The sequence below is a fragment of the Zeus faber genome (genome assembly GCF_960531495.2).
Source record: "Zeus faber genome assembly, chromosome: 22".
NCBI classification, from domain to species: Eukaryota; Metazoa; Chordata; class Actinopteri; order Zeiformes; family Zeidae; genus Zeus; species Zeus faber.
The window spans coordinates 10,830,189-10,940,188 of record NC_137209.1 but is presented as its reverse complement, the minus strand read 5'-3'; the positions used below and the strand labels follow the sequence as shown (position 1 = coordinate 10,940,188).

Here is a 110,000-nt window from a genome sequence, read left to right as displayed (position 1 = left end):
GGTTGGAGGGGCTGGTTGAGTTCATCCATCCAGTCGTGTAGTGCGACGGACAGAGCTCTGTCGGCACAGTAGTCATACTCCTCATCTAGAACACACACACACACACACACACACACACACACACACACACACACACACACACACACACACACACACACACACACACACACACACACAGACACACAACTTTCAACTGCATTTGCCTCCTATTGAATAAAAATATTATATTAATATATAATATAATAATGGATGATAAAATCCACCCCCTCACACTCATCTCTCTCTCGCTCTATCTATCTCCATCTCCCTCTCTACCCCCCCCCCCCCCCCCCCCCCCTTACTTGAAAACATGCTTTACAGGCCTCTTATCGCGCGAGAACTGGTGGTGACGAGGGATGTGAAGCGGTGGACGGACCAATCAAAGGCTGCGCTTCAGGTCGCTCTGACTGACGTAGACTGGGACATGTTCCAATCAAGTTCAAGTGACGTCAGCGAGTTTACGGAGGTTGTAGTAAGTTTTGTAACTACGCTAGCGGATAATATCGTTCCCGCAGTGAAAGTTCGGATATTCCCAAACCAGAAACCGTGGGTTGATAAATCCATCCGCTGCGCTCTGAATGCTCGCACGGCCGCTTACAACGATGGTCTTGTATCTAGAAATATGGACAATTACAAAGCGGCGTCGTACAATCTGCGGAGGGCGGTGAGGGACGCTAAACGGGCGTACAGGGAGACTGTGGAGCTACAGATGGAGCGGGGGGACACAAGACGCTTGTGGGAGGTGTTGCGAACAATAACAAACTACAAGAGCAGCTCCTCCCCAGCCACGAGTGTGGACGCCTCCCTAGCCAACCAACTGAACTCCTTTTATGCGCGGTTCGAGTCTGGCAACAACACCGCTAGCTTGCCAGCTAATTGGAGTTACACCGCTGGGGATGAGCGCGCACTCTCAGTGTCCGTGCACGAGGTCAGGAGGGCTTTGATGCGGGTGAACACCAGGAAAGCTGCGGGCCCAGATGGTATATCTGGGCGAGTACTGAAGACCTGTGCTAACCAGCTAGCTCCGGTGTTCACTACAATATTCAACATCTCCCTGGCTGAATCAGTGGTCCCGTCCTGCTTCAAGAGGTCCACCGTCGCTCCTGTCCTGAAGATCGCCTCTCCAACCTGCCTGAATGACTACCGTCCGGTGGCCCCCACCTCGGTGGTCATGAAGTGTTTTCGAGAGGCTGATTAAGGATTATATCTGCGCCTCCCTCCCCCGCACCTTGGACCCGTTGCAGTTTGCGTACCAGCAGAACAGATCCACAGATGACGCGGTCTCTTAGGTACTGCACACCACCCTCACGCACCTGGATGGCCAGAAGGGGGCCTATGTGAGAATGCTGTTCATCGATTATAGTTCAGCTTTCAACACCATAGTCCCCACCAGACTGGCTGTCAAGCTGAAGGAGCTCGGACTGAATGCTCCGCTGTGTGCCTGGATCCTGGACTTCCTCACAGGCCGCCCCCAGGTGGTCAGGGTGGGGAAGCACATGTCAAGCTCCCTCACCCTGAATACAGGATCCCCCCAGGGCTGCGTCCTCAGCCCCCTACTGTACTCCCTGTACACACATGACTGTGTGGCCAGGTCCAGCTCCAACACCAACATAAAGTTTGCTGACGACACTGTGGTCGTGGACCTGATCACCGACTGTGACGAGAAGGCCTACCGTGAGGAGGTGGCTGACCTGTCACTCTGGTGCCAGGACAACAGCCTCCACCTGAACGTCAGCAAAACTAAGGAGCTGATTGTGGACTTTAGGCGAGGATTACAACCAAGGACGCACGCGCCCTTGGTGATTAATGGGACTTCTGTCGATAGGGTGAGCAGCTTCAGATATCTGGGAGTCCACATCACAGAGGACTTAACATGGACTGTACACACAGACACTCTGGTGAGAAAGGCGAGGCAGCGTCTTTACCACCTCAGGTAGCTGAGGAAATTCCGGGTCTCGGGGAGGATCCTCAAGTCCTTCTACTCTGGAGCAGTGGAGAGCATCCTGACAGGCAACATTACTGCCTGGTTTGGGAGCTGTACTGCTCAGGACAGGCGGGCCCTGCAGAGGGTGCTGCGTTCAGCTGAACGTACCACTGGAACTACACTGCCCCCCTTGCAGGAGTTATACACCAGGAGGTGTAGTAGCAGAGCCCGCAGGATCATGAAGGATCCTCATCACCCCAACAACGGACTGTTCCAGCTGCTGCGGTCAGGCAAGCGCCTCCGCAGTCACGCAGCGAGAACAGAGAGACTGAGACGGAGTTTTTTTCCTGCAAGCCATTAGAACTGTCAATGCTGAACTCACCAGGGGTCCTCACTGAGCCATACACATAGGCTCCACTACCTTCTGTACTGTATGTAGCATACTGTACCGCATACTGTGTCACTGTTCAGGGTTGTTCGTGATGCCGTATTGCTGCGCCGTACTGTTGTATACTGTGCTGTATTATCCCAAACACTACCTCACTTTATTCACATGCCACCTTAATGCACATATCTGTATATACATAATTGCCTATTCCATATACATAAGCATATTCCCTCTATCTATTCCATTTTATTTCATTTTATTTTTATTGTATTTTATTTTATTCTACATATTTTTATTTTATTCTATAAGTATTCGACTTACTGTATTACGTTTTAGGAGTCAGTTAGTTGGGCTATTAGAAAATTTTCCTAGGACATATTTTGTGTTATCACGGGGTGCGTTGCATTATACTTCACTGCATATATGTATGAAAGTATGTATATGTAAGTGACGAATAAAAATCTTGAATCTTGAATCTTGAATGTACACACATCACACACCACATCTGTGTTGTCATCTTCCGCTTCTTACCACCACAACACCTTCTCAGTATACTCATTTTGTCTCTGGCTCTCTCTCTCTCTCTCTCTCTCTCTCTCTTTCTTCCTCACTCGCTCCGTCTTTTTCTTTCTCTCCTTCGCTCCGCTCGCCCCTCCTTTTCGCCGTTCCTTGCATCCCTGTGCATTCACTCGTGCACTCCAGCCTCCTCGGGGCTCCTCTTCATCCCTCATCCTCCACATCCAGCTCCTCGTCCTCCACCCTCGCTTCCCCTCGCCACGCTGCATCGTTTTAAAGTGTTTAAATGAGAATGCCAGATCACTAGATACCGCGGGTTAGCGCTCGAGCGCGGATAAATGTTTTCACTCTGCGTCATTTAATTAATCCCGGGAATCCATTTCACGGATAAAAGCCGCAATACCCTGTCGAGTTTGCACCCTCACTCTGGCTTGGCAGGGAGTGAAAGACACAGACGAAAAGAGCCGGGCAGGCAGATTTGCCTTGAATTCATTAGGAGATGGCTTTTACGAGAGCGGGTGGCTCAATATTAGCTGTTATTCAACGATTTCTTATTTCTTTATGAAATAAAAGTGCTTCATCCAAATGATGCTTGGCTTATTGGTGTGGGACTTTTTCTAGTGATTTGGTGCTAAAGTACGAGAGGGTACTTTTTTGCTAAGCACCATTTTGCGATATTAGCAAAATTCCTGCCTGGCGGCTTGTATTGGGTTAGTTGCTAAGCAACATCATTTTATGAAATAATGTAACAGGAAGGATCAGGGACTGCTGTGGATGGCTGTAATCTGGAAATGCCATTATTAGATTACAGAACCAGGCTACCTTCTCTCCTATTGAACTCTGACCTGTGCTGTGGGTTACAGTAGGGTGACCCTAACCCTACCATAACCATAACCCCTTCGCCCCTTTACTTCTTAGCGCTGTTTAAACAGCTCACCCTATTGTCTTTCAATCCTCTTTCATTCTCTTTCTCACGCCGTACCTTTCCTCTCCTCCTCCCCAGCTCTGTACCAGCAGCCCAGCGTGTGCAGGGGGATGTAGTTGGCCTCGAACTCGCAGTTGGGGTTGAGCAGCAGGCCCCTCAAGTGGCCCCGGAGCTGCGGCTCGCGGCCCTTGAACGGTCCCAGGAACAGGCGCCGGGAGTCGTAGTCATTGGCGTGCAGGTTGTCCCAGATGAGCGGGCGGCGCTGGAGGACGGACTCCACCTCGGCCAGACAGTCCACAGAGAGCTTCCTGGAGATCACCTTGCTGCCTGCGGGGGGAAGATGAGGGACAGAGGACGCCAAATTAGTCTTTTGGTACGTCCAAAATCCGTCACGTCCAAAAGTAACAAATATCATTCTAGCATTGCACACTACGATGGCATGAATATCCCACGATGCATTGCAACATACAGTACATATGAAATTACAGAAGGAGAAGGAGAAAGTTGAACTTTGACCCAGCCTAATCAATAGCCTAGTGGTCATTTGGACCAATTACAGTCAGTCAGTACCTTCCGTTCTTCCGCTCCAAAAACACCCTTCCTTTTTTTCTACCGTCCCTCCCTAACTTTTTTTTCCCTGGAAACAGTATCTGGCAACGTAGGTGCGCGCATGTGTGTCATACCGGTCCATATGACTGATATGTTGGGAAGCAGGTCCTCTCCAACCGTCTGCAGGTACGGAGACTTGGACACACTGGGGGAGCACAGAGAACCACAGTACTCTGCCAGGGAGGGGATGGGGGAGGGGGAGAGAGAGAGAGAGAGAGAGAGAGAGAGAGAGAGAGAGAGAGAGAGAGAGAGAGAGAGAGAGAGAGAAGCCTTGGAGACAACGGCAGTGCTGGGTGTTCCATGTTGTGTCTTTTTATATATATATACTGTATATATAGGTATCGTGAAGGCGTATCTACAAAAATCCACCGTTTGATTTTTCGGAAGGTTCAGCTTTACATCCTACCTGTCGGACAGAAAAGGAAGACGGGCGGTTCCCCCAGGAACCGATAGATCTCATTGGCTATGGTGACCTGAGCGTGGGCAAACGAGGAGAAGGCCTCGCTGTCGGCCTGACACATGGAGTGGTCAATGTCGTCAAACAGAATGGCAAATGCCTGGCAACCCAGGTCTGATACCTAGGGAGAGAGCGGGAGACGGAAAGAGAGAGGGGAACAAGAGATGGGAGGCCACGAATGAAATGTCATTTTTTGCGGCTGCATAGGAATATGTACACGGAGGCTTTGCACAACTGTGTGTCTGGAGGTGTGTGTGTGTTTCAGTGTGTCCACGTGGCTGTTTCTGGCAAAGAACGAGTCGTTCGCGAACGTGAGAATCGCCGGGAATCTTCGCGATTCGATGAACGAATCAGTGAACAAATCTCTTTTTTGTGCACTGAATCAAAAGATTTGCGTCCCTGAAAGGATTCGGAACACCCACCACTACCAGGGGCCGCAGTCAAGTCCGCGGTTTATATGCCCAACATAACCAACAAAAATACGGGGAGAATCGCAAACCTGCTTGTGATTTCGAAGGTCGAAAATCGAGCGCTCGTTTCGATTGATTTTCGATTTCGAATTGGAATTGTGACGCGACTTATACAACTACGTATATACACACACGTACACATTGATATCAACTATACCTGCTTGAGTTTGCGTTTGAGCAGCGTGAGGTCACAAGCGGAGGAGAAGACGATGTCCTGACCAGGAGACAGAGCGTACACGAACGACAGACCTCTGGACTGGGCCTCCACTATAAGTGTACGTAACTGACCTGTGGAGGAGGAGAGGAAGGAGGGAGGAGGAGAAGGAAAGGACAATCAGAGGAGAAAATTCAGTTGAACTGCTTGAATACAGAAGATAGATAGATAGATAGATAGATTGATAGTTCGATAGATAGATAGATAGATAGATAGATAGATAGATAGATAGATAGATAGATAGATAGATAGATAGATAGATAGATAGATAGATAGATAGATAGATAGATATAGATGGATAGATGGAAAAGCCTCACCCTCCTCTTCTGGAGAATAGACCTCCCTCCATAAGAGTCTGTGTTTCAGGTCGTCTTTAGGGCCGTACAAGTAGGTGTTCAACCCCCAGCGCTGCATCCTGGAGAGAGAGAGAGAGAGAGAGAGAGAGAGAGAGAGAGAGAGAGAGAGAGAGAGAGAGAGAGAGAGAGAGAGAGTATTGAATTGGTTCTGTCTACTACACAGCTTCAGAATCTACAAGCACAGTTAGTTGTAACTACACCGCGTTTCAAATGATTATGCAAGTGATATTTTTCTCTGATTTTCCTAAATAGTCGATGCAAATGACATTCAGTATAATTTTCAAGTCATCAACCGTTAGTGTATAATTCAAATCTTATTGAACAAACGTCCCAATGACAACAGTATTTTTTTCAAAAATAAAATACTCAAAATGCACTGTTCCAAATTATTATGCACAACAGAGTTTCAAAACATTGTATAGGTTGTGAAGAACTGAAAATGGTCATTTGTTGAACTTGCAGCATTAGGAGGTCGTATTCACTGAAATCAAAAGCTATTTCAATCAAAAACAAGTTACATGTTGACATAGGAGCCTTCTTTGAGATCACCCTCACAGTTCTTGCCTCCATTGAACTTGTGAGTTTTTGTAGAGTTTCTGCTTGAATTTCTTTGCAGGATGTCAGAACAGCCTCCCAGAGCTTCTGTTTTGACGCCAACTGCCTCCCACCGTCATAGATCTTTTGCTTGAGGATGCTCCAAAGGTTCTCAATAGTGTTGAGGTCAGGGCAGGATGGGGGCCACACCATGAGTTTCACTACTTTAATGCCCATAGCAGCCAATGACACAGAGGTATTCTTTGCAGCATGAGATGGTGCATCGTCAGGCAGGAAGATGATTTTGCTACGGAAGGCACGGTTCTTCTTTTTGTGCCATGGAAGAAGGTGAGTCAGTCACAAACTCTATATACTTTGCCGAGGTCATTTTCACATTTTCAGGGGCCCTAAAGGGGCCTACCAGCTCTCTCCCCATGATTCCAGACCAAAACATGACTCCGCCACCTCCTTGCTGACGTGGCAGCCTTGTTGGGACATGGCGGCCATCCACCAGCCATCCACTACTCCATCCATGTGCACCATCCAGGGTTGCACGGCACTCATCAGTAACAAGACTGAAAATGAGTCTTCATGTATTTCTGGGCCCACTGCAACCGTTTCTGCTTGTGTGCATTGGTTAGGGGTGGCCCAATAGTAGGTTTATGCACAACTGCAAGCCTCTGGAGGATCCTACACCTTGAGGTTCACGGGACTCCAGAGGTACCAGCAGCTTCAAATTCCTGTTTGCTGCTTTGTAACGGCATTTTAGCAGCTGCTCTCTTAATCCCATGAATTGCAAAGACGCTGGGAAAGGCGGACTCTTTTCGGCAAACACGTTAGACAAAATTAGATGCCACAACGTGTCATTTTTGAAATACTCTCTCGTTTGAATTTGACTGTGGCCGACCCTCCCCACCCTGGAGACCGTTTATTTGAAAGACTGAAAAAAACATATTCTGGCAAGAAGCTGCGGTCTATCGGGACCAAAACCTACTGCCACAAAAACAGCTTCTTTCTTGTGGCAGTGGGAACCACAACCAGGCCCTCTATCACTGCCCCCCACTGGGGCAGTGGTGGGCACATTGACACACACGCGCGAGCGCGCACACGCATGCACACGCACGCGCGCACACACACACACACACACACAATACCAAAAAATTTTGACCATTATTCGTCCATTGTTATCCGTGTTGAAATTATTGGATACATTCAATCTGCGCAGAAATATTAACTATATCCATAGCTACACTCAGTACGAGCAACCCTATGGCCATAGCTCCTGCTGTATCCTTTGAAAGTCCCTGTACAGCAAAAATAAATGTGTTCTGAATTTGTCGCACTCGTGTCGATTACGCACATTTTAGTATTTTCAGTATTTTTAGAGCTTATAGAGTTTATTGTGCGTAATCACCGGGTGTCATTACATTTCACTGTATATACTGTATGTATGACCGTATGTATATGTATGTGACAAATAATCAATTCAGTACCATGTTTTTCAGTCTTTTCACATGTTTTCAGCAATGGTTTTGAAACAAATCATTGAATTCACCTTGCAGGGCTTTTAATGTGTCTGGTGCAAAGAGCACATTCCGTACATTCTGTATATTTTGTTTTTGTACAGCTTGTGAAAAGCTTGTATTTGAGCCTGTGGAACCTTGTACTTGGCCAAGTAAACTGATTGTGATTCTGATTCTGGTGTTGAATAAGAAAAAATTTGATTCTGTACTCACGTTTTGGGGGGAAATTTGATTTGTTTTCCCAACCCAATCTTATAGAACATTCGGGCGAGAAGATTGATACCAATTTCCTCCCTGTGCTTCCAGCACAGCGACGGGCTGCATGATGACTGTGTTAGCACCAATACAAGGCCGCGGGGGCGATCGACTAGCCTAGCTCCTGTGTAATTGGGGAAAAGCATCTTCCAGCGAAACTTCCCAAAGGAGTTATTCAAGCTATTCCGTTTCAAAAAATATAACAAAAAAGACCTTGGTTGTTTTAGATGCAGCTACATTCAGCATTCAACAATTTTTGACTAAGTCATTATTTCTTTTTTAACCATCTTTTTAATTTCAAATTATTTATATATATATATTTTAATTTGCAGGTTATATTTCGTATTTTTCAGCGCTTGTGTATTTTTGTTTTACTTTTTGTGAAGTACTTTTAGTTACATCTCCTGTATAAACAGTGCTATAGAAATAACGTTTATTATTATTATTATTATTATTATTATTATTATTATTATTATCATCATCACTATTTGAAGAGAGCAGCTTGAAACAGAGCCTTTTGGTTAGTGACATTTTATGAGTTAATCTCGAAATGTCATGATTTCCCCAGGTTTTGGATATACTATGGATATACAGCAGACAACTGGTGAAGAGAGAGATGAGGAGATGAATGAAGCAGGAAAGGGGCGGGGGGGACAAGGCAGAAGAAAACAGATGCACTGTATCGATGCAGGGGCTCCACGGCAGGAAATGACCCGATGAATTATAGATGTCGCATAGTACGAGAAGTGTAACAATAGCTGTAGGGATCGTAAACACACACTTGTAACATAAACTCATACGAACGACTCTACGTCCCCGCTCGCTGTCACTTTCCATCTCCCTGGAAATGGACCAGCTCAACCATGTTTTCTGGTCATCCGTGGGTAGAATCTGTTCCCTCTCATTCTCCCTCCATCATTTCCGAGGCAGATGGTACAAAGTCGCCCCCACAAAGCTGCCAGAAACCTACCTCCCTCTAAAAGCACACACACACACACACACACACACACACACACACACACACACACACACACACACACACACACACACACACACACACACACACACACACACACACACACACACACACACACACACACACACACAACACTTGATAATGTTTCAACAGCCATGCTGTGCCAAAACTTATGTAACAATGACTGTATGGATTATGACTGTACCCCCACGTTTCCACCCAAAAAAACAAAAAATTGGAAAATTAGAAATCAAGCAGGAACCCTCAACTTATTCTCCCTTCATTTATATCATAACCACAGATGCAGGTTTGTTTACCAACTTTCCATTGTTCCTTGGGAGGTTTTCTATCCCCAATGGCTATTTCTCATGTGTGTTTAAAAAAGCCAGCAAAACAAATGCCTTGGGCTCAATGTTAACTTTCCTCCCAAAAGGAAATATTTGGAAAAACAGAGTCGAACCGGGTGAAGCGAGCCGGTTGGGGAGCGCAGCGCCGCCACCGCCGCCGCCGCCACGGCAACGTTTCCACACCTCTCGTGGGAGCTGAAGGCGACGGCTGCAGTTGTTAGGACACAGAACTGTCAAACCTCCTGGCGGGGTTCCGCGCCGTTCCCGCTCATATCCTGTTTCCCAAAACACATATGTGGCACAAAAAAAAAAACCTACTGAAAACCGGTCCCTAGATTTTAATGTCTGGCGTGTAGTTCTCCTTGACTGAGGTGTGATGTATGATATTTACCTTGAGTCAGCATCATGGGCGACAGAATAACACTATTGAGGGCCAGATAGCGGAAAATGTGGCCTTGCAAATGAAAAGCCTTGCGTTGTAAAGGATCGCCTCCTTGGTGATCGCTGCTGCGAGATAAGGGTGAGGATAATGCACCAAGAATCCACTAAAACCTTTCTCCACAAACTTAAAAATAAGATGGCCGAGGTGGATGGTACATGGCGACCCTCTGGGCAATGGCCCAAGGCTTCAATTGCATGAAGGTGACTTCTGGCCCCACTCAGGTTTGGATTTAATCAATGGATTGGGGGCATGATTATAGACGCAAATGTTGCACAAATACACAGTATACGTTGTTCTAGTACAAAACCATACAAATCAATTAGAACACGGTGATAATCAGGTTTACTGCAGAAACCAGGTGGAAAAGACATTTTTAAAAGCAGAAACGGAAAAAAATAACCAGTTGAGACATAGGCCTGGAGGAGTTTACTGTGCGAGTTTACGCATGTCATTTAAATTTTGTGCACATCCTTCCCAATTATTATGAGACTAACACTTTCACCATTAATTGTTGCTTTCCACCAGTCCATCGCCTTTTACTGAATAGGGGTGAAGAATCCGACAATTCCAAGTCCGATTATTCTCATTTATTTTGCCTTCAAAAGGTGGCTCCAGCTAATTCTATTCAGTATAGAGTAGGCTTATATGCTCTGCAGTCGAGCATAAGGACCAAAAGAATGTTGTGAAAGTACAATAAAACACTTATCTATAAAATTGTCATTTGCATTTTCCTCCTCTATAGTATTGCTATGCCGTGATAATCCCTCAGACTATATTCGTACCAGCAAAATGTTATACCTTCACATCTGATAGTTAAATCTAAACCAATAACCTTATAAACTATTTTTTTTTTGCCAACTAGATACCTTCTAAACTTCAAAAACATACTGTCATGTAACTTTACATACCATCATTACACATTTCTAATTTTTATATAATTCATACTGAACATACACATATTGGGGCAGTTTCGTAGATGGGGTTTAATATAAGGACTAAGATTAGCTACTTGAATTAATCCAGGATTTAAAAAAAGCCTTTCTAAGACGTTGCTTCATTTAAGAGGAATTAGTTCTAGACTAAGAAGTTCTAGACTGAGGCGGTGAAGGACTAGTCAGCCTCTTCTGTCTGGTCTTGGTGCTGGTCTTAGTCCAGATCATCCGTTTTCTCCAACATCAAGGTGGACCTGGAGGAGGTCCAAAGATAAACCTGCCTCCGCCCAGGTTTCACTTAACACTTCACTCACAGTAGACGTAGATTAGCTCTAATCCTCCATTTCAGTTTGTCCGGGTTAAAAGTGTGATTTCGCCTAAGAGTGGCACCCATGCAAGGCATCCATTTACTTCCACTCAGTATGCAGCATCTTCCTCACAACAACCTTCCTCCCGTGAACCAGACAACCCGCCTATTCTACCTCCCGAGACAAACAAAAACAAGTGAAACAATCCAGAACTTCCTCAGCCGACCTGAATTTAAACGCCTGGGTTCAGACACTTGTCCCCGAAAGGGACCCGGTCCATTACGGAGTCCGTGACACATTGTAAAAAACAAGTGTCGCACTAGTCGATTGATTATTCTGTTGGAGCTGTGAGTCATCAGAAGGAGTCCCAGCGCTCCTGACTCCTGCCCTGCCTCCACACACTGTGCAGCACTTCTAGTGGCGGGGGAGACGGAGGGGGTGGAGACGGCTGCTGGGAAAACATCAAAAACAATGTCTCGAATATGGAAGACCTCTATCTTTTTGACGACCAACCCTTTATTGTTGAGTTAGGTTTTGTTTATTTTTTAGGATGTTGAACATTGGAATGTTTCCTATATTCTAGTTCATTTCTAGCTTTGTTGAATGTTGCCATTTTTTCTTATTACTGTTGGATTTCTTTACTTTATTGCTTTTTTATGTTTACACTTATTGTTTCAGTAGATTATTGTAATAGCCCATTTCAAATTTGGTTTATTGATTACATTTGGTTCATTGTTAGTTATTTTATTGTTGCATTGTACATTAAGACTGGCATTCACCGCACTCTCATTACTATCTGGATTAATGCCAATATTGTGAGGGAATTCCCAAAGAATTGCAAATTTTCCTTTCCACAACAGACGCTCCGTTCACACTTGTCAGGATCCTGCTCTGCTTTTACATGTCGCCTGTCTCTAGGTCCCTCTCTTGTGCCCTCTATCCCTCTCTTGCTACCTCTATCCCTCTCTAGCTCCCTCTGCAGTGGCAGGGATGGTTTCCCATCCTTGCCACTGCACGCCTGTCCCCAGTCAGCAATCTCACCACCTGTCTTCACCTTCCTCGTCACTCCTCTTGTATTTAACCCGTTTCCCATTCACTCTGTCGCAGTCAGATCGTTGTGTGTCTTTTGAATTCTCGGTGCTGTCTGCGACCTTGATTCTTTGCCTGTTCAACATTGAACCTTGCACCTACTCCTAAGACCTTGTGGTGTCCTGCATTGCGGTTCACCGTATCTGTAACAACACGACCCCATCCCTCACTACAGAGAGTTGTAAAAGTAAACATAATGCAGAGAAGAACGGCGTTCAACCGGTAAAAGGGATCGGGCGTCAAGACCCGAGGTTTTAAAAGTAGCCTTTATCTCCATTGTTCATCCTTCCTCCGTACGGAGGATCTCGCTAGGTGCCATCAGCCGGGGTTCGTGCGGTTTCCCTCATCCCTGGAGGAGCGTTTCTGTGTCAGCACTTTTCACAAACGCACCAGCTGTGAGCTGAGAACAGTAGGTGTGCGGCTGGTCCGACGTGACTCACACACACACACACACACACACACACACACACCTGGATAAAGACCAACTTACCATTCAAAGAGCACTTTCCTCTGATCCATGGACCAAGGTCTCCCATAGAAACCTAGTAGTGGGATGGAGACACACAGACAGGAGGAAGTTGGTATAGGGTTAGAGAAACAGAAATATCCAATTGGAATTGATTTCAGAGAGAAAATGTTTATAAATCTATGATCCAGTGACTTTTGCCCCTACTGTAAAAAAGCATTTCATTTCTACATTCATTACCTTCATTAACGAAAGTAATGAAATCTGTACCCAGTGGTTTGACTTGACAGGCAATGACTTTCAATGCTGCTCTTTACTGGGATATACATAATTTCTTATCCACACCAGTTGTTACACCACATTTAAATGGGAGTCTGTGACAAACTGATCAACATTTTATGAATGGAAGAGAAGAATCCTTGTGTAATTCTCTGTGCTTTGTAATAACTTAACACATCTAGGGCTATCCCTGACTCAGAAGTTCGTCAGTCTCATCAGATGTGGCTGTTCAATTTGAATATTCGGAGAGAGCGATCGGGGAGCGTTTTGCGCACCTGTCTCCCTCTCCAACGGTACCGTCGAAGCGCTCGCCAGCAGCGGGGTGCCCACAATCGGGCAAGTGTTTTTATTTTTGATGTAGGTTATTTTTTATGTTATTTCTGCTTATGTACTGAAACCGTGCGTAATGGGGACACTCTCTTTGTGCCTCTCTCCCCGATCACCCCCTCGCCGTGCCCCGTCCCCACACTGTTTTTAGTTGTTTTATTTGGGGGGGAGGAAGGGGGCACGGCAATCGGGCCACACAGAGAGCCATGTTCGTTTCACCCATATAAAATATATATTTATGATTCCCCATTGAAATGTGATCCCTGTGCATTTTGTGAGCTTCTATCTGTTTCATCCTGTAATTGTATTGCACACTGGCTGACAAAATAAAAAAAAAAAGACTGCTCAACTTGAAGAATCTCAGTCGACTGACTGGTTTTCGACTGATGTTTCGACTAGTCGACTTTCAGTGGGCGGCCCTAGACACATCCGTGTAACTCCACGGATAATTTCTATTGGAGATTCAAGCAAAGAGCTGGAACCTGGTGGTGGAAAAAAATTGTGGATAGCAGATTTTGTTGATCTGAACACGATTACATCTCATTCTAATATGACACCATATCTCACTTTTAGCATTTTATGTCCTGAAATGATACTGATAGCAATGGTACCAATACAAATAACAATGACCAAGGGTTGGCAAAGAAACAAAGAAAAACAAAATGTCATGTCATACCATAATAAAAATCTAATATCAAAACCCTATTATATTCAAACCTACAAGAGAATGTGGAAATATAGAATGAGTACAATAAAATATGAAAATATACACTGAACCTAACAATAAACATGTATAATGTAAATAACAGAAAAACAAACAAAAATAAAATAAAATAAACGGGCAAGATTGGGTCAGATACAATAACTAATGAAATAAACCTAAGATGAGAAGAAAAAATTTCCGTGTGTGGGAACATCCACGACTGAAGCCATTGACCACAGCGGAGCCATGCTCCATTTTTAAATACATTGTCCAATGCAACTCCTATTTATAGCAAGAGCCACATCTCCAGGGTCCCCGCTTCTACTGTCCTTTGTAGTTTCTTGAAAGAGCCGCAGTGTGTGTGTGTGTGTGTGTTACTATACTGGTGAGGACAGGACTTCCAATTTACATTTTCTTTGGTTTAGAAGTGGACCAGGAATGTGGGTCCTCACAAATGAAGTGCACTCTATATATGTGTGTGTGTGTGTGTGTGTGTACAGGCTCATATTTATGTAAGTGGGTCACGCCGAAAAAGATGTGAAGGATCAAGTTACAATCTAGACATCATTTTCCCTTATGCCCTGAGGGATGTGTGTGGTTGTCTGTGCCCGTTTATAACAAGTGTGCATGTGTGCAGAGGACCACATAGGTTTACAGTGTGTGTGTGTGTGTGTGTGTGTGTGTGCACGCTTCCAACCAGGCCAGACCAATTATCCACTTAGCAGGACGCCACTACCTGAGAATCACATGCACAGAACAAGCCTGCAATAGTCTGAGAATGTGTATGTGTGTGTGTGTGTGTGTGTGTGAGAGAGAGAGAGAATGCAGTGATGGAGGTGTATCACCATCATTGTCAACTTTTAACACCATCATCATCATTTCTCATCGTCATCAAGGAATTTCCCATCAGTAACATAAACCAATCTCCTTATAGTCCCCACCACCCGCCTTATCACCTGCACCATCATCATCATCATCACGGTGTTGATCATCATCTGTCCATCATCAGAAGCACCTTCATCGCCTCCACCATCATCACCATCACCATCATCATCATCCCCATCCTCCCGTTCTCTCGGTGTCAAGCATATTTCATATGCAGCCCCTCTTGATACTGCTCCATGCTCTCCCTCAGCCTCTCAGAGTGGCCGTGGAATGCTTCTATTTTAAACGCTGCCCTGTTTAAAAACACCCCTACGCCCCCCTATGGACCTGGGGGGGTCACGTGATCCGGCCAGCGGGTACGGCGCTCGGTAGTTACCCCCACTTACCCTCCACCACCCCGCAGATAAACTGGCTCTTCCCCTCCATCCTTCCATCCTTCTCCTCCATCCCGCCTGCCCGGCAGTTCGGCCCCCCGCGAGGAAGGGGGAAGACGGTGCAGACGGAGCGCTCCTCCCCGCCGCCGCTGCCTCACGCACCGGGGATGCTCCTCGTGGTCCTCCCGCTCTCCTCCCCGCCGTCGCTGCCTCACGCACCGGGGATGCTCCTCATGGTCCTCCCGCTCTCCTCTCCGCCGTCGCTGCCTCACGCACCGGGGATGCTCCTCATGGTCCTCCCGCTCTCCTCTCCTCCGCCGCCGGCTCTGCCTCCGCCGGCGACGCGAGGCTCGCGGGCGACGCGTCCGTTTGCGAACAACCCTTTTTTTTATTTTTATTTTTTAATGACTCGGGATAACTGACTGCGCGCTTCCGCCGGAGCGATGCAAGATCACTGACGTCAAATCGCGAGATAATTCTTCGGAGAACTCTGTCCACGACTCAACAGGGGCGACCTCCTCTACGGACCCTCGTCTCCCCCCCCTCGCCCGCCCGCGCGTTATACCAACGGAATCGACTCTTTTCTTCTCTCTTTTTTTTTTTTTTTTTTGAGTGACTCGTCGAGAACCGAATCGGAAAAAGACGAATCGAACCTTTCGTCATCACGCACGCCGCTCCCTCTTCGCGCAGGCTCACCGCGTTTCGAGGTAAAACGGAAATAAACTAAAATAAAATAAAATGGAATAGAATAAACCGAAAACCAAGGAAGATAAAAAAAAAAATTAAATTAAAATTAAAAAAAAAAAAACCCCGAACACTTGGACAGGACAACAGCTGAAAAAGAGTGGCTAATGATGGGAAACCGTCAGAGGTTTGAACGAGGCGCTTCACCCAATTGAGCCCCCCCCCCCGGCCGGGGCGCCACCCAGCGGCGCTGCGCTGTAACGACACCACGTCGCGCCAGCGGAGTGACGGTGCGTAAGTTCACGTCAGCGTCAATTTCGATCGCTCGACTCGTCGCCTATTTCAGATCTAAGCGAATAAAAACAAACAAAAAAAAAAGGCGGTTCGGTGTAAACGGTAACGGCCGTTCCTTGTCTTTAATCGAGGAATGAAGTGGTCGTGGCTTTTTTTTTTTTTTTTAATTTTATTTTATTTTTTTCCATTTTACAGAAGAAGCTGTTGTCGCGGCCGCGTCAGATGAAGGCGTTCGGTGACGCCGTTCAGGTTGAATGTTCGGCGGGGTTGTTTTGTTCGGCCGAGATGACGCAGTCACCATTTACGTTTCTGAAGGGCTTGCGTTCGGGGTTTGTCGTTCCGAATAATGCCCGACATCGCGCTCCTGTCGCCGACACACTAATATAATATAATATAATATAATATAAGAGATGAGTATCGTGCGACATGAGCCCAAACTCAAGCAACTAGCGCAGTATAGCTAGTCAACGGAAGCCTAGCTGACGTTAGCTAACCTAGCCTCGTAGCAGCCGTTAATGCCGAGTTTTCACAACGGGTGGGCCGCGGAAGGTCATTGACAATAAAAACATAAAAATAACGTTTTTAACCTTCAATTTTGTAATTATGTTTGGAAGTGAGCATAAAATATTTATGATCTGATACACAGTGTACATTTAAAACTATATATCAGGATGAATAAAACAAAGCCATGGGATTTAAATGATGTGTTATTTTACATTTGTCGCTTTACAAACTGCGACCCAAACAAAAAATATATATATATATAGGGAAGGACTTCTTATCTCAGTCTCATGTATCGATCAGAGTTGTGATTAAAGGTTTGGTTGGGTTGCAGAGGATTTTCAGATTTGAAGTTGAGCGGCGGCATTCTTCAGTTTTGGGAAGGGCTGTGTTTCTCTGTGGAAACAGTCCCGTCGTCGCATCTCGTGCTCCCCAGCCGTACCCCAAGGGGAGCGATCGCGCCGCATCCCCGTCCCCTGCTTCTCCAAGCAAAACAAAGAACTGTTTCTATTTGAGATGTATTTATTTTCCTCCGTTTCCTAATGGAACAAAATTTTAAAAAGCCCCGTGCGGGCGTCCCGTGCCGTGTCCGCAGAGCCATTGATACGCCCCCTCACCAACATGTGTGAAGAAGGGGAGTACCCGGCACATGTTTATTTCCACGCCCCCCCCTGTGGAAAAGTTTTTTTTTTTTTAACTTTATTTGACAAACTTGGCTAAATCCACTCGGCTTTATACTTATGGCGCATGGCCATCGCCGCCTGCCCGGCCCGCTTGAGGATAGCTTGGCGCAAAGCAGTCGGTTGGTTCAGTCGGTTCAGCCGGGATCATTGTGGCTCACGCACACGCAGTTCACAAGTCACCAGCGTGGCGTGTAATCACACCAATGTACTTCCCTGTTCCTTCTCACTTGGTCAGCACACGCAGTTCTGTACACTCCCTATCAATGGCCGCACGTCCCACAGCGGTGTTGCCGTCTCGCCGCGCTTTTCAAAAGCCTTCTCACCGCTTGAACTCGAACGGCAAACCTCCGTACGCTCGCGTATTCAGTTTCCATACGAAACGACCTTTCACTTGAATGTGTCACGCAACACTTTAAGTCAGCGATTCTCGAAAGCCACGGCGCTAAATTGCACTCTGGATCAGGGTACTGGAGGGAGACCGTAGGACATACGCCGACCCTCTCATTCACCAGGACCCGTTATCGGGTGGAGGGACGGCAGGACACGTAGCACGCACAAGTCGTAAAGGACGTAACAATGAACCAAGTAGGGAGTAGGACGTAAGGCAAACACTCGACCCGTCAATATTTCTCCTCAGGTAGAGAGCCGACGGGGCGCGTGGGACGTACGTGCCAACGCCTCTGCACAACCTCTGCGCAGTCAGCCAGCGACAGATCGGCGAGATTTCACCGCGTCTCAGCAGGACGTACGATCCGGTGAGGCCTCTGCGACGCTGTTCGGCTGATCCTCCGTACCATTCTCACAGTTCTGTGTCTCTCTTTATCTCTCCTATTACACGTGTCCCTATTTCTTCTCACTGACGCTCCACACCCAATTTGAACAATAAAGCAAGACGCTGGTGGAAGCACGTAGGGCGTACGGCAAACACTCCACCCGTCAAGATCTCTCCTAGGTAGGGAGCCGAAGGGGCGCGGAAATGAAACACACGGGAAGTGCAGAGCAGTTGGAATCCAAAAAGAAACGGGCGTGAGTGTGATGGCCCATCATCGCAAGTTTATTTTTCAACTCACCCGGTGGTCCCGCGCATGAAAACATTTTGTCCACTTTGCCGCATTCAGCGGCATCTCCTGCAAGGGGCCTTTCTTCTTCTCTCTCTCCATCACTGCTCGACCCTGTAGCGGAGGGCGGGTCCAACAGACCCTTCAACATCCGCGGCAGCCACTGAGGCGCCTCGACGCCTCTGCTCTGCGTCGTCATCGTATCAAGCCCGCCCCACATTAGATAGACGGTTGCGATTGGCCCGACCCCGGCCGGGTCGGGTGGAAATCTGTCCGAATGGGAGGGCGGCCAGACGTGTTCCGCAGAGCGAATGAAACATGAGCTGCAGATTTGTCTGGTTCCGGTCTGGTTTGCGTGTATGTATATATACTGTATATATCAGAATCACAATCAGAGTCGTCTTTATTGCCAAATAAGTTTACACGTACAAGGAATTTGTCTTGGTGTTGGTGCGTACAGGAGACATAAATGTAACGTAGAGCAACGGGAAAACAGGTAGTAAAATATATAAGAATATGTAAAATAAGGCTGTTTTTGTTTTTTTAAATAAACCTGTACAGTTTCTGCAGGAATGGGCAAATGTTCAGTTTGAAGTGTAACAGTATGTGCAATGTGCACGGATAACAGTCCAGAAGAATGGGGAATGTGCATTAATGTAACGCATTGACATAACAATGCAATTTAAGGCGTACAGGTCCGTGTAGTATCCATGGGAGGGGTCAGTTTCAGTGGGGGTCCCGGGCCTTGTTGATGGGGCCAGTTGCAGACGGGAAGAAACTGTTCTTGTGGCAAGAGGTTTTGGCCTTGTTGGACCGCAGCCTCCTGCCAGAGGGAAGTCTTTCAAACAGTTTCTGTCCGGGATGGGAGGGGTCAGCCACCATCTTACCTGAACGCCTCAGGGTCCTGGAGGCGTACAGGTCCTGGAGAGATGGCAGATTGCAGCAAATCACCTTCTCAGCGGAGAGTGACACACTGCAGTCTGCCCTTGTCCTTGGTGGTTGCAGCAGCGTACCAGATGGTGATGGAGGAGGTGAGAATGGACTCTCCATGATGGAGGTGTAGAAGTGTACCATCATCGTCTCTGGCAGGTTGATTTTCCTCGGCTCCCGTATGGATCGCCCCCCACCGCAGTTCGGCTCGCGTGTGAACCACGGATCATTTGCTTAATGTAACCATGATAGTGAAATAAAGTTTTACTACCGCTGTTACTTTTTAAGGTGATAATTCCCTAAATCTCGATGCAGAGTTGCAGTGAAAAGAATTCTGCCGCGATTCTATGCGTGCTCCATAAGTGTAGTTCACGTTACGGATTTGATTTGGATTGTGATGTCAAAGATAAGATAATAATGTTAAATGAAACATGACTCGGTGATATAATGGGTAAAATTAGGAGAAAAAAATACTGATTAGAGAAGAACGTACAGAGCAGACACAGACACAGTGGGCGGAAGAAAAGAGACACTTGCAGTAGTTTTGAAAAGTTTTAGTTTTGTCTCTTTTTAGTGAGATGGATGATCCTGCTCACTGAAAAGAGCTCTTACGGCTCCCAAGCACTCCTTTTATTTATGAAATTGTATGAAGTATTTTGTTTATATTTATTCCAACACAAAAAAACATTATTTATAATGATTTAATGTGACTGGACTCAAAATTACTTATTGAAAAACAAGTGTTTTGCAAACCTGTTACTGCCCCAGGTGTGGCAGGTGAAACTGCCGCACCTTGTTTAAAGGAGGAAGGTATCATGAGTGTCTCATATTGCACTGCTTTTTCATTTCTTTTTGGTTAAGGGAGCTGTCCTCTCCACTGGTCCACCCATCAGGACACTTCCTCCGGCTGTTCTTCTCCTACCAGGCGAGGAGGGTGATGGGGGCTTTGGGCAACTTGGGGCCTCGGTCAGAGCAGGTGCTGTGGCACTTTGGCCATGCAGCGATGTGGCTTCCGGCTCACCCTGAGGCCTTGGACTGGGGTTTTGGGCTGGACCAGAGGAGGCTCTATGCCGCGACGAGGCGGGGGGGGGGCGTGCCGCCTGTTGTCGTCATCCCCACGGCAGTCTAGTTGGCGGTCCAGCCACCCCGCCTGGACAACAGGCTGAGGGGGAATGAGACCATCTCTCATGTCATCATGTCGATGGTATCTCCATGTCCATGTCCAGACTAGGAGGGAAAGGGCGGAGGAGGAGATCCAGCAAACGATCCAGGACAGAGTAGACAGGATGGAGATCGGACACGATCAGACCTCCAGGTACTGATGATGTGTTGGTGAGTCCACTCCAGTCACAGTTTAGTCTGTTTGTCACACCACTTCATTTAATCCATATAATCCAATAACAAACGCTTCCATATTGGTTCCTGTGCTTTCAGCTGAGTGATGTTCTCAAAGCCTTCTTTAGTTTTATTTCAGATATGGATGCAAACTTGCACAATTTCTTATTTGAGTGTCAGTGTGAATTGTTGATACAGAGTGTAATTGTTTACTGTACGTTTTTGTATATTGCCGAGTGTTTCTTGTCTTGTAATTTTTGGGGTTTTTACTGTTTGTCTATAATTAGGCTTATTATATATTGCAAAATTTGTATATTTTTGAGTTAACTTAAAGGTTTATTGTGTATTTCCACATTTGTCTTGTTATTTTTATTCAATAAATTATTTTTTGTATTACAGTATATATCCTTGTTTATTGTTCATTTTTAGGCTTAACGTGTATTACAAAATCTTTCTTGTTGTTTTTCTTGTTTGTTGTTGATTTCGAGGTTTATTGTATATTGCCGATCATAGGTATATCAATCTTCTATTTCACATTTAATTTTCCTCGTTTCAATTTGATATACTTTTTGACTACTATTAAATCATTTACATTATTTCATATATAATTGACAGATTTCTTTCAGTCGTTAAAGTAATTTCAAGCAGTTAAAGATTGAACACTTTGATAAGGGTGTTAATTGTACAGTAAAATACTGTGACTCTGACCTCCTCCTACCCCCACCTACCTCCTACAAGCAGGAAGGTGGTGGCCAGGCTGCAGCACTGGGTGGCGCGAGCCCTTGAGGAGCTGGTGGAGCAGCTGAGGAGGCTCCTCAACCTCCTCATTTTTTCCACATCCCTTGCTCTTCTTCATCCACCCTTTTGTTAACAAACCATGTTTAATCACCTGTTTCCAAACTTGTTTGTCCGAGAGGTTCCCCTCCTCCGACCAGCTCAGACTGGTCCGACGTGGCGGTGCACGCAGACACCAGTGTCGGCCTCATGAGGCGAGCAGTCGCCGGCGTTGAAAAACCACTGAAACCGGCTCCACCAACGTTTTCCGCTCAAGGTGACATTTCCTTCAACCGCACTTGGTTTTGGTTTTTACTCAACTTGGAAATTATTTTTTTGCTTCTTAATTAATCTGTTTTCTGATTAACAGAGCATGAGAATGCAGCGGTACACAGGTACAATCATATTTTGTCCTTAAAACGCACACGGCCTAGGATAAACAACACTGGATCAATATCAGACGGCATCTCTAACTCACCAATATGTCTTCCGTGCCATTTCTCGACTCGATGGTGATAAACGGCAAAAAACTTTCTGTCTATTCACCAGTTCCTGTCGAGATGGACCCGCGGACGCCCGACCCCCCGGCTGGTGCCATCAAAGACGGGACTCTGGTCTGGGACGGAGACATCGAGCCGAAACCTTCCGGATTTTCCCGAGCGCCGCGACACGGCACGGCCTGCCCTCGCCACCAGGGCAAATCGGTCGACTCACTTCGACCGAAGAAAAATGGTTTAACATGGAGTACGGCTTGATTGCAAAGGCTTCGGCTAAAGGACCGTTTTACAGCCTTATGTCTGTGGGCTTCAAGTGTACCAGTTAGGACCAGTACCTGTTATGGACTATAACAAAAAAACATCCTTCAGACGGGCCATTCTCAAACCCTTCCTGCCCGTACCGGGTGTCACTTTGGAGAGGCACCACAGGGAGGTGGACGTCGGTGACAAGACGGCATGGAACCTGGGTCCGTCTGCAGGGAGGGTGCCAGGTACCAGTCTGTCTGCCTGAGGAGGAGCGGCGAGTACAGGACATGCACAGGGCAGTCGGTGCTGCTCTGCCTCGGACCCCGTATTTTATGCCTATGTACGCCTGTCGGGGTGTATTTGGACTGCGAGGCAGGCGGGGTGTTGTTCTACGACGCTTGGCGGGTGTGGTTCGCACAACTAATTCTTCAGAGGTCGAATTTCCTCTTTTCAACCCAGACGTGGTCGACAGAAGTGACAAGTCACATAGATGACATCACAATGTAATTTATGGGTTATGTTCATTCGATTTTATGTGGCTGTGACTTATTTTTTACTGGGCTACTCACTGAAATAAAGGCGCGGGATTGCAAAGATATGTTTTCGACTGCAATTGATGGTTGATAATTCAGTAAGTTTTGAGGGAAATATCTTGGTCCCACTAGACATTAAATCTACTCAAACGTAGATATTTATTACTTTACTGAAATCGTATATATTTTTAAGAAGATTTAATCATAATTCAGTGATGTACTTTCAGGCCCAGTCCGTAAGAATAAATGTTCCTTAGCTTGAACAATTTCTATCCTATCCAATTTGGATTCATTTTATGTTTTTATGTCTACAGGTTTGATTGCTAATATTAAAAACCCATTGCTCTAGCTTTAGAAGGTTTTCCTCAAATACCTAAAAGTCTTTTTTTTTTTTTTTTGTTGACTCCATCAATTTCTGCGTTTCAGTGGAAAACAAAAACTGAACATTAAAGACTGGTAATCATCAGCATCTGATGCTCCATTCACGTAAACACCCCTTCCTGAACAAAACGTCTGAGCCCAGGTCTAGGATCAGCTCTTCTTCTCTTAATAACGGCTCTCAGCCCCTTGGGGGTAAATGGACCAACTGGCCCTGGAAGTGTTGTCCCCCCCCTTGCTAATCAGATTAGCGCTGGGTTAGGATTAGCCTTGCGGCAGATGGAGCACGGAGACGGACTACAGACCTGCGGCCTGGGAGAAAGCTACACACACAGCTACACAGCCTGGAGACAGACTGCAGGTGTACATGGACAATGACCTATTTCCCAGACTGCTACTGTGCAGACCTCTCTAATATTTGATTTTTCGTCAAGGTGACAAAAGGAATAAAACAACTACGCGGAAGGAGGGCTGAGAAAGAGAGCAACAAAGAGGGAGGGATGAAGAGGGATTAAAACCAAACCGGGCATGTATAAGGCGGAGACGCATGCACGCGGGGCCGTCACAATATTCTCACCGGCAACGGCAAATAAACATTCTGTCTTTCGTGGATGACAGACGGGTAACGTAAAGTGAGTTAGTGGATTTCAATGATGGCGTCACATCAGTAGCGTGTGAATTACTTCCGCCCTTTCAGCTAAGAGGTAAGTGGGTATCCCTGTTAGCGTGTAAATAGCCCTGAACTTCCTTTATTTTGGATTCACTCTATTTGAGTCGGTTGATTGGGTTGAATGAAACTCCAAAGCTGGACAGTCAAACCCTCCAGCATTTCAATCGTGGAGGGTTCCTCCCACACCTTTTGTATTAATCATTGTTCATCCCCATCCAAGCCCTCCACCTGGGGCTCAGTCTACCGAGGGGGGCACGGCTGGTGATCGGGTGAGTCGTAGCGGAACGCTGTGATGTCGGTGGTGGACGAGACCGCCGGGGATCTCCCGGTGAGGGACGTGGGCTTGTTGAGAGGAGGGCTGATGGTCGCTGTCCCAGGTGGGTCTACCGGCGGAAATTGCAAACATTTGGTTGCCGTGCACGCGTGCTGAACGTACACGTTCGTCTCCTCAGATACGGTGCGGGACGGGAAGCCTTGGAAGAAGCCCCAGGCCTGGAAGATTAAAGGTGAGGACGATGGAGGAGGTCCGTCCTCTCAAATTGTATCTCTCCCTCTGAGAGTTATCTTTTATCATTTTTAGGAGATTTTATGAGGATCCATATACGAGGATCGTTATTTGTAAAGTTGAAACAGCAATCGATGGGACACCTATCAAATGCCACACCTGAGACCTCACAAAAAGGGACATTATCCAAACCCCAAGTGGAGGGTGTTTGGGTTGTTCCTGCCCCAAAAAATGTTGAATTTCGCAGACATGGACTTTTTATGTACTTAAATCACTAAATAACACTACGTCAAAATCTCTTTCGTGTTGAACAGTTAACTTTTGCAAAACAAAAAATGCCAGCGTACACCCACTGTGTCTGCTGCAGAGCGCAAGCGACTGTTCCGGGTTCCCAGGGAGCAGCTGGAGGATCAGTGTCTCCGTCTGCAGGAGGAGAACAGTCTGCTGATACAGCACACACGCACACAGGAGCAGAGGCTACGCAGGTGTCTCTCTCTCGCTCTCTCTCACAAACACATACACACACAAACACACACTGACTTTACAGCGGGAAATGCTGACAATTGTAAAAAGTCATTTGCTAGGTAATCCCCTGCAATTCCCCAGCAGACCCCTAGGGGGCTGCAGTTCCCAGTCTGAGAACCACTGCCGATAGCCTTGTTTTAAACAACTTCTGAGTTTTGCAAAAAATAACAATGTACCTCAGTAAAACATTGCGTTATTGCAAAGTACCTTAATAAAAGGGTCTAATTCAACCTTTTCCTCCTCTCGCAGAATGTCCACCAGACTGGTGCGTCTGCGGGAAGCCCGTCCGGGGACGGGTGGGGTCAAGGAGCGGGACATGGAGGAGAACATCCAAGAACTAGAGACGCGCGTGGCCACTCTGGAAAGCCAGAAGGGGGCGCTGCAGAGCAAACTCAGCCTGGCCAGGCAACAGTTCATGGACCTGGGGGGTCGAAGCAACTACAGGTTCAGCAAAGGTTTGTACGGGCGTAGGTGGATGGAGTACCTGAAGTGGTGGGTGTCGGAAGAAACGTACATATAAATATACATGGGGATGAATAGTCACTGAAGATAACGGAGTCAACGTCTGTCCAATACCATCTCTGCTGCTGTCAGGCCGGGGCATGGATGGAGAGGGCGGAGTCAGCAGGGCAGCTCAGACTGCGCCCCCGCGCTACGGCCCAACTCTGGAGGACACCAGGGGAGAGATAGAGAGATTGTAAGTGCCTCGTGTGTGTGTGTGTGTGTGTGTGTGTGTGTGTGTGTGTGTGTGTGTGTGTGTGTGTGTGTGTGTGTGTGTGTGTGTGTGAATCTGAATATTGAAGTATTTGGTCTATATTGAATCTCGAAATTTTATCTTTTTTCTCTCGTCTTCTCTTTCACTCTTTCCCCCCCGGACAGACACTCTCTGCTCAGGTCAGTAACCGCTCGCAGACTCGAAATCGACCGAAGCTGAAACGCAGCTGAGTTCAACGTTTTGATCGTTTACGCAAAATGGATTTGACTCCTGACGCTCGCAAACACCCCATTATCCGAATGAATGGACGTAGATATCTCCAATTAGTTCTTCCATCTCCCCCTCTCTCTGCCAGTAGGTCCAGTGTGATAGAGACCCAGCAGGTCCGGGTGGCAGAGCTGGAGATGGCTGCTCAGGCCCTGAGGGACACGCTGCGAGAGAAGGAGCGGGAGATCGAGGGATCCATGAAGGAGATGAGGAAGCACCAGGCCGACGGGCACAGGTGGGCGCGGACCCGTCCTCCCCCCGCCCCCTATGGATCCGGAGCGATGCCGTAAGACGCCGCTCCGTGTCTTCACGGTCGTTCTTTTTCGTCCTTCAGACTGACCATCAGGGACAACGTGGACCTGATCAAGCTCCAGAAGCAGCTGTCGGACAAGAGCGCCGCCCTGAGGGTCACGCAGGAGAAGTTCAACGACCTGCAAGAGGTTCCGCTTCCTTTGTTGCCATTCCTTCAGTAGCGCGTGTTTCCATATTTAATGACTTGCGAAAGGGCCACTCTTAGATTCTGCCTTACATCCTTTCACCACACGGACTTGTGTATAGAAGGTTACTCCTCTCTTTCCTCTCCTCTTTCTTACCTTCCTGTAGTTTCTTTCTGTCTCACTGTCCCAGCTCGTTTCATCGATGCCCGTCATTCTCTTTTCAGTCTATTCACTTTTTTTTCTTTCTGTTTTTAATTCTGACCCTGCATACCCAGGCATATGAGAACCAGCTGGAGGAGGTAAAAGCGCCCCCCGACACACACACACACACACACACACACACACACACACACACACACACACACACACACACACACACACACACACACACACACACATTTCAAGTGTCAAAAACAATAAGCAAGTGATGATCATTTTTGTATTCCCTGTCTTTACATGCAGGCACACGTTCAACGTGTGTGTATTGCTGTTCATCTAGACGTCTGCGCTGTTGTCTGTGATGTTACCTGTGTGTGTGTGTGTGTGTGTGTGTGTGTGTGTGTGTGTGTGTGTGTGTGTGTGTGTGTGTTGACGATTTGTACAAACGTACCGCGCACGTGTGTGTGTGTGTGTGTGTGTGTGTGTGTGTGTGTGTGTGTGTGTGTGTGTGTGTGTGTGTTGACGATTTGTACAAACGTACCGCGCACGTGTGTGTGTGTGTGTGTGTGTGTGTGTGTGTGTGTGTGTGTGTGTGTGTGCTCCCCTCAGAGCCAGCGGCTGCTGAAGGAGAGCCAGGCCGCTCTGCTGCAGAAGGTGGAGGAGCTGAGCGAGCAGCTCAAGCGGGAGAGACAGAGAGCACTGGCGCTGGAGGGACAGCTCACCTCTGCCACGCTGTCCCTGCAAGCCCTGCACGAGGTGACACTAGCTCTCCTTCGGATGGATAGACGGACAGACAGACAGATAGATAGATAGATAGTTAGACAGACAAACAGATAGATAGATGGATAGATAGATAGATAGATAGAAAGACGGAGAGACATAGATAGATAGTTAGACAGACAGACAGATAGAAAGAAAGTTGGACAGACAGACAGACAGACAGATAGATGGATAGATAGTGAGATGGATAGATAGACTGACAGACAGAAGGATAGATGAAAGATAGAAAGACGGACAGACAGATAGATAGACAGACATAGATACATAGATAGATAGATAGATAGTGAGACAGACAGACAGATAGATAGATAGATAGTTAGACAGACAGACAGAGAGACAGGTGATAGATAAACAGACAGACAGACAGACAGATAGATAGATAGATGGACAGATAGATAGATAGTTAGACAGACAGACAGATAGATGGATAGATAGATAGATAGATAGATAGATAGATAGATAGATAGACGGACAGACAGAAAGATAGATAGTTAGACAGACAGACAGATGGATAGATAGTGAGACAGACAGACAGATAGATAGTATAGATAGTATAAAGGAGTTGTTTCTTTCATCCTGGTTCTCTCAGCTCCAAGAGAGAATATCAGACCTGGAGGGAGAGAAGGCTCTGCTGAAAGAAAGCTACGACGCTCTGCTGGAGAGGTAAGAGCCGGAAGGACCTTCACCCCCTCTTGTCCGTCCGAACCGGGGTTTAGGGAATAGAGACGTTCGGAAAGGAGAACAGAACGGGGGACAAGACTAGAGATTTCCGCTCGTCCATCCGTCTCTCCCTTTCACCCGTCTTCCCTTCCCCAGCACCTTGTCGGCCGGAGGGCACGACGACGACGACCGCGGCCGAGGGGACGAAGAGGGAGAGCGGGGAAAGGGCGGGGAGAGCGAGAGAGGGGACGGGTGGAGGGCGGACGTCCAGAGGCTGGAGGAGATGCTGCGCGTGGAGAGGGAGGAGCGAGGGAGGCTGGAGGAGGAGAAGGAGCAGCTGCTGAGAGCGGAGAGAAAGGAGGCGTCAGACGGGCGGACGGAGACGGGTGGAGGTGCTGCAATGTGAATTCCGTCTTGAGGATAAAGGAGAAAGTGAACAAATGATCTTCAAGCAGAACGCTTTCTGTCTTTCTTTTGGGATACTTTTTTTAATATATATATTTTTTTCCAAAGGCCCATCAGAGTTCTCGAGCAACAAGGAAGAGCATCTGGAGCAGGAGGTCAGACGGTACCGCGAGCAGGTCTCCGGGCTTCAGAGCCGGCTGGACTCCGTCACTCGGGTCAGGGGAACGCCGTGAATCGCAGATTTACAGTTTCGGGAGATCTTTTGCGCCCGTTTAGTTTCTAAATTCAGCTCCGACTTTCTCGCATCCAAAAATGTCTCTCTCCCCCTCTCTCTCTCTCTCTCTCTGTCTCTCTCTCGCTCTCTCAGGAGTTCGATATGAGCGTCGAGGATCTCAGCGAGACTCTTCTTCAGATCAAGGTTGACACCATCCTCACTACAATCCTTCACTCATCCATCATCTATCACTGTCACTTTCAACAAACCTCAGGTTCCTCTTTTTATTTTCTATAAATTTTGTTTCCCCCCGCCGCGACAGGCCTTCAGACTCCAGCAAGAGAGCCAGGAGGGCCTACGCTTCCTCGGGGCGGGCGGGAAGGTGGAGTCGGAGGCGGAGGCGTCCCGCGAGCTGGCGGACGTCCAGGCGTCCCACGCCGAGACGGTGCTGGAGCTACAGAAAACCAGAGACCTCCTACAGCTGGAGCACCGCATCAGTAACGGCCTGCAGGTACTCTCATCCCAACACGCGCACACACACACACACACACACACACACACACACACACACATTCAGTACTTTACAGCTTTATATGCACTTGCTTCCCATGTAATCACCGTTCAATTTCATCTCTCTTCTCTTCCTCTTTCCACCTGGGTTGACGCGTCACCACACCCATCAAACTTGAAGGAAGAGTTAAACACTGTGAACCAGAGAACAGAGAGAGAGAGGGAGGAGAGCAGGAGGAGGGCGGCCGAGAAGGACAAGCTGCTATCGAAGAGGGCTCTTCAGATCAACACGCTGCAAGGTACGAAGGACATCTTTCAGGGAGTTTCCATATTTCCAGTTCCACCTTTTTGGCCAGCGGGCGACGGCGTGAATTGATTGGCGTTGTTCCGTTTCAAAAGCCCAGCTGAAAGAGCTGGCGTACAGCCCCAAGAATTACAAACGGACCATACCACTCCAGTACACCTGGCCGGGGGGAGACCAGGAGGTGGTGCAGCCCATCGAGGACGACACCTCTTTCTCGCAGCTGAGGCCCGGGGAGGCGCTGTTGGAGATCCACCTGAAGGTCTCCCCCTCCCGAAAAAAAACAGCCTCTCGGGACTGTTTTTCAATGTCGTCCATTCATTTCTGCCTGCATAAAACAAAACCCAAAATAGATCTAGGTGCCAAGCGCTTTCTCGCTTTTTACGCTTTTTTTTAAGGCGGCGACCTTCACCCCAGCGGGGCTGCGGAGCATGGGGGACGCCCGCGCCGAAGGCCTCGTGACGTTCTGCACCTACGCCCTCCTGGACTTCGAGGTGCACTCCACCCCCCTGGTCTCCGGCCCGCAGCCCAACTACGGCTTCACGTCCCGCTACGCGCTCTCGGCCCGCGACCTCGGCCGGCTAGGGGGTCAGGGGTCGCGGGTCAGGGTGGAGCTCCACCAGGCGGTGGGAGGGGTCCGGTTCGTGACCCGGGGGAGTGGGCTGATGTCCCTCATGGACGCCGTGGAGAGGAGAGGGGAGCGCATCGGCGGGAGCATCAGAGTCGCAGGTGAGAAATAAGGAGAAAGAAGGTTCCCCACGCACGCACCAACCGCACAGTACATAATTCCTCTTCGTCACCGATACGATATAAGACCAAATATTGATGAGAATCTGTTTCATTTAGGACCGGTTGCCATGGTAATAAATGATCCATTTGGAGAAAAAATAAGGGGGGAAAGCAAGACGTGAAATTGGTGTTTTCTTTGGAAAATTTCTCCCCATTTTTCATTTTCCTGTTCCTCTCTCTCTGTCTCACCCCATCACTCCCAAGGCTCGGAGGGCGACGTCGCTGGCATTGTGGATTTCTGGGTGCGTCTGTTCCCCCCTGCCGAGCCCGTGGACCACCGGGCGGAGAGAGACGGCGGCAGGGTGAACTATCGACCGGCAGCAACGCAAAGGGGACCTGGGCTGTGTCATCTGGGCTGGCAGGACACTGCGCCGGGGGTAACCGCCAGGATTAAAACATTGCCTTTTGTATTTACGGGCTTTTTGGGCTGTTTTGGCAGCCCGGGGTTCAAGTGACCAAATGATATCTTCGGCCCTTGAATCTAGACTGACAAAGACATTAAATCACTCCTGTCAAAATGTGAAGGGGTAAGAGGCGCCATCAATTTTAGGTATATAGTGTAAAGCAGATTTCTAAGCCATAAATTGTACCATATGCGGTTTTTACAACCATTTTACGGATCTAGGAGGCGACCGAGCTGTTTCTGGACCCGTTCACCATGTCGCCCACTGATCATTCGCGCCTTTCCTCGTGCCGCAGGAGCTTTTTGACTACGGCGGAGGGATCCCCAACGAGCTGGTGATCGCCATGGAGCGCTGCGTGGGCCTGAGCGCACGCTGGCCCGAGCTGCTTCCCGATGCCTACCTGACGTACCGCTTCTACGACCTGCCGCCGCACGTCTCCCCGACCGCCCAGTGCGCCGCCGACCCCGTGTTCAACGACGCCGTCAGCTACCCGCTGGCGGTCACCGTGGACGTTTTGCAGTACTTGAGGTATAGCAGTCTGGGAAAAATAAACTGAAATAAAATCAGCTAAACATCTGACGGGAGTTTCCGGGCAGAATGTCTTATAGGATATTTGAACATTTTCCCCAGCTCCGGCAGCCTGTGGGTGTATGTGTTCGACGACAACGACGATCAGATTCCGCCGGCCTACCTCGCCAAGACCCCCATCCCCCTCCGGACCCTGGCTGCAGGCAGGGAGATCAGAGGTGGGGGAGAAAGAGATAGTGTGGTGGGAAAAAAATTCACCCTGGAGAAGAGATAATTCAAGATCATTATTATTTTTTATTTTGTTTTAATTTATTTTATATTAATTATTATTATTATTATTATTATTTCTTAAATTATTATTGTGTTATATTTTTTTTTTATTATAAAAAAGACCTGGGTTTTTCTCTGCAGAGTACAAGACTGTTTTTTACCAGGATACATGGCGTCTTTATAATCGGTGTTCGTGGTGTGTGCTGTGTCATTTTTTCCCTTAAGTAGAGTGTTTGACTGATTAATAGTGGTGTTTACCAAGTTGGCTCTATCTCTGAGGAGTGGTATTTGGAAAAGAACGGGTCACACTGACCAGATCCTTAGCACACAATGACAGTCCGTGAAGCAATCCTTAACTTAGTAGATTTCCACAACAATGGTAAAAAAATTAATAATAACACAGCGACTGCGGGGAATGACTTCAATATGGAATGATAACGAACTCCTTGCTTTGTGCGCTCCCAGGCGATTACGTCCTGAGGGACGCCAGCGGCGGCCCGCGCGGCATGGTCAGGGCCCTGATAAAATGGAGGTACCCTTTCCAACCGCCGGCGGCCGCAGCCGTGCGGGCCGTGACGGACAGAGCGGAGGGCGAGGCGGAGGGACACGGTCGAGGCGCGGACGGAGCCGGCAGCGACCAGCAGAGGGCGACGAGGAGACGGGAGGAGAGCGTGGAGACTCAGAGGCCAGTGGCAAAACCCAGGGCGAAGGTGACGAGTTCTCGAAAGTTATCCACGGCAAGAAGGTCCCACTGATCCTTCGAAACGTGTTACGGAACAAGTCGATTGACGATTCATATAATTATAACACCGCACGGTCCTTCTGTTTTTTACACAGACTCAGACATTCGAGCCCCGGCTGGTTAAACCGGCGGAAAAGGAGGCCAAATCGCAGGTACGAAGGAATCCACCGCCGCCGATTTCACGACACAATAATTGTCGACGTCAACAATACACCCACCCTCTACCTTCATCCCCAGCCGCGACCTCCGCCCATCAAACTGAGGAGGCCGCACGGCTCCGTCACGTCCCCGGCTTTGCCCCTCCCTTCGCCGGGCCGGAAGAGAACCACAAAGAGGTTGCTTGGGGATCACATTTTGTTTGAACTTGTCTTTAAAAAGTTCTTAAAAAGTATTAAATGGAACCATCTGACGCCTGCAGACACCCTGGGTCTGTGGGGATTTAGCCTTTGAGGATATATTAACATGAGAACCTATCCTCAAATGAAGGTGTGGTTGGTATGACCGAGTGGCGACTCATTAAATACTTATTTTTGAAGTGCTTTTTAAGTGATATGCATTATCCCCTAGCGTTCCTATTGTTATTTTCCTTGTCTCGTTGTTCTTTCAGGTCTTCTGAGAGGTCTCCCCTGTTTCGCCGATCCTCTACGCTGTCAACCACCAGCGTCTTCAGCGACGGCAGGCATCAGGTGGGAGCTCGTTCATCTCGCGCTGTTTCTCCGCGGGGCTAAAATAATGACATTTGCCGGAGCCTCCGCGATCACCTAGGAAGTACGACAGTAACATGGAACGTGGGATCCCATCGGTCGTATTCCTTCTGTTCAGGACATTCCCACTGCGGAGCAGGCGTCCATGGAGGAAGAGGCAGAGGAGAAAAGTGGTACGTTTCTATGTGCAGCTCAATAACAAGCCTTACTTACAAAAAAACGATATGTTTTGCCACCATTCAGAATCACGCAAAAAAACTTCTAAAAAAAACACATCAAATGAGGCTGCGTGGTTTGATTGAATCGACACTGTTGACCGTCCACGTACCTGTATCCGAGCTAATGTGCCGTCCCTCAGAAGCTGCGGTCGACGGCGAGGCCCTGGACTCCCCGGGGTCGAGCAGCTCGTCCAACAGCGACATCGTCATCGTTCCGCCCAAGCGGGCGCTCAGGAAGGTAAAGCACACGAGTGAGGGAGGGAAAACAATAATGGAGAAAGGGAGGAGGTTGAACGAGGGGGCGTCTCAACGGGACCCCCTCTTTGCCCGCAGGGCGACAAGATGAGGGTGGAGATCCTCTCCCTGACGTTCGGACCCTCCTCCCATGTGGCCCGCGACGAATCCGTGCAGCGCGTCTACGTGGAGTACCGGCTGCTGGGCGTCCCCGCCGAGACCACCGAGACGCCCATGTCCCTGCGCAAGCCCCGGGAAGGAGAGGAGATCCACTACAACTTCATGCGAGGTGGACGCAAAAAAAAAAAAAAAAAAAAAAAAGTGGAACCTCGAACCTGCCTATGACCCTTTTTTGACTTTATGTTGTAATTCCTCCGCTGTGTTCTACGTGCTCCTAGTGATCTACGTGGACGGCTCGGGGTCGGCTCCGCTCAGACAGTATCTGTACACCATGCTGGAGGGCACCGACCCCAGCCAGGGCAGGTACCGTCCACTCTGCACGCACTTCTCATTTGTGTGTATGTGAGGGAGAGAGAGAAAGACATCTGACAGTCTACCAAGTGTTTGTGTGTGTGTGTGTGTGTGTGTGTACTGTATGTGTATCACTGAAGGTTAAAGTTCACGGTGGTCAGTGAGCCGATGGAAGATGACGAGGAGTGCGTGGACGTCGGACACGCCTTCCTGGACCTGCAGGAACTGCTGCTCACGGGAAACGACGTCACCGAACGTCAGATCGACAGTGAGTGTCGACACACGCACCCCTCTGTGAGGCATTACGAGCGGGCGGTTGTTATTTACCTCGATGCGTGGACCCGCCTCACGGTCGCCCTCTTCCTTTTTTTTGTCCCTTAGTTGTGAGTGTGGACGAAGGGAGGGAGGTCGTGGGAAAGCTGAAGGTGTCTCTGGAGGCGGCCAAAGCTCTGAGGGCGATATACCGGGAATTTGGTGGGGGGGGGGAGGCGGAGAAACGAGGGGAAACGGACGAAGAAGAGGAAGAGATGGAGGAAAGAGAACCGAAAAGCGAAGACCGGATACAAGTCCTTGAGTACGACGACGACGACGGTGACTTGTATTGAAGCGAAACAGAGATTAAATGTGTGTATTGGATTCCAAAAAGGAATTATTTTTGCTTCTGTTTCATTCGACATCTGCAAAAGAAATTAAATGAAGCCTTTTTTTTCAGAAAGGCATTGAAGGTGCATCCCCGATGTTTCATTTCGCAATTTAGCAAATTTTATGTTCGTCAATTCCTGATGAAGATTTAAAGTGTAAAAGTGTGACCCTGTGGAACAACGCAGCTCTCCCTATCTTTCTCAAATTCCACTCCCTCCTTTGTACGACCTGCGGAATATCAAGAGAACAACCCAAAGCCACCAGCATACAAACCCGTAGCATGTTTTGGAGGGGTGGTGTGAATGGAGTCAGAGGGGCTGGAGAGGGAGAGGGAAGGGAGAGGGTGCTGGATGGGACTAAGGGGTAGGTGAGAGGTGTGAACGGGTCCAGACAGGGCAGGGCTGTGGTCCAGTAGCTGAGCAAGGCTGGAGGAGCTGGGGGGAGGAGGAGGAGGACGGACTGGAGAGTCGTTGGCGGAGCTGGGGGGAGTCAGACAATGAGCCCCGAGTCAAACCAGTTGAAGAACTGGTTCGACTCGTTGGCCCTATCCAGATCTCCAGCCACCTGCGGATCGCAAGCCCGACGATCGCGCTGCTCCACACCTCTCTTTTGTTGTTATCCTGCAGGCCGTCCTCCACCCTCCACCTGTAGGTGTCCCTGCTCTCCTTCAGCCTCTCCTTGAGCTTCCTCTGCACCCGCCTCAGTTCTTCCTCAAAGGCTCTCTTCTTGTCATTGAGGAGGGCCTTTAGGTCACTATCTACTAGTAGATACGGTATTCTCCACACAGAAGTTAGCAGCTAGTACCAGTTAGAAGCTTCATTGGATAATCACCACAAGGATTTGACAAAACACAGTTAAGGTGACATCAGACATGTCCTCTGCTACTGGAAATTAAAGAAAAAACTAACTACGAGCAATAAAAGAAAGGAGAAGAAAAGGACTCATTCAGTGTTCAAGGGAGTGTGTGACGGTGTGTGTGTGTGTGTGTGAATGTGTGTGATGTGTCCACCTGTCTCCCAGTTAATCTTGCAGGACGAGGTCATAAACATATGGTGCCTCAGAGTAGCAGAAAGGCTCCGCAGCCACAAAGTCACCACACCAGCTGAAACCACAGAGGAGTCCAGGGGCCAAAGAGCGACACCCACGCACGCCCCTGAGACGCGCAAACCAGTCCCCCGAATGCACGAGAGGAGTCCGCCACCCTGACGCCGCCACCCAGACACACTGGAAGGCGCCCGGCCGTCCACCCGGATGCTCCCGTACGAGTCTGTGTCAGACCAACGTCAATGGGTCAAAAATGATTCACTTCTTTTGCAGGCGGATCCCAGCTGTGAAAAACATATATTTTATTCCAAATCAGACCGTACACGACATAACATTTTTCTGCACATCTGTTTTTGTGTGCTGTCATCGTATTCACGTCATACATCAGGCCGTAGAGCAAGAGGGAACATTTTCATGACGAAAATAGCTATTTTAAATGTGCAGCATTGAATTTACATTTGCATTTGAGAATAAAAGTTAAAAGAGCTACAAAGTCAAAACAACGATGAAACAATGTGTTTGGGCTAAGTGGCCAAGCTCAACACCAGCGACGTTCCTCTTTTCACCCAGTGCGTTGGGGGCTCTGCACTGGTTTGCAAGTCCACTCCCACGACGAAATATCTGCGACCAACATAGTAGCATGGACACAGGTAGATATCTACACGCACACACGCACGCACGCACACACACACACACACACACACACACACACACACACACACACACACACACACACACACACACACACACACACACACACACACACACACACACACACACACACATTAAAGTTACAATTTGTCATTTCTTTCCACTTGAAGAAACAATTTTGTCCGGCATATCCTGATCAAAACAAACCAAACATGCCAGGCAAAGACCCTCTCTCTCTATCTCATTAGCTTCTTACATGTTGCACTTTTTAAAAGCTGTATTATTCCATAGACAGACAGACAGGTGTAGTGTGACTCACTCTTGGTCTTCTTTTTGCTCTCCACAGGCTTAAAGTGGATGGTGGGGACGGGGCAAAACAGCTGCATGGGCTCTGCCTCCACTAGGAAGGAGTCCTTCTTGTTCCAGCCGGCCCCCTCCAGGAACAGACCATGGACGTAAACCCCTTGCTGAAAGAATGGACCACGCGGTAAAGATAACTCACATTTTGTGAGTACCAGGTAAAATCCATGTGAAGCAAGAGGCAGGTAAGACGGAGCGGACGGAGGAGCCACTGAGACACAAACAAAATACACCGCCTCTTTCCCATTGTCCGAATTTTTGAAAAGTACACGTGACGGAAATTAGCAATGAAGAGTCAATACTAAAGAGCCGAGGAGGGGTGTCCGTTTTATGGAAGCGCACGGGCTTAGTCACCTTGAGTGGGAAGGGGAGGTTTCTGTCGTCCACCGTGGCCACTATGAACTCCCAGGTCAGCGTGTCCACGGATACCTGCCAGGACAACACGCCACAACCGGAGCAGACACTTACTTAGACGTGCTTTGATGAACTGTCTGGGACAAAAGCACAACTATGTGAAGTACTTAGATTTCCTACTGGTAAACATGTGAGGGTGTGGGACTCCCGTGTGAGTGAGTGAGGAAAGAGAATGCTGCATGCGTTCGCGTGATGCCACCACCTTCTTCCTCCGCGCGTAGGTCTGCAGCACGGCGGTGAGGAACCCGGTCGGGAAGGTGAACCCGGACAGCCAGAACAGCATGGGGGGGTGGGCCCTCTCCGCCCAGCGAGCAAACTGCTGCACGCGTTGGCACAGGTCCCTCGTCCACGATGCCAGGGGCTTTATAGACGGATAGGCCTGCCCGACACGGCCAGATAAGAGGGCCTTAGTCTTTTCAAAGCCAACAAGTGGTCCACTCATGATAATTAATACACTCTAAACGTAAGACTCTCTCAGTATATTGTAACCTAAGGTGTGCCAGGGTTCCTGTGGCGGACCAAGGCGTGGTCAAGCACCGGCTGCGGACGACAGCGCGGTTCCTTCCCTCGTTATCGTAATCATAATAATCATCGTTCATCATTGTTATTTGTTATTGATACTTGCGGCCAGCGTGGCTTGTCGTTCAAGGGGACAATAAAAACTCTCGCCACGTTGGCGCACCACCGCCAGGAAGACTAAGTCTCCCTCCCTAAACCCTTACCTGTGGGCGGAGACTCCAACAGTTCCTTTTCACTCGAGTCCTGTAGTCTTTGATTTGATATCCGTTGCAGCTTGTTCGTTAAAGGGATGAAAGGGGAAATTTGATTTTTGTCTATCTAACCCAGATTCAGATGAGAAGGTAGCCTGGCTCCCAACTAGCCTGGCTCCCGTGAAATTCGGGAAATCCGCCTCGCAGCATCTCAACAGCTGAGGTATTTCAGTGATGCTTGAAGTGAAACCATAAATCGAGCACTTGTCACACGATAGAATCCACTGCCTATTTTTTTTAGATGGACAGAATATATGGAGGCTTCGTTATTATATAAATCATTTGTAAATTCGAAATACACGGTTCACTGCCGCGCTGGTATACCTCTAGGAGAGCTGTAATTGATGCTGTAAGCTACACCTAAGATGAACCTATTATGAGACCTCTGTGAAAAGGGTCCAACAGAGAGATAGTGCTGTATACATAACCGATGGAATAAACAACAACAACAACACGCTTGTCACAACAAATTGAAACGTAAAAGCAGGAGAGCTCCTGGAACAGGCTGCCCCATTGTTCCGACAACGTAGTACGTCATAAAACCTGCAGTCGGAGAATGTGTTTTTACCTTTGCCCACAGTGGTGGGACGCGGGCGTCGTAGATGCAGTTGAAGGTCTCCTCCAAGCTCGACGTCATCACCACCAGACCCTTTATCCCCATCTCCAGCTCAACCAGAGACGACCTGGAAAGACGGGGATTGCTTGCCTATGAAGTGGCTGCGATGTGTAGATATCCATACCCAGCCTCAATCGTCTCTCAAGTTGTGTTGTCTCGTGTTAAGAATCCGTTTAGAAACAATTACGATACAGCCCCCCGGGTTAGTTTCACCGACCGCTCCTGTTAACGCAGAAATGTCTTCCCGGACGTTGAAACTCCCCCAACCTTACTGCAAGGACTTCCGTTTCCACCAACACCAACCTGGTGCTGTCTAGGGCTGGTCCTAGTGCCGCCTGGTGGTTGGTTCAACTTGTGAACCTTCCAAGAACCGGTTTGCTTTTCCATGGGAAAAATGGGGCCACGTCATTACATCGCTGGAAACGTCAGCATACACCTCCACCATTTCATCAGGATGGGGGACATTATTGTGTGCTATCACCGGGTGCGTTGCATTACATTTCACTGCATATATGTATGGAAGTATGTATATGTATGTGACAAATAAAAATCTTGAATCTTGAATCTTGAATCTTGACATAGGCAAATTGGATTAAAGTGTCATAAACATTTCTTGTTTTCCAATTAAACTCATGGATGGTATTGTGTCTCAGGGCTCTTTGGGTGAACTGAAATCAATCTCAGACACCTGTGATAATTAGTTTGCCAGGTGAGCCCAATTAAAGGAAAACTACTTAAGAAGGACGTTCCACATTATTAAGCAGGCCACAGGTTTCAAGCAATACGGGAAGGAAAAAGGATCTCTGCGGCCGAAAAGCCTCAAATAGTGCAATGCCTTGGACAAGGTATGAAAACATTCGATATTTCACAAAAAGCGTGATCATTGTACTGGGAAGAGATTTGTGGCTGATTCAGAGCATAGTTGGGTTCGTACAGATAAAGTCATAATGAGGAAGGTTGCTGCCAGATAAATTCATGGGATTAAGAGAGCAGCTGCTAAAATGCCGTTACAAAGCAGCAAACAGGAATTTGAAGCTGCTGGTGCCTCTGGAGTCCCACAAACCTCAATGTGTAGGATCCTCCAGAGGCTTGCAGTTGTGCATAAACCTACTATTGGGCCACCCCTAACCAATGCTCACAAGCAGAAACGGTTGCAGTGGGCCCAGAAATACATGAAGACTCATTTTCAGTCTTGTTACTGATGAGTGCCGTGCAACCCTGGATGGTGCAGATGGATGGAGTAGTGGATGGCTGGTGGATGGCCGCCATGTCCCAACAAGGCTGCCACGTCAGCAAGGAGGTGGCGGAGTCATGTTTTGGTCTGGGATCATGGGAAGAGAGCTGGTAGGCCCCTTTAGGGCCCCTGAAAGTGTGAAAATGACCTCGGCAAAGTATATAGAGCAGCAAAATCATCTTCCTGCCTGACGATGCACCATCTCATGCTGCATAGAATACCTCTGTGTCATTGGCTGCTATGGGCATTAAAGTAGTGAAACTCATGGTGTGGCCCCCATCCTCCCCTGACCTCAACACTATTGAGAACCTTTGGAGCATCCTCAAGCAAAAGATCTATGACGGTGGGAGGCAGTTGGCGTCAAAACAGAAGCTCTGGGAGGCTGTTCTGACATCCTGCAAAGAAATTCAAGCAGAAACTCTACAAAAACTCACAAGTTCAATGGAGGCAAGAACTGTGAGGGTGATCTCAAAGAAGGCTCCTATGTCAACATGTAACTTGGCCTGTTAAGATGTTTTTGACTGAAATAGCTTTTGATTTCAGTAAATATGACCTAATTCTGCAAATTCAACAAATGACCATTTTCAGTTCTTTACAACCTATACAATGTTTTGAAACTCTGTTGGAGTTTCTAATAATTTGGAACAGTGCATTTTGAGTTTTTTATTTTTGGAAAGAAATACTGTTGTCATTGGGACGTTTGTTCAATAACATTTGAATTATACACTAACGGTTGATGACTTGAAAATGATACTGAATGTCATTTGCATCGACTATTTAGGAAAATCAGAGAAAAATATTATTTGCATAATATCTTGGAACGCGGTGTATAAACATCTATGTAAGCGCTGAAAACAAGTATAATATTATGATTATTTTATTCGTGGCTAAACCCTGGACAATTTGGTAAGGAATATTGAAAAGCGGGGGTGGAGCGGGCTTGAACACCGGTAGTCTGCGGATCCCAGAACTCCCTCACTCCGGCCTCTGCAGACTGTGAGAGTTTGAGCCTGTAGCTCACAGCTTGTGGGTTCTAATAATTTTAAGGAAAAGCGCGCCCGACTCAATAAAATATGATATTTTTAACAATATGTCCACTCGATTTGTCCACTTGAGAGCTTCACGGACGAGATTTTCCGTTCATGAATTTTCCGTACTGCTTTAGGGTAAAAAAAAATTTTGCCAGTCACAATGTTTTTGCTCGGGCTTGCATGTCCCCGCCCGCAGCCCCCGACGTAAGCGGGTCTTGGTTTCAGTCCAGCGAGCAAGTGGTGCAGTTCTGCAACCAGTTTTCCGGTTCCAGAGCCGGTTCTTTCGCTGTCTAAAACGCAAAAGCTGGTTCCAGATTAGGCACCAACTCCCAAACCGGCCTACAAAATGCCTTTGAAAAGGGGTATTAGCGCCCCACCCCCCGCCATATACGCCGGAAAGACTACCCGAGGAGCTTTGTTTGGTCTCGGCTGTGAACCGCTTCAAACGGTGTACCTGATGGTGCACAGCAGAGCGTTGTATCTCTGGATCTCCTGCAGGAGCACCACGTTAAGGGGAGACATGTCGCCGTGTAGCAGGGCCCTGGTGGACTCGTAGTCGATCATGTCCGGGATCTTGTCACACATGTCTGTCAACAGCTCCAGCACCTGGTGATGCAAAGGAGAAAGAGAAAATTAACTACACCCTCGTGATTACAGTCAAAATACATGGCAGTGTACCACGCTTCAGACAAGGGCGGGGTTGTAACCTGGTCTGAGTGTCAGCGTCGTCATCTGATGGATGTTGGGCAATCCAACAGATTGCTAAGAAACTCAATGTGACCTGAAAGCCTGGAGCACTGCAACCTATGTCCAGATAGCGGTGCACACGGGCTCCCGTGCCTGTCTTTTTTATTTTAGATGTATTCATTTTTGTTTGTTTCCTACGTATATGAAACAACATTTTTAAACACGACCGAGTTAAGTGACGGTCCAAGTCCTTACTCCGTATTGTTCCAGGAGTGCTCCGGGACGCACGTCTCCCTGTTGCTTTCCGTTGCTATGGGACTTGATTTAGTAAAAACTGGATGTTTTTGTGTAAATACTTTATTTAAAAATAATAAATCCTGGACTTCTGGAACGGGGAGACCGCATTTGCACGGTCGCCCAAGCCTGCTGCATAAAACCCCCATCCCGACACACCCTCAGGAGAGGAGCCCTTGTCATGACATGCGTCCATCCGCTCCGGGGCTTATTCCACCTAGCCCACTCTCTACAATAAACTGTGTGTTTGAAACCCCGTCGTCTGTGTCTCTGTGCCGGAGGGCTCTGAAGACGCCACTTGGGTGGCGCGTGGTAGGCGAAACTGCCACACCTTTGTTACTCACTCCGGCGATCAGCACTGTGCGTCACTCACACCTGATGAGTAGAATTAGCAAAACTCCGATTAGAGAAGAATGTACCGAGCGGCCACGGACGCAGTGGGCAGAGGAGAAGAGACACGTACTTGCAGTAGTGTTGAAAAGTCTCCTTTCAAGAGACAGAAAAGAGCTGCCTCTTACAGCTCCCAAGCATTTGTTCGAACTATGAAATTGTATGAAATATTATGTATATATTTATTCCACTACAAAAAATAACATTATTTAAAATGATTTAATGTGACTGGACTCAATATCCTCTAAAACATTTTTTTTAACAATTATAATGAAAGCAAGGCATTTCATGAAAAAATTCCTACCCTATTATTTTAAAATAATTAAATGTTATATTCCCAATATTTTTCTTGCTCCATTGTCTTCAAACTGAGTCAAGAGCATTTGAATGGTGCAGTTAGAATTCTCATTTAACTTTGTTGACTGGAAAGATCGAGGCTACCTCTAAATAGTTATTGTTCACGAGCTATGATTGCAGAGGTGCAGATTTCATGGGGGGGGGGGGGGGGTGGCACAGGGGATGCGTCCCCCTAAATATTTACAACACATGCATTTGTCCCCACCATTAAAAACATGAAAGAAGCAGAGGACTTTTATTTTGAAAAATAAGACGCAAAGACGCAACAGTGCCACAGACAGGGGCCGGTCTTTGTTTTTCAGCACTGGTTCTTTTTTTCCACTCCTAAAATAAAAATATCACATACAACCTCATACAACCACCATCTTTTGTGGAAAACACAAGTATCCCCACCACAGGCGCACACACACACACACACACACACACACACACACACACACACACACACACACACACACACACACACACACACACACACACACACACACACACACAAGCCTAAGACTTTTGTTTTCCAGAATTTATTTTGGCTTTAACAAGGTCTAATTCTCTTTGATCAATGGTGTAATCGGTTATGGCCAAAATGTATCGTATTCTTGTTTTACAGTCAGCTTCAATAACGTAGTTGAGATGTACATGATTCCTCAAAATCACCCCAAAACACAAATACCTGTGTTATGTTTTGGATGTGCAGAAAGTTTTGAACATGAGCAGAAATCTTGCCGAAACACATGTGAGCTATGAAAGTCCAGGGGTTTATAAATAAATTGATTAAAAAGTTATAAATGGATCATCGCGGTGAATAGGTGCCACGTGCACATTTAAAGAGGTTACTTCCTCAGACAAAAGAGGACCGAAGAGTAAATCAAGTAAATCAAGTTGATCTACAGGAGCAAAAATATTTGAAAGCAATACAGAATGCCCAAGAGCCTTACTGCATTATATTCCATTATATTTGGAATTGTCACCTGGTGCCTGAATTTTGTGCACCCCATCCTCCACTGACCTTGTCCTCTTTGCTGGGCGCGGCCCCTGTTGCGGCAGTGCTGGTGACCTGCGGCTGCAGGGACAGCAGAGTGTCCAGCAAGGTCCTCGTCTCAGAGATCTGGCTGGCCACGTCAGCGTTGGGGTGCTGGCCGAACACCTCGGGGTGCTCAGTGGGCGGCAGCTTGTTGACATAGTCTTTGTAGGAAGACTGGTGGCCATCACGAGGAATGTAGTAGGTTGTCAGCGTGGAGAACCTGGAGGTCAGGGGGTGGGAGTGGGTGTGTTAATAGAGAAATACCAGGTATAACAGAGAAATAACAGTGGTACAGTGTATAGTGCAGGGATGATAAATCACTAGGACCACATAACCAAGTGAAAAACATTAATGGTTATGAACTATCATATGATATTATAATCATATTAAGGTCAAGTTCAAGTTTATTACGTGCTTTAAAAAACAAACCAGGTTTGTACCAAAGTGCTGTACAACAATGGTGAAAGAGATGCATGCATTTTTTTAACACACAAACTCATGCACAAAAATACAGATACATTTAAGCAGAATTTATATTTAAAACAAAATTCAGGCATACAAATACAAAACACTGAGGAATACTTCAATCACAGTTGGGGCAATGGCAATGAGTAGGCAATGAGTAAAAGGTTGAGTAAGGTAAGGTGGAGTAAAATGAGTGTAGGTTTAAAGCCGATTTTTTTGAAGATGCCAACTGAATTGGCCAATCTCACGTCATCTGGCGGACTGTTCCAAATTGTTGGTACGGCCACAGTTATAATCGGGAAATAGAGGTCTGAGCGATTCCAAAGCAAAGAGAATTACAGCAGTCAGGTCTGGAGGATATGAACGCATGAATTACTATTTCAAAGTCATGCCTCATTTAATTAGATCTCAATCAAGCTTCAGGATTTGATTGGGACATATTGAGTGTTGAGTGTTTTCAGTGTAACACTGAAACAAAATGCTAGTAGGAGTAATTTTCCCTGGTAGAAGCATATACAGTATAGGGAGAACAATATGGGACCCAAGATGGAGCCCTGAGGGATCCCCGATGAAATGCTGGCGGCAGTGGAAGACGAGACTGAGAAACTTCTAGTACAGATATAGGACAGCAATCAATCTAGCTCTCTGCTGCTGTCCAATGCTGAAACACAGCCTCACCAGGGGAGTTGGGACTGGTATGCCTGTTCAGAGCAGCCGAAGTGCGACTTACACGCACTGGCAATAATAGCAAGGTATATGTAGAGATAACAGAACGTGTGGAAGTCTTTGTCTGCATCGCATTCCCTCAAACGCTAAAAAAAAAACAACAGCCACTGTGAAATTGGAGATTCACAGATCTTACCCTGCATATATGCTCTTCTTATTTCCTTAATTTGTCCATCTGTGAACATGCATGTCTGCGTTTGTGTCTATACATGTCTACATGACCGACTAGGATCTCCTCTCTCGGGCATACAAGCGTGTTTGCAGAGAATCTAGGATGAGTGCGGTGTGAGCGTGTGTGTGTTGAAATCCCACTTGAAGAAGGGCTCGTTGATGGCGGCTTCGCAGAAGTAGTCGTTGATGTAGGTGAGGAGCAGGCGGCGGTCCCAGTCGTCGGTGACGTGGCCTCCGTAGTTGATGTGAGCGATCATGTACCTGAGCGCCTTCCACGGGATCTCCTTGTACTCGTCCAGGTACAGACTGAGCAGGCTCTCGCTCACCTAGTGGAGGGAAGACGGCGTGAGCACCGGCCAAAGAGACTCAGGCCTCGGTAAACAGCCAACAGCCACCCCTGCTGTGGCACAGCGACCGCAGGAAAAAGGTTGGATTTGGCGGCGTAGCACTTTCTCGCGGGAGTTACGTTCTGAAAACTCCCGATTTTCTATTCACTCCGAGCTGATTTCACAGGCTATTCTGCAGGTTGATCTAGCAATCTGGCAAAACATTTTACTCTGCTATGAATTTTATTCAATGTACTTTTTTCCATTTTTTAATGTTCTGGTAGGTCACCTAAGACGGCAGATAGCCGTCATAGCTCTGTAATCCATTTTACTGTGCCACTTGCCCGGTCTTAAACTCTTCTCAATCAGAGGTTCACGTGAGTGGGTCTGAGAGAGAATGATACAGTACAAGTGCTGGTGATTCAAAATACTTACTGTCCAACATTACATATTTATTTTGGGTTCTCTCCTTCGATTGGCAATTGGCTATCAGCGAAACAAGAACATAAAATAGACGTTCTGCTTTTTCTGCTCGAGTTACACTCCGAGCTGTGCTATAAGATGAAATATCGGCACGGGCAACATCGACGACCGAGACCATTTTTCAAGCCCTCAGTCACCAGCATCAACACCAAGTCAACACCCTCCTCACCACCACCCAACTAAACTAGAGAGAGCGACAGACAAATCTTCCTTTGGATCTCATGACATGACGGGTTGGGTAAGGCACTGGCCTGGAAGTCCGAGTCATTGAAGTCGTAGATGATGTTCCAGCCGAGCTGCAGGAACTTCTTTCTCTCCAGCAGGACGCTGTGGAAGAAGCAGAGGGAGAAGAGCAGCTTCCTGTAGGGGACGGGATTTGAGCAGCGGCTGAACTGCTCCTCCGTCACCAGCTGGTACAGGCGTTTCATGTTGGCTTTCACGCCCTGGGGTGGTGAAGAGAGTGGACCGGGATTTAGGAAACAGACCGATCATGAAGGGCTGGAGAGCGTGTGCGCGTGTGTGCGCGCGCGCACCTTGGGTGGCTCGGTGGTCATCTTAATGCCCGCCTGCAGAATGGCAATGGGAAAGTCTGGGTGCGGGGAGGAACTGAGCCACAGCCTGAAGTCTTTGTGAGTGTCCTCCAGCTGCAGCTGCTCCACCAGCTTGTCCAGCTCGGGCATCCAGGACAGGGACAGGTGGCAGTTCGCCAGGAACACCCAGTGGCCTGGGGAAGCAGGGAGCAGAGGTGGAGGCTAAGCGGTGGCGTGTCGGGGCAGCAAGTTGGAGAGGCAGAAGTGGAGCAGACGGCTCCAGACTATTCTGCTGCAGACGCCGCTGAGCAGCCTTAGAATGAGTAGCTGATATGAGTTTAAGCATCACACAATATCAATACATGTATCTTGATATCAAATCCCATGTAAAAATACCCAAGAATCCCGGTTCATCTTATTTTTATCATGTAAAATTTCAGAACCAAAACTGTAGTTTTTATATAACTCATTCTTTCATCAAGATTAATTTAATAACAAAATAATAATAATAATACCACTAAAATAATACCACTAAAAGATTAAGAAGAATAAATTCAATTCACAATTCATACTTAATTCCTAAGTGGAATGGGGCTACTATAAAAGACTATTTCCCTATAGAGATGAATAAAACATACAGTAGGTGGAGATGAGGACACTACCTAACCTACCTAACCCCTACTTCTCTTTCTCATAAATCATACAGTAGGTGGAGATGAAGACACAAGCTAACCTACCTAACCCCTTCTTCTCTCTCTCTCTTCAGAAGAGAGACAGAAAATGGCAAACTGAGGTAAAAAAATAAATAAAAAATGAGCAAACGGGGAGGAGAGCGCAGGAGGCGTGGTACCATGCTTGACCCCCTCCTGGATCAGGCGTCTGGCGTTGGGAGCCTGGCCCTGGCCCAGAGAGAGGGCGTGGAAGCGCTTTCCCATGCCGGAGGCCTCAGCCAGCTGTGTCAGGGACGCCATGGGGTCCACGCCCGGAGAAAGCACGAAGATCAGGGGGGACCTGGAGGTGGAGTCCTCCACGACCTGGTGTGGGTGAGAAAACAGATCAGCTGAGAGAGAGAGGGGGGGGGGGGGCGGGGGCGACCCTCCACACTCACAGCCTTCATCTGGAGGACGGGCGGCTCCACAAAGCGGGAGTCCAAGTTGTTGACAATGAAGGAGTTGACACAAAGGGAGACGCGGTCCTGGCGCAGCGAGCGCACCACCAGCATCCTCTGGAGGTCGTTGCAGCTGGTCTCCCACTCATCTGGCGGAGGGCGAGGGAGATTTAGGGGAGGGCAGGGGACGACAACATTAAATGCTGACTCATTTCACAGCAGCAGGTACGGACCAGGCAGTCTGGCTTTCTCGGGCTCTGCGCTGGTGTACCACCGCTCCCAGTCCTCGGCGGAATCCTCAAAGGAACTCATGATGCCGTGGAAGTTGGCCAGCTTGTCCAGCTCCGTGATGTTGTCCCAGTTGGAGTCGGCCAGCCAGGTGCTACACGGGTTGTCCATTTGACCCTTCTTATCCAACACCTAGTCACACACACAGGAGGCAGGCCATCAGGAGGTCAAACAAGTCAGTGAACACATTACAAACCATCAATTCTACCATCAATCTATCAAGCTGACCAGTCGTCATCAATCAATCAATAAATGTATCAAGTAATCCATACATGCCACTTCTGAAATATTAATAAACGAAAAGGTAAATGCAGGTTTTGCCATCTCGCCGAGTCGCTCGCCAACATAATCGTTATATCTCAATACGCGCAAAGTTCCAGGTCTCCGAAAAATGATGTGAAATCAGGACGGTGGCGTGTTTGCGTTGCACGTGTCCCGCGTTGACTCACCAGCCCTCCTCGGAGGAAGAAGCTGTACTCGTCCATGTTGAGCTTGCCAGCCACCTCCAGGATCTTGGTGCACATCTGGAAGCTGAGCAGCAGCTTGTGCGCCTCGAACAGCCCCTGACATGTGTACCTGCGGGAGACGACACCAGCGGCACAGGTGCTCTGTAGAGGCAGACCAAACTCAACTAATTCCATCAGCTGCCGATCCCACAGTTAACCTGAACCAACTCGATCAATGACTCTACTCCACTGGCAATATTATCAAGCTGGAAAATTGTATTATGAATATTTTTGATGAACAAAAAAAATCCCCAATAATATCCGATTGATTGTCTCCACTGAACAATGGAGATTGAGTCTTTAACTATGACCCTCTAATGGACGGGTTCCAGATTTGTGTTCTGGGGAGGAGAGAGCATAGAGCAACCCTCATAGATCAAATATGCATTTATTTTATTTTTTTTTTACGTAAAAAAATAATTCAGCCATATTAAATATCGGAAAATCATCAACGGATATCAAGATACCACTTTTGGCCCGCATCGCCCTTACTTCACGGCCACCTTCCTGAACCTGACATGAGCTGTTACCTGTACACGGCGTACGTGTGGTAGTCGTTGAGCTTCTCGATCCTCTGCTCCAGCTTGAAGCAGTGCTGGCTCTTGTCAATGCTGAGGTTGAACAGGTTGATGTAGGCGTCCAGTGAGAACTGGTACATGGGCTCGATGTGCTCCATGTCGTTGAGCACGAAGAACAGGACCGAGGCACGCTGGGCGCACGGACGGTAGGCCTGTTGCGACAAACGCGACGGCAGGGAGATACGCATGAAATGCAAATGTCTCCGATCTCACTTATACAGACACGGCCGCACACGGCGCATATAGATATTCCATTAAACCATTTTGATCTTAAGCAGCCATTGAGGCCACAAGTAGTAAACCCTAATGGTACGGTCACATCGCTTCACGGCGACGGGGAACGTTGAGTAGGTTTCAACTTTATGCAAATGAGCGGCGCAGAGCGCCGACAGCCAAACGGAGAGAAGATACGCTCGCAATGGCGCTGGTCCTTGGAAAAATAAACGCTCGAACCACTGCATTGTTCCTATTATTTTTTTTCACGAAAAAAAGTCGCTTAAACTATCGATAAAATAAGGATCGCGTCATTTTATGTATCTTCAACAAGGACAATTCTTTATTTTAAGGGACGGATGGTCAGATTATTTATATCATTTTTTTCAAGACAAATTTGCCAAGCAAACAAACGACACCATTTTTATTTTGTCATCCGCTCTGCTCTCAGCTGATCCCATCACCCCCTCCTGCCTCCTCTCCTCATCTCTCCACTGTTATCAACTTTTTCCCACTTGTCTCTGCCCTTCTCCCAGGGTCAACCATTCATATTTTGCCTCATCAAAACAAGGGTTTGTGAACTCCCGCTGCTAAAATATTACTTGTTGTACTTTGAAAATTGAATTTAATACCTTATCTACCATGAAAATATAGGCACACACACAAAAATGCAGAATAATGGATGAAACGTGTAAACACAAATAAAAAGAAAATTGTCTTCCTCAGTAACAGTGTCGGATATAAATCAACTGAATTATAAATTAATAATGAAAAATTATACATTTTCACCTCAGTTGCCTAGAAATATTTAAGCTGTTTGAAAAGCAAATTTAAAACAAATCACATTTCTTTGCCCAATTAATACTTTCCGAGGACCAGCGGACACCTGACCTCTCTCGCTGTGTCGATCTCGATCTCGGTCAGCTCGCTGCTCTCCAGCTGCTCTGACACCTCAGTGGCTGTCACCTTGGACGTCTGCAGCGTGTTCACCAGCTGCACGTCGTCCAGCAGGGAGCCCGTGGCCTCATTCAACAACCTGGTAGCAGTAATGTTAAGGGTACACACTCCTTTATTCACACTGGAATCTTGCTTTATCAAGGAAAGGCTTATCTCAGGACCCTTCATTTGGGGCAGAACGCTTGCTTTTTATAGTTTTTACGAAGCACTAAGTGTGGCCACCTCAGGTTGACCTTTTGTAATCTTTTTGGGCCGCCAGGTGAAATTGTAAAAGTATGCTGGCCAACTCACGAAATGATTAGCCGCTTGATAAGGCCGATAGAGTATGATACCAATTTCTCAAAAAATCGATCATAACATATAATATAATAGTATTTTACATCATAATCATGTTTTTATCAGCAACACATTGGCCTCCACTGTAATGTAAACATTAAAAAGTGAAAAATACCTTTTCCAGCAGTGGAAGTCAATCAGCTTGACACTCTTAATGTAAACACTCCATGCAACAGCAGCAGCCACTACTCCTGCTACTAAGACTAAGTACAGGCTGTTCCTCCTCCTCCTCTGTGTTCTGCGGCCATTTTAACGAGTCACTACGGGCAGGAAATTGGGTGGGCGGCAACGGAGACACAGAAGACATGGAGGAGTGCCGACCATGTTTACCTGAGGATCTCATCCTCAAGCTCCTGCAGCTTCCTCTTCCCAGAGGCGATGTTGATCACCAGGGAGTCCTTCTGCTCCTCCAGATCTGGACGCTCCTTCCGCACCACGATACCCAGCAGCTGGGCCTCCAGGCCCTATACACACACACACACACACACACACACACACACACACACAGTGTTTATATAAACACACACACACACACACAACCAGACCATCAGAGGTGCATCGTAGCACACACACCTGCTCCTTGACAGCGAAGTTGACTATGGTGGTTTTGGCGGCGATCTCAGGCGCGTAGTGGGGGTTGGACAGCCTGGTGGTGATGTAGAAACGGAACTGGAGGTTATATTCCACGTCCTTGTCGCCTAACTTCAACAGCAGTCGGCCGCCTGGAGGAGAAACAACTGTCAGAGACGCCAGCAAACACACTCACACACCAATTGGAGGATTTGAGGTGTGTGTTTGATTTTATAGGGCTTGTTTGAGCAATGGGTATTTGTATTGTATATCTATGTGCCTGTTTGTGTGCGTGTTCACTGGCTTATCCGTGTGAGTGTGAGTGTACCGATAGTCGTCAGGGACTTGTTGAGGATGGGGGCCAGCGATGGATCTAGTTCCTCCTGGACGTTCTGCAGCAGAAGAGGGTTTCCAAACTGGACAGCGTTTTCCAGAACCCGCAGGAAATCTGGCATCTGCAGGTCAATCACCTTCAGACCCTAAAACACACGTTCAAACACGGTGACAAACGCGTGGGCCACAGAATACTGTAAAGAGCCATGATGCAGGAGTAGAAATCAATGCCCCTCAAAATGGCTTGCTGCCGAGGGGGTTTCAGGACCAACATCAACCCTAAAGAGGAAGCGACGGCAGCACAGGAAAGGTCTGCTCCACTGGCTCGGTCTTACCTTTTCTCTTTCCATGTTTTTGATCCACTTCAGAGCTTGGCCTTGGGGATCCACCATCAGCGGCCATCTTAATCACAGGACATGCACAGAAATGATGGTCAGTAAGTCCCTGGATCAGTGAGTCCACAATCCGCGATTATTTTATTCTCCGCTAAATTCCCAAACTGTATTGGTGGAAGATCTGCACCAGATTTGGCTGTGGCTGTGACGATAACCCATAATGGGGGCCCATTCCTCCGTGCCCTGTCCCCGAATGCACACTGTGCAATGAACATGCTGTTTGTACATGTTTTTAAATAGCATAAATGGACTGTGGAAGTCCAATAAAACAAGACCATTCTTTTTTCCCAGGGGACAGTTTAAAAAAAAACTATGGCTTCATACAAAACGGTTCAGTGGGCAACAGCAAATCCTGGCGTAAGAACCTTCCAACAGGTAATGTGTATGTTGTGCGTTTCCGTAGGTAGAGACCGGTTGCCACGGGTGACGATGACTCCGTTCTCAGTGGAGAATGCGTCGGACGGCAGGCCCTGCAGGTTCCACTCTCTCACCATGGTGGGCTTAGACATGAACACGGCGAAACTGAAGCCTGGGGAACATGGCACCTGAAACTCATGCACCTGGTGAGGAGAGAGGGGGCGAGAGTGGGAGAGAGTAGACTTTTTGACGATTGAAAGAATAGAGCTTTTTCCAAATGGATCATATTAAAGTTAATAGCCCCGCTTGACAGGAACAATAGCGTATCTGAAATTCTAAATAAAGGGCCCGTTTAAAGACGATTCCTGACAGGGAATTAATGTAGCTCAAACGGTGGGAGACAGTAGCCACGAAGGTTCAACACATCCACTGACAGCAACCTTTGTAATTGTACTGATAAGTTAGAAAAGAGAGCACACATCACCTGCTTCATCCAGATGGCGACCAGTTCATCTCTGTAGTTGGACAGGAAGGGTCCCGTGTAGGACAGGCAGGAGGCTGCGAGCAAACAGTCTCCCACCAGATAATCCATGTTATCTTCCAGACCCTAAAAAACACGCAAACAATCACACGTAAGACCCCTGCATGCACACCACTCACCTTCACCTTCTGTGTGTATGTATGAGCATACAAGGATAGACACACTAGCCCATACATATTTGTTCGGGGAGGGTGTGTGTGTGTGTGTGTGTGTGTGTGTGTGTGTGTGTGTGTGTGTGTGTGCGCGCATCGGATCGTGTGTGTGACCTACAGCCACAGTCTCTTCCCAGCGGACTCTCTCTCCAGCCAGACCAGAAACCAGCTTTCCAGCCCGGTCCAGTTTGATCTCCATTTCCTGTGACTTCCTTCCCAGCTCCAACTTCATGGCAAGTTTCTCATCATACTGCTTCTTCAGCTGCTCCAGCTTCTCGCCCACCTGCGCACGCACACACACGTGTGCGCGCACACACACACACACACACACACACACACACACACACACACACACACACACACACACACGCACACACACGGGAGAATCTTTAAAGGGGTTGAAGCATTGATCCCCAAAACAATTCTATGCCTATTAATAACATGATATGATTGCAAAAAAGTGCTTATTCTCAGTATTCTCAACTTAGGTCTGAATTTAGGTGATGGCAGACAACGTTAGTATTATGGTTAGTATGCATGCACACAGCCTGCTTAAACACACACCTAGTCTCCACACAAGCACACAGCTGTATGCCAAGTTTAGGGTTGTGCTGTAACTGTGCACGGCTCCCTACCTCTTTGAGGTTGTTCTGGGCCTCGGCCAGTGCGGCCTGCTTCTCCTCCAGCTGGGACATGGCCTCGTGCAGTCGTGCACGTTTGGGCTCCACCACCCTGAAGAGGCACCCATATACCTGTGGAGGTGAGGGACGGTGAGAGAGAGAGAGAGAACCCAGACTGCCCTATATGACCACGCCCACAACTCCACCCTGGAGGTGTAGTGTTAATGTTGACCGTGCGCGGCTCACTCTCACCTCCATGGCTCGGACCCACAAGCAGAGGGACTTGGCCGCCAGTGACACCCTGCCGATGATCTCAGCTTGAAAGTCAGCCTGTGCGCAGTACTGGCCAATCTTCCTCAGCACGCGGTCTGAGATGTTGTCCTTGTCAAAGTTGACCAGCGTCTTGATGAAGTTGTTTTCACCTGCACACAGCACACCAAGGCTGACATTACAGAAACAGGACAGACAGTATTTTCTCTCTCTCTCTCTCTCTCTCTCTCTCTCTCTCTCTCTCTCTCTCTCTCTCTCTCTCTCTCTCTCTCTCTCTCTCTCTCTCTCTCTCTCTCTCTCTCTCTCTCTCTCTCTCTCTCTCTCTCTCTCTCTCTCTCTCTCTCTCTCTCTCTCTCTCTCTCACCCAGCTGTCTCTTGGCCTCAGCCCAGGTGGGCTCCTTGCCCAGGAGAATCATGACCGCCTGCATCACAGTCTCCACCAGCGTTGGGGGGCGTCCATACGACTTGATCTCCATCATGTCCTTCTTATTCAGAGACGCCAAGGCCTTCGTCGGCAAAAGGGAAAGAGGGGGAGATACGACAGTCATGTTTTGTTAAATGGAGTGTTGGGTCTTAAACGTCATGACACGTTTGGCATCCAAGGAGATCACATCAAATCGATTAAGGTGGGGCTGACACTGGATTAACACTGGGGATAGAAGCAGAAAAAACATGCAAGACAAGCTGAGAGCAGACATGTGACCTTCATGGCCTCCTCTAAGGCGGGCAGCGCCTCATCCAGGTCACGCTGGGCGTTCTCAGCCATGGCCTTACACTTCACCTCCTCCGCTCCGATCCGCTCACTGTAGGCTCCCACTTCCTGGACACATGGAAATATGTGCGTGCACACGCGGTTAAGACCAGAAACAATGTTTTTCGCAGGGGGATATTCTGCTCCAAAGACAGGACCGGGACCAGGTGGGTGATCACAGCCTAGCTCTACCTTCTGCTGTTTGTCAGCCTGCATCTTCTGCTGGACGATGACAACCAGATACTCCTCGCACTCCTTCTGGAAGTCGGCCACCTTCTTCTTGGCCTCCTCCAGCTCCACTGACATGGCCTCCACCTTCTCCCGTGTGTCGTCGATCTTGAGCAAGCCATTGCACAACTTGGTCACCTGCTCCCCCAGCTCACAGCGCTTCTCCCCCAGTAGCCTGGGCGAAGTTTAAATACACACACACACACACACACACACACACACACACACACACACACACACACACACACACACACACACACACACACACACACACACACACAACACACACACACACACACACTAACATTTCTGACCTTAGACTGCATTTTGTGAACTAGGTCAGTCTCAGCCGTCAACTGTACAAAGGACTTATGTCTGTTTGCATAAACCCTTACATTGAGTGCAATAACATATTTACTTGTCACTTAACTTTATAACTGATTTGTGGTGTGGGGGTGGTGTTACAGCCACACCTGTGTTGGGTCTAGGTAATTGGGCCTTGGATCAGCGGTGGCTGTACGCCTGTTGCTCGTCAGAGCAGTCAAGGAGAAACAGGTTAATAACCCGTCCCCACACACACACATGGGGAGAGCCTCTGTCATGACATGTGTCCATCTGCTCCTGGCCTGTTCCATCTTGCTACTGTCTACAATAAAATGGTGTTTGCAACATCTCTGCCTGTGTCTCTGTGTCGGAGGGCCATGAAAATGCCACTCGGATGGCATGTTGTAGCCGGAACTGCTACAGTGGCACATGAACAGGTATTTGTGAACAGGGAAGAGACACAGGCGATGGTGGTGAAATGTACCTGTTTATTGTAGAGAGTGGGCTCGATGGAACAAGCCCAAAGAAGATGGACAACATGTCATGACAAGGGCTTCTCTGGTGTGTGTGTGGGGCTGGGTGGTTTAAGGTGGAGGTACACTTAAAAAGAAGTAGAAGCTTTTGACCAAAAAGACGCGTTCAGGACAAAATGAGAACACATTGACGCGGTGATCTTGGTTCTTGCAGTGTTCCCTGTGCAAGTCGATCTTTGTCTTTGGTCTTTCTCTCGTTCTGAGACCTCACCTTGTCGCGGTTGGTCCAAATGTCGTTGCGTCATAGCAGGGGACGGACTTCAACCTCCCTTTCCGGGTCATACAATCTCCTTATTTTGCCGGGTCAACAAGCTTGTTTTTTTTCCCGGAGCCGCAACATTCAGAGCATGTTTTATAGATACCGTATAAACCGGTACTCAAATAAAAACCAGTAAACAAATATGAATCTGAGTCAGTGTGTGTGTTTTTTTTCTCCTCCAGCGCTCTGACAGTATCCTGGGTCATGTTCACCGGTGGTTCTAACATCTTCACATTACATGGAATATGGAGGATTGATCTTTACCCTGACGGTCGCCTTAAAGGAAACGATCGATCTGCGCTGTTCAGTGCTATTCAGTGTCTCAGTAAGTGACCTACATTTCTCCATGTAATCTAACGGGAATATTTACCTCCACGGTTTAACATTTTTCTACTATTTATAAATCAAACTCGGCTTTGAAAATACGTTATATAAAATAATTATAAAAAAACACAAAGGAACACACGTCTGGAAAAATGTCATTTTCCTTGAAGAAAGATTTTTTTCAACTTATGTGGCTGTTCCTGGCGATTTTAGAAATGCGCGAGATAGCGGGTTTTGCTGCGTGGGTCACATATATCATGTGTAGAGCAAACAGGCAGATAAAAAACACAACAAAACACACTGGACCGCTTTAAAGCTATGTGCTTGATTATCCCTCAAGTTTGAATACATAATGTTAAAACTTAAAGCAGGTGAACATTTTAAATTTCCTGATCAAGCTGCCTTTGCATTTGACAACTTTATGAGTCAAGTTTATGTCTATTGTATCACCTCGATGGAATTCGCATGGTGATTGACTGGAAGTTTTAGGATAAAATTACCATCCAATCCTGGGTGGTTGAGGACTCACTTTTTGTATCCAGACACCAGCTCCAGATAGTTGGTTGGGGTGACATAGTTGTGTCTCTTGAGCTCCACCTTCATCCTGTTGGAGAACTCGGCCACCGACTGGTGCATGGTCACAAAGATACTGGCCACCTTAGTGTGGATCTAAAACACATCACATTCAAAGGCACTGATTTAAAAAACCGACACAACTTGTGTTGCCTGACTCTGTCTTCCACTTGCCAGGTGTTGATTAATGAAACTTTCATAAAGATCTCAAGCAATTTGTGTGTGTGTGTGTGTGTGTGTGTGTGTGTGTGTGTGTGTGTGTGTGTGTGTGTGTGTGTGTGTGTGTGTGTCTCACCCCCTCCACAGATCCCAGGTCCAATCCATCCAGGTACCTCTCAGCCACCTCCAGCAGAGCGTCTCTGGGCCACTCACTGAACCAGTTGATGGTGGTGCAGTTGACCAGCGCTGGGTACTGACGGATACGGTTCCTATTGGCCCATGTGCACGTTTATCAATACGGCTCCAGCCAGATAACAATACAGCACCAGCCAACTAAAAATATGATAGTACTTTAAGAATATTTTACAGTTTTTATGCGATAACTGCTTCCTTTTCAGAAAGAAAGCAGTTATGGAGCTCATGGAGAACAGGAGGTCAGAACAGAGTGCAGCACGACACTTATCAAACAGCGCACAGAGAAATATTATTATTACTGTTTGAGATGATGAGAGAGGAGGGGAAGAAGAATTAAGGGAGGAATGGAGAGGTGGAAATTCTATGTTCCAGCTACCTGAAGGGTTCCCCCACTGGGCTCATGCACAGCACCACATGCAGGTTGTTCCTGACTCTCTCCGTCAGGTATCTGAACATGGAGTCTGGAGTCTCCAGGACGTTGTCATGCCTGGCAGACTCTGACAGGGTGCGGCACACCTGGAGGGAGGCGGAAAAAAAAAGCTTTCTGATGAGACCGCAACCCAACACGGGGCAGCTCGGTGAGACGCGGATTATTTGACTGGGACTAATGCCTCTCACTGTTGAATTAGTGGAGTTTCTTTTTTATTTAAGATGAGTTATTCAAGGCTGCAAGGCTGATTTTATGAGTCTATTCCAAAAAAAAAAAAATTATACTAATCAGGGAGGAAAACTGAAAATGTGAAAATGTATGTATGTTCAAGGTGAACATACAACCAAGAATCTCTCCGTGTTCACCTCATCAAACTCATCCTGCTTGTACAGGTTGGGAACCTCTCCCGAACTCAGGATGTTGTTGATGTCCTCTAGGAAGGACTCGTCCGTCACCTGGGTGTCGTTGAAAAGGAACACGGTGGGCTTGTTGTCCACTCCCGTGAGACGGTACAGCTCCTTGATGTCTGGAGACAAGGACACGGCGGGAAGTACGTTTCCTTTAAACCACTGCAGATCAGTACCGTACCAATTTTTGTTACGATCTTAACTTTTAAGCATGTTTTAAGCGGGCAGTCATTTAGTGCTGTGGCAGAAAACAAAGGATGTCTCACCCTCTCTGAACTCCTGCTTGCGGTACTGCTTGGTGACCTCCACCATGAACACCCGGTACTCACAGATGAAGGCGGCCAACTTGGACAGGCTCTGCCTGCCTGAGCCCCCCACACCAACCAGGAGCATGTTTCCCCTGGGCTGGCTGATCACACGCACCACACGGGTGACTGGAGAGGGAGAGAGAGAGAGAGAGAGAGACAGAGAGACAGAGAGACAGAGAGAGAGAGAGAGAGAGAGAGAGAGAGAGAGAGAGAGAGAGAGAGAGAGAGAGAGAGAGAGAGAGAGAGAGAGAGAGAGAGAGAGAGAGAGAGAGAGAGAGAGAGAGAGAGAGAGAGAGAGAGAGAGAGAGAGAGAGAGAGAGAGAGAGAGAGAGAGAGAGAGAGAGAGAGATCATTGTCTCCAATGCTGTCCTTGTTATGTAACGTCATGTTGTCGAGTTGGTGTTCATCAATCTGCGACGCTACAGGAGGGGCATGACTGTGAACAGTGGGGTTTCATGATGTTGATTGAGGATGGTTAAGAAAAAGAAATACTGTAACCGTATTAAGATAATTTGAAAAAACTTGGATATTTGACATTTCTAGGATATCGGACATGTGGGGATAGAAAGTCCAAATAAAAGAGTGATCCGGACGAGTCCATCAGTTACTACTGAAGTTCCCAATCCGTGCTGTACAGTAAATTGTGTTACGGCGAGCATTTGCAACGCTCCATTATTCTATTCATATCTCTTTGAATTCATATTTCTCTTTGCTCGGTACCAAGGTAACCTATATCTAAAGGTGTGTTCAATTTAAATTTGCCACAGAAAAGTAGGCTGAAGATTAAATAAGGACAGCAATCACTGTAAACTCTATGTGATAAAAATGGGTTTGACCACAAGCAAACATTAATCCCTTTTTTTCACTGTTTAAACGCTGTATTACAGACTAAATAACGCTTGACAAGCACTGTCTACTATTATGTTGCCCTCTCCTCATTGCTCACCTTGCCAACCTTATTTTCGAGAATAAAAAGTCATCTGTAATGATCTATTACAGTGGAAAAATACCCCTTTGCATGTACACTAGGCAACACATGAAGACAAATAACATCATCTGCTCATTGAGACACACACAAACAGGCCGCCAGCTTCCTGGATGGTGTGTGTTGTCGCCACAGTAATGCAGCTGTATTGATTTGTAATGCGACACAGTGCAGTGGGATATTGATGGCAGAGCAGGCGGAGAGAGAGAGAGGCCTGTGTGTTTTAACTCCAGGGAAGCTTTTAAATGCGACCCCACACTGTGTGTTTCAGAGGCATCTTCAAACTATGTCGGGATGGCGAAAGGGTCAAAATAATGAACGTGCAGCACACAACCTCACAGGCCCCCGGAAGTCGGAGCGAACAGGAAGTGGTGTGAGATCGATTGGGAGAGCGGGGCTCGGGGAGCGCACACTTTCAAGAGCTAGATGGAAGGTGGAACGGCGATATTGCGATATCGGGAAACGGCATAGGAGTATCATGGGAGCCTGTGCTCATATTGGGACTGTGTGTTTTAAGCAAGTGTGTGTCTGTGTTTGTGTGTGTGTGTCCCCCAGGTCGTACCGTGCTCGATGGCGTCTCTGAAGAGCACCAGGCTCATGGGCACCGTGCCGGGTGTCAGGTTGTAGTCCTCCAGTTTTGTCTCCATGAAGACCTTGAGCGTCTTCATGTCCACCAGGTCCTCATAGACACGAGGCTCCTTCAGGAATTCCCCTGAAACACACACACACACACACACACACACACACACACACACACACACACACACACACACACACACACACACACACACACACACACACACACACACACACACACACACACACACACACACACACACACACACACACACACGTAAATATGTCAAATGTCCCATCAGCTGTAGTCATTAATCACAACTGATCGACTCTTCAATCGACGTTTGACATTGACAGTCCGTCACACAATCCATCACAAAGTCCACAATCAATCACAGACGTTTCTGTGAGGCCATCCATCACTTGTAGGTATATTTGTGCGCGCGGGCGCGTGTGTGTGGATGTCTGTGTGGCTGTGTGTGTGTGTGTGTGTGTGTGTGTGTGTGTGTGTGTGTGTGTGCGCGCGTTACCAAACACCGGGGGCTGTTTGTTGGGGCAGATGCTGTGGTAAGTGAGATTGAAGAGTGTGCCCAATTTCTCTGCCATTAGAGAGAGGAAGGCCTTCGCATCTTCTTGGTCGACCAGACGATCCGAGAACACCCTGCCAACACCACACCCAGCATGCACATACTCATCAGGATGCAGCATGAAGGCAGGATGCACATCGCATTTGACTAGCATCAAAAAATAAAGAACTTCCACAAAATAGAATTATCTTTAGCTCGGATCCTGAAAACTGTATGAACAATTTGGATCAATCAACACTCAAATGCATGTGCAATGATCAAAAGTGGAAACAAATAATCAGTTTGTAAAAAAATTTGCATTGTTTTACTTCATGTGATTTTGATGTAAAGGGTCTTTGAGAATTGGGAAAAGCGCAAAACAAATAACGTGTTCTATCATTGTCATTTTTATTATTTCAATCAATAAAACGCAGGACAACAAGAGACAAACATTGACCAGTTTGCCGAGCCTGTCTTCAGGGTATGTGTTTTCAGCAGGTTAAAAAATATATATTTCAATAGGTAACTACAGAGATGACCCATTGAGAGAGGGGGGAGAGAGAGAGAGAGGGAGGGAGGTTTGATACCTAAAGCACTCATGGATCCACAGTCTAGTTATACTCTGCTTGGTATCATGGTAGTCTCTGTGAGCTCTCAGGAGGCCCTGAAACACCTAGAGAGAGAGAGAGAGAGAGCGAGAGAGCGAGAGAGCGAGAGAGCGAGAGAGAGAGAGCGCGAGAGAGAAGAGAAGATTTTGAAGAAGAATCAAAATCTCAAGTTAAATTATTCAACCTTCTATTATTGATATTTTGCAGAATAATGTTAATTACTCCCACGTTGCCCTCGTTATACTGTAAATGCCCCGTCAGGCAAGCCAATGAACCAAATTAGATTTTAATGAATCCCTAATCCTCACCCCAAAAGTCTGCCTGTGTATGTTTGCGTGGGCTGGTACCTTGGAGATGTCCCTGAGGTTGAACAGGTAGTGGTTCTTAGCCGGGGTGGGCCGGAAACGGGCGACAACCTCGGAGTAGAGCTCCAACGTGGCCTCGGTCAAAACGTTCCCGATGGGCAGGACGCTCTCTGCGAACACCTGCAGCTTCTGGTTGATCATGGTGCCGAAGATACGCTTGATCTGAGACTCCTGCGGTTGGGAAAGTACAAAGGCAGTAAAAACTAGGCACACGTCTCCACTCCTCCTTTGTTGCTGAGGTATTGGAAGTTCAAGGTGTGTGTTCCTCCGCCCGCCGCAGCAACGCCGCCTGAGTTATCATCGTGATAAGGATATGAAAATGTCAGGAATAATAGCGCGAGGAGGGCGAAGAGGGGAGGACGGAAAGGGTAAAAGAGAGCAGGAAAGGAAGAGGAGCTCCGTGGGACTCACGTTGGGGAAGGTCATGTTGATGAGGCTGAAGCGGCTCTGGAGGCGGCTGGAGATTTGGCTCCTCCCACCACCAGGGGGCCCCATGGACGCCAACAGGAACATACCCTACTCATATGAGCGCATACGCACGCACGCAGCGCACACACACACAGACACACACACACACACTATTCTCTTAGTACGATTAAGGAAAATATAAACTGGTGAAGTTCAAGTCAACAAAGGTGACGAAGGGAAGAAAACAGAAATGGCTAACGCCAACACCTCTCGCTCTGTATGCGTGAGTCACAAACGCACAGCGCCTCACCTTGACATACATGGGCGTCTGCTTCTCGCGGTCGTACCAGAAGCCGTAGTCAATCCACAGCCGCAGCAGCTCCAGCGGCGGCTGGGAGCCGAAGTGGTCGGGCGCCGGCATGTTGAGGTCGTCCAGGAAACACAGCATGCGCTTCCCGCCGACGGGGGCGTACACGCCCTTGGTCCTCTTCTCCACGCGGCTCTCGATGATGGCCTGGACGTTGTTGGACGTGGTCTGGAGCGGAGGAAAGAGGGAAAGAGAAAGACGCAAAAAGAGGGGGAGGTACAGTTGTTGCCAAGGTGGGAATGATTCTCACTTAGCCAAAAATAGAATTAAAAATAAAACCTAATGATTACGAGTGTTCATTGAAGCCAAGGTTGCTGAGCTATTATGAAGCGTGGTGACTCCACTAGAAAATTGGGGGAAAAAAATGTATTCATCAAGATTTTATACCATGTAGAGTAAGAACTAGCCACGACACAATGATTATGACTCATCGACATTTTTACTATTGTAATAATGGTCTTTGCAAGTGAACCAGAGATAGTTCAGGTTTTTTTTGCATACTACCGTAATTTCCGGACTATAAGCGGCTACTTTTTATCCACGCTTTGAACCTCGCGGCTTATCCAATGACGTGGCTAATTCATGGATTTTTTTTTTTATATTTTTGAAAAATTCCGTGGGTGCGGCTTATATTCAGGTGCGCTTAATAGTCCGGAAAGTACGGTAAGCTCACCGGCTGGCGGCTACATTTTTGTCTCCCAGTTGAAGATTTGAACAGATTCTCAGCAGGCTCACTGGGGAAACCTGACGCTAATAATGACAGTCGCTGAAATGTTATTGATGGGCCCCCCGAGTTTGGTTTTGAGGCTGCAGTCCATCAACACCATGCCTGAATAGTCCCTGACTACTTCTATGTGTACTAAAACGGAAAAAAAAAAAAAGTGCTTTTCTTTAGGATCTGACATATGATATGTCGTTTGATATGTCTTGGTATCAGATTTGGGGTGGGGGACTGGGTGACATACATGGATACCCTATGTTGGCTGGTAGAAAACCAATATATTATAACAATATGATGAGGAATCTATTCACACAAATACACCCTCATTTAATTTCTCTCACTGAGGCAAACATACAGCATATTGGATGTAGAAGTGGGCACAAAGAGAGACGCGCGTGCACACACACACACACACACACACACACACACACACACACACACACACACACACACACACACACACACACACACACACACACACACACACACACACACACACACACACACACACACACACACACACACACACACACCTGTGAAGACATGTTGATGGTGAGGACGGCCCACTTGGTGGGGTCCAGGCCTTGCAGGACGCTCTGGGCCACAGAGGTCTTTCCGGTGCCCACAGGCCCCGCGAGCAGCAGCGGGTACTGGCCTGCCACCAGAGAACTGACCAGGAAGTTGTACCTGACGGTGTCCACGGTGGGAACCATGATCTTATAAAACGGTGCACTGCGGGAGATGAGAGAAAAACTCAACGGTATGGAAACGAGGCGTCAAGACAACAAGGAGGAGCTTGGGTACAAAGAGAGTAGCAGGCAGAAGTAGCAGAAGAATAAAACAAAAAAGATGTTTAGACCAATAAGACCTTCCAACTTCCTGTTTGGCCCTGACCGTGTAAAAATAAGTCATTTATGTTTTTTTGCTCAAGTTTGTGCACCAGGGCACAGGCACATGCCACAGCAGTTAAATAATCAAAAAGCTCCTTTACCAAAGATTTCAGCAAACACACACACAAACACACACGCACGCACGCAGGCAGGCATGCAGGCAGTCAGGCAGGCACGCACGCACGCCCAGGTGCCGATCTAAATGGCTGTACACAGCGTCCAGACGGTTCCTCACTTGGCAGCGTAGCGCCAGCTCTTTGGCAGCTGGTCTTCAAAAGAAGCCCAGGTTTTGGTCTTGCTGTCAACATAGTACTCGTAGATTGTGTCCTGAAAGAGAGTTCAACGAAAGTTGGTCAAAATCTATTAATAACTATCACAATCACAACAATCACAAAAAATGCATTTCTAACGAATGAATAAAACATTTTTTAATAAAAATTTGATTGAGAACGTCGACTCATCCAAACCAGAGAACCACCCCCCCGGCTCAGCTGATTTCTACAAACACATTATTCGATCACATCATTTTTAAACGCCAGATAGAAAAATCAATGTGGAGGCCTCTGTGCGATTCCAGACTCAACGCCGTTCTTTCGGGGGTTATGGCCTCATCAGTCCTGCCACAGCTCAACCTTTATGTAATTGTCATTATCATCTGACCTCATGGCAGCTTTGATTGCTTGGCTCTTTTTAAGCTGTTTTCTCTACTGGTCCTCAGGGGTGGTAGATGGGTTTGACAGCTTGCACATTAAATCCCGGTTTCAGAGGGTGGAAAAATATCTATACAGAACTGGGTTTGGTTCCGTGTTTGGTTCAACGTCCAAATGTAGCTTCATCAAAAAAAATATATGTTATGCAAAGATCGATGTTTGGTGGCCAAAATCAGGATTTTTCCCGTTTCCTGCAGATCGAAATGCTTATAAAGATGAACTTAAAGGGAGGGTAATATACATTTCATTAAAAGCTTATTCTCTTCATTTATGTGTGTGTGTGTGTGTGTGTGTTTGTGTGTGTCAATGGGGACCTTGTTGGGAAAGGTGGACCCTTCCATCTCGCGTAGGAAGTTGTCCATCTTCCTGCGGCCGTCCTCGTCCACTGAGGCGCACACGGACCAGATGAGGCTGAAGATGAACCAGAGCTCCACCATCTTGCTGTAGTGGTCCTTGTCAGAGGGGTTCACCTTGGTGGGGGGCGGTGAGACAGGCAAAGGCTTTGTTGTACCGTCAGGGGCAAAGACGTGCAAGGACACAGAGGAGTGGCGAGTTTGAAAAGAAAACCCGTTGCTTCTCCCTGCCGCTCTCAGCTTTACTGAGCTTCCGAACGAGTTCTCACTCAACTCGCTCTAAAGGTTTCTGCCAAAGAGAATGGCGATGTGTTGGTAGCAGCGCACAGGATGGATTAGCTTTGTTGTTCTCGCCGCTCTCAATTGGAAGTAGAAAAAGCACTCACCCGTATGAGTAATGGGGCGGCGTGGAACAGGTAGAGCGTATACTTACTTCATCCAACTTTCTCTATGGCCTCCTCTGTCTTTTGCATTCATACTTAAACGTTAATAACGCTCGTACCAAGCTGAATAAGGCCACTATGAACCACGCTAATTATTATAATCTGAAAAATACCCCATTGGCGAGCGTGGCCAGGGAGTCGTAGAGGCGACAGAGGGAGGTCACTCCGTTGAGTTCGGTGATGGGGACCAGCTCCTTACAGCTGCTCTTCTTAAAGTCCAGTATCTTCTCCATGTACTTCTCAAACAGAGGATTGAGATGATCCACCTCAACCTGCGGACGACACATCGGTTGGATACATGATGGTGCAAGGGTGCTGGGGTTGGGGTGACGATTCGAAAAAAAAAAAAAACAATTAGCAGCACTAGTTGCTAACCGCTCCCGGCTGCTATCGGTGAGTTTTGCTGCACCTTGTTTCGCTTGTCCAGCCATGACTGGACGTAGGGCTTCCATCCCAGATCGGTGTAGTCGTTGTAGACCATCCCACAGCGAGACACTGTTGCCGGAGAGGCTACCGCTAAATCCTCCACCTCGAATAGCAGAGACACCTGGAAAACACACACTCACAAATTACCAGGCAAAAAGTTCCCCTAATTACCAAGGTTTCAAACGTGTGAACATATCATTGTTTACAAGTGAGAAAGCGATACGGATTGATCCAGATTGTCAAGTTATACGGCATAACCAATGAAGTACTGACACACATCTCGACAGACAGTTTTTCCGTAATTATAAGCATTTGTTGGAAGTCCCTCACCTGCTCAGGCATGGAGATCCTCTCTCCGTTGATGAGGGTGAGCACCTTGTTGTCGTCCATGACCGAGTTCATACTCTCGATCCAAAGCGTGTCCACAGGTCCGTCGAACACGATCCACTTCTCATCTGGCTTCTCATCTGGAGGCGATGGGGGGTAAGAGGTGTATAACTGTATGTGTTTGTGCGACGGTGGGTTCATAATGGGCAACTCGCTGGTTTTATAAAGGAGAGTAGAACTGAAACGACAAACCGCTCCCTGTTCTCCTGCTGAAAACACTGAGGCGCCAAGTGTGTTGTGTACCTGCACAAGCGGTCCTCATGAGGGAGGACAGCACTCCGTCCGTCCACTCATTGGTGGAGAGATTGCTCTCTCCGTACAGTTCTCCCAGGCTCACCGCCTTCGGGTTCAGAGGGTATTCCTGTCGGTCCATGCACCCAGGGGTCGTAGGTCACCACCACCAGGGTGTGGGGCAAAGGGTAGAGTAAGAGAAACGGGTAAAAAAAAAAGGCAAGTGAGTGCATCCTGGTAACCAATAGGTACCAATTAAGTGGAAATCGACAAGAACTCTTTTCTGTGCCCAACGTGGGACCTGGTTGACAAGATCTAGCCTCATTTATCTCTGACACGGATAGTTAAGGTTATTTTCCTGAATTGGAAAGTTAAGAGTGAGCTCACAACTGGTTTACATTTTGTGTAGTTTCATTGGGAATGTACATTCATTAGAAAAAAAAAAAGTGGAAGATAACTCTCTAAACATGTATTATTCCAGACAAGAACAAAGGAATAAAGATGAGACGGACAAACACAAAATATCTAGCCAGTTGATGATTTATATCGAGAAAGAGATTCCTGCTGCAATTTTTTGCTTAAAATTTCTCCTGCTATTGGAACGTGTCACCAGAACACTAGCTTTATAGCTGGACAGTGGGGCTAAGATGGTTGCCACCGGACCGCTGCCTCTGCTTGGCTCACAGACTGGCACACAGAATCTATTAGGCGAAAAAAAAATGTTTTTCTGAGACTGAACGAGACAGTTAATGTCTTCCTGAGACTTTTTGGTCTTCTCTTTTTTTTGCAGACAAGGTCATTGTTAAAAAGTGTGAAATATCAAGAGTGATTTTCAAGGGTTCTCGTTTTCCTGTGTTTCTTTCTCACTAAACCCATTATATAACTTATGAGCAGGAAACAGCCAGATACCATCGGCCGATCCACCCATCCAGACCTACCCGGACCACCTGGAAGTCAGGCTCCCCCTTGTGGTAGAGGGCGGTCATCGCCCTTTGCAGGGTCCTCCAGGTGACCGTCTTGCCGCTGCCGGTCTTGCCCACCAGCATGGTGGAGTGTCGAGAGTTCTTGGTCTCGTACAGCTGGATGCCCTTGGTCAGGGTGAAGTCGGTGACCTGCAAGCCTCTCTCGCGGAGCTCCGCCTCGAAGGCCTTCGTCAGCTGGATGACACGGATAGAGAGATGGTGAGACACAAGCACATGCACGCCAGAGAGAAAAAGACAAACAGGACTGTTGGTGACACATATACAGTACATGGCAGTGTGGCGGACAAAGGGGCGTGGTCAAGCGCCGGCTGCGGACGACAGCGCGGTCCCCCTTCCCGCAGCCGCCAAGCTGCTGCTTATTATTATCATCATCATCATCATTATATTCATCATTATCATTTGTTATTGAAACTTGTGGCCAGCATACCTTATTGTTTAAGGTGACAATAAAAACTCTCGCCATGTTGGCGCATCACGGCCAAAAAGACTCTCGTCTCCCTCCCTAAACCCTCACCTGTGGGTGGAGACTCCCACAGGCAGATAAACGGAGCAGGTTTTCATAAAGTTTTTCCGACAGGGGGTCGGTCCAAAGTCACAAGTTGATCCCCTCCAGATGGAGATGGTCTCCTTAAAACATGTTACAGTGCTGAGAGGCTGAGGCATGGCAGTAATAAAGCCAAAATTATAATATGGAGGTCAGCTCCCTGCAAAGCTGACTAAATGGAACATTCATTAGAACCATGCAAAGGATTTTTAATTCTCTTTTTTACAAAAACAGGAAGACTTCGTCGAAGGTGGCTGGGCACTGGGCTACCTTGCTGTAGTCGCTGGTCGGTGTGTTCACATCAGGGAAAAGGTCCTGGATGATCCCATCAAACAGCGGCACGTCCACCGACGTCAGTTTGGCAACGTTCATGTCCTTTATAGACATAAGCAATATCTGTGGAGAGGGCAGAGGTCAAAGATCAAAGATCAAAATGGCATGTCACACCCAACTTACCCTTATTGTTGTTATTTTTTTGCTGTCTGTTGTCTGTGGAGATAAGATGAGTGTTGCTTTATTGTGCAAGCTGTTGGAAATGTAATGCCCTCTGAGAACTAGAGGCAGCCGGGTACTAAAGTGACAAGATATTTAAATGTTTAGTCACCACACCAGCCATCCTTTTTAACAAGCAGACAGATGCAACTTTCACACATGAACTCCGGACATTGACGGAGTTCATGTGTGAGCCTCACCTGGACTGTGAAGTTGCCCTTTCACACATGTAGCACGCAACCGGAGATTGTTCGTGTCAGACGCATTCACACCTACTAGAAATATTCACTTTGTTTAATGTGAAAGGGCGGAGCCTGGGTAGAAACTGCAAGAGGCAGGACGTGATGCAATGACGCAATGATGCTGCAGAGTTTTACAGCACACACAAGATGGCGGACGAGACTACCGACTTATCTTTTGTTGCGTTGATGCTCCGTGAATTAGGACGTATCCGCAATATAAACGAAAGAGTGGAAAGGAATATAAACAAAAGCATAAAGGATTACGACGCAGCTATGCTCAGTGCACGAATATCCCACCAGAAAAAGGAAGCTGCAGCGTTGTGGATCCGTGGATCCGTGTCCCGCAGCACCGTGGGTCGCATCACAGAGACGTCCTCAACACGGAACAACCCCACTCGCTTGTTGTGAATTCTCCGGACAATCACCTGCTCTGTTCACACATACCCCTCGATCTGACTTTACGCAGACTTTATTCTAGGGTGCTGGCTGGGTAAAGTTAGTTTAATCTCTAGTCCAACTGATTGGGACATTTGCGTCCACACGTACAGCTCCTCCAGGCCAATGTGAGGATCAGTTCTGGGCTGCAGTGCATGTGTGAAAGCAGCCGGAGAGGCACAGTTAGAGAGGCTCTACCTCTTCACCGGCCGCGTTGGGGTGGTTGCGCCGCTTCTTGCCAGCGTAGCGGAGCAGAGAGGTGAGCGCACGCAGGCCATAGTCATAGTGGTCCTGTTGAGACAGCTGCTGCGACGCCAGGGAGTACAAAGTGACTACCTTCTTCGCCAGGGTCTAGACGACAGGCAGAGGGAGGGAGGGCGGACAGGATGGAGAGAAGGAGGGAAGAGAGAAGTAGGGAGAGAACACATTCAAAACGGAGCGGCAGGGTAAAAATGTCGGCCAGGCAGAATTCAGATACAGATACATCCATCATACACACTAGGCGAACAGGTCAGAACAGCAAGTCGGAATGGCGGGGTCACAAGACATTTTGATTTTTCTTTTTTCGGGTTCACAAGTCGAAAAAGTTTGTCTCATTTGTCTTTAGGAGTCGAGGTGTCGTTTGCGCTCAGCAATCAAAACCCCAGCGTGCGGCGCTACCTTGCAGTCGCTGAATCCTTCTCCGAACAGCGTGATCACAGCGATGTGGACAGAGTCTGGAACCACCATGGAGATGGGTCTGAACATGGACTTGAGATTGTCTGGCAGCTCAGAGCGACCAGCGTAACCTGGGGAGGGTCAGGAGGGCTGCACTTAGTGACAAACCATCACACTCAAGAGATTGTTAAGCCCTCTGAATAATACCACAGCAGAGCAGTGTGTGTGTGTGTGTGTGTGTGTGTGTGTGTGTGTGTGTGTGTGTGTGTGTGTGTGTGTGTGTGTGTGTGTGTGTGCCACCAGAAAGTGTACATCCTTTCACTCTCTGGTGTTACAGCTGGTTAGTTGTAAATCATGAGATAACATAATTAGGTGGAGCCCTGGTTAAAGTAAACCTAATTATTGTTCTGTTATTATTATATCTTGTTGTTTCAGGTATAGTTCAATTCTGAAGGAGTTAAAGAATGTGTATCCGAGGTAAGTACAACAACCAAACTGAGTGTGCATGAGTGCGGACGTGCGTCCATCTCCCCCTGCCTACCGGGGTTCATGGTGATGAAGATGCCGCAGGACGGAACCAAGCGGATGTTCTGCCCGTCGAAATTCAACCTGGTCTGTTTTGCCGAGAGGGCCGACAGGATGGAGAGAATCTGCTCGGCGACCACCGACAACACCTCAATGTTGATGCGGTTGAACTCATCAAAGCAGCCCCACACTCCAGTCTGGGGAGGCGGCGAGAAGACACTGATAAGCAATGATAAGCACATTGGTTACTAATGCGAAAAAAGTATGCAAAACAGTGCGATCAGCAAGCTCACAGTGCGCACGCCAACTCACAGAGGCTGCCATTCCTGACGCCATAAAATATGGAAGTGGCATAAGACAGCAATAATATGCATGAGTTTTTTACATTTGGGTCAAATCCGATAACCTTACTGTTGTAATCTTTATCATTATGATATTATCATCCAAATCTTTTACCTGTTGTTGCCTTTACCTGTGCGAGGCCGGAGAACATGCGCCCCATGGATTTGTAGTCGAGTCCTTCGGAGCAGTTGACCACGATAACATGCATGCCGAGGGCCTTGCCCAGATCTTTGACCGTCTCCGTCTTCCCGGTGCCTGCTGGCCCTTTGGGGGACCCCCCGCGATGGAGGTGGAGAGCCGTGGTCAGCGTCATGTAACACCTGGTCGATCACGACGATGAAGAGAATCAAAAAAATACATATGGACATTTATAGAGGGGCCCATCCTAGCCACAACCATGCGCCCATCCCAGCACACCCAGACAGCAGGCAAGGATAGCCCTACACCCACCCACCAGTAGCAAAGAGAGCAGCAATGAAACACACCCCGGCAGCTTTGAAAAGCAAAAAAGCAATGTCATGCAGCATAGGATGCACTGTTTCTCCAGCGTCACTGAAAATAACAAACTCAATGTTCTGTTTTAGCTACAGGGCAATTTCCTGTATCTGTATCACCATGTTGACCAATACAATTCATCAAGACCATAGAAAGGACCATATCCATTAGTTTCTCTGCACTCCCTGAAGACTTTCCTGGAAGGATAATGTATGTGATAAGGCAACAGGTGTAAAGTGGCATTTAATATATTGCAGTAAGTAAATGGGGCCAAAAGGGAGCGCTGATTTACCCACTGACAGATTAAACCCCAACATGACTCCTCCAGAGTTGAGGAGTAAGCAAGTGATAAAACTGACAAAAGTAATACTTGCTTATGGCTATTCAGAAATTACACAAATTGCTCATCAAACTGTGTGTGTGACACTAGACACTGATAGAGTCACAAACTTCTATTATCATCACATCTTTCAGTCTTTAGGGAATGGAGGCAGCATTGAACAGGTTGGTAAAAAGGAAGCTGGGTGACTGCTGAGGACCTGTCAGTGAGCGGGGTGATGACCAGACGTCCTGAGTTGCCGAGGTACTCGTAGCCGTACTTGAATTGCGTGTTGGTCTGTCGGATGATGCAGTCCTCCATCTCCTGTCAGTTGCCGAGGGAGAGAAAGACAGAGAGCGGGAACGCAGGGTGTGAACAGACATTTATTGACACTCAAAAACTCATCTCAAGCTCTAAACAGAGCAGCGAGGCAATATGTGGCAATAAGAGGATGTTGTTTTTCTTTTGCACCTTGAAGAGAATATAAAAGAAAAAGTTAGAAGGCGATCACGCTCTGGTCATACTTTCATGCCTCTCTGTTCCAGCCACAAAGAATTGAAAGAGGAGAGGCTGTTTATCTGTACAGTGGTACTTTGACTTACGAGTTTAATTTGTTCTGTGAAAGTAATAAAACACAATAAAAGAGAATGTGTAGATCATTTTTGCCTTCTCACAGATGATACATCCGTCACGGTATCTCCACGGTATCTCCACGGTATCTCCTCCTCTCTTCTCCGTCAACCACACCAACAGCAGCTTCTCCATCTTTTCATGGACAGCGGTCCGCAGCATGGATATTATTTTAAAGCCCCTGGCTGGCGTAATACCCTTTACCCCTCCTTCTGCTTCAGTATGGTACATATGGTAGAAGTACTACGCTCGTACTGCCTCGCCAATTCCATCACACTCACACCTCGCTCATGTTTTTCTATTATTTTGTGCTTTAAGACAATGGACATCATCCGCTTCTTCTTCTCAGCACTTACTTTAAAATTGGCAAAATAACTGCACAAAAAGCACAAAACACAAGAGTTGCTTCCACGCTCAGGTTACCACGTGAAGCGAAGGAGTGAGACGCGGGACGCTGGCCGCATTCGCTCACCACGCCCACCAGCAGTGGCGCCTGAAGCTCGCTCCTCGTAACTCAAATTTTTGCTTGCAAATCAATACAAAAACATCGACAGAACGACGGCTCGTAACTCGGAAAACTCGTATGTTAGTGCGCTCGTAACTCAAGGTACCACTGTACTCACTATTGCTCTTGGACATTTGAAGGCAACTTTTGTACCTCTGGCCTTTTGAACTTTTCAATCCCAACCTACCATTATCTAAACTCAAAAACATATAGAGTACACCCCCATTACTCCTCCTCCTCCTCCTCCTCACTGTACCTTCTCCAAGTAGAGGCGTAGCTGGCAGAGCCAGTCGAAGGCGTTGACATCGTTAACACCCGCCTTTGCCAGCCTGTCAAGGACGTCTCGGGCGTGGACCTCCACAGTGGCCAGCGCTACGATCTTCAGACGCAGGGTCTTGCTCAGATCCCCACAGATGGCGTCCGAGTAGTTCTTGAGCACAGACGCCTGAAAGGGAGGCACGTGTAGGAGTCACAGGGAAGCACCAGATACAGTAGTTGTTGATGTTCAAATGTGTAAATCACCCATCCTGTGGCTTCACTTAGGGTTAAAAATGCCACACAATGGCTTTTCTTTCAGCATCTGAAGTCAACTGAAGTTGTTGTAACAACATGAAGGTGCGGCAAAGGCAAAAAGAGGAAAGGAAAATATAAAAGCCAAGCGTTGCATAGGCTACTTGAAAAACCTTTATTCCCAATGGCAGGGACATATATTATGCAGTTAACTGAAAGGGTTTGAAGAAATCAGAGTACTATACTGGGGAGGCCAATGGTTTCACACAAAACTAAAGCTTGTCTTTTGCACCTGTTTTTTCTTCATGGACTTGAGAGCAGACTTATCAGCTCTCACTTTGTCTGCGACAAGACATTTTGTGACATCACTCGTCCACTGGATCTGACTGGCTGTGATCAACATCTAGAATAGAAAACGGCACAAATGTGATTCGACAACATCCATTGAATTAAATTCTGAAATGCAGTACATCTGGAATTGCATTATCTAAAGACTGGGCAGCTTAGGTTTCAAAAAAAAAAAAGTAAGAGTTTTGAAAAGGAAGCGGAGGAAAAAAATGGCCTGCTGACATGCTGCACAGTGGAGGACGGTGGAGGGACTGACAGGGCATTGCTGTCAGTCAGTGTCACGTCAGTTTTGAGAAGCGCAGAGCGACACGTCTGCGGGAAGCCAGACCAAAAAAAAAGACAGAAGTACCTGTCCCGGCCAATCTTTGAGCCATTTGTCTCTCTTGCCCTTCAGCTTGTGCAAGGCCGAAAGGCAGTTCCTGAGACAATCTCTGAGCGTGACGTGCATGGTCCTCTCAATGTCGCACAGCCAGATCTGAACACACACACACACACACACACACACACACACACACACACACACACACACACACACACACACACACACACACACACACACACACACAGACACAGCAAGGTTCATCAAGTCCTTGTTGCATTATTCTTCAATCTCTCCATCCGCATACGAGTCTCATCTTACTGCTTTATTGTGTCATTGCAACATTAACACCACCCTCGTGATGCATTTCCTCGTACCTCCACAGGTTTATCAAGTGAAGCAGGCTTTGTGAACTCCACAAACTCCCCGTCCCCGGAGAACATCCCACTGGCCTCCGACTTGCTGGAAGAGACCCCCACCTGCGGAAGGAGCAGGTAGAAGCAGCTCTCCCATTCAGCAGTTGCTCAATGTGAGAATGAGGAGACTTCAAATCATAAATATCTTTCTGTGCGTGTGTGTGTGTGTGTGTTAGTGCGAACGGGTGTATATGCATGGATTTGCCTTGGCGATACGCAGGCTCTTGATGTTGTCGAAGCACTTCTTGAGGTGGGGCTGCACGCCGGCAGGGTTGCGCGACTGTCCCAGGATCTCCAGCAGGTCGTCGTTGGACAGGAAGTAGAACCTGGGGAAGACCTGCCTCTTGGTCTCAAGGTACATGTCCAGCGCCCTCTGGATCTCCTCCAGCTTGAGGTTCATCTTTGACAGTTTTGCCTGCAGGCCTGAGGGACAATGGAGAGGCTGAACATGTGCCGCACTCACTGTCAACGTGCTCACTGTGGCTGGGTTGAAATATGACTGTTCCACTCATCCCAATCTGACCATATCCGAGTCCCGTGTGTAATTTCTCCACTGCACCACAGAGCAGTGAACAGAGCCATGAAGGAAGGAGGAGTTATCTGAAGCGTTTCTTTTTTTCTTACTATTATATCCCTTTCCCACTGCGCCAAAAACCTGGTAGCACCCGATAGCATCCGGTTTCAGATTTCCAATGACCCTGCAAGAGACAGGCTCTTACCGGCTCCAGCCCCGATCGGCTCTGATGTGAACATGACACCGGGGTCGACAGGCAAATTTTTGCCCCTTTACAGGTGCGATGCGATATGTTGAAGTTCCTGACGTTGTGGCGTTAATAGACAGGAATATCCTTGCATCATTGGATCATTTCATATCCAATTTAGAATCCAAAATGAAAAATCTGAAGTTAATAACTTTTTTTCCCGCATGAGGGACCATGAAATGGTTTGAGTGAGGGGCCTGCTCCGTGGGGACCACAGCGGAGAACACAGAGTTCTCGCCAGGCTCCGAGCCGCCTCAGCAATGCCCAAGCCGGTCTACGAAACTGGAGGAGCGTCTCCCTTCCCCGCTGCCAAAGGACCGGTGCGCGGGTGCCGGCATAGATACTCCATTCTGCTTATACTGTAGTGTTGGGTCAATCACGTACGATCAAATTCTTTTGAACGGCTCAAAATACTTAATATTCCAAGTTTTACAGTTTTATGTAATTGTTTGTTTAAGTTGCTGTCTCCTCTACTGTTTCGTTCTCAATCGCACTGGAATCATGACACGCCCCTTTTCCGGCGTATTAGGCGTAAAATGGTATTAGTTACAAAATCAGGACATAGTTCCAATATGGAAAAGGACAGTCCCTTAGTTGTGTTTTAAATTATTAGCACATGATATAAATGATCAGATTTTTATCACTTGGGATTATCAGTTTCTCCAGCCGCTTTCTCGTTGTAGTCACAGTAGGGTCAAATGGGGCTCCCAAACTCTATCCCAAACTCATGCATGCGTGGGCCGTAGCAGTTGAAGAGTTAAAAATATGCAAATAAAGTCCAAAACACTCTTTGAGGAAGTTCAAATGCAATGGCCCACACACTTGACTCCATTGTAGTGTTCCTAAAAATGCCTCGTCTGCCATCCTGTTACACAGAGTGCGTTGGGTATCCCAGTACCGGGTTGATGGGTCCCCCGCAGGGCGTTGTTGTCCTTGTGGAGCTGCTCCATCACGGCCTTCCAGTTGGTGTTGATGTCATCAAACTCCTTGGATTCGTGCGGCAGCTGCTTCCTCATGTCCTCTCCCTGGAAGATGTTCTGAGGGGTGGACAGCCAGCGAGAGAGAGAGAGAGAGAGAGAGAGAGAGAGAGAGTGCCATCAATGTGGAATCACTCATCAAATCCCAAGGTCATCGACTTTACATCAACGTGAAAATAACTTGGTCAAAATGCTGATAAATGACCGGGCTGTTTAGAGGGGAATCATCACAAATACTGTATGTGTGTAGAAATGTTCTGACTATGTGTGCGTTCTAGCCACATTTGTTCTTACCCAAGTGCGTATTTTGATGAATCTGAACCATTCTATATTGACAGGCATGTGAAAGGAAGAAACCAGGTGATCAGCCATTGATCACTCTCTATAAACAGATCCTTGCAATCTCTACAAATGGCATGCTCTCTCTATCTGTAGCAATTTCCATAAATATATCCATGAAGCTAAATATGCCGTTGTCACACTTGCTTGGAGATAGATATGAATTTTATGGTAGAGAGTGTATGTAGAAGTTAACCAACTGCACATACATAAGAGTTAATTTAAGGACCTTAGAACCGTCGGCCGATAAACAAACACCCATAAACAAAAAAATACAGAAGGGAAAAATAATAGGTGTGGGGTTATTATTAGTAGTAAATATATTTTTATATTGTAAAATATTGAAAAATTACATTTATTTACTTATTGTGGTTCTAATATGTCAATTACATTTAGTTAAAGTTCTGCAATATAAGTTCCCAGGACTGACTGAGGCAGTTCTAAATTAGTTCCTAAAGAAAAAACAAATTCAAGTAAGATTATATTCAAGGATCCAGATTTTTGCTCAGAATGTGCACACGCACGATTTAAGCACAGATTTGTGCAGCGCACTGCTCATGAGTGAGGCCCAACTTTCTCCCTTTCTTGAACTCACTTTGGCGGATTAATCTATTTCTACCAAACAAATGCATTAAAAAGCAAAGCAGAGCTAGACTCAACAAACTGATGTGCGGCATACCTCCAGATACATCCACTGGCGCTGCACCGTGAGGATCATCTCGATCACTTCCTGCACCAGGGAGAGGCAGCGCTCCCAGTGGTCCACTTCCTTCTCAAAGGCCTTGACGAAGTGGGACGCCTTCATGGTGGACAGGCTCACCTGGTTGTCTTCCAGAGCCTGGAACACCTCCTCCGTGCTCCTGAGATGGAGTGCATCCGGTTAGCTTTTCAATCGTTGTCATACTCCATAACATGTTACATGAGTCCAGCCCATATTAAGACCAGCAGACTCAAGGTGATCCCTTATTGCAACTGCCGAAATGTGAACTTCTTCACTGTATTTCCACGCCTCTCTTATCTGATTCATTACCGGCATGGAGGCTATACGTAACTGAATGAGATGGCACAAACCCCTCTGCTTACACACACACACACACACACACACACACACACACACACACACACACACACCAAGGATAGTCTTGCACACACACACACAGATACACACGCATCCGGTCTACTCAACGCAACCCCGTCCCCGCTCTATCCACCTTACCCCAGCCGGAGGTGACCCTTGTCTTTGTCAGGTGCAACATCCAGGAACATTTCGCCCCACGTCTCTTCAATGCACTCCAGGCCCTGAAATATCCCAAAGCCTCCAGTCAGAGAACAGATATAGAGTGAACACACGCGTTCATTTTTCAAGTATCCGAACTTAATCGAGTATGTTCAGTTTGGACACTTTTGACTTTTACTCCACTACATTTCAAAGCAAATATCTATACCTTTTACTGTCCTGCATTTATTGAGTCACTTTACTTAATTTTTTTAATAGGATGTATATTTATACATCTCAAAATCGGGGACTGGATCGATCAAACTGCTGATTTGGTATTGCTCATCATAGTTGGTTCATCAGTTCTAATCGCTTCATAGGGTCCGTGTCCTTGTAAATTACTATAACTCCACCTATCTCGTTGAAAATTTTTATCAGGATCTGCATCAGCACTCGTCTGCAGAAAATAGGTAAAGTTGGTACTTTACAAAGTATTCTAGCCATATTTAAATATATACAAGTTATGTCAGGGCACTGGATAGTACTTTACTTAATACTGTATGTAGATTTGAGAGCAAGTACTTATATACTTTTACCAATTTAAGTATTTTACTTTTACTGTTCTTCCACCACCGGAGTAATTCAGGGCGGTGAGGTGCACCAAATTTGAAAGGTCATCCGAAGTGACCTTTGACCCTTCCAAAAGCATAACAAGAGTCTCATATGACCGAGCCGGAGAAAGCAGAATTGTACTGACGGACGCCAGTGAACAATGAATTGCAATGAATAACTTAACCATGGAAAACGCAAACGCTAATGGTGATGCAGCATCCCAAACCAGGGCGTGGCTCCATTTTCAGTGGTCCGTTGGTGCATAATGTCTTTGTAAAATATATTTCTCAGTTTCCGGTGCCGTGCTTTTATATTGAAACAGATTCAAAAAAGGGGACTCAAAGGCTGATCTGCAACGCAATGACCGTCTTCCTCTGTTTTTTTTTGTTGTAAAGGGAACAGATGAACCTGAGGCTGAAAACAGCGAGACCGAGACGACACGGCGTCAGCCTAGTAGTAGGGAGAGAACGAGAGAGCGAAGGGAGAGAGAGAGAGAGAGCAGACCTGCTCTATAAAGAGCTCCTTGCTGGCTGCCCCGGAGATCTCACAGATCTTGACGGCGTGCTGGTCGAAGCCGAGCGACAAAATCATCTCCAGAGTGAAGTCGGCGCAGTCCTGCTCAAAGGAGCAAAGCAGGTCATGGCGGATCTGACTCCAGTGCCTGCAAATGGGAACGATGTTGAGAATGGGACCCCGGTTAGAGAGGTTCAGTAATGGAGAAAATGCAGAAATTTTTTTTGAATATAAAATACTAAATAATTTACTCATAAACATATATTAATTACATTTTTATCGCTATTAGTGAACTTAGAAACTGCTCATCTTTTCTTCGAATAAGTGTATTAAAAAAACCTTAGGAATGTATATAAGAATGTGAGAGAGCGAGAGAGAGAAAAAAAGAGAAAGGATGATGACCTGTCTCTCATGGCGGGGTTCCTGAGGTCGGTAATGAGGGGGATGATCCTCTTGCAATGGTCAATGTTGTTCTTGGTGGAGTCAATGACGTCCCACTGCATGTCCTGCCATTGGACAAGAACAAACAGCATTATTGCCACTTCAGCCACTATCTCGTCTGGACAGTAATGGGAAAGGGAACAATTATTCCCACTGTTGACTTATTACTGGGATATCATTTTGGTACCTAATTTAGCATACAGTACACTCTGGCAATGACACACATAATATTTGCAGTTGCAGTCACTGACGACAGCCGTTTCAAGACAAGGTCTAGAGGGTTACATAATAAAAAACTGTTGAATTTTGTACACTGTCAACACAAAGGGGAACTTGCATGCATTATTTTCAAAATTCTCCCTAATTTGTTTTCATAAAAAGAACAAGCAAGGCTTGTAAGGGTGAATATTAGAATAGTAGATACTTCAAAGAAGTGCCGGTAAAGACAGGGAAATATGAAACAATAAAGGGCAAGCTGGATAGAGATGTTGACAGGAACATTCCCAGCAGCCGTACAGCCGCTCAACTCTGCGTGTGATCTGACCATGAGCTCTCTGCTGAGACTGTGCAGCTTCTTGAACAAGGCCTGTGACGAGTCCTCCATGCTCTCCGTCTGCAGCGCGCCCAGGTGGCTGGCCTTCCACTCGTCCCAGTGCGCTCTCCACTGCTGCACGATCTGCCAGATCTGCTGCAGCTTGTCCAAGTCCTGCGCAAAAAAAAACAACGTGCACGTACACCCAGGAACACACACAAACACCGAAACTCAATAATCAAATGCTTTGTGGAATATAAGTGGGGTTGTAACAAGGCCAGTGCTCACATCCTAAAAACATTCCCTGCAAATCCATGGATAATACCATTTTTTCCCATTCCCCTGTGTGTGTGTGTGTGTGTGTGTATGTGTGTGTGTGTGTGTGTGTGTTTCTGTGGCTGGGAGACAGACAGACCTTCTCCAGTTTCTGGATTTCTTTGTTGGGCGGCTGTACGATCTTGAAGAAGTTGAGGCCATAGAGGATGACCCCTTCCTCCTGTTTCAGGCTCTCCAGCTGGCTGCAAAGCGTCTCTATCTGCTTCAAGGCCATCTCGCTGCTGTAGCAACTGTCGAACGGAGCTACTCACGCACGCACGCACGCACACACGTGACAAAAAAATGTTGTGATAAAATCATAAGTACGTACAAGAACATGTGTGTGTGTGTGTGTTTATATGAGAGAGAGAGATCACATCGCTTGAAGTCCTGTCTGAAGACAGTTTTTAGGCACTCTGTGTTGGTTCCTTGCGGACGTTCCAATGTGCGACGGTGTTTAGTTCGCTCGCTTAGCTCGGTAAAATGAAAGAATTTACTGTCAATGTTTTCAAATAGCAATAACGCAATAGGATGGCACTAATCAATACGATGGTCAATGCTCACTCACAGCCGTTCAACTGAAGGACTAGGAACTTAATATGTCACTGATGAAAAGACAAACACTCCATTTCAGATTGGCGTATGGCAGATAATCATCTCGTGATATCGTTCCAAATTTGGAAAAGTTTTAAAAAGGACGTGGAGAATGGAGGTAAGTTATATATTAATATTTTATTAATCCCCGGAGGGAAATTCACGTTTTACAGCAGCAAAAAAAACAGTGCACTCAAGAAAGAGATACACCTTTAAATGAGATAAGAAATAACGCTTATATGCACAAACTTTGTGCGCAAAGTTAACATTAAATCACGCTATAGTAACGAATGAGTCCAATGCGGGCAAGTGGCAGTTAGTCTACAGTAAGTGTAGTAATAGAGCAATAGCAGCAGCTAAAAAGTGGCATACAATAATAACAGTAATATCAAAAAACCTGTGGTCTCAAACTCGTCCACGGTGAACTCAATCTTCTTCTTAAACTCCTCTGCCGAGATGAGGACGTCGTTCTTAAACTTTTCACTGTGAGTCCTCAGCATTTCGTTGCTGTCCACCACCACCTTATGGAACCACTTCCACTGGCCGCCCAGTGTCTCCCGCAGTATCTGCACCTGTTAAGAGCGCGGGGGGGCACGGCGTGACATGACATCAGTCCTGAATGGAATTCTCACAAGAATCATTTCAATGAATGAGTCAAAGAATCACTCTTTTGTCGAAGCGACTCCAGACTTTTGAGTCGCTGCTAGGAACAAATGTCCGCAAGTCCTTGCATCAGTTGCAAAACGGTGTGATTTTCAGGGTCGGTTTGGATCGATAAAACACCCGACCCGACTCGTAATATCTGTAATATCCATTAAAAAATTAATCTCACAATAAATAAAAAAACGGTCCGGGTATTTTATTTTATTTTTTAATGATTGGTTCCAGAATTTGAAGACCTTCAGTTGTTTTACCACGTTAATAGGAAAATCTCTCAAGTTTGGTACTTGGCAGGTGGTTATTTCTGATCTTGTCCACCTATCCAAATAATCAATTATTCGGTCAAACCACCCACAGTTTATTCGACCGTGAAAATGATGAGTTTTGCCCATCCCTACTACATACCGACTCCTCCACGGAGACTTCGTACTTGTCCAGGATGGTGAACTGTTCTTGGATGGGGGGGATCTGGGCCATAATATTGGGCAGATCGGCCTGGAGGGTCTCCAGTAGCTGCAGGTTCTCACCCAGTTCAAGCAGGGTCTGAGGAGGCCTTCTCAGCCTGCACACACACAAACGCACACATACAGTATATATACCGTATATAGAGGGGAACAGATGGAGATACAGATGCAGAAGATGCCAGTCAAGGAACCCCCACCAAACACACATATCATTTAAAGACAAATTGAATACTCCTACGAAAATCATAGAAACTAATTTGTATTAGAGTGTAATTATTAATGTTTTGTAAGTGAAATGAACTGGATAATTAAAAGCGTTTCAATGGAAAATGCACCGATAGCCTCGGTAAACCTTATTTGGTGTGTGTAGGGGGATTTGCAAGTAGTGAGCTTGGGCAGATTTACGATTAAATCATCAATTCGGCAATGGACCCCATTGATCACAATTGACGTTGATGACAGATCATTAAATTATATATACTTTTTATCCGTCAGGAATAATTCGAGCATTGAAACGGTGTGCAGTTCACCGTGTTCTGAAGCTGGAGCGCAGAGGGAGAAGAGGGAGAGAGGGGGCAGAGGCCCTCTCCGTTCAGAGCTGTGGAGTAACCACTGGTGATGGGATCTCACTTCCTCTCTACAGGCCCGTGCAGAGACGTAAGGAGGGGCAGGTGCTCAAAAAAAAAAAAAAAGGCACATAGAACCCCAGCTCCGGTTCTAGGCATTTTGCTGGTCTGGGCAATCGGAGCAGCAGGGCAGAGGGGCGCCCGTGACCTGCCCTCCACCGTGCGCACATCGTGGGTGCGCCGAGGACCTCATGAATACGCATATCTTGCCCAGACAGTCCGCTACCTCGATGCCCATTTACGCTTAGAAAAAACCAAAACGTTTGATTAAAAAGGGCACCATGGGGCATCAAGGGGCAAAGGGGCAGATGCTCGGCCACCCTCTGCCAACCCCCTGCATGTGCCTGCCGCTCTAAATGCAAATCTTGAGATTATAATATAGCAATATATAATATGATCTCATATTTAGATTAATTTTATTTCCATAGTTTCTCACTTGTATGTAAAATGAAAAATGCAAACCTAATTCAGAGAATTGGAGTGGAGGTTTTTATTTCTCCTCCAGAAAGTGGCGTACCCGTGCCTGTATTTTATTTTAGATCTATTTATTTTAGTTTTTCTCCAACATGTATCAAACAACATTTTTTAAACACAACCGAGTTAATGGAGTGTCCCGTTATATCCCCTTCCAAAAAAAAAAGGCACGTTTTTTTCTTACCATTGCTATGGGACTTTAGTAAAAATTGGATGTTTTGTGTAAATGCTTTACTTGTAAATAATAAATCCTTGCACTTCTATAACGGGACGACCACATTTGCAACATTACACCAGCGACGTAATGTTGCAATTCCGGCGATTTGAATTTTGCACGATCGGCCAAGCCTAGAAGGTAGGTAATAATAGCTAATACATCTGAGCATCACTACTACTAGCTATCAGCCATCTAAAAAAGTAGTTCACCTGTCGGCGCTGTCCTGCATGAAGCTGTGCAGCTCCATGAGGCGGGTGCTGGCCATGAGGCGGAGCAGCTCGGAGAACTTGCTCTGCCACTCGTTGCAGTGCTGCACCAGGGAGCAGTTGAGTGGGGCGCAGTCCAGCAGGACAAACTGGACATCCAGCAGCGTCTTCTCATTCTCAATGTTGTTGACCACTTCGCTGTATCTGGACGTGGAAGATGCAGCAAAGCAAGGTGCTAAAACAGCTGAAAGAAGGAGTGGCTGGTGGGGATCGGAGATTTTAGTTTGGAGATCTTAGGTACAATGCAAACGTAATTGTTGCACTAAACAAAATCAGATTAGTTGACTCGATGGCAGAGTATTATTGACATGGGTGATAATTCTAAAGTGCTGAAGCAGACTAGTATGTGTAAACACAGACACAAATACACACACAGTGTTGACTCCATAGTGATTTATGTGCGACTGTTTCAGAGAAATCCATAAGGCAATAACATGCGCAGCATTACTGCCACAGAACTGTGTGTTATGTGTGTAGGTGTGGTTGTATGTGTGTGGTTGTGTGCAGTATAATGTTTGCTGAGAATATGAGCCTGGACCCAGGCGTATGGATTTGTGATTTCTTTGTGCTATTTTTTATTATGCGGTTCTCTCCTTTAATGCTTATTATTACATAACCCAGTTTAGTGTCACCATCATCTGTTCCTTAAAGAAGTTCTTGTTTGATTCAAGGCTTTGGGTTACATGGGGTTGTCGGCTTTTCTGGTGCTTACAGAGGGAAGGTAAAGTCTCTTCAGTCTATAGAGGACATCAAGGGCTATATACTGTAAATACCATAAATAGACAACCAATCAACTGATTGTTTCAGTCTACAGTGGTTCTTCACCCTACCTCGCTATGTCCGCATCGAAGGTAGACACCGGTGGGTTGAGCTGCTGGTATCGCTGTATGAAGGCGTCTTTGTTGATCTCCCAGATCTCCTTGTGTTTTTCCCAGTTCTTCATGTAGGCCTGCACCTGCTCGGCATTGGACGCCATCCCTGCTGCCACAGCAGCCTGGATCTTCATGATCTCCGGATCATGCTCTAGAGGGGAGAAGAAGGAAAGATACTGTTCTGTATAGGGACCATTAATAAGAGATCATTTGAGGGTAAGCTGTTGCTGACACTGGAATTTCCCTTCTCGGGATGAATAAAGTATCTGTCTATCTATCTACAGTACCTATCTTAATATATTGCTTAATGCCTGTGTGTATTTGTAGCCTATTTCAGAGAGACCATAATTCCTGCGCTATACAAAAGAAAAAACAAATACCTAAATTATTTTATTATTTTATCTTAAAGTGTATACGGCTATTCTCCCACAAGATGGGCCAGGTCAGATGGGCCTCCGTTGTATTAAAAAAAAAAATAAGATCACTATTCACTATGATAGTTCATTGTCCACAACTTGCAGTTCATGTGGTAACTGTTGTTCAAATCTAGAATGTGCCTTAAATCTTAGCGCAAAGAAAACCATCTCTGGTGTTTCTGTTAAAGTGTTTCCTACTTACCAACAACCTACAAAACAACGTTTCACATTCACAACAGAAGAGTAGAATCTGCTTTCAGCTTGCAGGTATCGCAACAGGTCTGTATTTATCCACTGCCAAAAAAAAGGTCTTTAATATGTGCGCGACTACTCTGTCTTACATAAGACAAAATTAAAATAAAACCGTGTGCTCACCGAGGATGGTGCGCACAGGCTCCCTCTCCGAGTGCTTGTAGGTGAGGAGGTCCGGCAGCCGTTTGAAGACGGACATGGAGTTGATGAGCTGGGAGCTGATGTTGTTCACGATTTGAGCCAGTTTCTGCAATGTAGGGGAGAACTCCACCTGCGGGGGTGTGCACATGCACATGCCTGAAGCCTCAAGACGTCCTATGAAGTCTTCTAAGAAATCTTGGAGCGCTTCTGCGTGGTCAGAAACATACCCTTATACCTACCTATACACCTTACCTATATATTCTTACCAATATATAGTGACACAAATGATTCAAATTGGAATACCCTGTCATTTTATTTCCATACCATAAATGGCGGTCTTCTTGAAAAACGAATTGAAATTTAAGTAGCTAACAGGCTTCTTTTTTTTTTTAATTGTGCCAGATTACCTGTGCTTTGGTCCCGGGTGGCCCTTGGTGCAGTACCACCTGCACCCTGAAGAGGGAGTTGGGCCTGTTCTCGTTGTCCCCGTTGATGGCCTTAGAGAGCTCCTGGAGGGAACACTTGACGTTGAGCCTGAAGGCCTTCTCCACCATCTTGTCCACCTTCTCGGTGTGGGTCACCCAGTCCCTCTGGACCTAAAACACACACAGCAGGAACTAGATATATTATTTTTATGACTTGTAAACACAAATGGCATGTCCTCATGATTGTGCTATAAGTTACGGCTGTGAGCTGAGAAATTAGCACGGATGTCTCATTTTGAACTGGCTTGTTAAATTTTGGCATACTGCAATGTACTGGAGGGAACAGAGCAGAGAGACCTTTGGTCCGGCGCTGCGGAAAGTCTCGTAGACGTGTGTCATGACGTCCACAATCTCCTGGTGGGCTGAGCACAGCTTCTGGAGCTGGTGCTGCTGGTGACACTTCTGGTGCTCTTCAAACTCCAGGTCCCTGGCAAAAATGGATACATGGATAAATGGATGAAGAAACAGAGCCAAAGCATGTGAGTGAAAAGAGGGGACATCTATCATACATCTATCAACGGTAACTTTGTAAGTTGGGCGTTACTGTGTACTATTTCTATTTTTGTCATTAACTTCGAAGGCAACCAGGAGACAATTTTTGACTAAAAGAAAAGATTATGTTCAGTGTGACACAGCCACCAGAAAAAAAACCTTGCCCAAATGAAATTCCAGCTCTTTCTAATTAGTTGTTTGAGTGAATGTGTGATCAAAATGTTGAGATTAAAAATTTAAAATTACAATTTATCAGACAGTCCACTTTGGATATCATTTATAATTAAGAGTTGAGGAGTGAATTCAGTTAATAGATATACGTAAGGACACTGACAAAATATTTTTATCTGCGGACCCAAGACATGTCAAGTGGCTAGTTATTACCTGTACACAGTCTTGCCATCCAGTCTGACCAGCAAGGTTTCACTGATCTGGCAGCAGAGATGCGACAGGGCCTGGTTGGCCAGCTTATATTTATCCATTATGGACTGGAGCTACATAGATTACAAGAAAGGAATCATGGATTAGAAATTGTAGATGTGCACCGTCATACTTCAGCCAGTGTGTGTATACACTATGTTTCTATGTGTGTGTTGTCCCCAGAGACCATGTAGACATGGGTGTGACAGTCATTGATGAAGACGTGACAGATCTCCTTGGACGACCACAGGATCTCAGTGAGTCCAGGATGAATCTTCTTGTCTAGGAAACGGATCCTCTCCCGGAACAGGCCGAGCTCATCAGGAGACAAAGCACCGAGGATACTGATACACACACAGACATACACAAACACACACAGATACACACACAGGTTGAGTGTGCCTTGGTCAATATTAAGCTGCTTTCACACATGAACTCCGGATAATCAGGTCCGGACATTGTCCGGAGTTGCCCTTTCACACATGTAGCACGCAACCAGAGATTGTCTGTGTCAGACATGTTCTCATGTTGGGGTTAATAATTAACCCCAACATGACAAGAAACGGATTATGTGTTATACTAAACCGCCAATGTTCAAAGTACATGTATTAAAAAAAAAAAAACCCAAGAGATAAGGGAGTCATAAAAGATTAGAGGGGCTTAGAAGGAAAAACATCAGTGAGAAAGGGAAGCATGCCCATATACGGCGCAGAAGTTCGAAGAATTGTAGAGACTCTTTTCTAGGAAAGGAGAAGCTGTCTGGAACAGGCGAAGGCCATGTGCCCATATAAGGCGCAGGAGTTCTAGGAATCATAGAAAAAAAAGCCTCTTCCAAGAAAAGGGAGGATGTGTGGTAACAGGGCTGTGATTGGCTCCCCCCAAAGAATGTGATTGGTTCCCAAGACTATAATTGGTTCCCTGTACTGAAAGGAGCGGGGAGGAACTCCCTAGTAACAGGACTACGATTGGTTCCCTGCACTGAAAGGGGCAGGACATGTAATGGGAGGAGAGAACTTCTTGAAAATATAAGGATGTCCAAGGGATCAGTTTGTTAGTTGGTTAGTTGGTGCTTGAAGCTCGGATACACAAAAAACTTATGCTACAGACTTTTTTTGAGACGTTTTTTTGAGACCAGAACAGAAAAGAAGACAGAAAAGTCGTCCAGAGATGCGGACTTTTCACTGAACCAGGTCTGGAATTTTTTTGGCCACGACACTAACCATTGATACACACAGTTCATTTACTTGCCACTTGCCACATGGATAATTGCACTCAGCTGCAAAACTTTATGGTCGTATTATTAGCAAAATATCTTTTGTGAACCGGACAATTCCTACGCAATTCATAGCGCTATTAGCGGGTGCAATCCATTCTTTGTGAATTTGCCCCTATTTGTCATTTTCGTAATATCTCTATGTGTGTGTGTCAGACCTGTTGTAGTCGCTGACCAGCCGCAGCACTGTCTCCCTGAGCACCTTCAGTTCCTCTCTGCGGCGGTACACATCAGTCACATAGTAGGGGATCTCGAAGTTCAAATGCTCCCACTGCTGGACCTCATTGAACATCTTCAGCAGGTTCCTGGATCACACACAAATGCAAAGTGTTTAGAGGGGGAAGCTCCAGGTCCTGCATGTGAGTGTGGTTATACACCTGAATTTAAGATTTCTCTTATTGACTTGTATGTTACAGTGGCCCTTTTTCCCATAGACAATCTGTTGCACTGTGTGTGTGTGTGTGTCTGTCTGTAGATGCTTCTCCAACCCACTCGTCAAAGTTGGTGTCCAACAGGGTATCCTCCTTGTTGCGCAACATAAGCGGCACCTCCAGCCTCTTGGGACTCTCCTTGTCAAGGCTTTGTCTCCACTCACTGAACGCCGTCCTCACCAACTCGTCCAGGTTCTGTACCATCACGCTGTAGGCCTCACACACCTCCTTGCCCCTGCCCGTTTCAGGGATGGTGTAGGCCCTCTCGATCACCTGGTGGGACCCAGAGGTGGGTACAGTGGGAGGTGGAAAAGGAAAAAAAGCTTCCCCCCCCATTCAAACATGGAGGCATTCACAAATCCATAAGGCTGTGCATCATTAGGCCTCGTCTTGCATTTAGTCAGCGCAGGTTTGTGTTAATCAAAGTAATAGTCAAGAAAATTAAAAAGCATAAAAAACATTTGACATTAGATTTGATTAAATATTCTTTCCCACTCTTGAATAGGCTACTGAAATCCTGCACCCATCCTGCTCACGTCCATGGTTCTCTCCATGTGTCCTCGGAGGGCCATCACCCGAGAAGCCTGTCCGGCGTAGTGGGGGAGAAGAGGGGTGATGTCACCAGTATTCTGGCTGAGCTCGTGGTTGACCAGGTTGATCTCATTGTCCAAGATGTTGTACACCTTCACTGTCATTTTGTCTATGGTCTGCTTCATGTCCTGAGGTGTGATCGGACAGATAGGTGAGAAGGAAGAAAGGTGGGATTGGGAAAGAGAGGAGGGGGATGAATTCAACATTACTTCTTCTTCAAATGTTGACATTTCTTCTGGTAACTATTTAAAATGCTATGCCTCGTCCTTGTAATCAGTGAAATACACAGTTCTGCTGAATGTATATTGAAAATGCAGATTGTCATTGAATAACATCAGATCAGAAAGTGAAAGCTGGCACGTTCACTTTAGATTCAGGAAGTAAATCAGGTTAGGTTGGTTATGGTTAAAATCTTAAATTATGTTTGGGCTGAGACTTGATGCATAAGGACAAATCTGGATCCTGAGGCTAGACCAGTTGAGAACCGCTGATTTAGAGCACTGTAATAGCAGTACAGTGACTTTCTACAGCCAAGCTGGACATCATATGAACTGTAAAACTACTTAACAATTGTGTGTATGTGTGTGTGTGTGTGTGTGTGTCAGACCTCTCGGGCAGACAGGTGATGAAAGACGTCCAGTAGCTCAACTCCTTCCTCGACTCTCTTCACCCTCTCAAACGCTTCTCTTATGAGGTTCTGCATCATCATCTCCAGATCCTTTATCGAAGTACGGAACCTACAGTGCATATCGGCACAAACACGGGAGATCAGAGTGGACCTTCTAGTAGGCGATTGTCAAACTCTGACTGGCCTGATGATTAGAAGTGACATCTGGTGAAGTCAGTGCAAATTCTACACAAGGTTGCCAACTGTGTGTCAGCCTTTCACTGTCTGCAATGATCACATAGTTGGTTGCGTCATGGCAGATCAACTGGGCCAACTGAGTCCATCTCTCTTTTCTTGCTTATTTGACCCCTGTATCCTCATTAACAGACTTTACAATGGTGTGAAGGACATCAAGTTTTCATCAAGTTCTTTCTTCATTTGAAGTGAACAACTTGACCGTCTTTGCATTTGGAAATAAAAAGCATTATGACATAGAATCTAAAGTTAAATAGGATGCGATCATCGCTTTTTCGAAAATATGATATGAACCGTTCCCACAGAGCCGTTCGGACCTGTTATAGTCTTCATGCCAGGTGGTGCTCTTGACATCCAGGATGCCTTTGCCCACAGCGGCCAGGGTCTGCAGGCTACGTTGGAAGATGTCCTCTATCTTGAGCAAGTCCATGGTCAGTTGCTCCCAGTGACTCCCCCCACCAAAGCGTGGCATGTCCCTCTGCCGACCCTCCTCCTGGCGGGCAAACTGTTGCTGGCAGTCACACACCTGGGAGGGGAGGGTAAGGCCCATGTCAAAGTCAACAACTTTCCAAAAACCGTGGTGAAGCCATTATGCATGGCAAGGATTAGATGAGGCCTGAGATTTAAAAAAAACCTGTATAATTTGATACTTCATTAACCATTGAGAAACGGAGGTGGCTAGTGCTGATAAACAGAAGGAGGAAATGCCTGGCTACAAGCAAATTCATGGAAAGGTAGAAGAAAAGCACTCCGGAATATACTTGTACAAATGCACCCAAGGTCCCATAGTATGGACTTATCAATGAATAGATCTAAAAGCTGATGCTAGGGCTGCCCCCCTGAGCATGAGTCGAGTCATCAGTCGGAAACCTATCAGTTAGCTGAGATTCTTGAAGTTGAGCAGTCATTTTTGTTTTGTTTTTTTCAGTCAGTGTGTATTACAATAACAGGATAAAACAGATGAGAGCTTACAAAAATGCACAAGGATAATATTCCATTGAGGAATCATCAATAAGGGGAATCATAAATATATTTTTATATGTGTGAATCATCCGCATGGAGAACACGGCTCTCCATGCACCCTGATCCTGTGGGGACGGGGCACGGAGGAAGGGGGCACGACTCGTAGGAATGGGTATGGATAGGATTTTAACGATACCACTTCTCTTACCTATACTGCTTATTGAGCCAGTATGTTAACGGTCCTCTTGTCTGTTCTTTTTTATTCTACAACAAATTAAGAGAAGAATTACCACTGTTTTATTTTCTGCGCATTATGCACGGAGACGGGGTGATCCGGGCGCAATCTGTGCGCTCGTCTCCTCTTGCGTGTGTGAGAGCCAGGCAGAGGTAGCAGGCCCCGTCCACCTAGCGCATATTTCCGGCGATGGAGCCAGAGAGAGAGAGGAGAGCCTCTTCTGATAATAGCGAAAATGCTTCTTAGATGAATAAGAAGCTCTGACAGTAATCTTATTGCAAGTTAGAAACGGCTTATATTGGCTAAATAAATAGAAAATATTTTTTCTCAATATCTCCAATAGCGTTCTGTTAACGGTAATGTCAGAGCTTATTAATACTACGGCCTTTAATAATTTAGCCTCGTGGCCCGTTTAACACCGGGTCTCATGCCCTGTTCCTCCGTGCCCTCCGTGTAGAATATTGGCATTGAACAGCCGAATTCGATTCAACTAACAAAATTCTGGGGGGTACTATGCACAATATGTGGTCAGAGAGAAGATAAGAGGGAAAAAAGACAGTGCTTAAAGGTCAAGCTCAAAGGTCACAGCCATCCTCGTGTCTGAAAGAAGTGGTGAAGAGGTGTGGTTCAACTGATTGATAAATAGGGCAAATTGACAACTGGAAGATCAGATCATTAAAGTGTGCCTATTTAATCCAAGACATATTTTTGTCAAAAGGAATACATGTATTTCTAGCGGTTTGTAGTGCTCTCAATTCTGTGATGTGAGGAAACGCAGTAGCTACTGTGAAACACAATCGAAAGGGGTTGTGCAGCCATGATAAGGGGTGGGTAGAATATGTGGGTATAGTAGAAGTACTCCAGGTGCATTCAGGATGAACAAAACGAGGAAGGGAACCATTATGCCAACATGAGAGCAGTTGGATAGGGTTAGAGAAACAAATTTCAACAGAATACAGGACTCCAAAGTGTGTGTGTGTGTGTGTGTGGTGTAAGAAGTGTACCTCAATCAGGTTTTTGCATCTCTGTACAAAAGCATCAACTAGAAAAAAAATGCTCGTCTCGTCGAGGCACCAGCCATTTGGAGAGTGTCTGTGTCAAAACAGAGGGAGAGCGATCGAGACAGTTAAATAGAGCGTGATAGGGAGTGAAGGAGATAATAACAGCCAAAGAAGATAAGCAATAGCATGGATTTTTTTGGGCCAACAGGAACATACAAAACGAGAGACAGAAAAAGATCGACAAAGTCAGCTCATTAAGACAAGTTCCAGCTCAGAAGACCACTGGCCAACTGACCACCGAGAGAAACAAATGTTACTTTTCTCAGCCTCTGCACCTCATCTCCCACAATGTCCATCACACACAGTGCTCACCACTATCTCGCTTCTTCTCTACTCTCTCGGACAAAGCTTCACTTTACGACACTAAACAATCCAACGACATGTTGAATTTTGGATTTCTTACGCTGGGCTTCTTTTTATATTTTCTATTCTTAAAAATATATATATTTTAGAATACATTACATGCAGGTGATCATACGGCCAGGTAAAACACTGGTGGGGTGGAGCCCCTCCCTGCCTCAGCATGCAGTGGATTTGAATGAGGATATGTTGAAATTCAACATTGATGATGAGCAACACTCATTGGGGGGGGCCAAGAAATAGCAGCATGTCGGCTTTGGTGGGCATGGGGGCTGGTGGGGGCGTCGATCTGTTGGCCCAGGACCTGGCTCTTGGCCTGTGGTCTGTGCCTGTAGTCAGCGGCCCGGGTTCTGCGCCTGCGTCTTATGCCTGCATTAGGGGGTGGGTTGTTTGTGTGGGCTTTGGGGGTGCAGGGTCTCCCCCTGCTCTCCGGGACTGTTTTATGCTCCTCAAGGCTGTGCGTAGGTGTTGCTCCGCGGGCTCCAGGCATCCCTGGGGGCTGGCGGGTCTTCTGTGGCTGCGGGGCATGGTGCTCTGCAGGGTCTTTTCCGCTGCTTGGATGCGCTATGATATAATTACGACCTCACACACCAGAACTAATTAAACTAAACTAAAGTCCTGTGCACTCACGGGTGGACGGACACACACACACACACACACACACACACACACCCACACACAGTAGGACTCATCACAGGCACACACACCACCAGCATCTGCTTTGAACACACCTCCGAACACCCTCCTGGTTACATCCCTCTCCTTTTCTCCGGTGGAGGCCACGTGCCCAATTGCTGTTTCAGTTTTTCCAGACTTAATTAACTCTGTTTTGTCGACACATGTTGACGTCAGAAGCAGATAGACATGTGTCATGACAAAGGGCTCTTCTCCTGAGTGTGTGTGGGGATGGAGGTTTAAACCTGTTGCCCGTTAGACAAACCAATGAGCAACAGGTATGCAGCCACCCTGATCCCAGGTCCTTCATTATCTAGATCCAGGTCAGGTGTGGCTCCCCAAACCACACCATCCCCACACCACATTCCCCTGACACCAAACTGAGAACAAAAAGCCATAAAAAAATGCCTAAAACAGACTCTGAAACAGGGTTGCTATACCTGAAAAGGTCAGACTCTGATGCAGGGTTCCTATACCTTAAAATAATAAAACACCAGACTCTGAAGCAGGGTTCCCATACCTTAAGCCAACAAATGTCCAAAGAAATTAACCGGTCCCCTGAAACACCACGGTTGACTGGTTTCCTTCCCCCAGGGCAACGACAGACTGCCCCCTCCTCCCTTCCATAGCGCGGGGCCTTGGGCTGCTGTGCTGGCTGGTGAAGGCGTGGCCGGACGTGGCTGTTGTGGGGGCTGCTTGGAGGGGTGGCCTGGCTGCTGGGCTGCTGTTCCTTCCCCGTGCCGGAGAGTCCCTGTTCAGGTGCCAGCAGCAGGCAGCCACACTGCCACAACGCCACCAGCGGTCAACAGGCGGCCCCAGCTCCAACCCTCTCCTGACTGGCAGCAGCAGCAGCACCCAGGGGGTCTAGCGGAGGACCCGGGAGAGAAGCAGCCGCAGCAACCACCACGGGTAACTGCTGGCTGCTAGCCACTCCACCCAGCAGCCACCGCCGGGACCATCCAGCAGCCCAGCAGCCAGGCCACCCCTCCAAGCAGCATTCTAGAAGGACCCTGCTCCTACCTGTGATGTATCTGAGAGATGTGCAGGTAGATCTCCTTCCAGGCCTGGCAGCACTCGATGCAGTCGCTGAGGTTCTGCTTGCTGGAAATCACGTAACCCTCGAAGATACTGTCCAGGGAAATGCTCCGACGGCACAGGAGAGTGATCTCACGACTCATCTGCAACACGGTTAAAAAATAGAATCAAATACTGGTGTACACACTTTTCACAAAGTGACACACACACAGATTTCATGACACGCTCAGGTGCCAAAAGCTGCACAAAAGCTTTGATACACGGTGCAGCTTTTCAGTACACACTCCTTAGCTATAAAAAACAAATCAGTAACTATCTCTACCAAGGTATAAGACCATGTATAACACACTTCAAAGGACACATTTAGCTGATTTTCATAATACAGTATGTTGCATGATGAGAAAGGTACAGAGGAACAGAGGTATGACACAGGCTATAATGAGTCTGGTGAATGTGCTCAAGATAGTGAACCATACAATCCCAGATGTTCAGGCAGTGTGGGTTGCTCTCTTACATTGGATTATTAGTTACTTTGTATTTTGCTGCTTGCATAATTTAAACGGGATACATTCTGTTATATTTAATATTTTATATATGCATATTATATATATATATATATATATAATATGTGTGTGTATACACACACACACACACACACACACACACACACACACACACACACACACACACACACAAAGTATATATATTATTGATCTGTGTCTATTATGAGCGTCTATTTCCAACCTGGCTGGATTAAATTTGCTTCGTTGGTGTAGCAGGGAGAGGAGGGGGTGGTGCGATGTGTAAACACAAACTCCTAAGCGTGGCGACCTCGTGGTGCTGTGATGGTACCTTGCGAAACAGTGCAGTGATCCTCTCTTCTGTGTTATAGTAGGGAGAGTTGGCCCTGATGACGCATATGAGGTCGATAATGTGCTTGAGCTTTGGAAGCACCTGGCTGGGCTGGAGCTGAGCCAGCTCCTCGCAGGGCTCTTTCAGCAGAGACAGGAAGGACAGGTTGGACTGAGCCTGCACGGCAACGTCCTGGACACACACACACACACACACACACACACACACACACACACACACACACACACACACACACACACACACACACACACACACAATCATTTCAACAGACTGTGATGTCTACATATGAATAGTAAATACAAGTTGATAAATATATATATATATATATATATAGTGTGCACAGCGGAGTGCAGATAACGGGCGTCTCCTCCCTTTGATCTGTGCTCCACTGTGCTGCTCCATTTGCCCTGGAGAGGGCGAGAACCGCCGCACCCTCTCCCTCTCCCCCACTCTCCTTCTCCCTCTCCACCGCTCACCCTCCCCGCTCCACTTTCAGAACACGGTAAAACTGAACTTACACTGTTTCAATTCTCAGATTTTTCCTCGTGGATAAAAAAAACAAAACAATAAAAATCTGTCATCAGTGTAAATTGCGATCAATGGAGTTGATCGCCGATGGATGATTTAATCGTAACTCGGCCCAAGCCTAATCAGTATGAGACAAAAGTACGGACAAGCAACTTTTATTTTATGGTATTTACATCCCTTTTACCATTTTATAGAAACAAACATTTTTGTTTTGAGTCAGCTATGCAAATTTATATTAATGAATGACTGATATGTAAGGTAAGATAATATTTTGGCATGGATTGTTCACATGTGACGGAACAATCAATGTCTGTTCAGGAAGCCAATGGTGGAGAGGATGTGCATATGAGCTGGGAGCATTGGACTGGTGATCCCACGGAATTGCATAAATAAAGAAGGGCTTCTCTTGACAGTCGAAAGTACTGGCCGATCAGCCATTGGGTGGTCAATAGCTCAGTTAACATATTTTACCAATGAATGAAGATTTCTAGTCTAGTAATGTGTTTGCTGTAAGTCACTCTTGGAAAAGGGCACATGCTCAATAAAAGCTGCAAGCATCCTCGAAAGGTATTCACAGCGCACAACTGTATGTAAATATACCATGTGCAAAAGCAGTGAGAAGTGGAGATGCAGTCACAATGCAGGACAGTACAGGATGCAAGCCGCTATAAAATCCCAAGAAGAAGTAGAAGGCAGCAGGCTATTTTAAGTGGGATCCGAGTTCATCAGGATTTACTATCACCATGTCGAATCTGAAAAAGGTTTGCCCATCCATGTCTGACATAGGCCGTTTGGTTGAGCCGTTTAGCTGGCGATATAATAATAATAATATAATAATAATAATAATAATAATATTATTATTATTATTATTATTATTATTATTATTAATAATAATAATAATAATAATAATAATAATAATGGCGCGTTGTCGAATGCTGCCAACTGCTCCTGGCTGTCCGCCAGGATGGGTCAAATGTAGAGGCCACATTTCACCGGCCACCATCTAATGCATGTGTGGCGTGTCATGTGATCAGTAAAGATTCTTCAAATTGTTCTTCTAATACCAGGGCCAAAACAAACTGTTATTGCTGGTTTTGTTTGGAGAACAGGTACATGCAGCAGATCGCTTTCACCGATTGATTTCAACGGTCGCTTTTCTGCCGGTGTCGCGTGTGGTCGTTCACTTAACGTGCGTGCGGAAGGGTTCTCCCGTTCACCACATGGTGACTGGCATCAAGCAAGCGCAGGTGAGGAAATATATATAGAGAGAAACTGGTCCCCTTTTTTGGAATTGATCCTATTGACGCTAGAATCGATCTCCAAAATGAGATGTAGTATCGGTAGTGTCGGTAGTATCGATACGTTTGGTATCGATACTACCTGTCCGCCCACTCCTAAAACGCAGCGTGTTTTGAACAGGCAAAGCACTAGCAATAATACTAATAATAATAATACTACTACTACTACTAATAATAATAATAATAATAGTAATAATAATAATAATAGTATTCCAAAAAAGGCTGGAAATACCTGATCACATAGTTGTAGGTAATGTTTAATAAAACTGATTGAGTATACTACAGTATATCCTTATACAATGGTAGAAAGTATAATTTTCTACCTGAATCCCCTTAGCCACTTTGCAGAAGGGGGTTAGATAGAAGGACTTGGCGAGCTGCATCGTGCGCTGTATGTGGACGACCGCACAATCCTGGAGCTGCTGGCTGATGTACGACAAGTCAGCACAGCGACTCTTCCAGAATGCAATCTCCTCCAGCGGCCCCGAGCTCTCCCCCATCACCTCCACCTCCTGGTCATCCAGCACATTCTTCAGCTGCCGCGTCCAGTGTATCATCACAGCTGGAGAAGCGAAAAGGGCGGGGGAGAGGTTTTAAAGTGAGTGAGCGAGTGAGTGACGAAGGCAAATTAAAAGATTATGTTGAAGTGTCCACAAACATTTCCCACCCCAACCCCACCCCCCGGCTTACTCTGCAGTCTCTGTACCAGAAACTTGTCCTTGCTGGCTTCCTCTGGGCTGCGCTGCAGGGCCTCCGTTGGGATGTACAGCACCGTCTTACCCTGTTTCATGAACCTGGTGTCTGTTCAAACAAATAATTACAGAGTACATCACTACAGTATAACTGTTTTTTTTTTTTGTATTAACCTCTTAAGAGAACAGCGCCACTTTTAGTTTATATTTCTACAAACTCCATAAAAGAGAGGGTATCCACAGAGTGGTAGTTTCAGGTTTTTTCAGTTTTAACAAAGCTTGCAACAGCTATAAAGACGCTCGGAATTAATTCTGTATTTTTATTCTCTTTGCAGTGAGATCAAATGGAATTCTTTTTGCAATCCTCAGCAGAGTGAAGTGCGTTTACTACTTGCCTGGTGAAGGATCACTGAATGATACAATAAAAAATACAAACAAATTATTCCTTTCTGCCCCATTGTATTGCAGTGCATATATTTATGATGGTTCTAAATTGACTGCCCTTTTCCATACCTGGAGGCTTTGGTTGACCTGGAGGAACCAAATTGCAATAAAAAAAAAATTAAAAAAGACAACATTCTTCCTAAGCATGCAAACTGCAAGAGGACCACAATGGAGCCCGCCCCTGCGACTCTCTTCCTGGTACGTCAGCACCACCACCTACTGATCAAGCTACCTGTGAGAGTGATGAGATAGTTGTTTAAGTCGGCCATGTAGCTGTTCTTGGTGCCCTCTGGCCAGGCACTCTGGGTGACCATGGGGACGTGCACGGCCGTCAGCAACCCCAGCAGGCTCTCCACGGGGTCGCCCCGCTTTGTGCCAAACTGTATCACATTCTCAAACGTCTGCTCTGTGATCGGCGCCTCCGAAGAGCGGATGAAGAAGGCCAGCTGCTCCACCACCTGTTCATGTGAAAGAGCGGCGCAAACGGAGAGAGTAAATGAGCATGCAGGGGTGATACAGCAGGTATGGAGAGAGGTGAGGGATGAAAGGAAGAGGGATATGATAGGGGAACAACACACAGAGAAACAATAGGGATATAAAAAGTCGACCAGCTTTAGGTGGAGTCCAGAAATAGGGATGGGAATCACAGAGTAACTCATGATACATTGCCAACAATAACAATGGTATCACGATACAGTGATTCTGCGATACTCGATACATTGCAAGACAATTCATCTATAATACATTACGATATCTGTGTAACTGAGGAAGAAAAAATACCAATAAAAAGGCAAAAAGCAGGAATTATGTATTTATTCACTGCACTGTGGTGTCAGTTTCACAGAATTTGACAATTGAGATCAAACAATGTACAACAAAAAACATGTCTAAATTTTAGAGCAGCACTATGTAAGTTTTGGTATTTGGCACCCCTACAGTTTCTGAGTGGAATTGCACTCGGTCCGGTGTCCGAAAATAATTAATTTTACCGGAAAAATTCCAACCATATCGGTCACGTTTCAATAACAGTCTATGTTACAAAATGTTATGTTAATCTTGGTCTGAGGGATCGGCGCACGGGGCAGGTGAGCCGACCTGGAGCTTAGGAAACGTCATTCCTCCTGCGCCCGAATGATTGTCCTTACTATTGTTGCTTATTATTTACCTTTTTGGCCAGAGAGCCTTTTTGTTTACTCTTACAATAAAAAACACCGGCACCGAAGCTGTTATCAAAAGGTAAAAAGGGTACATAGTGTTGCTTGAAATAATATCTTAAAATATATAAAATATTAATTCAATACTCAATTGTTAAATTACCACACCCCATTACCAAACCCCACAGCCAAAAATCCCTCCATCCATTCATCTACTTAAGGTGCTTTTCAGGAACTGCGACTATCATCAGACTATGTTAGCTGCTTTATCATTCATCTCAGAATTAAATGATGGAGATAATCATTACATTGGGCATTTTTTATCACACCGTTTCAAAACAGATATCTACTTTGTGTATTTACTTTTTGCTCCGGTGTCAGTGCCTCCAAACTCTACTTAGCTAAGTAGGAGTACGTACCTGTGAAGGCATGCCGTACTCAATCCATAGCCCCGCAGAGTCGTCTATGTAGACCACCATGGTTTTGACTGAGGTGTTCAATATGAATCTGTCCAACTGCCTTTTGATATCCTCCGTCCACAACTCCTGTGTCACATTGGACAAGGCCACACGACGGATGAACAGGCTCCGCTGGAGGAAAGGATACGAGGTCCAAAGACAGGGGTTGTGGGGCGGGAGAGAAAGCTGGTTATTCAGGATGAAAATCTTGCCATGCTTCTGTGAACTCCCCATAGGGATGGCACTAAAAGTAAGCAACAACTACAACCCAGGCAAGATTTCCCTCAATTCAAACCAGGAATGGTCATTCACTCTATTAAATAGATTGACGAGTGGACAGTTACAGAGCAGGCACACTCAACACACACCAGCAACTTGATGTCTTCATCTTCTTCATCAACTGACAGCAGCTTCTCCGTGTCATCTTCTTCTTTTTCTTCTGCTGGCTCCTCCAAATTGTCATCTTTATACAGGGGGAGTTGTGGATATTATGACCAAGCAGGTAGAAGCACTGATTAAGCCAGCTAGAACAGTCTATGAAGTTCGGAGAATTGCATGACTTTACAATAATGCGGCCTTACGGGAGAAGTACACCAAGCGCGGTGGCGCAGCACATGGGCGCGGCGTGCCGTAAGTGCATTGGTCCTATTAAATCCATGTTTTCTATTTCTGCGAGAGGGGTCTATTTTTTTTGTCAACTGCACACGGCTTTTCCATAGAAACACGAGATAAAACTAAATAGAAATGTTTTTGTTAAGAATGCACTCAATTTACATGTGTTTTATATGAGTCTACATTGCACCAGAGACATAGAGCTGCTGTCGGATTTGATTATTGAGCAAGACCCATTTTAACTACAAAGAACTAACACATAATGAAGTAATGCAATACAGTACAAACACATCCCTCTGACCACGATATTAAAAGTTATTTATGACAGGCAGACTACTATAAAAACACACACACACATATATATATATATATATATATATATATATATATATATATATATATATATATTTTTTTTTTTTTTAGCTGGATAACTGCAAGACCTTGTTTAACTTAGTGCCTGCAGAGTTGGAGATTATAGGACATATTGTGAAACAGTCTCAACAAGATCGACATGTTATGTTGTTTTAAAACAATAAGCGGAAATGTATTTTTGTTTTTCACACAATAACAAATAAAACATTGGTGGTATTTCAGACATAAAACGTATAATCAAACAGTGCGTTAAAAAATATTTAAATCACTGTTGTTTCAAATGTTCCTCCTCTTTCCTATGACAACATCGATGCGTCTGGGACGCTTCACCACTGCTGGAGCCGGTGAAAAACCACGCTCTGCCAACGCGCCTGCAGTATTTCGGGCATCAAAGACAACATTTAACTATATCATTATATTTAGAATAGCCAAAAACACACATGATATTTTGTCTCATATCACAATATTGATATAATCTATATATTGTCCGAACTCGGATTTTCTTTCATTTGTTTCATTTCAAGTTTTATTTTCAAAGCACCACAGAAACAAAAGTTTATTTCAAATCAGTAAATGGACTTCAACTCAGTAATTCCACTTAAAAAAAAAAAGAAAAAATGATATTGAGAAATGTCTAGTTTAGGAACCGGTATCAAGTCCATGTGTCAAGTCAATGTCAAGACTATTATCAAATATTTTAAATACCCAGCCCTATACACAACCTTAAGCAATGACAACCAAAGCTACAGCTACTATACAGTACAGATTCACTAGCTATTCCATATACTGGCAAATGTAAATGAAAAAGGCACATACTACTTATGTCTGTTAGTGACATCTTCACTCTCTGGTACTTCTCTGGTACGTCCTGTGTACCAGGACGTGCTAGGAGACAGTCTAGGAACTAGAAATCACTCCAAGAGCCAATCTAGGAACCAGCCTAGGAGCAAGGACACAGTGTAGGACATAGTCTCGGGGCTAGGAGACCACGTAGGGAAAGATCTAGGAAACTGACGGCACCTTAATACTTAAATGAGGGATAATTATGCCAGTTTCTCCTCTGGCGCTTTACGGTAACGTTTTAAAGAACTGGGACCAGGTTCTTTGTTTTATGTTTTAATGCGACCCGCATCCAATTGTAATATTGCATCCTCCAAATGCTCAATTTTGAAAGGGCAGAGTTGTGACGTCACAACAACATTACATGATGATGCCCCCCAGGAAAGCGAGGCAATATGGGGATTTCCCCTAATATGTTTACATACGTGTCCATGACGACTGGCTTTGTGCCACCTACACACCTTACACATGGTTTCTTTACACAAGTTTTGGCCCCAGAGGTTTCCTATGGTCGTGCCCCGTTTTGACATACATTTCATGACAGCTCCCAGGTTTTCAAGCACACCGTGACAACGCCACAAGCGTGAGTGGGTTTTGCAGATATTCTAATGGTCAAATTTTTAATTCCCGGTCCAAAGGTGTAACCTGTATCTGTATTTTACTTGATGCTTGCGTACCTCTGTTAACCACGTAAAAGCCAAATGGTCATGTCAGAATTGTGATCACATCATTTTCCCCAGGTAACTCTGGTACTGTTCCTTTGAACAGGTAAGAGGGAAAGAGAACAGAGGAGATAACAAAGTGTTTGGGAGGTGTCTAAAGGATAAACAGAGAGAGAGCCACATGTGTGGAAAGACGTTTTTTAATCTAACTGTTCTTAAACTATGGTACATGAGCTCCCTCTAGTGGTACGTGGAGGACTCTCCAGAATATATTTTTTAAATGAAATAAATTAATTTAAAAACAAAACACGATTAAAATTTGACAACATTTTGAATGAGAATATTTTAACTGCGAGATCACTGAAATGTAATTTAAAATACGTTTTGCCTTTCCTGTACTACTTTTGTTCATGAACGTAGCGCGTGCATGCAGACCTCTCTCGTGGTGTTCATGATTACCGGTAGTTACTGTACGAGCTCAGACTGTGACAGAAAGAAGTGGTAAAACTTGGTAAAATGAACAAGTTCAAAAACACCGTAATTGTGGCTCCAAACAGTAACTATTAGGAAGAGAAATGCGGATAAGGAGGACAACATTTTGAGCAGCCCTGTTGAAACTGAAGTGAAGTCTCGGTCGCGGCACCTGTCGGCAGCGAATAGCGGAGAATAATAAAGATATGACTCTTGTTACCTCAAATTTGGATCGTGTTGGAGCGGGAGACAGGCAGTGCCCAGGCCGCAGTGTGTTGTATGCGGTGATGTTCTTAGCAATTAATGCATGAAACCATCGCGTCTCAAACGGCACCTGACAACCAAACACGGGGCGCTAAAAGACAAACAAGTTGATTCTTTTTCCTAAGAAAACGGTTCCACGGTTCAGGCTCGTGTTGCACCCGTAAGCCGATGCACAGGAAGCCTCCTGTCGTGCCAGCCTCCGCGTAGTGAAAGCCGGTGGGCCACACAGGATTGGCGAACAGATGTGTCGACCATTAGCCATAGGGATGACACACATCATGCGTGGGGAGAAGGCTGCCAAACAGTTCGATTGGCGGCGATTTCCAACTACACTGTGTCGCGCAGAATGGGGGCCATGGCAGATGACGTTAAAAACACACTGACTGAGCGTGTTAAAAGTAGTCACCGTCATTCCATCCATTTCGATTAAACTACTGATGTTGCAGACTTGTTTACGTCTGATATGAATATGGTGGTGCAGCCCGGGGGGACTTTCTGCTCTGTAAATCGCCAGAGACCAGAACTACAGCTGAGCACATATTCCAGCGACTGAGCTGCGTTTGTCCTGGATAATGGACTCGATTTGGAAAAAGTGTCGGGAGTCTGCGCAGACGGCGCCGGGGCTACGTCAGGGCGCCGCAGCGGAGTCGCAGCCCGGATTCGCGATGTGGCACCCCGAAATGCGAGGGACGCACCGCAGCGTCCATCGCCGGGCCCTGGCCGGGGAAGAAGATGCCTGAAGAATTGAAGTCTGCGCCGGACTCGGCTGTGAAGACTCTGAACTTCAGTTAAGGCCATGCTGAGAAAAATGGGAATTGCTCAAAAATGAAAGTCAAGGAGGGTGGTTTTTTCAGCTTTCCCCGCTTTTGGAGCGTTTTCCGTCCGACGACGACCTGATCATTGACGATGGGGTCAGCGACACCCGTCGTCACGCACCTCGTCTCGCTCAGGCGACGGCCCCGCGAACGTTTCCCAGTGACGACCGAAGCGGGAAAAACAACTGGGTGAGCAACCCGTCCAGCATCGAGCAACCTCTGAAACGCCCAAGGATGTCAGCGTCGACGCGTAGGAGAGAAAGCATCCAAGTCTGCTTTCAGAAGACAGCCGCTGTTGGACCCTTGGATGAGGCAACGGAGCGAACACCCTGCGCATTTCGGACGAGACTGCACGCCGACTCCTTCCCTTTACGGCATCCGTGCGAGAAAGGGCTTCTCTTCACTCTCCGTCATCAAGACGAAATACGGAAGCGGGACTGTGTTCGCCGAGGCAGGCGCGCCCTTCTCATGAGGCTTAGGTAAGTGGTCAATACTCACCGACAAGCTGGCCAACGATTAGCATTATTTGTATTTGTTATTTGCCTAAAAACGTCCAAATGTGTGTGTGTGTGTGTGTGTGTGTGTGTGTGTGTGTGTGTGTGTGTGGGGGCAGGGGGTATTTTAACGTTGGTCATAATGGTGGTACTTGGAAAGCCTTATATTTCCTGAGGCGGCACGCGGTGTAAAAAGTTTGAGAACCACTAATTTAACCATGGGACGAACAAGTCACTTTTTATCTTTTAGTTACTAGTTTCTATTCCAACAGTTACTGGCAACGATTTTAGTTTTACTCGTCAAAATGTTTAAGGTAGTACTTATTTATTAGATACTAGTAACTATTCCAATTGTTTCTGGTAACTATCCCAATGTAAATGCGACAGTAAAAATATATACATTACTAGTAACAATAGGGAAAGGCACTAGTCACTAATGAAAAAGTACTAGTATTACATTTTTAAAAACTAGTAACATTGCGATAGATACTAGTAACAGTCGGAATAGATACTAGTCAGAGGCAAATATTGGATATCTCAAACACGGAGCCTCAGGGATTCAGTGACAAAATTGTCCAAATCCTTACTACAGCGGTAACATTGCAATGGATGAGTAACAGTTGGAATAGTATGTAGTATCTATTAAATAAGTACTATTACATAATACATGCTGACTGGTAAAACTGAAATAGTTACTAGTAACTGTTGGAATAGCAACGAGTGACTAAAATATAAGTACTCGTAACTTCTGAAAAGTGAGTTGTCTGTCCTATAAAACAGCGTTCCATACAAATGGGCTGGATGGAGGATTACCTTCTCGATTGATAAACCTTTGTTATTAACCTGAAAATAACTGATTTTAAGCCGCTTTGGCACTTTCAGTGGCCAAGAGCTGTACCACTGGCAACTGTCGGAGAAAGAAATTCCTTTTTTGTTATATTCTTACACTTGGAGCGGAGGATTGCAAGCCAGACCTTAGGACTTAACGCAGACATTTGGGATTTTCATCAAGGATTGTGACCAGGACACTTGTTTGATTTAGGATAGCGCGATTATCTGAACTCGTTCAGGTTTCCTTTTAAATGAACAGTTATTTGCTGTCAGTCTCTTCTAAGTTTCGTTTTGTTTGGCCGCCCAACTAACAGCAATTAACTCCATATTTCTAAACGTATTTATGGCAACGCACTTATTAAACACACATAACCCAAACTCGTTCACCACAACTTGGGCATTTTTGTCCAATAATATCCAAATAAAACTCGTTGCCAAACATTTTGTAGTTAAAGTTGTTGAGATACAAGAAGACGCCGCCACGTAAACAGCCACTGGGGAAGCTAACGCTCGTCCAGACACCTACACCAGGTGTCATTCTCCGCATTTTCAACCTTTTTTTTTTTCTTTTTCTTAAACTCATGGTAACTTCTACAATTCTTACCCGATGTGGCCAAATAGTACGAGGAGCTTTGCTCCAACTCCTCTTACTCACAGTGCAACGACACAAGCCACGTGTAGTTTCTGAGCAGCCCAGCTCCATCACGGCAGAGCACAGAGCCGGACGACTCACCAGGTTCAACGGTGCCGCGGCGGGTTCTACCGATAGCAACGCACTGAGGCGGGGCATGGGGTGCGGGGGGCTGAGCGAGAGACCGATAGACACATAGAGGGATAGACAGATAGAGGGATAGACAGATAGAGGGATAGACGGATAGACAGATAGATGGATAGACAGATAGATGGATAGACAGATAGACGGATAGACAGATAGACGGATAGACAGATAGATGGATAGACAGATAGACGGATAGACAGATAGATGGATAGACAGATAGACAGATAGATGGATAGACAGATGGACAGATAGACAGGTAGATGGATAGACAGATAGATAGATGGATGGACAGATAGATGGATGGACAGATAGATGGATGGACAGATAGATGGATGGACAGATAGATGGATAAACAGATAGGCGGATAGACAGATAGATGGATAGACAGATAGATGGATAAACAGATAGGCGGATAGACAGATAGACAGACAGATAGACAGATAGATGGATAGACATAGATAGATGGATGGACAGATAGATGGATAGACAGATAGATGGATGGACAGATAGATGGATAGACAGATAGATGGATAGACATAGATAGATGGATGGACAGATAGATGGATAGACAGATAGATGGATGGACAGATAGATGGATAGACAGATAGATGGATGGACAGATAGATGGATAGACATAGATAGATGGATGGACAGATAGATGGATAGACAGATAGATGGATGGACAGATAGATGGATAGACAGATAGATGGATGGACAGATAGACGGATAGACAGATAGATGGATGGACAGATAGACGGATGGACAGATAGATGGATGGACAGAGAGATGGATGAACAGATAGATGGATAGACAGATAGGCGGATAGACAGATAGACAGACAGATAGACAGATAGATGGATAGACATAGATAGATGGATGGACAGATAGATGGATAGACAGATAGACAGATAGATGGATAGACAGATAGATGGATAGACAGATAGATGGATAGACAGATAGATAGATGGATGGACAGATAGATGGATGGACAGAGAGATGGATGAACAGATAGATGGATAGACAGATAGGCGGATAGACAGATAGACGGACAGATAGATGGATAGACATAGATAGATGGATGGACAGATAGATGATAGACAGATAGACAGATAGATGGATAGACAGATAGATGGATAGACAGATAGATGGATAGACAGATAGATGGATGGACAGATAGATGGATGGACAGATAGACGGATAGACAGATAGACAGACAGATGGATGGACAGATAGACAGATAGACAGATAGACAGACAGATGGATAGACAGATAGATGGATAGACAGATAGATGGATAGACAGATAGATGGATGGACAGATAGATGGATGGACAGATAGACGGATGGACAGATAGACAGACAGATGGATAGACAGATAGATGGATGGACAGATAGACGGATAGACAGACGGACAGATAGACGGACAGACAGACAGACGGACGGACAGACAGATGGATAAATAGACGGACAGGTGGCTCAGCTCCCAGACTGACTCCTACCGCTTAAATACACACATGAAAACGCACACTTTCACCATTTATACACGATCTGTCTAATTATCATTTAAATTTGTATTATTATGACTATCCCCCTTCTACCGCCGATGGATTCTTCTATTACCAATTAATAATAATAATAATAATAATAATAATAATAAACTGAGATGAATAGCCAATGGAAGAGTCATCGTGCAGCAATTCTTTCTCCTCTCACAAAAGTTGGAAACGTCCCTGAATCGGTTGTCATTTCCTGACCCGTGCGCGACTGAACTGTCGAAACAACACACCGACGCGTGCTCGGTTTCGTTGCTTACCGGCGGAGCTCATGGTGACAAGGCGGTCGATCCTCTCCCGCACGGCGACACCGGGCGCTGCTCCCGGAGACGCGTCTCCATAGCGACGGAACGCTTCTTTTTTTTTTTTTTTTTTTTTTTTTGTCTTTCTTTCTTTATTGACCAAACGCAAACCGACAATCGGTTTGCGTTTGGTCAAAATTCGGTTTTACCTCCAGACTAACACGAGGACGGCGGCGCACGTTTCCCAGCGCGACAATCGCAATGTAACGGACGACGCAAACCACTTATATCAATCAATCGAAGACACGGGGGAAAAAAGAGGATCTCAGGGACTGATCAACCCATGTCATGCTTCGATCAACTCAACCACAATGGGCTGGGAAGTGGATTAAATGTTAATTTTAATTTTAATTTTAATTGTGTTTATTATTATTATTATTTTAAACGGATTAATAGTTAATCACATAAAATCAAGACAGTGACAACACATTCAAGAGCCTTGGGGGTCGTGTGGTAGAAGAAGAAGAAGAAGAAGAAGAAGAATCTTTAATTATCACACAACACACACACACGCACACGCACATGCTTTGGCTGGTGGCCGGTGACATGGTTCCTCTGCGTTTGACCCATTGACCCATCCTGGCTTGTCCTTCCTCCGGGGCCGCAGCCAGGAGCAGGGGGCAGCAGTCGTCGACGCGCCCGCGGGACCTGGTGACGAGTGTCCATCGCTGGTCAGACGATGATGTGTAATAACAAGTAGAGTTCGGGTTAGGGTTCCAGACTCAGGGAGTTCCAGGGAGTAAGTCATTTTGGATTTATTGACACATTTATCGAAGTAAATATTTATTATGGGTGTGTTGACGTATTTATGTTTAGTATTTATTCTCTGACTCCTCCGTTATTATCATATAGTACTGTACTTGCGCCCTGGACAGTTTTCTGCCTTGCAGCGCCACCCGGTGGCCGGAGGCCAGTGTATGAGAAGGGAGGAAAAACAAGAGAAAAGTAGGAGAAAAAAGTTAAAATGGTTAAAACTATCAATTCCAGTAACAACAGGACATAATCAGTTTTAAGATTAAAGCGGTTAAACCATTATTATTATTGTTGTTGTTGTTGTTGTTGTTGTTATGGCTTAAAGGTGCAGTAAGTACAATTTAGATTAAAAATGCCAAAGGCCCATGCAGAGCCAGTGTTTGCCTTGTCCGTTCTGGGCTACTGTAGAAGAAATATGCCCATGCAACATGGCGGCCTCCGTGAAGCGTACCCGCTCCTTATGTAGATAAAAACGGCTCATATTAAGGTAACGCCAACGCGGTTCTTATTTTCATGGGATTCCACTGATTAAAACATACTAATGAATATTATATTCCATTTCTGTCAAGTCTGTTCGGTAAATTGGACATACTGCACCTTTAACCATTGTTGGTTTTATTTTAGTGCGGCAAATACTTGCTCAAACAACGTTAAATGTTACACAAGTAATCAATAGGTGTCACAAGTATCTCAATAAAAATGTCAGCTGTTATCGCTGGTGTCATGACACACTGTCATCACTTGCATTGCGGCCTTTTTGTCCAGGTGGGAAGATCAGCAGGATCAAATCAGATAGTCACAGCTTCCGTGTTTAATCAAAACAAAATAAATGCACAAAACTGCGCTGATTGCAAACAAAATTGCAAATTTTTTCTTTGTTGTATTTTCCGTTTGGTCGCAAAATAATAAGTCATAGCACATGGCTGTTACTGAAGTATTGTTTTGCATGTTGAGGATGTAGGTAAGGAGCCTGTTGTAGGCCTACTAGTAGTACTCCACACTCAAGTCTAAATACAGTAAGTCAAACTGTCTTTCATTAAAATAGATAGATACTAGATAGATGGATAGATGGATGGATCATCCACAGAGGAAGATTGCAGTGTTACAGCATCTCCCATAAAAACAATAAGCAATGTTTATTAAGTAATAAGAGTAAAAAATTGAAACGGCATTTGGTAATATCCAATAAACCCAGAAATTCACAGAACAAATTGGCAATATATGTACAATAATCTTAAAGTTAACTAGAAGATAGAAAAATATGAAAATATAGAATAATCTTAAAGTTAAGTCGAAGATAGAAAAATGTAAAAATATACAATAATCTTAAAGTTAGCTAGAAGATAGAAAATGCGAAAATATACAATAATCTTAACACTAAACAATAGTACCAGAAAAATGAACTCAAAACCCGTATCAACAAATGACACTCTTGTGAAGGTTTGCCTACATACTGTATATATAAAATCCAATCTGTATTGTGTGTACCAGTGGGAAAACAAAATGGTTAACATTATAATACACATTATTATAATGTGACTAAACAGAGTATCTGTACCGAGTCTTCACATTCAAGTGATGGATGACTGGATAATTCTACACGTGCATTTTTACACTCTGCCCTTTCCGTCAGAGAAGCTGCTCAGTATCAGACTTTAAAGGGTGTTTTATTGCCGAACTGTTGAAATGGTTGCGTGGGGGAATGAGCATGAGCTTTGTTGGGTTTGTGAATTTTTACGTGGTATATTCATTTAATCTTTCTCCGAGAGTCATACTTCAAAACCAAGGAAAAGAATACAAAAATGAAACAAAAGTGCGTATGTGTGTCTGTGTGTGTGTGTGCGCGCGTGCGTGCGTGCGTGCGTGTGTGAAAGGGGGTTCAAAGCCTTATTTTCATCTCACCGTCCTTGCGATCGCATGTCGGGAGAGAGTCTATTGTGCTATACAATAATATTATGGAATACCATTTTCGCCTTTATTAACAGGGCATCAAAAGGGAAAGATGTAACGGAGGTTTCGTCGCACGATCGAACTCCGTGAGGTTTCCCTCCTCCTCTATTTAATCACAGTCGGCGCCGGTGTTTCCGATGCTCTGGTTTAAAGCGTCCATCACCCTTTAGAAGTGTGGATTTATCGAGGACAATGCATGGCAAAGGTCACGGAGTGAAATACCAAGCGTCGCATAAGGGCCACAATTCATAAGTTCAGCCATATAACAGAGAAAATATTTCTGCGTAGTTCCACCTCTGTCGGTGGTTAAGCCTCGTGTCATCAACAAAAAGCACTCAAACAAGATCGACTTTAAACATTGTTGACAGTGGAATAATTTTGCAATAACGTCATAATAATTTAGACCTACTCATCCATCGGTAGTATTATTATATACATATTTATTTGTTCTTCTATATTTACATTCATATCCACAGCCATAACAGCAGCCATGCCACTACTTAGCCCCTGTTGTAACATTGAATTAAATGACAATTTTGCATAGAAATTGTAATTTATTTTGCATTTGTAAATTAGTTTTTATTTTTTAAGACTCTCAAGCTTTACTATGGTAATTTTTAATGCCCTCAACAATGTCCCAACCTTTATCCCCAAACAAGTTCCTAGTTAAAATGTACTAGTATTACAATTAACAATAATAAATAGATTCTAAACTGGTGGAACGTCAAGATGATGCATCATTTACACCCTGTACATTATCACATCAAACCACTGTTGGCGGGGGCCGGGGGGCCGGGGTGCCG

At 46.2% G+C, this 110,000-nt stretch overlaps 3 protein-coding genes across 3 annotated transcripts in view; 1 reads left to right on the top strand and 2 right to left on the bottom strand.

The window, feature by feature from the left end:
• LOC307247134 (protein O-GlcNAcase) overlaps positions 1–15,390 on the bottom strand; it is a gene marked incomplete at both ends in the record, with an annotated part of 20,160 nt that extends 4,770 nt beyond the window's left edge. Inside the window, 8 exons of the mRNA XM_080023200.1 lie at positions 1–85; positions 3,850–4,119; positions 4,476–4,574; positions 4,808–4,979; positions 5,486–5,616; positions 5,860–5,957; positions 12,795–12,846; positions 15,351–15,390. The exon at positions 1–85 is cut by the window's left edge and continues 2 nt beyond it. Coding sequence (XP_079879326.1) covers positions 1–85; positions 3,850–4,119; positions 4,476–4,574; positions 4,808–4,979; positions 5,486–5,616; positions 5,860–5,957; positions 12,795–12,846; positions 15,351–15,390 — 947 coding nt within the window. The remainder of the gene's footprint in view (positions 86–3,849; positions 4,120–4,475; positions 4,575–4,807; positions 4,980–5,485; positions 5,617–5,859; positions 5,958–12,794; positions 12,847–15,350) is intronic.
• Positions 15,391–24,213: 8,823 nt separating this feature from the next.
• On the top strand, positions 24,214–34,364 carry rpgrip1 (RPGR interacting protein 1; the record flags this gene model as incomplete). The annotated part of the gene is made up of 30 exons (XM_080023178.1): positions 24,214–24,298; positions 24,374–24,427; positions 24,794–24,911; positions 25,201–25,406; positions 25,546–25,648; positions 26,022–26,168; positions 26,268–26,373; positions 26,646–26,669; positions 27,139–27,285; positions 27,899–27,972; positions 28,126–28,361; positions 28,483–28,589; positions 28,742–28,792; positions 28,911–29,099; positions 29,280–29,397; positions 29,498–29,661; positions 29,798–30,128; positions 30,393–30,565; positions 30,888–31,120; positions 31,223–31,338; positions 31,856–32,100; positions 32,228–32,284; positions 32,370–32,467; positions 32,740–32,818; positions 32,955–33,009; positions 33,195–33,292; positions 33,388–33,577; positions 33,687–33,771; positions 33,900–34,027; positions 34,141–34,364. 30 exons carry the CDS (start codon positions 24,214–24,216, stop codon positions 34,362–34,364), a joined length of 4,041 nt encoding a protein of 1,346 aa, XP_079879304.1.
• Positions 34,365–34,639: 275 nt separating this feature from the next.
• On the bottom strand, positions 34,640–96,316 carry dnah2 (dynein, axonemal, heavy chain 2; the record flags this gene model as incomplete). Its single annotated transcript, XM_080023177.1, has 85 exons — positions 96,078–96,316; positions 93,908–94,084; positions 93,041–93,198; positions 90,929–91,016; positions 89,044–89,252; positions 88,472–88,601; positions 87,810–87,992; positions 87,335–87,546; positions 87,001–87,147; positions 85,757–85,913; positions 85,534–85,643; positions 84,955–85,084; positions 84,580–84,768; positions 84,155–84,302; positions 83,322–83,514; positions 82,435–82,635; positions 80,850–81,006; positions 80,182–80,356; positions 79,291–79,454; positions 78,888–79,049; positions 78,305–78,408; positions 77,894–78,050; positions 76,778–76,860; positions 76,241–76,421; positions 75,144–75,282; positions 73,690–73,907; positions 73,446–73,547; positions 73,099–73,224; positions 72,694–72,804; positions 72,148–72,336; positions 70,977–71,080; positions 70,073–70,262; positions 69,617–69,797; positions 69,079–69,206; positions 68,617–68,769; positions 67,520–67,645; positions 66,661–66,879; positions 65,735–65,852; positions 65,435–65,571; positions 65,088–65,225; positions 64,792–64,950; positions 64,197–64,352; positions 63,408–63,499; positions 62,816–63,014; positions 61,505–61,729; positions 61,198–61,302; positions 60,769–60,957; positions 60,401–60,486; positions 59,778–59,908; positions 59,234–59,383; positions 57,645–57,812; positions 57,337–57,497; positions 56,918–57,057; positions 56,483–56,615; positions 56,144–56,283; positions 54,139–54,349; positions 53,899–54,015; positions 53,560–53,701; positions 53,178–53,347; positions 52,941–53,057; positions 52,424–52,588; positions 52,097–52,219; positions 51,667–51,815; positions 51,196–51,262; positions 50,856–51,006; positions 50,531–50,679; positions 50,288–50,421; positions 49,556–49,700; positions 48,404–48,603; positions 47,817–47,943; positions 47,313–47,499; positions 47,080–47,228; positions 46,822–47,005; positions 45,975–46,165; positions 45,693–45,884; positions 44,774–44,958; positions 43,256–43,490; positions 40,976–41,127; positions 38,209–38,323; positions 37,073–37,249; positions 36,811–36,885; positions 36,416–36,563; positions 36,012–36,103; positions 34,966–35,198; positions 34,640–34,880 (listed from the first exon to the last, which is right to left on the bottom strand). Exons 1-85 carry the CDS (start codon positions 96,309–96,311, stop codon positions 34,640–34,642), a joined length of 13,185 nt encoding a protein of 4,394 aa, XP_079879303.1. The 5' UTR covers positions 96,312–96,316.
• Between the last annotated feature and the right edge of the window lie 13,684 nt (positions 96,317–110,000).